Source organism: Astatotilapia calliptera, chromosome 10 (genome assembly GCF_964374335.1).
Source record: "Astatotilapia calliptera chromosome 10, fAstCal68.1, whole genome shotgun sequence".
Lineage (NCBI taxonomy): Eukaryota > Metazoa > Chordata > Actinopteri > Cichliformes > Cichlidae > Astatotilapia > Astatotilapia calliptera.
The window spans coordinates 9,472,694-9,616,488 of record NC_137431.1 but is presented as its reverse complement, the minus strand read 5'-3'; the positions used below and the strand labels follow the sequence as shown (position 1 = coordinate 9,616,488).

General features: G+C 40.0%; 4 protein-coding genes across 16 annotated transcripts in view; 2 read left to right on the top strand and 2 right to left on the bottom strand.

The window, feature by feature from the left end:
* Positions 1–26,119: 26,119 nt before the first annotated feature.
* On the bottom strand, positions 26,120–87,483 carry LOC113030009 (unconventional myosin-XVIIIa-like). Of its 6 annotated transcripts, none has more exons than XM_080306999.1 (43): positions 87,347–87,483; positions 84,552–85,653; positions 74,232–74,315; positions 70,065–70,152; positions 69,527–69,633; positions 69,272–69,448; positions 68,932–69,142; positions 68,667–68,809; positions 67,960–68,060; positions 67,718–67,781; positions 67,447–67,591; positions 64,646–64,816; positions 63,694–63,784; positions 63,215–63,407; positions 61,397–61,483; positions 59,701–59,839; positions 58,479–58,638; positions 58,201–58,387; positions 57,410–57,635; positions 57,208–57,317; positions 56,131–56,196; positions 54,501–54,629; positions 49,598–49,741; positions 49,341–49,430; positions 49,051–49,170; positions 48,810–48,927; positions 47,461–47,588; positions 47,136–47,290; positions 46,362–46,485; positions 46,022–46,222; positions 45,795–45,905; positions 43,422–43,526; positions 43,109–43,255; positions 42,793–42,906; positions 41,704–41,820; positions 41,212–41,295; positions 37,885–38,022; positions 37,257–37,442; positions 37,032–37,171; positions 36,400–36,444; positions 31,989–32,111; positions 29,992–31,381; positions 27,664–28,053 (listed from the first exon to the last, which is right to left on the bottom strand). In XM_080306999.1, the coding sequence occupies exons 2-42, from the start codon at positions 85,524–85,526 to the stop codon at positions 30,004–30,006; spliced, it is 7,422 nt and encodes a 2,473-aa protein (XP_080163125.1). In that variant the 5' UTR covers positions 85,527–85,653; positions 87,347–87,483; the 3' UTR covers positions 27,664–28,053; positions 29,992–30,003. The 6 variants fall into 6 exon arrangements, with proteins under 6 accessions (XP_080163127.1, XP_080163128.1, XP_080163125.1 ...); XM_026181012.2 differs by lacking the exon at positions 74,232–74,315 and adding an exon at positions 70,913–70,972; XM_080307001.1 differs by lacking the exon at positions 29,992–31,381 and having other exon boundaries at positions 26,120–28,053.
* On the bottom strand, positions 75,864–76,826 carry LOC145431373 (uncharacterized). The gene has a single exon (XM_080307003.1). It carries the CDS (start codon positions 76,691–76,693, stop codon positions 75,992–75,994), a length of 702 nt encoding a protein of 233 aa, XP_080163129.1. The 5' UTR covers positions 76,694–76,826; the 3' UTR covers positions 75,864–75,991.
* A 2,960-nt stretch (positions 87,484–90,443) lies between the features above and the next one.
* On the top strand, positions 90,444–104,236 carry LOC113030746 (vascular endothelial zinc finger 1). Its single transcript, XM_026182437.2, has 5 exons — positions 90,444–90,580; positions 96,089–96,840; positions 100,617–100,686; positions 100,792–100,954; positions 101,481–104,236. Exons 1-5 carry the CDS (start codon positions 90,548–90,550, stop codon positions 101,846–101,848), a joined length of 1,386 nt encoding a protein of 461 aa, XP_026038222.1. The 5' UTR covers positions 90,444–90,547; the 3' UTR covers positions 101,849–104,236.
* Positions 104,237–107,836: 3,600 nt separating this feature from the next.
* Positions 107,837–143,795, top strand: part of ksr1a (kinase suppressor of ras 1a) — a 40,680-nt gene continuing 4,721 nt past the window's right edge. Inside the window, exons 1-21 of one of the 8 annotated variants that reach the window (XM_026182059.2) lie at positions 107,837–108,279; positions 120,661–120,801; positions 125,485–125,632; positions 125,733–126,207; positions 127,433–127,614; positions 128,175–128,244; positions 128,643–128,726; positions 128,934–128,995; positions 129,089–129,198; positions 129,473–129,644; positions 129,940–129,981; positions 130,261–130,309; positions 130,941–131,004; positions 131,397–131,681; positions 131,767–131,963; positions 132,059–132,155; positions 132,312–132,445; positions 132,846–132,977; positions 133,089–133,224; positions 133,427–133,560; positions 139,758–143,795. The exon at positions 139,758–143,795 is cut by the window's right edge and continues 2,160 nt beyond it. In XM_026182059.2, coding sequence (XP_026037844.2) covers positions 108,277–108,279; positions 120,661–120,801; positions 125,485–125,632; positions 125,733–126,207; positions 127,433–127,614; positions 128,175–128,244; positions 128,643–128,726; positions 128,934–128,995; positions 129,089–129,198; positions 129,473–129,644; positions 129,940–129,981; positions 130,261–130,309; positions 130,941–131,004; positions 131,397–131,681; positions 131,767–131,963; positions 132,059–132,155; positions 132,312–132,445; positions 132,846–132,977; positions 133,089–133,224; positions 133,427–133,560; positions 139,758–139,764 — 2,724 coding nt within the window. In that variant the 5' untranslated portion in view covers positions 107,837–108,276 and the 3' untranslated portion in view covers positions 139,765–143,795. Of the gene's footprint in view, positions 108,280–110,915; positions 111,799–120,660; positions 120,802–122,062; positions 123,007–125,484; positions 125,633–125,732; positions 126,208–127,432; positions 127,615–128,174; positions 128,245–128,642; positions 128,727–128,933; positions 128,996–129,088; positions 129,199–129,472; positions 129,645–129,939; positions 129,982–130,260; positions 130,310–130,940; positions 131,005–131,396; positions 131,682–131,766; positions 131,964–132,058; positions 132,156–132,311; positions 132,446–132,845; positions 132,978–133,088; positions 133,225–133,426; positions 133,561–139,757 lie in introns of those variants that run through there. The other 7 variants (XM_026182057.2, XM_080306996.1, XM_026182055.2 and 4 more) reach the window with 7 other exon arrangements.

The window sequence follows — 143,795 nt, the reverse complement described above, 5'->3', positions numbered from 1 at the left end:
AATGGGCAGTTGTTTGTTTGTTTTTAAAAACAAGACCATTTCTTCTAAAAATAAATTTTGTTTTCTTTTTTCTTTTTTTTGCAGTGGAGGCAATAAAAGGTACAGCAGTCCTTTGAGCTGTACACATGCAGCATCTTAAATTAACCAGAGTGTGTTATCATTAGTCGTCTCACTTTTCTGTCACACCGCTCTGACTCGACTGCTGGGAATAAACAGACAATTTATTTCACAAATGTCATGCATGTCATCGTCATTACACGCCGGCTCATTTTGGACTGTCCTTTTCTTCTTTTTTTCCCCGTCTTTGGTCGGCTTTTCTTCCAGGTTTTATATGACTTTGCCTCCGTTTGCCTCTCACTTCCTCCTCTATTTAAGCACCGACATCTCTCTCATTTTCTTCTAAATTTATCTCTGCTTCCCCTCTATATCCCCCAAGCATGGGACACTGTCCTTGCATCTCTCCCGTCCTCCCGCTGGCCTGCTGCAGAATAGGCTCTAATAGTGCAACTTTCCCTTTAGTGAAGCTCAATGGAGCCATAAAGCAGCCCTGAGGTCTAGTTGGCAGCCAGATGGTCGCAGCCGAGCTTTCATTCTGCTAATGGGTAGGGGGGCAGAGCAGTTAATGAAAATCAGACCCTTGAAATGAAATGACCAATGTCCCAAGGTAATGAGGCACAAATCGTCAGCGAGCTTTTACAAGCACTAAGGTAATCTTAGATGGCAGGATTATGTAAAAACATCTTATGATGACTGTTCATTAGATGGCTAAAGACTGACTGATTATTATACCTCATGTTCAGCTGACAAACACACTCCTATTGACTCAGAGCACTGGCTGTGATATTTAGATTGACTGGCTTGGCTAAGTGCTTCATCCAAGCAAGGCTGTGTGCCAAATGCTATCAATGAGTATCTACCCACGCAGCATTACAACCTACAAATTACAGCCCATGTTACAGTCATAGGCAGCAACAACATCACAGTAACAGGACTCACAAATGCATGCGGGGCTAATCTCAATGCATTACATTCACAGTTCAGCATTCTGACCCCTTTCAGCCAACAATTGCAATTATAGTGCTGTCCTGAAATCTGCTCACTGTTATTTACTGCTATTTGTATTGAATCGGGCAATGCCAATCAGATGTCAGCTGCTGGAAATGGGAGAGATTTCGGCTCTGTAACTGAGGGATAATGTCGGACTTTGAATGGAAAATAATATTTATACCTGAATCAGCACAGTTAGCAGCACATTGCTGACGCAAGTCGGGCCTTGGATGATTGTGTTTGTTGTTCGACCGCGTTTCTCCGAAGTCGTTATGGATTTGAGCATTTCTAGGAGTTTCAGAGGAAAAAAATATGTAGCATTACAACAGAAGAACCGTTAATTATTTAGCCACAGAAACATTCAAAGAGGTTTGAACAGCCCGTAGTGTTGTGCGTTTTGTCTGCTCAAGATTTTCAGGGACAAGTATTGATTTTCTCTATGAGCATTTTTTTTATTTTAATGATTGCTGAAACATGTATTTTGGATTTTTTTGGTGAGGAGGGGGAAGTCGATACAGTTCAATCACAGCAGAATATTTTATTTATTTATTTATTTTTAAGGGTTTTTTTTACGGGGGATTTTGCACTAACTTTTGGAATAAACAAGACAAAGTAGAAATTAATTAAATCCCCTAATTTTACTTAGAATGCTGCTGCTGACAAATATAAATGTGCTGCATATTCTTTATATAATAGCTCGATGTTACGTCTAAACTGCTGTCTGTAAATACAATTTAATGACAGTTTAATGACACACCCTTTCGTGACAATCTGTGAAAATTTCACCTCACTGTGTAAACAAACAGCAGCAGCAGAGCAGCATAAACAGGCTGAGAGTTTGAAGCATATAATCCATATCCCCGATGCTGAGAGGCAAACTAATACGAAACAGAATCGACTCATTCTGTTCCCGTCTTACCTCCAATGGACCTCTGACCTCTTTCTGGATTAAACCATTTTTCTTCCTAGCTTCTACATACAGTATTTAATAGACTATTTTTTTCTAGGAATGATGATGCTGTCCAGTGAGGAAAGTAGCCAATTTCATTATGTTGTGATGTGAAATGCTACGTCTAGTTTATTAGAGAATTGTCGATAATTGCTATGTTGAGTTGGCACAAATTGCTACCATACTCAGTTCTGACACCCATTCATCAAGACCAAGAGCGTATTTGCATGTTAAATAACACCCACTTAAGAAAGAAAAAAAAGAAGACATAAACAATTCAGTTTCGTGTTTAATTTATTGCTTAACTTGCACTCAGTTTACATCCTGGTCTACCTGAAACAGTGATCAGTTTCCCCACAAATATCGGGTTTCTTCTTAACAAGCTCATGCATGTATATGGCGTAAATTACTTCACTGCAGTTTGGAGTATTCTGCAGCTTATGACCCCCACATCCCCATTCCCTTTTTGTTGTGCACTTCCTCCTTGAATAGCTCAGATAATTGCACACTCCACTATGTACTGGCTCTTTCTGAGAAAGTCAGCTGTGCAAGAAAAATATCTTTTTGTACATATTTATTTTATTTATTTATTTAATTTTTTACATTTTTTTATAGGAGCAAGGGGGAAGGGAGTTATATCAAGGTGCATCTGACCCTTGACAAGAAAGTCTGAAATTCAAAAATCTTCTTGTGCATTTGTAACTTGTAACTTTTTATAGGTGGACACATTTCTCTTAGCTGTTTATTTTCTTGTTTCCTCACCAAAGTCCACGGAACCAGCGTGAACCGTCGCTGTGCATACTCTGCTCGGACTGAGTCCCGACAGTGGAAATAGATTGGATGTGACCCCCAAAGACGGAGCGACATCTGTTAACCCCTCGATCATTGCTTCTGCCTGACGACTGGGCCGGAGCAGCGTCTGCCCAGTCATGCAGGGCCCTGTCAATAGATTCAGCAGACTATGGTAATGAGCCTGAAAGGATTCCCAAGCTCAGCGCTGTCACTTTGATGACTCCAAAATTAACCGTGCACTAGAAATTCTCCTCACCTGCTGTAATAACATTCAAGATAGAAGGAATGTGTCTCATGCAATACAGGTACAAGAAAATTAATGTAACCCCTCTTGTCAAATGTAATTAGAACCATAGTGGCACAGATATGGTGCAGTGAGTGATTTGAAAAGGGTCCAGAAAGGAACTATTTTACCCCGATAACGATATTCTGTTTGCATTTGCCGACTCACGCGTTAAGGTGTAGTTTTTCCTTACGTGCTGGGCTTGAAGACCACTAAGTACCCAATTGTTCATTTGGAGGGAAGCACACAAGGATGCTAAGGCAGGAGCACACACATGAGGACTCATTCAACGCTAGAAAATTACCGTTCCGACTCTCTCACGCACAACCCTTTTATGAAGAGTGTGACATGTTGTTCAATACCGTTTACACTCACATCTCTCTTCACCATTCCTCCTCTTCCTCTTGCCGTACACCCCTCCCTCTCCTTGACCTTCTCTTTTCATTAGTCAGAGTGTGTCTCATGCCTCTGAGCATGCTGATAGTGCACTGCTCCAAGGCTGCATTTATCAAGATGATAAAGCACTCTCAGACAACAGCCAAGTATCTCAAGGCTAGTGGCCACGGTATCTGACAAGTGACAACAAGTCACACAAACAACTCCACCTCCATCCTTCCGGTACACCCCCACCCGCTACCCCCACCCTGCTAGTATCCGCCATATACCATGCCTAGTTGGTCACAGGTTCTCGCCATATGTCACATGAGCCCCTAATGAGAAGTTAAGTGCAGATGAAGGCGGGTGACTGCACATGACGACAGATATACTTTACTTCTCCTCCACACAGAAACTGCTAACAGCACACACACACACGGGTTCAACAACATCCTGTTAAACCATACAGGCTCCAAGCTACAGAAATGCAAGTCGTGCCACTTTAGCTGCAGCTTTCATCTTTGCCCACTGTTCACCTCACTTTCTTCAATTCAGTGGCTTTTTTTCACTCTCAGCCATAAAGTTTCTGTCTGCCTCCAGAGAGCTTCAGCCAGCAATCTCCATTCAGACCTCAGACTCAAACTGACAACTTGAGATGGCGGTGAACTTGTGTTGTACTCTTCAAAAGATATTAGCAATTGCTTTAATGGGAGGCAGTGGGTGAATCTGACTTTTATTTTCCCACCACTTCTTTTCTAGTCACCATTAAACTGCTTTTGAACGTCATTATTATATTCAAACACGCATTCGGCTACAACGGTTACAATTAAAAAGTATATTGTTCATGGGAAGTCATTTCTATGAAAAGGCTCAAAAAGGCAATTTTAACTTTATGGACAGTTTGATTTCTTTTGTTATTTCCAACTAAAATATGCTTCCGTCGCTCCTTTTCTCCCTCTTGAATTTGCCTGCGCACACACATTTATCTGTGAAGTGCCAGCCTAACTGAACCGTCAGATACGTAAAAGACATTTTTCTACTCTGAGCTGTTCTCAGCTTATCAACATTGTTGTACATTACACTGAAATACACACACACACACACACACACACACATATACATATATATATATACACATGTAAAGCATGTATTTAAAAAGTTAAAATATGGAAACCAGAATACAATTAAAGCTGCTACCAAGCATTGTCTTTAAAATATGTGTTCAAAAGGGGGGAAATAACATAAATGTAATAGTTGTATTAAATTTACATAGCTGTAGCATAATTTCTAAAACATAAAAAAGGACCACAACCAGTTGGCATGCTATAATAATACCCATCTTCAGCAATTGCTGTGAAAGGCAACTACTTGAGATTGTACTGCTTGATGGAAATGGCAAGAGTTTTGAGAACTTAAGTCTCCTTGTAAAAGCACATACTGCACATGATAACAGGTAGACAGAGGTAATAGGGTACCTTGAAGTGTTTCATAAATAACAAATGTCAAATAGAATGGATGGTCATTCTGTTATTATTTTTTTATCTTCTCCAGGAGCTGCTAGTTTAACAAACCATTTCCAAAAGTACTGCTGTTTGGATGATGGCTGTAGAGAGATTACTTTATATTTTATTTTTGATTATTTTTAAAGCATGATTGTAAATTGTGACACGGGGAACCATCATACAGTGTAGAGTGGTACTTGACATTTATGAAAGATAAAGATATTGCTTTTGCTTCAGCCAAGGACTGTTCAAGCTATCAAAGGTCATTGAACTGTAGAGATTGTCCACATTTGTGTACACACACACACACACACACACATACACACACACACACAGTGTGTGTGCCATATGGCCTTGACAGCATCTCCCCTATACTCTTTCTAACCTTGCTTTTTATTTGCTTGATTTTCTTGCAAGGTTGTTTCTGTATTCAAGCTCACGTCTCATTATAGATCCTTAACCCTCACTTTTGTCATTCCCTCTTCATGCGCAATGTCCACAAATACTTTAAAGCCTGTATACGACAGCCATATCTCATGGTTGGTGACCATTGCAACGTGTCCTTTATATTTTCTCTTTTATTGTTTGCAACTCTGTGTTCTCCACAATCTGGACTTCTCTTGAAATTCTGTGACATGTCAGGAGAAACATATCTCATTCCTTGTGGTGGAGTTGTGTACTTGGTATTGCCAGCTGCATTCATTTGTTTCATGCTTCACTATTTCCTTTAATGTTCCATGACTGTGTGAGTACTTGGATTCTTAATGGTCGCCTTGTGTTAGCCTAAATGTAACAGTCAACACAAGCATGATCTTAACCCGTGTGTGTGTGTGTGTGTGTGTGTGTGTGTGTGTGTGTGTGTGTGTGTGTGTGTGTGTGTGTGTGTGTGTGTGTGTGTGTGTGTGTGTGTGTGTGTGTGACTCCTGTGGGCACCTCTTCTTATTCAAAACATAAAATAATATTTAGTCAGCTCAGATGGTGCTGTTGGGCTCTTACTTGGACAGTATTCGTGACATGCTAATATCACCCACACCACTAAATGAGGATTGTTAGAGAAAGCCTTTCTTTCAATAGCAGCTAACATATTCAGAAGCTGGCAAATAAAAAAATAAAAAAAATAAAGAGATTTCCACTGAACAGCTTCCTATTTCACAGTGTAAGTGACCCCATAGGCCCAGAAAATGATTAATATTAACATAACAGCTAAAATGTCATAGTTCCTGTCAACACAGGAAATGACATTTCATATCCAGTGGTGAACAGTGAGTTGTATCTCAGTTTTTTGTTTGTGTTATTGTTTTTTCTTCATTCACCTTAAGCATATTTTTTCATAACTTGTTATGATAAACTATACTGCATGAAATAGCAATGTCACTGATTGATCTTAAAGGTGACGTAGCGTATATAATATCGGCATTACAACCTGGAGACATGACATTTGCAGCATTTGAGTTATTTTGTGTTTTGGCTTGTTGATTTTCTCAGAATGTTATGTGCATAATTCTCTGCATAAATGACATTACAGAGATCATGTGTAAGTGACTGTTGTCTGCAAATGGCATTTTACCTGTGTAGTGTTAGGAGACATATTGGTTAAAGTTTGAATTTCTCCCTCAGCCGCTGATATCTACGTCCCCTTGAGCCAACCACATTATGCCCAATTTCTCTAGAAGAACTGCAGAAAGAAAGAAGGTTAAAAAAAAGTTATTTTACTTTATGTTATGCTTGCGTCTAACTGATGCTGCCTGGCTGAGGCCGTCAGGTTGACTTTGACCCCGCTGAGTGGCCTCAGGTGTGGAGCAATGATGAGTATTATCTGGCGAGAAAAAGCTGCTTATATGAACAACTGCTCTATTCTTGCCTGGCCTCACTTATGCAGGTATAGCAGGAAATATGTAGCCCTGACCTTAAGGGGCTTTGGCCAGATTTATTCATTAGGAGTCTATCTATGTTTGCCTTCACCTGTTCTCAAAGAGGCCAAGACATTTCTTTGGTTGTTTTTCTTTTCTGATCTTTACTCTTGCTTCCCACTGTTTCCACTGCCAGCATCTGTTAATATAGGCTTCTTGGGCACATTAAAACCGATGTAGGCCCCAGCACTTGCAGTTAAGTATATAATATATCGTATGTGTCATAGCTGCAGAAAAAATAGATATTCATTAATTTTAGAGGTTTTAAGGAGCCAGCGACTTAAAAACTTGCCTGGACACCTGCTTTTTTGTTTTGCTGAGATATATTAGAAACATAATTCAGTTTGCTAGAAGCTTGAAACAAATGACTGCTATTCAAGATCGAATTGATCCAAAATCAAACAATTAAAATATTAACAGAACCAAAATAATAATTATTAAAATAACTAACTAGATATATATATAGATATATATATATATCTATATATATACATATATATATATCTAGATATATATATATATATCTATATATATCTATATAGACCTATATATATCTAGATATAGATAGATAGATAGATAGATAGATAGATAGATAGATAGATAGATAGATAGATAGATAGATAGATAGATAGATAGATAGAGAGGTATAGATATATATAGATTGATATGAAATCATATATAATTATCATTATTATTATTAATAATAAGAAGAAAAAAACAATAATGAAAAATGCTAACCCTTATGCACATAATTTATAATCCTGCCTCGAAACATGGACTTGACTACTAAAAACAAAGGATATCTATATCTACAGAAATGGAGGATTTTTCAGGAGGCTTGAAGTAAATAATGCACAAAAAAACAGTGTCAAAAAGTAATGATATTTGTTTGAATCGTGATTTTGATTTGCAACAAGCTAAATATTTTTGCATGCTGTCAGTTCAACAAGGCGGGATCACCTGAAACAATAGAACGAATTGAGATAGAGAGATTAATGCATTTGGCGATTACACTCCGATGACCCATAGACTCAAAGAAGACGGGCGAGAAGATGATTGGACTAGAGTAATGATGTCAATATTGAGACTGACAACATGGGAAAGCAGTAGACATGTAAACAGAAAAGCAACCGAACAGCCAGGAAAGCAGGTAGATGAGTGATTACAGATCTTCCTTATTGAACTTACTCATAAGCTTCATTTATGTTCTACTGGTGTCACAGATATTGTCACAGAAATAAACTTCTATTACACTAAACTGCATGATGCAAATAACAAACAAAACACATGATTACAACTGGGATATGTTCTATATATGTTAAGACTGTCATATTAGTAATATGTTCAATGACAATGACTATAAAAATTAATACAAATTACGAATAATGTTAACTATTTCTTATATTAAGTTGACTCTATCATTAACTTATTTAAAAATGAATTATTAGATAAAAATCTATATATAGCGTTCTGTATTATATCTGATAAGATATAATTACATTGTGGAGAGCCCACATTTACTTTCATTTTTAATTTAATTCTCTTTACGTAGCAACAAATCACTACAACAGTTGTCTCATTGAGCTTTATATTGCAAGGTATAGATCCTACAATTTTAAAGAGAAATCCCCACCAATCAGATAGCTGCAAATCTTGCTCAAAGCAACATTTTGCTGTCTTTTTAGGAAGAAACCTGTGGCGGTCTCATGGAGGGCCAGCCATCTGCCACAACTGGTTGGAGGTGAGGGTAAAGAGAAAAGAAAAAAGGAGAGCACAGGGAGACAAAGACAAAACACACAGTATGGGAGAGAGAATACAAATGTTAATGACATGCAGTAGTGGCATATAAACACACTGGGAGTGAAAAGAGTGAGAGAAGAAGAAACGCTCAGTGCATCACGAAGTTCCCCAGCAGCCACAGCCTGTAGCAGCATGACTAAGGGATGGTTCAGGGTCACCTAATTCAGCCCCAACTATAAAATTTATCAGAAAGAAAAGTTTCTGCCTAAGCTTCAAAGTAAAGAGGGTGTCTTTCTGTCTGCCTGGTTCCACAGGCGAGGGGTCTTGAGCTGAGGGCTCTGCCTCCCATTCTACTTTTAGTAACTCTAGCAACCACGAGTAAGCCTGAGGGAAAAGAAAGATAGTATCATGCCAAAAAGTCTTTAAGATATGATGGGGCATGATTATTTAAGACTTTGTATGAGAGGTGGAGGATTTCCAATTCAATTCAATTGTAGATTTAACAGGGAGCCAATGAAGAGAAGCCAATGTGGCAGAAATACGATCTCTCTCTCATCCCTGTTTGTACTCTCACTGTGGCATTTTAGATCAACTGAGGGCTTTTCAGGGAGCTTTTAGAACAGCCTGATAATAAGAATTACAGTACTCTAGCCTCCAAATAATAAATGCATGAACTCCTTTTTTTCAGCATCGCCGTGACAGGACTTTTCTAATTTTAGCAATACTGATCACATGAATGAAAGCACTGCTACATGTTTGTTTAATGTGTGCAGTGTACGTGTGTGTGTGTGTGTGTGTGTGTGTGTGTGTGTGTGTGTGTGTGTGTGTGTGTGTGTGTGTGTGTGTGTGTGTGTGTGTGTGTGTGTGTGTGTGTGTGTGTGTGAGTGAGAGAGAGAGAGAGAGAGAGAGAGAGAGAGATCCTGCACAAAAATGACTCCAAGATTTCTAACAGTGTTTCTGGAGGCCAAGGTGATGTCATCCAGAGTAAGTATCTGGTAAGGCAGCATTTTTATAAGATTTTTTTTAGGGTCAAATAAAATAACCTTAGTTTTATTAAAATTTAGAAGTATTCTGAATTTAGAGTACTATGTCATATGTTTATCAATAATTGCTGAATGTTATTGTTTTCTTCCCATACATTATCATTTCTGCTCAGTGATTCCTGGTGCATCAGTTACCACCATTTAGTCAAAGTTGTTGGTGTCTCAGAGATACAAGGTTTCCACCTATGTGGTGGGAATTGAGAGACAAGTCACTCATGTAACTTGTGTTGTTTTAACCCAAACTACACTCTGACTGATTTGCATTGGTGCCTGAACCTACCAGCAAACAGCAAGTGAAAGTTTAGCTAAGCAGAGAGGGAAGCAATTATGACTAATTATCTTTTGTTAACAAAAGTGTTCACAGTGGTCACCTTTCGTTCCTGATCAGGGAGGTCTCTTCCAAAAAGACAGTGTTGCCATCCATGGTGCTCAAAGCTGCACTGATGAAGATGAAAATGACGAAAATGCAATTCATATGTTCTGCAAACACGTATCAGGAGTTTCAAAGACTGCCGCTAACCCTGTCAGAAATTCAACTAGAAAAAAAAAATCAATAAAGAGTGGGACAGTGGCATTTTGAGCTCAAGGCTTAACACTGGGTGGCTATGCATGGTGCAGCCAGAAGCTGAGAGGTGAGTGGGATGCAGCAAAAGGCAGGTGGAATAAAGTGACCTAGGTTGAGAGCAGAAGGGGGGGTGATAATAATCCATGTGAGTGACTCAGAGTGATGGGCTTACCTGGCTATGAATATTTCAGACAGCACCGAGGTGTGTTATTACGGCTCAGTGGGAGCACTCACAACATGGGGCAAGACATGTGCTGTCACAAGATAGGACCAGGCAGACAGGCGCACACAAACAATGTAATTTTTTCCCCCAGTATTCAGAAAGAACACAAAATTGCTCATCTATGTTGAATAGCTGAGTGGCAAAAAATGTTTTCATCAACAAGCTAACAACAGAATCTTCCACAGACATGCTCCTTCAAATCAATATACCAACCAATCAATAAACAGGGAAAGATTTACACCAATCGGAAGCCTAGCTCCGCAAGTGGAGAGAGTAATAAACCCACGTGCAGCATTTACTCGAGTTGGAACAGTCCCACTTGCCAAGAAGATGATTAAATAAATATTCTGTTTACATGAACTGGCTGCCCAGGGGTCTGTAAACTAGTCTAGCAAAGCAGCCTTACTCAGCTAGCTAACAATTCAGAGCCTCTGGCCATAGTTGCTCCATTATTTCACCAGCCTCTGCCTCTCAAGCCACCATCTCTTTTACAAAACAGTGTCTAGAGATGAAACTCTCAGAGCACTGTGATGGAGAGGCATGTGCTGGTGTGGAGACACTAGATATATCCATGATGGTGGGAGTATCATTTTATATGGACTAGGGTCCACATCAAATGCCTACAGCAAATACTGCACAGCACACGCACAGATGGAGCTTATAGGAAAAGAGACAGTAGCAGTACTACAGTTTTATCTTTTTAAATAGTGAACATATTTTTGCCCTGATTTTCCAAGTATGTGTACTATATCCACGAACAAAAGCATCAAAGCTGTTACTATATTAGCATCCTAAGCATCAACTGTAAAATCATGAATACCTTTTTCATAGTTCATGTCTTGTGTACTTGGGAATTATTTCTTTCAAGTCATTACACATATATTTATTAGCAACAGCTCCTGATAGCGACTTCTAGCATGCTTCCAGCATGGACACATGAGACAATAGCAAAGCCCCAAGCAGAGCACAGCTAGTCTGATGCATTATACATTACCCTTAGTCGTTCATCAGAGAAGGGTGGGGGTGCATTGACCTGTGTGCAAACTTGAGAGCAGCATTAATATGAGCGATGTTTAAGAATTCCATATCCAAAAATAAACGCTGCTGAAATTGTAATTAAGATGTGCCCCAGGGTTTTGTAGTTGCATTAGCTTGTTTATATTAGCTTATATTAGTTTCACATGCTCCTTGTTAGCCCGCTTGTCTTTGTCAGTTTCTGCCAGTATCCTGAATACTTCCTTGACCTGTCTCCCTTGTGCCTCCTCTAATTTCTCGTAGTTGCATTAGAATTTCTATTCTCTAGCTCTTCCTTTGCATCCTGCCCACTTGCCTCCATTGTGGCTACATTTGAACTACACTTTAAAAAACAAAAAGCAGAAAGAACCATAAAATTGACCTAGCTGACAGCAGACGTCTTCTGGAGGAGCATAAAGAGGTGTGCTTCAGTCTTGAGAGATTACTCTTGGATATCCAAGGCTCTGTGGATATTATCTGTATAATTTCTGACAGCGAAAACAGTTTGTTTGGGCCCAAGCCCAGACATTCCATTCATGGCTGAGAACTTCATAGCGATTGCTTTCCCCAGGAGAAGCTGGCAGCCTTTCCTGGATTCACCGCCTCTCAACTTAGGACAAGGAACTCCACACCCCTGTCACAGTTGGAACATGAATGACTTTTCCTTTTTCTGCAGCTCTCCTGCAAAACCAAGTAGGCTGATATTCGTCCCGCACCAGAATCTGAGTCAGCTGAAAAATTCCCTGTTATTAAAACGCAGTAAGCTTCTCCTGTTTCTCAGACTGTTCGTGAGCCAGCAGACCTTTCTCCCTTTTTCTAAGTATAAATTTAAGATAGAGACAAAGACTGTCAGTAAATTGTCAGTGTCTTCTCTAATCCCAGAGAAGGCACTGAGAAGAATTATCCCCATAATTCTCCCTGGTTCTATCCCGGCATGTGCCAGTGTCTGCTCTGTTTCTGGGTCTGAGTCGACTAATGGCTCCCCTGAATTGGATAGTGCACATATCAGTCGATGTGTCTTCAACCTCCGGTTTAGCAGTTCTTTTCTGAATTGGTCTTTTGCTCATTGGGTTGATTTTTCAGTTGACCACCAGCCTGTGGACAACCTTCTTTACTAGCCTCCTCCCATAGCCTAAGTTAGTCATTTCTGTGAGATCTCCTGCACAATAAGAGCATCTGTCGGCCCTATCTGTTGATACATGTCCAGTGTCCCACTAGTCTGGTTTTCGGTGTTCTGCATCCTGCCCTTCAATGTCCAGATTGCCCACTGCTGAGGGCTCACCTCCACCTCTGACTGCATGCCCGACTGATTCTGTCCACCAGCATGGGCTGCCAACCCGCTGGCCTGCATCCCAAAGAGTCCCAGCATCACCGGACACCTGTCACACACCAGTTGCCCCAAATATTGAAATCCTAACAACCATATGTTCTTCAAACAAAATATATTAACACAAAAATGTCGTATTTGGAAACAGCATTATTGCACATCGTTGCATTGAATGCATAATTGTGTTTGAAATATGATGATTGTGCTTTTAGTTTGTCATCAGTCTTCAATTCTGGGTTTTTTTAAGACTTCAGATTTAGCTGCACTCTTGTAGTTGTTGTTTTTGTTTATTAATATATTCAGAGCAGGCAAAAGCAACCAGAAGCAAATGTTCACGTGTTTGTAAATTATACACATCAATAACTGTGCCTTTTACAAGGTTCATACATTTTCAAGAAACCTGTGCTTTGCAGCATAGTTTATATTATGGCATGATTTTTTGTTGGATGGTGTAATTGAGATTTAGGTACTCTGTTTGATGATAGATAAAGGATAGGGAGAGTGTTTCTAGTAAGTCCAGGACTTGATATTATTTTTTGAAAAAACTTCTAGGCTTTGCCTCTACTTCACAAAACATTTGTGTGGTCAGGTGTGCATTGCATCAACATAAAATGATACTACTGAGATTCAGAAAAAAAAGACACTGAATAAGCAAATTGCTGTTGCAGCAGCAGCTATTTGTGTTCTCATTGATGTTACAGAAATATTTATATCTCTGTGGAAAAGTACAAACTCAATATTTTACCCAACTGCTTTAATTATTCTCTTCATTTCAGGCAAGGCAAAATGATAGCTAGAACCTTGTCAGTGCAGCAAAACAGCAAGGAAGCAATGCAGTTCTATGGCTGATTCAGTTAGCATTTGGATTAGCATGATGAGGTTTCTGTCATGCTGGCAGGCGCAGGACTTATTGGCGTGAAACTGGGTGGGTGTGGGGGGGCCTCGGGAGGGAGCCGCAGTCTTCGCTAGCACGAACGGCACCTGTAAAATAGCCAAGCAGGTGTGCAATCAACCTGTGTGTAGTGCTCTCACAGGGCAATTTTTTACACCTGCCACAGAGTAATTTGGGGGCAGCAGCAGGTTGCCTTGTAGCTGATACACAAATCACAATGTCTTTTGTGTGTGTGTGTGTGTGTGTGTGTGTGTGTGTGTGTGTGTGTGTGTGTGTGTGTGTGTGTGTGTGTGTGTGTGTGTGTGTGTGTGTGTGTGAGACCATTCTCAAAAAAGCAAACATTCTATTTGTGCCAAATTAGAAGCCACAGTGTATTTTACATAAAATATACATACATATACATATTATTACATAAAATTTATAAAGTTTGCTATTCTAAATCCTTTTTTTTTTAAATATCCCTTATTTCAACTCTGGTCACCATCTGCCAAAAGAACTAAATAAGCAAGTTACAGACCCAGAAATTCACAGATCTGCACTGGCTTTCATTCCGCACACGTGTCTGCTGTTATTTTGGAGATTAGACGAAAGGGTTGGAAGGTGAAAGGCTCCCAACCTCCATCCATTCTCAAGTTTTAAATTATTCTCAGCTGATCTTGTGTGCACAACCCTTACACCAAGGGTTTCACTTGACAAAGTCAAAGCAAAACAATTCAACATCGTTATTACCAGCTATATCCTGTTAATACTTAAATAGTGCGTTTTATACTGGCTTTCCTTTGTTACTCAGAAAAGAAAATAGAGGTCACCTCTAAGTCAGGTTCCTTTGGTAAAAAGGAGACCTTTGGACACCGATGGAGACTGGAGGGAAGCTGTACACTGAATATTATGTTCATACAAAGAAAAATTTTATAGTTCACTTGAAAGAATTGAAAGTACTGATAGCATCCACATACAAAAGATCCACATTAATAGCATATAACATTTAAACTGCAATTTTAGAATTCATACAGCTGTTTTATTATTTCTTTATAATACACACCTGCATTTGGTGGATTGTATGTGCAAACCCTGATGAAAACACTGAGTCTGTTTTTTCATGTTTTGAAAATGTCCTTGCAGAGCTACACAGCACATTACAAATATGCTTTTACAGATTAAGCACTATTCCTTTTTACCAAAGCTGACCTTCATGTTTAGTGAAGTGCTTTTAAAGAATTTAGCAGAAGTGAAGAAGCAATGATAATGAAAATCAAAACCATGACAGTACTTATAATGACAGTTATTGGAATTATTTTACGAAAATGATGTCAGTTTATTTGGCCAGTAAGTGTGCTTGCAACTGTACTTATTGTCTGGTGTATCATATTTTGGTTAGCCAATGAGCTAAAAGGCTAAAAGAAGAAATTGAAGACAGATGCTAAAATGCTTCCAATGATAGATGAAAAATAGGACTACTCTAATCTCAGTGGCAGCATTAATGAATCATAGCTCTGTCATTTTGCAAGAAAGAAGCACCTCAGCATTAAAAGCAGCATGTGTTGAACGGCGTGGTACTTTCCTTCACTGTTGCCAAGGGAGCTGAAGTGGACATACATGAATAAGCTGGAAGAGCCGTGGGCAGGACTTTATCCTCCAGCAGTGCTACCAGCTCTGGACAAAGTTGGGGGGTGTGCAGAAAATGCCGTGAAATGCACTTAAGCAGTAGGAGGAGAAAAGCAGTGCCTCATCTAGCATTAACTTATCTGAACAAAAAATTCAGCTTTAACACCAAAGAGCAATTTTTCCTGCTTTTTCATTGTTCAATCGGAGTGGCATCATAAAAAGTTTTTTTTATATATTTTGGCCTGAGTGGTGTGGTTAGAAAAAAAACACACAACACCTTTCAAGATGTTAATTCTCTAAGAAATTTGCACATTTTTCATGCCAATTTTTGTGTTTCTGTGAACCTCCAAAAATAATCACAAGTTCAAGATTTTAGCTGTAATTCTACACTTACATGTTTGTGATAACCGGATGAGATTTTGTCTTTAGTTCTCATTGTTGCCTTAAACGATCGGAAGAGGTTAAGGTAAATGGTCAAATTCGTGAAACGCCTCACATCAGCATTTGAGGTGAACTGTTTATTTTGAGCTGGAAAAAAAACAACACAGCAGTTGCAAAGTTGCAGATCCCCAGAGGGAGAGTTGAATGACCTGCCAAATCTAATTTCTCAGTGTGTGTATTTACCAGAGTAGCTTTAGCGGGGGAAAATGTATTGTGTCAGCGCCTGGCAGTTCTCTCTGTTATGGAAGTTCAGTGACCCATTATGTGGTGGTGTGGTATGTGCTGCAGTGGTGTGGCAGGCACTGTAATGGCAAAATGTTTCAAATTACTTGTTGTCATGCTGAGATTTACATATTTGAGTCTGGCGCTGGTATGAGCAACAAGGGTTTAGACAAAAGCTTGAGTATGGTTTTTTGTTTTTAAGTTTAACGTCCTCATAGAAGAGACATGGTTAGGTCAAAAATGTTTTTATTATTCATGCAAAATGTACAAATATTTTATGAAATATAATGGTTGTAATTTATAATATGGCCTGCTTCTAAATGTGTAATTCCCCAGTAATTAAATTGAATTTTAAAGTATTTATATGTCCCTACACATACTTAAAGGTCATTTTAAGTAGTTTGTCATTTCATGTTAATTTGATGGAAAAACTAAAAAATAATTCCCCATCTTACAGTACATTATGAGCAGTGTTGGTCAAGTTACTTGAAAAAAGTAACTAATTACTGATTACTTCCCCAAAAAAGTAATCCCCTTACTTTACTGATTACTTATTTTCAAAAGTAATTAATTACTTAGTTACTTAGTTACTTTTTAAAAACACGATTTACAACCTGAATAGGTGATAAAGCGATAGATCTTTCAGCCCAATTCTACTTTTTCTGCATAATCCATCATACAAAATGTAATCAAATGGAAAAGTCTCTTTTTTTTTAACTTGTTTTATCCATTTTAATCTTTTAACTTCATGCATCAGACAAAAATTAAATTATATGCACCATTCTCTGACTTGAAGAAATTAGTTTAACATTTAAACCTATTTTCTGCACATTCCAGCACATAAAATAAAATAATTTTTTTGTGTTTACACTCACTCTTTCAAATAGATGCAAGTAAAACACAGCAGAAAATAAAGTCACAGACTAGCGGTCCTGTTGCTCTATTTTCACCTGTAAAGCAGGAGTGGGGTAGGCGGAGGTGTGCTCTGGTGCAGGTGTGGCGCAGCGGTCAGTGGAAGAATCCGCGAGTTTCTCTGTGAATTTCCCATTACATCGTAGCGCACTCGGAGCTTGTTTAGGGGGTTTTTTCGGTGTAAAAAGAAGTTTTCTTCCCACGCACGATGGACGCTAATGTTTTTGTCACTTTTTATGGAATCAAACTCAAAGTAAGGTCAGTAACTTCCACGCTTCAAACGCTGCATGCTCATACTCTCTCCTGCACTCGATATATGATCCATTGTTGATCTGCACACAGCTGTTGTCACCAACGTCGCACTCACTTACGTCACTGTCATGAGACATTCTCGCAAAAAAATCACGGTTTTAGTAACGCAGTAACGCAGTGTTCCTACGGGAAAGTAACGGTAATCTAATTACCGTTTTTGCAATAGTAATCCCTTACTTTACTCGTTACTTGAAGAAAGTAATCAGATTACAGTAGCGCTACTGCCCATCTCTGATTATGAGCGTGGGCCATATCATGGAGTGGAGTATACCGAGTCGTTGTTTATTTAAATCAAGCCGATTTTTAAAAAATACACTCATTTTGAAAGCTGCCTTTAAACATCCATCCATTCGCTTTCCGCTTATCCTTTTCAGGGTCGCGGGGGGGCACTGGAGCCTATCCCAGCTGTCATGGGGCGAGAGGCGGGGTACACCCTCGCACATTCACACCTAGTGGCAATTTGGATTATCCAATTAACCTATCCCCACAAGCTGCATGTCTTTGGACGGTGGGAGGAAGCCGAAGTACCCGGAGAGAACCCACGCAAACATGGGGAGAACATGCAAACTCCACACAGAAAGAACCCGGCCTGATGGTGGAATTGAACTCAGGACCTTCTTGCTGTGCGGCAACAGTGCACCTTGCCACCGTGCTGCCCTTTAAACGGCGATCTAAAATATCAAAATATAAATAAACAGGCAACTGAATAATAGAACATCCATCATGCACATGACCATATGAACAATAAATAGAGATGTAAAGCCACGCCATAATAAGGACCTTTAGTTATTTCTTTAAAAACCCTCAATTGTTACTGCTCTATTCCAGTGTATCTATCTTTACGTATTTGTAGGTGACTATAATTACACTGGAATTTCAATAAAATTTCATGTAATTACTGAGGAGATACACCTTTATCTATTACCGTACTAATAATGCTGGACACTTAGTAATCACCACAAACAACTGAAAAAATGTATATAGAGAGAGAATAAACTCCAGCTCTGCCAAGTGAGTATGCCGCATTGTGAAGAGGGCTGGAAGAAACCTAAGAGCATCTGATTTCTGTCCTGAAGACAATAAGGTACATCGCTCATCGTCTGCCATGTAGCCCCATGGATCATATTTACACCCAGGCCGCAGACTGGGACTCCAGGGATGAGCTAGGATACACAGGAAGCAGAGGTCACTTGACCAAATTCAACCCATGGAGGCCTGTGGGGAAGAAAATAACAGCTATACATCACACAGGAGGCCATCCATCACCCGAACTGTTCGATGCGAAGCGGCCACTTTGAGATTTGCTTCAGCCATCTGCCCTTAAGGGAAGAGATGGTGACAGAGGACTCTAAATATACACTATATGAGTCTCACAGACTAGACACAGGATGGAGGGTAAATCAGGAGGTAAAATATTATCACAAATATTTCATTTAGATTATTTGTATTCAATTATTACATTCTATGTAACAGCAGAGGAGCTTGATATTAAAATAGAATGCAAACTGCATAAACCTGGTGATATTGGTGTGTCTTATATAATACGTTTACACACAAGGGGTGGTATATATTTTCTCTCTATCAGATGCAAACATATTGGTATTGCAGTTGTGAGAAAAGGAGGGAAAACCTAGCTGAATAGTGAATAGCATCCCTAGCAATGATCCATTGGCACAGTGTGCAGACTGAGCCCAGCATTGCAAATTGTCTTTTTATGGTGCAATCAGGAGGAATCTGGCAGTGGTAACAGAAGTGCAGCCTGGTTCTGCAGGAACTGGAGTATTTCTGGATGAATGGAAATGTGTTCAAGAGTAAAAGCAGATTCTGATACAGCATTACATTGAAATCCTGGTTTTCCTACACCAAGACTGAAGGTGTTCAAGGTTTTGGGTTTTGTTTTTCTTTGAAGAAATTACATTAATATGTTGTGAAGTAATTTTTAGTTATTTAACAAGTACAAAGGCCAACAAGCTGTGAACAAAAACAGAGATGTAAACAGAGTGTAAACACAACACAACCCTGTAAAAAGTTCAAGGAAAGACAAAATCTTTTCCTAAGCTGCAGTCCATATTAAACACAGTGTAGCAGAGAACACTAAATGTAAGTATTTGTTCCCAATGCTATGCAGTGGAAAGATTTCAAAATGCATTGTGAAAAGAAACTGCCTTATAGTTAAAAAAATAACCCATTCATTGAAAAAGAAAATCGAAATAACCTTTGCACCACATATGATGCCAAAGCTTCCTTCTGCACTCACCACCCACTTTATTAAGAACACATGTTCACCTTGGTCTAACTCTTTCAGAGGTTGCTCATCTACTGGGATTTTCCTGCACAAACTTTTCTAGGGTATGCAGAGAATTTTCAGAAAAAGATAAAACAACATGAAAACATGGATCCAACCTGCCTTATATCAATGGTTCTGGCTGCTGATGGTGTTGTAATGATGGCAGGATATTTTCTTGGCAAACTCTGGGTCCCTTCATACCAGCTGAGCATTGTTTAAATACTGCAGCCTTCCCGAGTATTGTTGGTGGACATTTGCATCCCTTTATGACCACAGTGTGCTCATCTTGTGATGTCTGCTTCTAACAGGATAACAAACCATGTCACAAAGCTCAGATCATCTTGAACTCAAATGGCCTCCACAGTCACCAGATCTCAATCCAATAGAGCACTTTTGGGATGTGGTGGAATAGGAGATTCACATCATGGATATTCAGCAGCCAAATCTGCAGCAACTGTGCGATGCTATCATGTGCTATCAGTGCGGAGCAAAAATTTCTGAGCAATGTTTCGAGCGCCTCGTTGAATCTATGCCATGAAAAATTAAGGCAGTTCTGAAAAAAGCAGAAGGTCCAGGCTGGTGTCAGTAAAGTGTAAAATAGTCTGTGAGTGCACAATAGACTGCGAGAATAAACGTAGGATTTAGTTAGTCAAAGGATCTTGCAAAGAAAGTCCTTCAGATGATGCAACATTGAGTGCTGGATTAAAATACTTCATAAATGTATCATTATACAACAGTTAATGTATTTTGGTCTTTTATTGCACACAGTCATTTAAAAAAATAGTTACATATATTGTGTTTAGAAATGACTGAATCCCAGGGCTGCTGTTTTTGAGTATGCACATGCACAGCATAGGGCGACAATCATGTGATTTTGCTGTGTTTATAGCATGCCATGCTGAATGCTATACCACCTGGTTCTGTCTGTCTGGGAAATATGCTGTCCTTTCACCTTCACCAGAAACTGCCTGAACCTTATTACATCTGAACTTCAAAGAAACCCATAAGCTATATTTTTCAACCCATGTGTAATTTGGTATTTTGCTGAAAAATGCTACAAGCAATTTCCTTTTAGTTCTAGTTATAGAAACAGCTACAAGCACTGCCTCACAACCAATGCAATCTAAACCACACACACACACACATTACCTGCCTAAGACTCAAAAGGAGGTGTGCAACGATTTACTGATTTATATTCACATTGTTGCTGAGAGCTTGCATCTCATTGAAATGTATTGTTTAGCCAGAACAACGGCACAGGAGCTCTGAATCACGTTCGTAGATTTCCCCTGGCAGGAAGAAGTGAAATAAATGAAGGTGTCCTTGTACTGTACATACGGGGTCTGTTTCAGGTGGACAGCTGGTGTAGATTAATTTGTGCTACTGGAATGGGACGGATCCATACTGTACAGTATAGCTTGAGCAGTGGCTTGCAGAAAAAGAGAGAGAGCGAGAGAGGTACTTCACTTTGCACGCCCCTGTATGAGCACTGCAGAGGATGAAGGTGAGGAAATATACATAAACGGATCCACCTGAAGTTCCAGTGATGAAGTCCATTTGTACGTTTGCAAAGGTCTCAGGAAGAAAATAGACCTTCCACACTGATATAACTTTTCTTAACTGCCTCACCTCCTGTGCTGATACTGAATAATTCAGTGACTATTAGTCTACCATTTGTCTGGACATTAAGTCTCCTAGCAACATTGCTGACTTTGTCATTACTTAGCTACTGCACAGAGACACAAGGACAATATTCTCACACAACCGAAATGCTTAAAAAATGTAGCTTAGGCACAGTATGGTTCCCTTTCACCACTGCGTCTCTAAGGTTTTATGAGTGCTAAATGTAATAGGTAGATATTCTGAGAATATCTTTGAGTTTAGTTATGTCAGTGCCATGTTTTCATTACATCATTAAATTATTTATTTGAACTTGTGAACAGCTAACAGCCAATCATGAAATATTCAAGTGTCCTTTTGTATTTTATTTAATCTTTATCTCACCCAAAGGTAGTGCTCTGTGATGACCTTGTACTAAAAGTAATATAATTAAACACCAAAAGCTGCATTAGAGTTTAGAGAAAAAACACCATCAACTGGGGAGGGGCGTAATAGCAGTCTATGCGGGGCCATAACATGATTCACTAATGACTCTGACCATCCAGTGTGATCACATTTCAGCACGGGCATGCTTGCCCACACTTTGAGGCCCAGAGATTGTAAATGTCAGTGGCTTGTCACTCAGACTTAGTCCCACACGGACAGTGAGATGGAGCCTGCTAAAAGGGAAGGCCAAATGACAGGACAGACATTAGTATCCTGCCCGACTCATTCAATGTCTGCCTGTCAATCTCAGGATATGTTCCAGGCACCACTTTGCCACTTTATGCATTTTCCAATTTCTATTCAGAACCTTATCTCCATTAAATACCTCACCAGCGGATGTTGATTGGTTCTCATCTTTGAATAACAGTTTAAGATCTCCCAATCAGCTGTGGCCACAAATTGCCTACCCCAGTTTCTCCAGGGTTATAATGAAATGGAAAATAAAATCACGTCTTCAGATTCAGGGATTGGGTTTGAGTGAAAGTGTCCTCCTTTCAATTACTGCAGAAATGAAAAGCCAAAGCTCTGAAAAATATCAGTGCAAACATCAGACATCCTGAGAGTTAAAAAAGAAAATTACATTTTAAAACATTTGACAGGTAATTGCAAATGTGAAACACGAGTCATGGAAAGCAAAGTGTGCAAATAGTTCATTTTAGTTTATTAGCGCCTTTATTTAATGACTGTTAGTCTTGTTTACCTAATGGAAAATGTCATTTAACTCTGTTTTTCAGAGCATATAAGTTCCTTGTGAGAAACATTTAGCCCACTTATAGCTGATTGTGACTGTAGCATTTACTGTACAGTTCACGATGGGTTAAGATGTATCCACCACCTGGCAACAGCGATATACATATGTGCTGTGACAACCAACTAGATCTTGTATACACTCCAGCAAAGATGTCCACATTTTCTCTGCTCATGCCAAGCCTCAATGACACAGTACCAGTCCAAAGCCAAATGGCCACTAGGCTTTTGTATTAGTTTAAATAAATCTCACTTCGAAGAGGAATATGTTCCTCTGGATATGATGCAGTGTACTCTCCTGGGGTTTGGATAAAGTGACTCCAAACACACCAGTGACTTCCATCTGCTCACTGAGTTATGCTTATAAAGTCTGTAATTAGATGCATAGTTAATTCCTGCTATCTATCAGTTTATAGCTGCAGTGCTCGTGAGTTTGGTGGTAAAGACCACCAAGCTGTCAAGTGCTGGCACCAAGTAGAGAACATTTTATCTCTCAGTGCAATGACTCACGCAAAGACATAGCTGAAGAATATATTTACGTGTCTGGTAAAGTCAACACAATGTATTTTCACATTTCCTTTGTAGTTAAAAAACCCAGCACTCCAAAAGATAAAATAGTTTTACGTTTTTCATGGAGGAAAAGAAAAAAAATATTCTTGCAGTGCAGGAGATTTCAAAGACAGTGTTTAGAGAAATTTAGTGATGGTCAATTGAGGCGTATTCAGGATGGGGACGAGCTTCTGTGCAATGTGTTGACCATGAAGGGAAAGCGTAGCAGCAGCTCTCAGGAAACAACATGCCACACCCCCCGACGGGTGGAAGTGGGATCTAAAATGTAGGGATTATTAGAAACAGGCCCCTGTTCACAAATGTAGAGATGGGGAAATTGGAATTTAGCATTGTGGTTTCACACCTCCCTCCCATTAACACTGACAGCCTGTAGGTACACCAATGGCAGCAGTGAACGCCCCTTCCAGAGAGTTCAAGGGCTACTTAGTAATCTATCACTGCATTTATCAGTGTAAGAAAGCAGCACAGCTACACCAGCAGCCTCCTACGCAAATCTCTGTCACCATCCTCGCCCATGTCAACCCTCCCATCTGTTTGGGATATGGTTGATCAAGTTGCTTTTTCACAATAGAAATGAGCAAATGAGGAAAGAGATTCAGGACATTTAAATTACTGCTGTGTGCATGTCGTCGTTGCACAAAACCAAACACATGATTTTAAAATAAAATTTAAAAAAGGTTTATAAGATTATATTCAAATGCTTGCTCCACTCAGGATATGATGAAATAAAAAGCTTAGTTTTAGAGGTCAGACTGTGGATGACCTCTAAAACACCCAGGAAGCATTAAGATTAAAGCAGGAGTCATATAATGTGTTTGGCCTGTCAATCTCTATGACCTATGAAATAGAGATTCGGATTAGAGGGGGAGTGTATTTGATTAAGTTTTTATATGTTTTGATTTTATCAACTTTCACTGAATTCTATTATTGTTGGGTCTTACTATATAAGGCACCTTGAGGCGACTGTGGCTGTGATTTGGTGCCTTATGATTGAAACAGATTTTCATTAAATGAATAGTTCACAGTAGGTGTTGCGTATACAAATCATTTTAGAAAGACATGCAAAATAAAATGCGCAAACCACAGTCAGATAAGAAATAAGAGACGACCATGTGGGTATTTGTTCATCTAACACTTGGATTTAAGGACAACCCTGGATCTGTCTCTGAGGCTTGCAGAACTAAAAAAATATAATTGCAGCAGAAGGTGAAAGGAAACAAAGGAAATCCCATCACTGTGAAGAACCGAGAGCACAAAGCGTTGGTGAAGCAGCACACTCTGCTAACATTTTTACCACAGAGAAATGCTGTGGAGAGAGAGAAAATGACCATTTGCATTTTCAAATCCCTTAAATGTAGTGGACTGCTGTAGACTACATCCTAAGACTTCATTTCCCTCTCACCCAGACACACACATACACATACATCAGTGGCAGGGGTAGCAACTCTCCTTTGGCAGAGACACTAAGCACTGAACAGTTCTGAGCACAGTGGGAGGCTTTGGCCACCTGCATAGTGTGGAGTGGAGATAGAGAGGGAGAAATCCGACATTGAAATTGGTGGTAGACGCTGCGACATTTTTTTTAACACTCCAAGGATTCCCACAATTTGTTTGGGGGGTTTAAACCGTGCTTAGGTATTAGAGGGGCATGAAACAAAATAAATCACAGATTCCCCATTGCCTTTTTTTTTTTTTTTTTTGGTAAGTCCCACACAGGAAGAAAAAATCCTTTAATGGTCCCCCAGGCCCACAGAAGACCTATGCAAAATGTAAACAATGTTTGCACCTACCTTTGAGCCTTGAGGCCCCACTACTGCGCCGTGTTCATTAGAGTGGAAATGATATGTGCAAACAAAGAGAGGCGCCCAAGCAGCACACTCTGCTGCTTCTTTTCATCTTAGAATTGCAAATGAATGCAGCCTCCTCACCTGGTCCCTGCAGGCAATGTCCCAGTGCCTCCAATCAGTGCTTTATTGACAGCAGGCATACAGCAGGAAACTGGAAGCACTAATAGTTGAGGATGATGCCTGATAAATATGTTCTCCCGTCTAACTGCACCCCCACATATCTTACAGCCTGGCAGGATGGCCTCCAACCAAGGTCAAAATGTGAAGACGCTCTGAGAACACAGCTGCTTATGCCGATGCTGGCACACAGTGTTATTTAAGAGTCGGTTGTGACCGTGTCTGGCTGCTCTCCATCAGCTTTGTCATTTTGAAAAGGTGCATCTTTGTCCATGCTGGCACATAATCTTGCTGGGGAAGGCAAGAAGGTACCGTGAATATTTTTGAGAGAAATTCATCCAAGGCGATGCTTAAAGGTTACTAGAAAACACAAATATTCAGATGTTCTACTTAATAAGCTAAATGAAAAGCCTGGCATGCTATATAATTGTATGGGGCACTGTTGTCCATGGAGGTGCAGCTTTAGACTTCCAGCGCAGCAAATGTCTGTGGTCTAACCGCTCTGTTTAAATAACAGGGAGGGTGGCACCGTAAACACAGACTTGCTTGGCTTTGTTGAGCTAATGACTTCCTGCTCCAGTGGCTTGTGAAACAGTGTTAGAGCCAAAATAAGTAAAATCGGGAGCAGAATTTAATCTGTCACTCAATGGAAAGCCTTTAAGCAGAAACATGCAGCCATCCGGAGGGTGCACGCAAGTGAAGTGAAATTACAGCAAAAGCTCCCTGGCACAGAGTGATGCAGCAGAACAGGTTGTGTATAGGAGCGAGGATTACAGATTGGTTGGATAAATAGGGGGATTCTTTAAAGCAAAAACACACTGTGTGTGAATGTCAACCAAGGTGGTAATCTAAAACCCATCAATCCCTTTGAATCTAGGTAAGCTTTGCCTATGTAGAATAAAGATTGATGTGGAAGGAAGACTATGCTTGCACTCAGGTTTTTGATCTTCCTGAATTTGCCCAAGGCTTGGTTTTGAACTGTGTAGATGTGCAGCAGTCAAATTAAGTGTGAGCAACATTCAGTCTGCCTCCCCATCTACTCGGAATTAATCATTTCTATGAATTGCTTGTTTCCTCTGTGCTCTCCTGGGAAAACTGGATGGGTATGATGAGACACTTCCATGCAGCAGATGAGCTAAAATTAATCAGACATCAGATTTTTTTTTTCTTAAACTAAACCTGTCCTCCTTGCTTTGTAACCATTTCTCAAACTGTTTTCTGATAGTGGTGAATTTCAAACTAATGTGAATCCAAATTATACCTCTATGCAATTACAGTGAGCCAACACAGATTTTTGTAAACAGCAGAATTTATTTGCCAAAAAAAAAAAATCCCTCTGAGATCACGCATATAACATGTGGCAATCTGTTCAATAATGAAAATAGACAAGCCTTTTAAAAAGATACGATGAAGTGCAAAGTTTTGAAGTATTATCTGGTAAAGTCAGTTACTCCAACTTGGAGGTTTTTTTCTTCTTCTTCTTCATTTAACAAGTCTATTCTGAAAAACTGACATCAAAGTTTCCTGTGTTCCACATTAATATTCATGTCTGAAGCATAGAAAAGAAAACTGAGAAAATAATATGCTAATAGTAAGACAGACACTTCAAGCTTTTCTTCGCATGAGCAGAAAGCCCATACATTAAAATCCATTACATCACACTAAGGATATCATTATCAAGGTTAAATAAAGAAGTATTCAGTTATTTTCATATGTGCCTGAAAAGAAAAAAAATGCCAATAAGAAATCAATTCATACCTCTGTGCATCTGAAATTACATACAAGTATTACATTTTATGAGCAGAGTGGTTTTAATTAAAGGTATTTTGGCAGTACTTTGAATGAAAAAAGCCCAACACAAGGAAGAATCTTTCAAATCCTGCTGCTGATATTTTAACATATGGCTCTAATGATCCTTTAAATTACATTCAAAATGACAGCTTTGAGAAAGAGCCTCAATATAAAAGAAAGGAATATGATTTTAAGGGCTGCTTTTACATTCCCAACCCAAACTTTTCTCATATGCAAACATTAACTATTTATAAGAATATAATCCATGTCATATTTGGCACCCTGAAATAGCAAAAAGGTATGGAATTATTTGCTTAAGCCAATTTGCCCAAAATGCTCTAAAGATCATCTTCATCGTACACTTTTAAAGTAGTAAAATCAGCAACGGAGAGATCAGAACAGACTTCATTTTATTATATATCCAAAAACTGGAATAATCTCCTGTGGGATATTATTTAAAGAAGCTATATTAGCAACAAAAAAATGCATTCCCTTTGAACTTCAAGTAGCACAAAAATACAGCAAACTTCATCTCAATAAAATACTTGTAGCTTTATTCAATTTTATCTAAGTTGCATCTAAAGCATTTGATTCAACATAGTATATATCCATTTAAACTATCAATGCACATTGAAATCTTAACTTAACTCCATTTCTCAGAATTTCCAACATAGGTCATCTTTAAAACCCTAACAGCTTGGTTTTAGTTTTGTCTGTTTTTTTTTTTCCTGTCAGCAATAATTAGCTAACCTCACATTCTTAAAATTATGAATATCTCAAGTTGCAACAAGAGCCATATGTAAACGGGCAGTGAGATAATTAATTAAAAAGAGGTTAATTCCTCCCACTGCAGTAGTCTACATTAATGGAAAAGATAAGAATAATCTTAATAGTTGGTCAGACCTTCTTGAAGAAGTCCAAAACCAAAGCAGGCTTATCTAAATCCTCTTGGCAGAGCTATCTGTAAAGTCAGAAAAGTGCAGAGGGGTGCTTAAATATGCCTGAAAAGCAGCTCTTATAAATAAAGCAGCAGCACAAAGGTTCTTCTGATAGTCCTTCATTTTAATATTCTTTCAAATAATACTTAAAAGAAGCATAATTTAAGCAAAATAATTTTATGATGTTATTAGGTGTGCCACAATGAGGATAATGAAATGCCCAAGCTAACCTACTCAACAAAAAGCATTCTTTGTGTGCCTCATTTCTGTTCTTGTTGGCTGGGAAAGAGTAATAAAGTTAGCAGAAAAGAACTGTGTCCCTGTTGTGCGATTGGTGTCACTGAAAAACCAAGGTTGACAGGCTGTGGATTATGACGAGCTCTCTGCCAGCGAGCCCTCGCAGTTGATCTGCCTCGGCGCCTGCCCCCCATCTCTGTCCACCTCATCCTCTTCATCTGATCTGGGCAGACTCGCATCTCTCCGGTGTACAGGAGGGCTGTAGGGGTCAATACACATACAGACACATTAGAGCACGATTTCTTTTATAGCCCCATAAAAAAAAGGAAACGCACATAAAAAAAGAAAAGAAAAAAAAACAGCTTTTAAGATACAAAACTCTTGGCTGACTCTTTCCAGTCAAACTCTTAAATGAGCAAGACATGCATGCACTATGTTAGCATGGTTTCCCTCTTTTTGCGTCACAGAGATTCTAGCTCTGTGGACACCAATAAAAAAAACTTTATGAATCATTAAAATAAATTTCTTATTGAGCTAAATGCTTAAAAATTACATGCAGAAGTATTGTAATAGCACCATGTTCAAATATTAGTAAATATGTGCTGTTAGTAGGTTAAATGTAGAAGAGATTAAATCAGAACCAACACAGCATTCAGTGAGCTTGTGCCTTGCTTCTGCCTCTACTCATTAAAAAGGTTATTTACCTGGAGCCATTCTTAGAATCCATTGTCATGACAACTCATTACATCAGAATCACTCATTGCACTAGTTTGATAGCAGCTTAGCTTACTGCAGAGATTCCAGTATATGAATACTTCCATTAAGATACAATTTAATGAGAACAAGGAAAAACCACTGAAACAGGCTCTTTAACACTAAAATAGTATCTTTCTGATTAAACACACATGAGTGTCCTTGAGTATTAGACATCTGCTTGAAGTACACTGCACTGCATGTTCAACATACAAAATGCTGCATTTCATCCATGAACTGTGTCAGTACATAAGCCAAGGACACTAACATTTAAAAAATACTTTTTAAAAATTTGATAAAAGGGGTGCTTGCAAATTAACATATTTATAATTTGATTACCTTCTAGCTATATCCATGAAAACTAATATATAACCAGATTGCTTTAAGCCACCTGTGTAACTAGCTCCCAGAGCAGCAAGATGTATCAAAACAAGCAATACAAATTAAAATCAAAATGTCCTAATAATTACTTTCAAGTAGGTTTACTTTAATGAAGTGTGAAATGAATATTTGACCATTTTGCAACAGCAAAAGCAACAGCACACAGAGAGCTGTGTTTTAAGGCTAAATTGTTAACACATACAGAAAACTGGCCTTTATTAGTTCGCTGGCATAGGTATGACAAGAACAAGAGATGCTATCAGGAACTCAAAATAGATAGCTTTTGAGGCAGAGCTAATTTTAGAATATATTACACATGTTTACATCAAATAATATCAACAGTCACATCACACCTGAACTCTTCACAGTTAACATGCAAAAAGAAAAATAGGTGTAATTACATTTTTTCCCCGTTATTGCCAGCATCTGTTTATCAGTTTGTGCTAGAGGAACAGTCACAGGCAGACACTCTTCTCTTAATACTATGTGTGCAAAACACCATCTCAAACACCATTAGGAAAAACACTCAGATTTGCAGAGATGCTTTTTTTTTTTTTAAATAAAAAACACACAGGAATGTAACACTGCTTTATATCACTACTGTTTCAGGACAAATATTTCAGTGTGCTGCCTGTGATGCCTTGGAGCGGGATAAATAAAAGCTAAAAAGAATCTGATGAATTGCAGTGATGGATTACTTTAAACCTAAATATAAACTGTTGTTTCTAATGGAATTTAAAAATAAAACTCAAGGAGTTTGTGTAATGCAAACCAGAGGCATCACTACAGTGTATGGAAAAATGTGAAGCTTAAATTAAGACAAATGTCAGTACAAGCAAAGGAAAAACGGTGGTAGGCATCAATAGGCCTGTGTCATGTTTGTCAAGAACACTGGTAGTAGTACAAATCAGCATTTGTTCTTCACACGGACCATTTAGTCAAAATGATGAATAAAAACCAAACTAAAAACAAAGAAACTGTCACACATAGCAAACGTTAGTATTTTAAGTCAGACGACCAAACTTTATGGCAGGCTCGGGGTTATCACCACACCAAGTATCACCTTCGTTCAGTATCAGTCACTGTCATGCCTGTACAGGTACTTCATCACCAAGCTGTCCATTTTCTTCTGCTTCTTCTTTGTTTCCTTCTTACTAGATTTTCCATGACCTGGAAGTTCCTTCTCGTCGTCATCAGATTCTTGTTTAGGGCACTTTTTAATACTACTGGAGCTGCGGTAGGAGATGGCTGAGTTGGAGGACGAAGACTCTGAAGAGGAAGAAGAGTCTTCTGATTCGCTTTTTTTCTTAGAGCTCTTCTTGGATTTCTTCTTGCCCTTTTTCAACTTTGAGCTCTTTCTGCTGTGATGGTCATCTGACGATGAGGAGCTCTCAGATGATGAAACTTTACCTTTTTTATCTAGACAACTACGAGAGCTGCTGGTGCTTGTTGGCCTGTTACTGTGCTCCAGAGTAGAGCCTAATGAAGAACGAAGCAGGTTAGAAGTGCTGCAGCCCAGCCCTTCACTTTCAACCTTCTTCCTACTGTCCTCACTCACTTGTTTCATCTTTTCATCCTTGTCCTCATCACTAGACTCATCAAGTTTGCTGCGTTTGAACTTAATAGGTTTGAAGCTCAGCACCTCATTAATTGCAGCCTCTAGGTCAGGGTCCAAGTAGTTTCGATGGGTGACTAATTTAATGTCTGACGTGTCAAGCGGATTGTTGTCTGATGAGCGTGTTTGAGCTGATGTAGAAAGGCTGCGACTGCGTGAGCGGGGACTGTAAGGCGAGGCTCCCCCTCTGCTAAAAGCAACACTCTGGCCGTCATCATCGTCATCTACGTGTAGGCCAAACTCACTCAGGCCACAGCTGCGGGCAACGGACAAGCGAGAGCTGTTGCGTCTCTCATCTTTCCAAGATGTGCTGCGATGGAGCGATCGAGGGCTGGATCGGCTCACACTGCTGATAGTTGACTTATTGTCATCATCCATGTCCATCATTGCTCTCCGGGTGGACATCCTGCTGGGACCCACAGAGGATACCATGGACTCTTTATCAAACTCAGGGCTGCTGCGTGAAGTCCAGCGGGACTCCAAACCCTTCCTGGCTCTGCTGGTGGCTTCAGAATAGGCTAAAGAGATGACAGAACCTTTGTCTTCTAAGTCTTCCTGTGACCGACTCTTCTTCCAATCTTCCTGAAGGTCTCCAGACTTTGATTTAGATTTTCGAATGGAGGCATGGTCTAGTGTGTCAGGCTGTTCTTTGAGAGTGTTGAACAGGGAGCTGTCATCGCCTGTACCTCCTATGGAGTCCTTCAGATTGGAGCGTTTCCGGTAGCTCAGAGAGCTCAGGACAGACACCGATCTGCTCGGCTCTACCTCTTTCCCATCTTTGTCATTAATCTTCTCCTTACCTTCTTTCATCTCTTTGGCATCTGCATTTGCTGAATATCTAAAGAGTCGCATAAGAAAAATGACAACCAGGAGAACACAAGAAGAAAAATACTGCGTATTTAAAGCCGGAACTCTCAATTTTAATTTCGTGAAATATTCACAGCTGATGTATGACAACTATGACAGCTTATATGTGGTAACTGAAAGGTTACATTTTCATACTTTGACACACTGATGTCAATTTGTTATAGAATAAATCTGTCATTTTCATTTTGTCCTTGAAACCATTCAAGAGTCAGGGAACACATTCAGTACCTCTGGCTATTGCTGTTATGCACAGTGTACACTGTAGAAAGTGAGGCAATCAACCAGTGAGAAGATCTATCTAACTGTGGTAGAGGCGTCATTTTGCAGGCGTGCCAACTGGCCACAGGCCACTTCAATAAATTTGACAGCAGCCGCTTCCCCATCCTGCCTCCTGTCATTAGACAGATTACCGGGAGAGAGAGATGACACCTAATCACATGAAATACTCATCCTTCTGTTGCAAACTGCCCCAGGTAATCGTGGGCCTTTTTAAGGCTGGCGATGTGGGTAGTTTCATCACTGTTATAATGGGGAATTATACGGTCATCTGACAAAAAGCATGGAAAGCTTTCACTAACCTGGTGCTCTTCAGACTTCCCTCTTGTGACATGGTCTTGGAGGAGCCTTTGTTCTTGGAGAGCCAAGACTTGACTCCGTCCACACGGTCCTCCACTTCTGAATCTGTGTCCATCTCCTCTCCACTGTGAAGAAACCAAATCAGCTAGAGTTGATATAGAGCATCCAGGGCTTTCCGACAGCAAAAATACTCATCTTAAAATTTTTCTTCTTTAAGTAGAACAATCTTCCACACAAAGAAGAAATGTAGGGATGTGTTCTTTTGATCGTCACTTGGCTGTTTAATGTTAAATTCCAGAAATACATCAAGTATTTTATATAGTGTCAGATTACATAAATTACACAGCCAAGAAAAAAAAAGGTGTTTGATTTCACATATTAAAAACTTTCTGTTAGCAGGTTACAGTTATTTCTCTCTCATATAAAAATAGGGGTTAGTATGACGCCATGCAACAGTTTGGTGTCCGTACAAGAGACAAATGTGCTGCAAATGCATTAGTGAAAAGGCGGTATGCAGATGAAGCTCCTGGAAGTATAATTAACTTGTTTGGCTGGTTCCAAGCTGCTAGCATCTGTGTGACTTGTCACCTGTCGTCCCTGGTGATTGTTATTGGAGTGGAGCCTTGAGGCAGCCCCATGGCCCTATGCTTGACATGGCAATCAATAAACAGAGACTTACAGATCTGGATGAAAGAGCTAAGCAGATCCCAGTTGATTTTTTTTTCTTTTTTTGGTGAATATTCTGTGTTATGCATCCCATTGTCCTAGGAGGTTAAAGTGACACAAGGAGGTGAGCAAAGTGGCATAACCTCTAAGTCAATACTGACACTGGGGTCAAATTACATTAAGTGAAAAATCCTCTTCTCTTTTTTTCCCTTCCCTCCCTTCAGTGCGAGATATACTGCCTTCTTAGGCTGCATGATGTGTGAAAATAAATTTTCACATTTCACACTTTTGAAATTGCAAAGACACACATATGCTATGAAGGCATAAAGTATGTTTGACTTGTGTTTCTGAGCAGAGCAGAAAATTACATTCTTAAGAGACACTTCTTACGTTCAAGACAACATCCTCTATATTAAATACACAAATTAAGGTTCATTATAGAGAGATCCAATTTGCAGTTCCTCTTTATCTTTTTTCGTCTTACATAGCGCCTTACCTAAGATACCGTTGCAACAATCACGTTTCATCCATCTAAAATAATTGCTTCACATATCACAATTGTAGATATATAGTTCATCTTGTGTCTATATCAAGCTGAGCACCATTAAAAATAACAAACAGCAATGTAGGTAACAGATCTGTCTCTGTGGACTAGCTTTTCTTTCTGAGCACTGGAAAATGTGGCAAACTGCTTATAAGGTGCAAACACAGTATTCCAAGAGGTGTGAGATGACAGCTAGACAGCTCCAGCCTCCATAATAGCTCTAGATACCATATGTGCATTTACATAGGTCTCCCACTGAAGAGAGTAGTGTCTCCTTTGTCACCAATCTCTGCGTCACACATTCATTTTTTCTCCTCTCAGAACAAATTGTGTTCTTTCTTCCATTCTTTGTGGTGGTCTGCGTGAAAGCAGGGCATCGTCAGGGAGTGAGCGCAGAGCGCCAGGAGCATTAGGTTCTTTAAGTGCTATTCAGGCTTTCTAAGAGCATTTATATCTTAACTCAGGGGCCAATTTTCAGGTAATGATGATCCCAGCGAGATTAAGTGGTCTGGTTATAATTTTACTACACAAACCCTGCCCATTGCAGAGTCTGAGTAGTGCCTTCTGAGGCAAAAGGTGAAAATTGTGAGTCCAAGTCAAGCTATAATAAGCCAGCCCTTCATTTCACACTCCCTCTACTCTCTTTCGCATAGTAAATACAACTGATAAAAGCCCACCAGAAAAAAAAAAAAGAGAGAGATAATAGCTTCGTTAATACCGGCGTGTTGATTACACATGTTACCCATTTGTCATCTCCCTGATGCTGTGACTTTTTAACATGATATATTACACACCAAAATACTGAAACCAGCCCACAGCAAAATTATCTCCATCTCCTACCCTCAGTCTAACACACAGGCGTGCAAAATAAAAGGTGGCTTGCAATTGAGTGCTGTGCAAATGGTGTCACAAACGATTTGTCCTTGGCCTCACACTAGCTAACCAGTCCTGAGGCCCACAGATACAAACAAGCCCCAAGACTTCAGACGTGAACATTAATCGCTTCTGACAATTGGTCTACACTGGTTGTAAATCTTTGTCGCAAATACTTACAGTCAGCATCAAATCATGTATGGTTTGGTGCTATCGTGTAAGTGCTAAATAACAGAAACATTAAACCATACATTTATGGTCTTTATTGTACAAGAGCTAATTACGTCAAACCGTGGACACATTGCACTCTGATGTAATTAACTTGAACTTCAAGGATAATTATCACCTGGTGACAAAAAAGGTAATTTTTCTTGCCTTGCAAAGTATTGTGCTGCAATCAGAAATGTAAATGACACTACAATCACATTAATCCAAGAATTGCAACCTCTGCTTTGAAATATTAAGTACAAAATATTCAATAGTAATGTAATTCATCTGGAAAATCCACTTCATAATTAGGAGAAAATCACCACCTCCATTACTGTTCATCCATGCTGTTAATGCAATGATGTCGAAGGAGGGAAAATGTAATTAAGTAAACATGGCAAATCGTTGCTCTTTGCCTCGAGTTGCACAAAAAGAAAGGCAAAGCACGGATACACATGGACTGTTTGATGAAAAATTGAAAGACAAAGTGATTAATAAAGGCACAATAGCATATTCCTTTGAAAAAGCAATCAAAGGTTAATGTAGAAAGCTATGGATATTTGCCATAAACAGAAGATTATGCTGGCATTGACAGTTAATTATTCAGCATGCCAAAATCCTTTTACTACATTGAAAATGAAAGAAAAGAGGGTTGAGTAAAAATAAATAACCACATTTAACACGAGAGACAAGATGAACTTTTATATTTTCAGTTAAATGTTTCACAGTACTGTAAAATAAGATTGGATTAGTAGAATGTTTGAATACAAGGAAATCAAAAGCTCAGCTTTGAGTCAAAACATTCAAGTAGTGGACTGTGTTGTTCACACCACTTGCTGTATATGCAGACAGGACATACACTCACAAGCAGTACTCACACAATCATGCTTAAGGTTTTCCAGAGCACATGTAAATTACTCCCATAAGATTAAACACTGAAAATATCTTCACCAAACTGTCACAGAAAAAAAGCAGATGACTGAAGATACATTCAGGCAACCACAGAATTGTAATTGTTTCATATTACTACACATATCTCCTATAGAGCTGCCTGATTATGCATGATCAATATCATTGCTACAGCAACACCATGTATCTACCTTCCCCAGTGCATGCAACAACAAACCCAGACATGTCTGAGAGCAAAAGCCGCATGAGAGCATCCTATGCTGATTTAGTACCTAAAATGGAGCTACTTCAACGACCTCTAACAAAGCATGGTGCTTTGCAAAATATGCATCTTCCAGCTAAAAGTGGAAACAACAAACTTGTTACATCATTTAAGACAAAAATGATGTATGTGACCCAACAACTGATTTAACCGAGCATTGCTGGAGCACTCACTACTTTTCTTTCTGTATTGTCAGTTCAAGCCATTATTGGAAATTTTCATCACATATCATTACACAGGTGATATCATTCACCCCTAGTCTCTTATCATGCAAAGTGCAGTAAATGAATATTACATTTATAATTTTGCATTGATGCATCACAGTGCTGCATTCACTGAGATGTGCTCCATGTGCTTTGGAAAAGCTTTAGAAGAACAAAAAGACAATTAAAGAAAAGTCAGTGCAAAAATGCAAACTCTTGATTTTAACAAAGTGGTGAGCGGTGAATGAGGACGATGTTTGACGCAAAATTATTCATAGAGAGAATGATGCAGCATTACCACGTTTCTTAAAAAAATGGTTTTTCTTTTGGTTCATATTTTCATACGTTCATATGAGAACGGTTTAAAGGAGGAAAAACTTCAACATTTAGCCTTATACTCCATTTTTCATTCTAGTTTACATTTCATCTAACATCAAACAAACAAGCCTTGAAATCTCTAATGAGGCGGACTGTGTACGGACACCGCCAGACACTTGGCACGAAATAAAATGAAACACCGGGGCCATCCTTTAAGCATAGCTTTTATCAGAGACGTATAACACAGACACTGCTTTCTATTCTATTTAAAATTACTTCGTCTCACAGTGTTACCGTGAACAAAAAGAATGAAAGGATAAGGTATACTGCATTATTCTCCCTTGCGGTTAAAATGGGTGCCGAAGAAAAACAAAACAAACTTGAAAACAACCATAATGACAGAAACAAAAGGAAGCATTTTCCATTCTCACGTTTTGTTCTTTCTTTTCTTATATTTTGTCACCATGTCTTGCAAACTGCCAGAAGTGTGGAAGACACCAAAAGGAAAAAGAAAACAGAGAACGTGAGATACATTTTTTCTGAAACTCTGCAAGAGGAGGACAGAACATAAGAGCAATTTAAGCACATATAAAATAACTGTGTACTGTAAAGCAGTAAAACAACCTATGCCCTCTGCTCAAACAGAGCTGGTGAGTGCACTGTCTTCTTTTTAGAGGTCTGTAATATTGCAGTTAGTCTTTACATCTGAGGGCTCAGAGCCAGCATAACCCTCAACTCAACTGCAAAGAGGAAACGTGTAACCAAACCAGAAAAAACAACAAAGAGACAAAAGATCAAAAGCATGGAGCAGAATTAAACCATTTGAGAAGTATTTGGGGAACTCACAGACTGTAGTATGACTTTGTTCAAAAGAGGTTAGAAATTGAAGCAGGAAGACATAGGAGAAAGAACATGTTATGATTGACAGCCTGGTGAAAAAGCTAGCACATCTCATTTGGTAACTTTCTTCCAACATACAAAGAGAATGCCCTGTGGTACGTAAGGCAGCTAGCTACATTGCAGTGTGGCATCTAATGAAACAAAGAATAAATCTGCACTTCACCTGTTAATTAGGTCGTCGTTGTCATCACTCTCCATCTCATCCTCAATGGCAGCCTGCAGATCCCCTATCCTCTTGAAGGCTAACTTAAGGTCCACTTGTAAGCTCTGATTTGCTGCCTCTAAGCTCTCGATGTCCATTTCCTGGTGAATGGATTGGAGCATGGTTAGCTCCTCCAGTGTAAACACCAGTGAGTACCATAAGGTCACAAATCACCCATGGCCTTACCAGCTCATGTTTCTTGCGGCTTGCCTCAGCCTCCTTCTTGGACAGCTCTGCCATTTCTTCTTTCATGTCCCTTAGCTGCCTCTGCGTGCGTTTATTCTGGTCTTTCTCCCTGTTTTCTGCAGTGATGTGCTGATTTCTCTCCTCCGTCAACTTCTCAAGATTCTCCTTCAGACGACCCACCAGACTCTGGGAAGCAGGTGACGAACATGTTAAGGGCACATATAGTACAGACAAGTGAACAGCACTCAAGCTAAATTATCTTCTTTGTACTGTTTTAAGTAATTTCTCAGCTGCCTGCAGCTGGCCACTGTCAGTTATGCCATTAATAATAACAAAATGGAAATGTGAACAGTGCTATGAGTTGCCCTTTGTCCAAATTCATTTTAATTCATTTTTAAGGTGAATAACAGGGAAGGTGACCATCAACTGACTGTCTTTATAAGAACCTAATTAAATTCATTCTATGATGGACACTTTTCTTATCTAGAAAGACAGTACAGAGCAAAGCAAGCGGCACTATAACTTTCTTTTTAAGGCCTTTGTCTTAAAATTACTAGGAAATTAAGTGTCAGAATCCAATTAACAGGTTGGCAATGCATGGCTTTCACATTTGTCCACATCATCTTACCTCCAACCGCTTAACCTGCGTTTTCTCATATTCCAGTTTGGTCTCTATCTCACGGATTTTAGCCTCCTGGCGGCTCACAAGTGACTTCTCCACCATGGATTGTTCTTGGAACTCTAACTGGTTCTGTAGCGAATGGAGCTGGAGGACAGACACACATATTTACACAAATAAACACTCTTGAAGAGCAATTTCCACTGTACACCTTCTTGACCTCTGGTTTTTGCGCCCCCTCTTAAGTGAGATCTGTGAAAATTAAAATGAAGTGCTGATGTGTGCATGTATTAAAACCAAATTGCAGTTTTGTATAAATGTAATCCAAGTCTCTAAATATAAATATTTGGTATACAGCGTGAATAATAAGCTCTAGATAAGCCCCAAATGTACAACAAATAGTTAAAAGAAGAGCTTGTTGTTGAAACTGAGTAACAGCAAGCCACAGTAATTTCACAAGCCTTTAGAAAAGCTTTTGCTTCATGCAAAGCACGTTTTTTTTTTGTGTTCCATCTGAATGGTTTTCTCATGACTGATAAAAGGAAGAAAGACACATCACAACAAAACTGGTCCAAAAGCCAGCATGGCACCTAATAAGGGACTTTGCATCAGAGACAAGGAGGATTTGGAGTTCTCCTTTGATATTACTAAAGAATCCAGATTTTTCTCCTACTGGGGATAAGATAACCACTTCAAGGTCAGATGCTTTAGATAGCTATCACTGCTTACTCTGACAGGTTTTAACAATGCCTTACAGCCCTGCTGTGCTACTTGGGTATCGCCAAAAATATTCTGATGGGTGGGCCTTGAGTGACCCAAAACTAACAGTGTGCTATTATTTCTGTGTTTTGATTCTGGGATTATAGCACACAATTTTGTTTAGTTCACCATGCAGCCATTAAAATACAGTCTAGTAACACCAAGCTGTGGTCGTATAATGTGCATTCACACTTATGCTAAACTTTGCCATGCTAAAGCTAAATTCACATTTAATCTACCAGACGAAATTCATTTTGTAAATAAATGCATCAAAAAAGGAAATAGGCATGCATTAATACATGACATATCGAACACAGAGGTTGTCTTCTGAACAAATAGTATTCCATCAGTTCAACATGATAAAAGCACTTATCAACATAGGCCTGAATCAGAAGCATTAATCTTTGTATCACATGAATCCACATTTATGCCAGACCTCAACCATTGACACCTCAAGCACAAAATGCAGTAATTTGACCAATCAGCTCAGAAATAGGGTAAATCAGGCAAGGACACTATGGTTTATTACAGTTGTATAATTCAGATCTGTTTGTGACTTAGCAAGTGCAGTGTGAAAACAAGAATTGGAATTTGCAACCACACCATTAGCCACACCATCTGTCACATTTGGAAGGCTTTGATATATGTGCTAAAATCTGCAGACTAGCATACTCACAATGGCAATTTGCTGATGATTGCCATGTAAACATTAGCACTTGCTGATACATTTTTGGGATTTCTCTAAATAAGTGAACACTTTGACCTGCTAGAGAAAGATTTAGGTGAACACTAAAGTCAACAGTCTTTATTCAATTTCTGGCAACTAGAATGAAAACTATAGACATAAAGCCCAAACAGCAAGTTCAAATAATGCCAAGTCCAACAGTTCAATAAACTATACCCAAAGATGGATATAGGATTTCAGTTCCCCAGCCACAGAGTCGTAAAAAAACATTTTCCTGCAGATTAATTGTGCTTTTCCAAAACCAAAAACTATAAACACAAACACTATATTACACAAAATGGGCAACTTATGTACTTTATATATGCATATATGTAAAACTTTAATAAACATAATGTTGAAAAAAAATGGGCAACTTGTGTAATGCTAAACAAAAACTTGAAAAGATTTTCACTATAAATTCAGCAAAAAAATCTGTAATGAGACACAAAAAGAGCATCTTCTGACTTTTCCAGAAGTAAAAGATGAGGGCTCTTTCATCAAAAGTTCAAGAATTTAAAAATTATCTTTCATTTGTGATCTAAAATACATAACATCACAGAATCCAAAGACATCTACGACCAGGGGACAGATGCGTTCAGATTCTTCAGTGAAAACCTCTACAAGGGCTCGGGAATACTTCGGCACTGTGAGTGAACACAGTTGCTGTAAAATTCTACCACGCTAAGAAAAAAAACCAAAAAAAACAAAACACAAAATTTAAACACAGCTGGGTCTTCTTTGAGCCAGAGATCATTGAAGATGGATTGAAATTCTTTATGATTTCTTTGTTTTCTGTTCTAAAGAGAAGATGTATCATTTGGCTTTCTATCAGTACAGAGTTCAAAAGCCTGCATTTGTGATGGCTGGCAGATACATTAGAGCACATTGCACTAGCTAACTTGCACATCTGTGAAGGCATCATTAATACTGAAAAGTATAAAGATACAGGTTTTGGAGCAACGTATGTTCCAAACTTCAGATCACGTGTTTTTAGGGAACGCATTGCTTACTCGGGAAAGACAAAGCCAGACTAAAATTCTTAGTATTCAACTAGCTTGCCTGCAGTCCTAACCAGTGACACTTATTTTTATTGAATGTTCATGTAGGTACACTAGCTAGCTGTTGGTGCTTGGGGTGACACAAAAGCCAGAAATGACTGGCACAGGGCCATCTGTTTCTACAACGCCATGGGTTGACATTTCAAACAGGACTCTGCTGCAAGCATCCGCTGTGTGTGTGTCTGTGTCAGAGCAAAAAGGAATCTTCAGGGTTTTTCACTTGATTGGAGTAACCATATACATCATGCATAAAATAAACTGGCCTTGCACAGTAACAAGGTTTTGCTATTATCTCCAGCTATTACATTTTTTTCATACCAATAGCTGATATCGAAAACACTATTTTCTTACTTGCTTCCAATTGCCATCTTTATTAACCTGATATTCTTCTTTAAAATGATATAACAACAGAACTACAAATGAAAAAAAACATTTAGACCAAAGCTGGTTGGCTGAAGTTCAGGGATGATTGTTGAAAGGACTAAAATTACTTCTTCACCTAAATAGTTATTCCATCTTAATCGGCTGTTAAGTTTATGTACTCCACCCTTCCTTTAAATACTGTAAGAATTCTGAGGGGGAAAATTTGCTCCTTGACACTTTTTCTCTGATTTCTACTATTTACATGTAAATTGCAATGGCTGGAAGAAAGCACGCTACCACATAAAAGGAGCATTTTTGGTCAAAATAATCAGAGAACACAGTGAAAAGCTAAAGCCTAATCAGAAAGAAGTGTTGAGGCAGCAGGCAGGTTCCTGGCAGGGAGCTGTATTGCTTTTGAATACTTCTTTTTACCTTTTCCTGGATCTCCTGCTTCTCCTTTGTGGCTTCTTCCAGCTGGGCCTGCAGGTCACTGATCTGGCTTAAGTCCCTGGCAGACTAGTATGCACATGCATGCATGCACAGAGAAAAAAAGTCAGAGAGTCAGGTGTGTTGGTGTTCATGTATGCCTCAGTTATCTGTTATATTACTGTCAATGCAAATGTCCAAGATTATATCCAAGTCAAATATTTGGTCATGTAGTCTGCTGTACAACAGATTATATCCCCATGTTTAGCTGAGAATATCCTCCAAATTTCAAAGACACTACTGGAGAAAATAATGTTAATGTTTCAAAAATAAGTGCAACTACACTAATACAAAATATACAACCAAATGCAACAGTATTGAAGAACAGCCAAGTTCTTAACAGTAGATACTTGACAAAGTTCTCGAGCTGAACGGAAGGCAATACACTCCATTTTTCTTGGCATTCAAACAGATGTTTAAAGTTTTAGGCAGGACTACCTGAGCTACGGCAGCCTTGTGTTTCTTCATCAGGTCATTCATGTCCTCCTGATCCTCCTCCATGCGTGACTGCAGGTCATTCTTCTCTCGTTGCAGACGGCTGAGCTGCTCCTCCAACTAAGGCACAAACAGAGCGAGAAACACACACTTTAGTTTAGAATGGCAGGATTTATTCATGAGCTATTGAATATGATAAATGGTCATTAGTTGGCCTGGCCGTGGCAGTCTGGGAATCTCATCTAATAGCAATGAAACACAATCTGGACAGGGTTCTGGCTGGAAGATAAGACCAATTGGAGATAATCAATTGGCTCATTTAGGCAGGGAAAAGTGCAGCCAGTGCAGCATACTGGTGATGTCCCATTTAGAGTTCATCCTCTGTGATCAGGGGGAGGCTCAGGCCTTCAATATGCATTCTCTAATCTCAGACATTTACAAGACCTTCCCTTGCCATAAATGCAGCAATTAACAAGCAAAGCACAGGCACATAGCACTCTGTGTGTCATCCCGAGAGAGACAAACATCCTCAGTCCATGAGTCTAAAATGTAGGCAGTACTCTCATGAGACACCCATTAATGAGCAAGCAAAAAAAAAAAAACACATTCAACAAAGCTTATTTATCCATTAGAGCAAAATGTTGAAATCCGACATATGCCAAAGGGCATTTATTATTTTAATATTCCACCATGGGCTGGTGATGTATGCATATTAATGTTCGAGCCCTGCTGTATTTTGAAGAGAGAAAATTTGACAGGCACCAGCCCTCAGTTAATTAAACATTGTTTGTTGTTTTTGGTTTAATTTGCTCATCAAAAGAAGGGTATAGAAACATTTATGCAAATTATTTCCCTCTCATCAAAAGTGAACATGAAAAAAGGTAAGTACATTTCATTATCTATGAATGTGTGATATCGTGCACAATATCGACTGAGTTACAGATGCAAAAACATACAGCAATAGAAACATATGCAGAACATATTGGCATTCAAGCTTAGTCAAGTGGGTAATTGGAACACAATTTGTGCGGTTCCACTTGACGACATATGTTGCACCCTCAGGATACATTGTTAACAGATGTCAAAACTTACCGACATCTTCGCTTTGACCATATCCTCCATTTGGATATGCAAGTCCTCTATTTCCAGCTCCATACTCTTTCGAGCCTTCACTGATGCTGCACAAGTAAACTCTGACTCCTCAAGCTGTGAGAAAACAGGAGGAAGAAGAGGTGTTGGGACAAACGTTAGTGGAACTGAGCTCCAGAATCTGGGATTTTTTCATTTGTGTTGATTTGTGCATAATACACATTTCAAAGCATGCTTTCTGTTGTTGTATCATTAAGTATATTACACATCCGTGCTATGTTGGGCGCAGGCAGATGCCAAAATGTTCAAAGGGATGTACTTGATTTTTGAGCTGAGTGATCTCCCTCTTGCTGGGGGCATTACTCTTCAGGTGGTCCAGCATAATCTGTGCATCAGCCAGAAGGACTTTGGTTCTCTTCAGGTCTTTCCTGAGCCTCTTCTCTGTCTCCACATCCCTCTGGCTCACCTGAATGACAAACCACTCCTTTATAGCCCAGCATCGTTACTTTCCTCCTTGAAAACCTATAGCAACCCTTGAGACTCAAAAGCATTTTCTTTCCAATCAAAACAAGTGGCAGACACTAAATTGCACAGACTTGACTACACGGACATGTTCAGAGTAATGACAGTACCTGGTCCTGAGCATTCAGCAGTTTGGATTCCAGCTCTCGTCTCTCTCGCAACACTTTTTGCTTGTCTTCATACTCCTCCTCCAGCTGTACCTCCATCTGTTTCAGCTGTAGAACACAGTGTCAAGATGCACAAATGCTGGATCCATGATAAAGTCAGACATTACACACCATCGACCGTCCTGCTAGACACGGCTGCTCTCAAAGACAAATAGATCCCCCAAAAGCAGACCTGGTAGCCTTAAGATTAATCACACATGATGCTTCATTATGTCAAATTAAAAAATTTTAAATATAGAAATCCATTTAACTTCTTTCTACTTAATAAGACACATGGAATAAAATAACAGTTTAAAGAATACATTACATTTGCAGTTGCAATGACTGCCTTGCAACTGTAAGAAGCCATTGCAGTTTACATCCATGACTATCCAGACTCACTTCAATTTGACGGACACCAAGTCTAAACCATTAAGATCAAAAGCCAATTTGTTTTTTCATATTAGATAGTTCTATAAAATTCTCAAACCTATAGCAACAAATAAATCCTATAATTATTTCTGCCTCCAAATTAAGACACATCAGTCACTGTGACATTTGACCAAAACTGAACCAATTCAAAATGTATACAAAGTTTCAAAAAAATTCCCTGAAGGCATACAGCAGAAAGTGTCCACAAATTGTGGGACAGATGGATGGACATCCAAAAATCCCTGCCCACAGCTATAACTCGTAGGGAGGCATAAAGCAATACAGCATGTGTACCTAGATGAAGTGAAATTAAAGTAATGAATTCAGGAACTTCATAAACTGGGCTATGTAAATAGAAATTTTAATTATTCAATTATTTCTTTGTTGTAACAATCATTTTAGTAACAAATCTCATATCTTTGGGAAGCCTGTTTATTTCCCCTTTAATGGTGCAACATTTGTAAGGAAAATTCATTTGTAGGTTGAGCAGCAGAGTTGAGTAGGTAGGTTGTGCCCATAAAAAATAAAAATAAAAACTTGCTAATAGCTCTCTACCCAGGTAGTCCAGAAAAGACTTCACACTTCCATCTAATAGGGCTGCTAGGAGGCCTGCCATGACTGCCCTTCATGGTCAGGCCCCTTTGCACTGGTGTCTGCAACATTTGCACTGGCACCTGAAAATGTGGAAGAACATTATGTTCAAAGATAGACTGCCGTAGGCAAAATCTGGACCTATCATAGATTCAAATTGCAGAGAAGATGTGGAGAAAACTATTCTGATTGCTGCACCGATAGGGTAACAGCTTTTGATGGAGGCAGTGTGATAGTGTGGTGGAGCATCTTCCTCACAGAGAAACAGAGAGCGAGGTTTATCAGAGACTACCTACAGCATAGGTGTCAAACTCTGGCCCGCGGGCCAAATTTGGCCCGCAGCCTAATTACATTTGGCCCGCGAAGCCATACCAAATTACTATTAGAGCTGGCCTACTGGTATTATACAGTTAATATATATATTGTTTAGTATTAAGCTTTGCTTGTTCCATATTCAGTTTTTCAGCAAAACTTGTTTGAGTCCATAAGAAAAGATTCATTCTTATATCTAGAGGAAGATTTTTTTTTCAATAAATATTAGCGTTAGCCCGTGACTTTGTTCCAGTTTTGAATTTTGGCCCACTGTGTATTTGAGTTTGACACCCCTGACCTACAGTATTTGGGGAGTGTAGAGGATGGAATGGTCTGTCTGCAGTGCTGACCTCAACTCCACTGAACATTTGTGGGATCAGCTTGGACATGCTGTTTGTGCCAGAGTGACCAACACAACCACACTGGCTGACTTGCAACAAATGCTGGTTGAAAAATAGGATGCCATCCCACAGCAGTGTGTGACCAAGCTGGTGACCAGCATGAGCAGGAGATGCCAGGCTGTGTATGGCTTTTCTACATAGTACCAGTTCCCTTTTTGCTAAATGAAAACATTTTTTAATTGCCAATAGGTTGTTTTTTCAGACTTCAATCATAGACTTCAATAAATGACACCAAACAAGAGTCAATAGCAGAATAAACACTTTGGCACTGGCAGAAAAGATTTGGCAAGTCTTTCATGGGCACAACCTACATACTCAACTGAGGTGCTAAACCCACAGATGCATTTTCCTTACAACTGTGACACCATTTCAGGGGAAATAAACAGGCTTTCCAACAGTATAAGATTTATTGCTCAGAAGCATTGTTACAACAAAGAAATCATCAACATAAATTCCCTTATTTTTTGTGCTTTCAATCAAGCATGAAAAAAGTGTGTTACTGAGTACTGCAGTAAACAGCCCTGAGTAAATGTTAGTCAACAAAAAAAGGCCATAAATAAGAAAAAAAACTGCAGAAATTGCAAGAATGATTAGTGGCTACCTTCTTACTGCAAGATCTCCTGATCTCCTCTACGTCTTCATCTTTACTCTCAATCTCTTTAGAGTGGGTCTGCCGCTGCCTCTCCATCTCCATCTCAAGCCGCAGCTTAGTCTGAAGACATAACATATAAATGACATGTGAGACAAACATGTGTTAGAGAGACAGATACATATGCAACAATTAGCAAGAAGAACTCCTAGCTGAACCATATTTGCACCCCTCTGTACCTGCTCCAGCATTTGGATGTTTCCAGCCTGTTCATCCAGCTCCTCCTCCTGGTCTTTCACCTTGGCCTCGAGGTCACGAAGCTGCTTCTTGACCTTGGCAAGTGAGGCCTCATCCTTTGACTCTTGGGAGGACAAATCCTGTAGCTCTGCCTCCAGTTGTTGCACCTTTACATTCATGCCACACAATTCAGTGTCCTTGTCCTGCAGGCAGAAGGCATGCTGTAAAACATACATCTGGACCAGCCTAGTTATATCATACAGAGAGCAGAAACATCAGACATGTTGTCCCCAAGAGAGGGCATTAGAGTACATGTGGAGTATGTAGTGGAGAGAAGCCTACCTGCAGCTGCTGGCGGAGGTTAAACATCTCACCAGTCATTATGTCTTTCTCTCGAGCCAGCTTCTCCCTCTGGCTCCTCTCCCTCTGTACCTCAGCCTGAGCCTGGTTCTGCTCCAGGTCAAATCTGGAAAAAACACACACACACACACACACACACACACACACACAAAAAAAATATTTTAAACTCTAAACTAACAAATCAGCTTAAAGAAAGATCTCTCAGAAATAGATCTCTGCATCATTCATTTCTGTGCACAGTATGTTACTCAGAGAATTTGACTTTGTTATACGGGAGGCGCCAGGCTATCATCGGTTCTATTTTAGCCTCCACTTCTGTCCCCCTCTAATAGCCATCAATTTACCATTGGGTTGTAATAATGTGCAAAATGTTTTCTTCAATTGTCTAGGGCAGAAACACTTATGGTTAGTGAACTTAACAGCTAAGTGTTTCATGCTGTCAGCTTGTTGTAATTCTCTGTTTTTCTCTCTGAAGCGCAGCCGAAAATAATTTCACCCACAGAGCATCTTCAATTAGCCACAGGGGAGAGATCACATTCTGCCACAGTGATAGCTTCTCAAGTGCTTAAAGTCTTGAGTCATTTTCTCAGCTAATGCAATTCCACAGATTACAGAACATCTCAGTCACTGTTCAAATTAAAGAAAACTTTAGCATTAGGCGAGTAGACCAGTGCTGCTTAATCCGAGGAGAAAAGAGCTATATGCTCTCTGCAATGTGTGCTTATGCAAGAGAACTGGACAGGCAGTTGAACTGACTTCCTCTGCTTCTTCTCCAGATCATGGTTGCGACTTTGCAGGCCCTCCAGATGAAGCTTGGTGTCCTGCAGCTCGGCAGTCAGTTTCTGGCACTTTTTCTTCAGCTGCTGCACAGAGCGCTGCAAATCCTCATTATCCGTCTGCAAATCAGCCAGCTGCAGCACACACACACACACACACACACACACACACACACAATTCTTTAATGAAAGTGCAACACCTAGTATTACTATTACATTTCCACAATTAAAATGTTATAAGTGTGAGACAAATTAATTTAGATTTTTTTTTTTTATTATTATTTCAAGTTGTAATTTGCTCTTGCCTTTCTCTCTACATGTCTTTTGCTCTGCTGTTCCGTCTCCAGCTTGTCATCAAACTCCTGCTGAAGTTTCTTTTTGGCAAAGTCCATTTCACGAACGGCTCGATTGTATTTTATCCGCCACTCTCCTCCTAGAGGAAAGACATGCAATTCAGAAAATGTCTGTGTGACATTTGAGCATTTCCTGACTTTAATGCAGGTCCAGCCAGGTACACAGAGGAAGAGGCGTAAAAACCACAGACATGATGGATGCGTGGGATTATGGAGTGCACTGCACTGGCTGCGATGATTATCACATTCAAAGACTGAAATAAAATAATCTTTCTGAAAATAAAACTTTTGCTTAATCAGATGCTGAACTTACAAGGTCAAGGTATTCAACAGGAAACTACAAAGAAGGCTTTGTGTTTTAGCTCTTATCTTGAATAAACCTGAGATAGGAATTCAGAGCACACCACAACAGTAGTTAGAGGAGGACATGTCTAAGTGGCACTTTCCACAGTTCTTAGGCAACCTTAATTCTGGAGCTGTCATAGGCTATCAGAACTATAACAGCAGCCAGACAGACATTTGGGTTCAGGTTCATTTCCAAGCCTTATCATTTTAGAGGCTGTCCACTTCTCCTTCACATACCAACACAGGCTCCTCCATCAGTGCTGCTCATTAGCATATATATAGCATAATGACAACTTGCAGGGCCACCAGCTCTGATCCCACCGATTACTTTCTCATTCATCTAAGAATTCTGATATGCTCTGTAATGGCTTGTCTGCTGAGGTGGGTTGAAGGAGGTGGGAACACAGATATAAAAAAAAAAAAAAAAGACCCATGGACAATATGCTCTCAGCAGGCGCTCTCTTTCCCAGCAGGGGGAGACCAATCAGAAACAAGAATTAGTTGTATGCCTGGGAGCGGACATCCTAATCTCCTAGCGGTTAATCCTAAACTTGGAAAATATACTTAACAGTATTATGCAGGATGTGACCAAGTCTTACTGCCATGTCTCCTGCTGAAACAGCTGAACAAAGCCATTCATTCCTGCAGCTACAATTAGTATAAGGGAGATTTTTCAAACTGTGCACATAATGCTGGTCTGAGTGGTTCAGTAAATTATGCTTCTGACCTGAGCTGACATGCCCATTAGGCAGGCTTAGGCAAGCTGCTGAAAGTGTCGCAGGGTGCAATTAATTAGGGAATTTAAAACAAATGCTTAAAAAACACTGATGACCGAGACTATGTTATTCAAAAAAACAGAGAAAAGTTTCTCCGAATTATCTTCAAATTCGATCTTGCATGTAGCAATCTCTGGTGTCACGACCAAATGTTAGATATCAGTGTCTTGCTCTACTAACCAGCATCTTCATCATCAATGTCCATCTCCCCATTTAGCTCTGATGTTTTCATGAGTCGTGCTTCCATCACCTCCATCTCCTGCGATTCTAACTGTTTCTTCATGGCATCAAACTTTGCCTGGAATGCACAAATTCAGTCAATAATCACACAGAGCATGTCAGTCATAATAAACTGAACTTCAGAATTACTATAAATTTTAAGTGTGCATCTTTCATATATATATATTTCATGTTTATTTGCCTGTAGATCCTTCATATCTTTCTCCAAGCGCAGTCTCTCAGAAGTCTCAGCCTCCAGCAATTGGGATGCTGACTCACTTGTGCTTCTCTCATCAGCGAGCTCTGCCAGCAAGTCTGCGATCTGATCACAAACAGGCAGACGCACACGGGGTGTTATGCAAAGTTGCAAACTACTGGCCACAGTTCCTGTGCAAGTAGGTAATCAAATCTTTAAATAAAATAAAGAGTGCAACTGCACCATAAATCTCCAAAATCTATCCAGAATGCACTACCATAGGCAGGGGGACCCACCCTGCTCTCCAATCGATCTGTATTGAGTCTCAGCTCATTTCGTTCCTTCTCCACTCTCTCAAGCTTCAATTTCTGCTGCTGAATCTCCTCCTGGAATACAGAATATAGCTGTTTTATATCAGATACATGTTATGTTATGTTATGTTGGAGGTCAATGTCAACAGTGATGACAGTATGTAGAATAGTGCAGACACGGAATGCATTTAAAAATATATTAAATCCTTAAAGATTCAACAGGTTGGGTGAGGTTTGCTCACATCTTTGCTCCGCATCTGGTCCTCTGTGAGCTGCACTTTAATGAGGGGCTGCACTGTGGTAAAGAGCCTCCACCATGGCCAGTCCTTCACTCCATGGTTCTTCTTGATGTTTTTTTGAATACAACGGATGGCTAAATCCTGAATCTAAACACACATATGGAGAGTCAGTCACCAAAGAGAAATCTGTGAGAGTGCAGGCAGTTATTTGCACAACAAAATACAAACTCATATTGAATGTCAATGGCATAAAAGTGATGTAATTACTTCCAAATGTATCTGTAAAAGATCCCCTATTATGACCTTAGAACCAGCAACAATGCATGTAATATGCAGCACCAATAGCTTGAATGCAGACAAATTGTTTGCACAGGTACCACATGGAGGCAGTATCCAGACTAAATGCTGCTTTTATATAATCACTGGAATAAATACTTTCCAAACTCTACCGTTACCATATCATCCGCACCATTGATGAACAATATTTGAAAATAACTACATTCTTCTGCTATATTGCATATGTATGGGCAAGCAGATATCCCGGGACTTGCCAACCTCCACTAGAGAGTTTCCGCCGAGTGTGTTCCAAGGCTGGAAGCTAATTTTTGATTAATTAAATCAAACATTTTGGCAGCTAATTCCAAGTATTACACGATTTCCATGCTGCTTATGCATGAGGCTCTCTAGCAGCAGCAGATTATGGGCAAACCCAATTAGAGCAACACAATTCTCAGCATCAGGTACATTTTGCCCTGAAGGTACTCTCTATGACCAATTAGGATTTGTCACACAGTGAAAGCCTTAACATGGAGCAAAATGCTGCAAATCTCTGACAGAAGAATTAAACAGGTCTCACTTGTCATATCTAGTCTATAATGAATAGGAAACAAACAAAAGATTATACAACATGAGCACTGTGGATAAATATTTTGGTATTCATATCACATTAACAAGGTGTGACAACTGTAAGACAGTGTGAAGTGAATGAAAAATTTGAACCAAGGTTAATAAACAAAAAGAAAAAAAAAACACTACATTCTTTTCCAAATATTCTATACATGTATTTCGGGTTTGATTGTCTGTATACATGTAAGACTTACTGTATATGTATTAGATATTAGATACCTGCAGCAAAGTCTGAGCATAAAGTTGCCATTTAGTAAATAAATGAAGCAACAGGGCTCCGCCAGGGCTGCCCTTTGTCTCCGGTTCTGTTCATAATTTTTATGGACAGGATTTCTAGGCGCAGCCAAGTGGCGGAGGGCTTTCGCTTTGGTGGCCTCAGAATCTCATCTCTGATTTTTGCAGATGATGTGGTTCTGTTGGCTTCATCGGGTGAGGGCCTCCAGCTCGCACTGGAACGGTTCGCAGCCGAGTGTGAAGCAGCGGGAATGAGGATCAGCACCTCCAAATCTGAGGCCATGGTTCTCAGCCGGAAAAGGGTGGAGTGCCCACTCCGGGTCGGGGATGAGTTCCTGCCCCAAGTGGAGGAGTTCAAGTATCTTGGGGTCTTGTTCGCGAGTGATGGGAGAAGGGAGCCGGAGATCGACAGACTGATTGGGGCTGCAGCTGCAGTGATGCAGACGCTGCACCGGTCCGTCGTGGTGAAGAGGGAGCTGAGTGTAAAAGCGAAGCTCTCAATTTACTGGTCGATCTACGTCCCTACCCTCACCTATGGCCACAAGCTGTGGGTAGTGACCGAAAGAACGAGATCGCGGATACAAGCGGCAGAAATGAGCTTCCTCCGAAGGGTGGCTGGCCTCTCCCTTAGAGATAGGGTGAGAAGTTCGGCCATCCGGGAGGGGCTCAGAGTAGAGTAGCTGCTGCTCCACATCGAAAGGAGCCAGCTGAGGTGGTTCGGGCATCTGACAAGGATGCCCCCTGGGTGCCTCCTGGGTGAGGTGTTCCAGGCATGTCCCACCGGGAGGAGGCCCCGGGGCAGACCCAGGACACGCTGGAGAGATTATATCTCTTGGCTGGCCTGGGAATGCCTTGGTATTCCCCCAGATAAGCTGGAGGAGGTGGCTGGGGAGAGGGAGGTCTGGGCCTCTTTGCTTAGGCTGCTGCCCCCGCGACCCGGCCCCGGATAAAGCGGATGAAGATGGATGGATGGATGGAATGAAGCAACATCGGTTTCTGAGGATTTCTTCATTATAAACAAACATAAGCTATAAGCTTTATCATTCTGGCTCTTTCTACACTTTGTACATTATTCATTTTTAACCCTAAGCTAAACCAAAGACATATCTTATAGCAATGCACTGCATACTGATACCTTTACAACTGCAACTATAAAGGTATCATCTGCGCTTTGATTCAGAACCATGGGAATGCATGTTTCAAATGAAAAAGATATTCTGTAGAATCCCCCGCCTGAGCTCAGCTGTGTGCTGATTCCATGCAAATAATTCTAAAAACTACATTTGTAGGGTACCTGAAGGACAAAGCTCCCAATATGGCAAGTGCCTGCTGAGGCAAAATAACAGACTTTTAAAATGTCAGGTTGTCCCCTTGAGGAGACAGTTGAAAGGGGAAAGAAAAAAAAAGAGGAAAAATTGTGGTTTTGTCATTTAATGTCACATGGGCTTGGCACAGCTTCACAAGGTTAACATGCCAGAGAATATCAATCAAGGCAACTTGTGACTTCCTGTCACATCCATATACATCAACCAGTAGCTGTCTGAGAGCTTCACCAGAACTCACTTGCACTATTCCAGAGGCAAATTACCATCTACTGTACATGCTAAGACTGGATACTTCAAACAGTGTAAGAGGCAATGAAGACCAGATCTGTTTTCGCAGAGGGATATCAGGGAAACAGCAAGGGTGCCAGTCGATGTTATTATACAGTGATTATTCTAAGACTCGACAACAACACACTCTGCAAATCTTCACAGTAAGAGAAAGAGAGATGGAAATTACTCAATATTTGACACATCCCTGCATCCTCCCCAAGTCTGGTGTTGACTAATTGAATCAGGAATAATATAAACAGAATGATAATCAGGGGAAAAGATGCCCTTCAGATAATTATTGCAAGGAGAGACTGTATTTACCATGCATGCAACAGCTGTATGGGAATAAATTGTTGGTTAGAAAAAGGCAGAAAAGGGGTAGCAAGGGCCTGCAAAGCCACTTTCAGAACAGCATCTTGCTTGTAATTTCTCTACCAAGCACAGTTTTATATCTCTCACTGCTGAGTACAGAAACTGACCTAATATTATTAAAAGCTTTGGTATTTTATGACTAGTTTTGAAGTGTTTGAAAAAAAAAAAAGAAATTCAATAACTACATGACGTCCATTCATTTATCATTTCAAGTGTGGAATTTTTTAATGCAAGTTTAGAATAGAGTAATAAGCCAGTTAGCTTAGCTTAACTCAAGGACTAGAAACAGAAGGAAATATTTAGCCTTGTATGGTTTTAGAGAAGCTATATGACCACCTTGGCGGTAGAGGGCCCTTACAAAAGGCTCCAAAGAGTTTTGTTACCCTTAGACTCAGGCTAACAGTTACTCTCTGGTTTTTTTAGTCCTTAATCTCTACCTAGGATGCTGCTAGCTGTGTGGTCTGCTTTCATTGGGAATAACTCAAGTTCTTTTGAACTGAATCAAAATGAATTGGTTTGTGGATATGAAAGTAATGTGCATTAAAATGTCCACAGCTTAAATAAACCTCTGCAACCCTGACTCGATGAGGGGTGCGTCATAACTGCATATTTCATGTTACCTTGCCAACCTAAGTTGAGTTTGAGATAAATACAATTGAGATGAAATAAAGTCTCATCTTTCTATTATAGATACATGAGCAGGAGGGAGGGGGCTAAAGAGGGCAGAGGAAAAAAATTTTCTTTGCTAATGGATTTTGTAATTGCACAGTTGCCTAGCAATTTTGAAAGGATCCTTGGTGTTGATTTTCTTCAATTTCTAGCCATTGTAAAGCAACAGGCACTTACCCTGCTTTGCTGTGTAAATAATCACTTCTGAACTTGATAGAGAAAATGTATTGGGGTTCCAATTTTAGACCAACATACATTTAAGTATTTGATTTAAAAAGAAAGGTACCAAAATATGATATCTGAAAGTCCAGATATTTTAAAGGTCAATTTGATTTACCTCATTACAACATTGACAATGTAACAATTGACAATGTTTGACTGGCATCATATTACAACTAAACAACATGCGTGCTTCCTAACAGTATGTCATAGTGGATGGAGAGATAAGTAATGTAATTCCATTTCTGCTGGTTCATCACAGCCCAGCTGAAGTGGCACATTCACTTAAATAGTACAACGTAATCATAGAGGGAGAAAAGTACTGCAGGGCTCTATACATCACAAGAGGACACATGAGGTCCAGAGAGATAGACTCACACAGGTCCTGGTAGAAAAATGGAAGATGGATGGAATGGATGGGTATGAGAGTCAGCAGCATGTTTGATAAGGCTACAATTCAGGGGAGTGGACTGATAAAATGTCACAGAAATGGAAATGTCACAATCAAATATCGCCTTGGGAAAGCTGATTGGATGGATTACAACGAGGGATGGGGTACAGCCAATAGATTCAGAGAACCTATTTGCAATTAGCTGAAGATTTACAGCAGGGCTGGTTATATCTACCCCAAGAACAGAACAAACTAGATCTAAAATTGGCTCTCAATTCTGAAGTGCATATCCTTCACCTACTTGACCTACTTCATTTTGCTCAGCTGTGCAAAAACTAAAAATAAAACAATAGACAGTGTGTTGCAATTACATTGTTTTTTCCAATTAAAGTGAATTCATTCAAGTTTCTCCCCTTCAAACTTTGTTGACAAAAACCTGTCACAGTTGTATTTAGGCTTCAGTTAAGATTATGACAACATTTGGACTGCTCGTTTCATTTCAGTATAGAATCCCGCATACCTTTCTCTTCTTGAAGGCTTGCCGTGCCAGGTAACCTCTACAGGCAGCTTGGAAGAGGGTTAGATTGCACTTGGTCTGCTCATCCCTCTGTTCCTCCAGCTTAGCCAAGGTTCCAGCTCTGAAGAACAGCTATAACAAGAAACAATCATACACAGATGCTTATTAGCAAAGCGTAAAACAGTTCAGACAATTTTATGGTTATTTTTGATATTATGAGATTTAGAGGCCCTGCTTTAATGTCAAGCCCAGCAGCACAGTTAAAACAGAGGGGAGTTAAAAGGTAAATTAATGCACTGAAGCAACTAATCAATAAGAAACAGTTTAATCCACAGTCAAGTGAGTCTTATCTAAGTGAGAACCCGGGTGATTAAGTTATCTCGAACAATCAGCCTTGTCCATTTCTAATCTAGGGCAAAGGTAAAAAAAAAAAGAGGTAAACAGACAAAGAAAAGCACATTATGTCATAGCCTGTTTATACCCATGAAGGATTTGGTACCATGATACATTCCAGATATGATGGCAGGAAGCTATTAAAATGGACAGGATGACCGCGCGCGCACACACACACACACACACACACACACACACACACACACAAACACACACTTTCTCAAACTAAGGTCGCTCTACAAAGTGTCCATGCTCCTTAAATTCCAAAATCCATATATAATATGTTAACAAAGCAAGAGCTGGGAATCATCAAACTGTTTTAGCAAGCAAATCTATAAAGCAGTAGCAAAGAAAGATACATTCAATGGTATCAATGAATATTAATTAAAACTCTCAAGGCAAAAAATAATCTGTTATTCTTTTATTTTTATTTTCAAAATTGCATGCAGGCATCATGTAGTAGCTTTATGCAGCTATGTTCCTTTCAGGCATGTGGCTATCTCTAATGGCAGATTTTGTCCAGTCAAGAGCTTCTCATTCACTGCTTTTAGTTGGTTTGGTGTAATTGGCATGCAAGTGAGACAGGTTGCCAAGACACCACTGGAATGCTTTGTGAATGGCCAACTGTGCATGTCTACTTCTGAGCCCATTTCACACTCCAAAGTGTGGCACCATGTGAAGCCGCCTCCAAACCATTCTTTTGTCATGTGTTTTATAAAAGGGCCATGCACACCGTACAGTATCTTGGAGCATAAGTCCCCCTCTTTTGTACTTTACTGTTTGATTTCATTTTGACTGATGGCCGCTTTCCAGCTGATAGGATTTAATGTGCATTTTGAAGCAATGTTTACTGTGCAAATCATACTAAGGTTGTGGTGAAAAACAGAATGCATTAAGAGGAGAAATTTGCTCCAATAACCTGAAAAAAACATAGTAAATATGGTAATATATATGGGCAAGGTAGAGACATGACTCTTGGGTAACCACTGGCTAAATAACTTGAAGAAGGGACAAGGCTTGGCAGGTCTCCAATAAAGGATGGCAAACAAGCCTCAAAGAGGAACAGGTGTACTGAAAGACACACATCCCCAGACAGCAAGTGTCATAAAAAAAAAAAGAGTTGTGTACTACTGCTCTGTGGTGAGAATTTCAAAACAGACGCAGAGCAATTCATAGCAAATGTTTATTCAATACATTTTTAAAGCTGTTCATTTGTTTGTGATGTGTGGGCATTACTCACCCTGCTCAGACCCATGTGGTAACTGCTCTTCTCCAAATCCAAGGACTCCAGAAGCTCCTCTACAGCCTGAGTAAATGCATACATGCACACAAACACACATTCAGCCTTTCAAAAGGTGGATCCAGTGGTGCTACTGACACCACAACAATAGAGCGGTCTACAGTTCCCCCTTATCTGTCATGTTTAATAACTACAGTGCACTTTTTCTCCTCTTCTCTCACTCTGGATTTTGTTTTAAAACCAAGTCGGGATGCAAAAGAAAAAATACAACAAACCAATTACAACTTGCCCCCTAAGATCCACCTGCACCTAGTCTATTCATCATGATCCCCTGTTTTTCTTGACCTAGTTGCAGCTCTAAACACACACATCCCATGTAGAGTTACACCAACCCAAACACTGGAGCCCCCCCTCTCCCTGTTCAGCCTGTGTATACTGTCCGTCTATTGTTGTCTGAGCCTCTTCTCTCTACTTGAGACTCCACTTTGAAAGACCACATCTAGATTACACCAAGAGAGGTTTGCCACGAATACTGAGGGGCTTTTGTTTGCCAGTGTTTCCACAGAAACTCAGCTCCAACACACTGACACAGGGGAAAGGAGTTATATTCACCCCTACCCACATTCTCTACCTTGCTTTCTTATTTCTCTGCAGAAAGAAACTTCTGTATTTTTCTCTACTACTCTTCAACTCATGTTTCTTTCATAGGTCTTTATAATGAAGCTCAAGCCATCCACATTTTTTATAAATTTAAATTAAAACCAACAAAAGCAGTACTGTCACAGTGTAATAACCATGGCATTTAGAAAAATAGGCATTTTTATTTTTGTTTGCAGTAAAGCACTTTCTAAGACCTGATATTGATCAGCTTCTTTCACAGGCATTATAGTGATGAAGTTAAGCTGATTAGGTCTTTACTATTAGCCCTGATGAAGCTTTATGTCTCTGTCAGTAGGCTGCTGACATCAGGCTGTTGAGATCAGGTCATGAAGCTGCCTCCTCACATCATCAATCTTCACTGTGCTTGGCTAGCGGCACAGCTGTACATTTTACTCCCTCTCTCAGTGACTGACTTACTCTCTTCTCGTCCTTCACTATATAATTTCTTCCGTGCTTCTTGGTGAGATGCGGTGCCAGCACATCAAAGCGCCGTCGGAACTCAGAGAACACCATGTGATCAGGGTAACCTGTGAAAACCGGTATTGAATAAGATTTAATCTGACAGGCTTTTTTTTTTTTTAATACACATGGACAAGGGGGTATGTTTGCTTTACCTCACCTTGTCTGTAGATTCTTAAAGCATCAAGCAGCTTAGATCCACGTATCTGAGCACGGAGCAAGGCTACATCTAGCTGCATTAAGCTAGGATCTCCACTCTCCCCTTGAGTCTCACATTCCACTCCTTTGAACAGAGATCCACTCAGCGCCTTGAGGGCATCCGCCTTGGGCAATATGCAGTGAACAAACTGAATCCTGGACCTCCGCAACATGTCAAGAAGCGCATCCTGAAAAGGACAGAGCAGGATTATAAGCAGCCTGGTGGGAACAGGTCAAGAGTTAATGCAGCGTCTTCTAATAAAGCACAAGTTAAGGTTTTTAGTTTTTGACTCTCTTGTTGAGAAATATGTTCTTCTTAAAAGTAGTGGTACTGATAACAGCATTAGTAGTAGTAGTAGTAATAGCAGCTGTTTTGAGCTGCTCCCATATTCACAAGGGTTCACCACACCAGGTAGCTCCACATGTTCATTTTTTTTAAATAATAAATAAAACATAAAACACTAGATGCTCTTTCTAATGCAACACCAAAGTAATGTCTCTTCAAGGGACTGAAACAGGATTCTTGTTTGGCAAATGTGTAAACCGCTACACTATGCAGCCACTAAAACAAAACTTCTTAATGGCTTAATGTCGTTTTCTCTGTTGTCGCTAAACAACCGGCTCTACTTCATTTATAAGACTTCAGGTAGAGTCAAAAACAAATTTAAAACTTCTCATATTTACAACAGCATGTTTTGTTGTGCCTTGTGGTGCCCCACATCCCCAAGTAGCCATCACACCCTATGCTCTCACCACTTGAAGTTTTATCTGAATGCACAAAGACTTCTTCTTGATGGCAGCTACTCCTGTGACGAAGGATTTCCTCATGCTAGTAGCCCGGCGCAAAGACAGCTGGGAAACACCTTCAAGGCCAGCAACAGACCCGGACAAAACTGTGGTTCCACCTGTGCGGTTCATGAGCAATGAGCCGATGATCTTTCTGTAAGAGATGCCGTAATTCAGAGTGTGATGTTTTATAATTCAAGTCTGCAACACCAAGGAACAACAACTCCTGCATGGTGGATACTTACTTCTGCGAGTCCTGTAGGAGGGACGCAGCATTGGTAGAGGCGGGATTCTGCTTGGCATAGCTGAGCCACCCTCGTGCATCATACTCCACCCAGTCTGTCCCATGGCTGTGGCCCAGCAGGAAATTATGATCTTTTTCACTTTTCAACAGGAAAGTGTGACCTAAAGTAAATGGGGGATCCAGTGTAAAATCTATTAGATACATATACAGCGAGATAATGAGAAAAATCATATTCAAGACTTCAGAAAGGGGTTTACTGTCTGCATGAGTTTAACAAAGCAAGTAAATTCATCACATCCTAATTAGTCTGGTGTGTGCCGCCTGTCACAAACCTGCATAGATTTTACTGATAAAAACATCATGATGAACAGTCTGTTCCTAGTAAACCTTATTGTTTAATGGGCCACTTTATCCGTGTAGTTTTAGTGTGAGACATTTAGATCCAACCATACTCCACTTTCATAGACGATATAACTGTCTGCCACTAGGTCATCAGAGAGCTGATAGACGAAACAGAGGAGCTCAAATCTGACCTATATGAAGAGTTTTAATGAGAATTCTGAAGCTGAGTGGCTCCATAGTGTAGTGGTTTACACATTCGCCTAGCAAATGAAAGCTCCCTTATTTGATGCTAGGAGGAGACAAATCCCTTTGGGGCTGCGTCAGGAAGGGCAACGGGCGTAAAAAAAAGAAATAAATAAATCTGCCAAATCGAAGCTGTGGAGCTACCCACTGTGGCGACCCCTTGTGAATAAGGGAGCAGCCAAAAGTAGCTTTAATGAGAATCCACCAGCTGTTGTTTTGGAGTACTAAAATGACAATTTGCGTACAATTTTCTAGCTCTATTAGGGAACTTTTTAAAAGCTTCAGTTCTTATTGTTAGAAAATTGCTAAGAAACATATGAATCGGATATCTGTGACTGCTCTGCAGAACAACAGCAACTGGTCAAATTAAACGAGATATTGTGATTTGGAAATTCCATATTATAGTATAGCTTTAATGAGCTCATTTAAACTGAGACAATACAACGTACTATAAAACAAAAGGGGAGTTTATATATACCCATACAATATATAATGTTAATGAACATCTTTGTTTTTATTTTTTTTTTATTCTTTTTGAAAATGAAAATACAAGGATTTTCTGTTCATTTCTGAGAAGATCACTATTTGTATTAGTGCGACCTTATGCATGTGTGTCTGTGTGTGCATCTTCCCCTTGCCTTTACTCTCGCCCTCAGCAGGTCCATAGTAGCTAAACAGGCGTCCCAACAGTGTTTCCTCTGAACCCCCAGGCTGCAGTGCCTCCTCCTCCATCAACCACAACAGACCCCGGGCCTCATCTGTTCGCACTGTCCGTACCTGTCCCCCCCCCCACCCACCCACCCACCCACCCACACACACCCACACACACCCACACACACACACACACACACACACACACACACACACACACACACAATTCTGTTTTACCTTTATGACCCTCTATGCAAAAGATTTTACAAAAGGAATGTCAAACATGAGTAATAAACATCTAGTTCATGTTAGTGTTTAATGGAATATATTGATGAGTCACAATATATTTAAGATATTATTATCCACCTCCTACAAACAATAATGACAAAGCAATAAGTATTAATTATAAAAAATATCCTTCAAATGCCTGGTGCTGGCCTCTGTAGTGAGCGTTTGCTTACATATAAACCATTCTAAATGTCAGCGAAAATACTTTGCCCTCTGTTTTCCCAGTCTGAGCAGTGTATCACAGACATGGAGATATTGTTAGCAGCGGAAATTTAAGTTTCAATAGCATTTGTGATGTGAGCATACTTTTAGCAGTTTACTGCAATAATACCGTCATAACAGTTTTAACTTATTCCACACAATTAAAATAGGGAAAATGTGGAAAGTATAAAGGGAGAAAATTTTAAATAATGCAATTAGTTACACAATTAGCATGTCATTGTTGAATAAGGGTATGCCAAATATATGTCACCATAATACATAACACACTGAAGCGTTCACTTTTAAGTCAGAGACATTGAGCATAACCATCTTGTTGTTCAAGCTCATGAGAAAGGTAGCTACTGTCTAAATCCACCCTGGGAACTGTGGCTTAAGAAGCAAATCCACAAAACCAAAAAATGCTTTAGCAGCCATCAGAAGTTGCACTGGAGACATCCTTATCAGCAGTGCACACTACGCTGACTACAAATACAAAACAGGTTATCAGTTTGGAGAAGACATGTGACAACTATGAGGCTTGCAATGAATCAAGCATTAAGGCTGTTTGTGATAACAGATGTCTGAGCTACAACAGGAAAAAAAAATATCTGTGAGGGAAAAAAAAAAAAAAAATCTTTGATCAAAATGTCTTTGCACTCTAAACAGCATAGATCTTTATAGCTGACTTTAGAAATTACTTTGAAGAATCTGTGTTATTTTTACCCTTCGGTTTTTAGTGTGATGTACTACAGTTCACTGCTTTTGATGACATTCCCATTAGAGTGGGGACCCTTTAAAAAGTAAAGCACTCAAACCAAACACATTGGAATTACAGCAAAGTGATCTATGGACTCTCTAAACTCGGCCATTTCTGTTTCCATGGTGCAGATCATAGGCTGGAAAGGCCAAACATTGATTTTCTTTCTTGAAGTCAATTCTCTAACCTTTCTTTTCTTGCTCCCACCCTCTCTTTCTAGTCTCTGCCAAACAAGTCTAACATAGAGAGAAGTCTTCTGATGCTTAGAGACATTATTCAATTTTTTTCTTAATTAAAAAAACAATATATTGTACCCAGGGATTAACATTAACATCTGAAAATCAAACATTTTATGGTACTAAAACCAAGGGAAATGAGAAATTATGCAAGTTAGATGTGTGACAATAAAATGAAGAAAGACAATAAAACAAGCGTACCAGTGCTTGACTCGAAGCTTGGTCTACCACTGCCACAGACAGAGACGTGCTGGTTTCTGTGTCGTCTAAGGAAAGTTCTATGTTTTCCTGGAGGACAGCAAAGAGATTGACAAACTAATGACCTATGATGTCAAAAAATAGGATTTTGAATGCTAGGCCATTTGAAACCCACTGTCATAGACCAATAAGTTAGCAAAATATATATTTTTTAGTTTTGAACTATTAACAGGATAAATGAGAAAGCGACAGAGAGCAGAAGATTTTTAGAGAGGCAATGGTACAGTGGTTAGAACTGCTGCCTCACAGCGAGTAAGTTCAAGACCTACCATCCAGCTGGGGGTTTCCTGTGTGGGTTCTCTCTGAATACTCTGGTGTCCTCCCACAGTCCAAAGACATGCATCTTAGGTGCACTGGTGATTGTAAATTGCCCATAGGCCTGGTTCTGAGAATGTCTAATTATCCGTTTCTGTGTTAGGCGTTGTCAATGACTAGCAACCTGTCTAGAGTGTACCTTGCTTTTTAGCATATAACAGCTGTCACAGTCTCAAGTCTTTATATTTTACCACAGCTCCAAAATGTAATAGCATTTTATAGGTTAACTACAACTATTTTAACTTGGTTTAAAAAAAAAAAAAAAGAACAAATACATTGTTATTAAGCCATAAAGATTTGACCATTTTGGTTGCAGCTCCATTAGTCATTTCTAGATTAATGTGGCACATGATAAAAATTATCTGAGATAAAGCTATAGCTATAAAGATTAAGAGATAAAGTAACAGTGCATGGTAACAGAGTGGATCATGCTCCAGAAAGGGGAGAAAATGCTGGCATGCTAATAATGTGGCCACGACAGATGCCAGTGTTCAAGCTGACTGTGTATGTGAAGTCTCCCCACTGATTTTTGTTCTCTGCTGCGGAGAGTCCATGTACAGAGGAACGCAAAAAACAGAAAAAAAAAAAATACTAGCCAGAAAGCTAGAGCGCCCAACAGCAATTTATTCAAAAATATAAAGGCATACTGTGTGTGCCGGTTGTGTGTATCACAATTTAACCCGCCTGCCTGTCACTGTGATTGTTAAGACTGTGTGCCGTTTTAAATGAGTTTGACCCAGTTTACAATGACACTTTCACAGGTTCTTATGTTTTCAAGATGTACTGACAAGAGGGAATTACACTACACGCATTTATGCAATATTTCATCTCATTCCAACTCCATTTCTGCCATGCAAAGGATGTGGGTGGGAAATCCCAGGATCCTTTTTCAGAAGCAATGTATCTGAAGCAATATAATCAGGATGTCTGGGTAACTCCAGTGTGATATCAGGTGAGTTTTTAATAAAAACATTGTTGCAATGAATTGAGACATAACTGTAAGTAATGAAAGAAAACTTTCTATTTGTCCTCAAAAACACTAAATCCTATGGGATGACTACACCCATAGTTATGATGGTCCAGTCCTGCTAGACAGAACGTTAAAGAGGACAGAAGTAGAATAGATCTTTAGGGAACAACAGCACTGCTGTGCAGCTGGGCGTTTCTCCCACAGGCAGCTGTGAGTGACTTTACTTTGATCTTGGCAGAAGCGGTGAAGACTGGCATCACTAATGAGAAGGTCTAACACATGAACTACTTTGACTTGTCACAGCTTGTGACAGGTAGAACAGATAGTGTATCTGATGTGTGTACACATACTCTATTGGAGTTGATATATCTGAGAGAAAGGACCAGACAAGGGGAGAGAAAGGGTAGGAGGAAGGCAGAAACAATGAGAATGAGGCTGTTTGTATGCACGGTGCATAATACTTTACATGGCATTACCTCTTTGTATCGCTCCAGCTCCTGAACAAAAGTACGCTGGTAGAAGAGGGTCTGCAGACGCTCTTGAGTGTAGTTGTGGCACAGGTCTTCAAAGGTTGCACCACATTCACGCTTAGCCAGCCTTGGGTTTTGAAAGCCTGGTGTGTCCACAATGATCAGAGAACACAGGGAGTGCTGGCTGGATTTCAGAGCCCTTAAGCAAACATGGTAAATACATACACACACATAACATTAGCAGTGCCATATTTGACAACCTCTTGATATAACCTCATCTCATGCCACTATATCCCTAACTGAAATAAAACTGGCTCTAATACTCTGAAACCATTCAAACATTCTTGTTTAAACACAAATGATGGTTACTAAAAGTGACATGAGGCATCTACATTTTTCTGTTGCATACCGGTTCAGCACAATCATGACATCTTCATTACAAATGTAATGTACTGTCAGTAACACACCAGAGAAGAAATACTAACCGGTTTATTAGAGAAATGACGGTAGTGAAGAGTTCAGAGTAAAGCCCGGATGCCATGGCTTCTAAACACTCCATTGCTGTTGCTTTGAATGCTGATATAAAAACGCACAGAGTCAGAACAAATCCTCAATAGCTAATTCACAATATCTCCATCAGCAAATAACACAAGAACCAGTTGAATAGGAAGGAGGAATGTCAACATGTTGAACTGTAAAAGCTTTACTGAAACTATAGTCAAAGCATTTGATTTAAAAAGGAACTACATTTCCATGGTATTCAAACACATTATTTTCTGAGTTAGAAGGTATTGAAAATACCTACAAAAGTGTCTTTCTGAAGCAGTGTCATTTAGGGATCAGGTGTTTTGGAAACGGTCAAATCAAACTGAATACTCATGTCTGTGCCTAGAGGCAATGGCCACCTGTTAAGCTTTCATAATTCATTACACCATCACATAAGTGAGTTTATTGTTGCATAGGCGATATATTCATGTGTGCACACACGTCAATGACTATATGCTCATGAATGAGGGGAGATGCAGGGAAGGAGAAACAAAGGTCATTTCTGTCCATCCCTACTGTGAAAGACCTTTAACTGAGTCGTCATGCCCTTCAGAATGTACTGCAGTCTTGATGAACCAACACGTGTGAAAAATCAATGTGAGGCAATTATGATTTCAGGGACAATGAATGAAGAGTGGATCCAAAATTACTTGTCCCAACATAGTATGCGCACCTATCTGTCAATAGCCATTGTAAAGCTGTGGTATTCATTACCAAGATAAGCTTTACTTTTTCTCTCCCTTGCATTTTCCCTTTGAGTGATGAGCAGCAACATATGCGTGTGCAAGTGTAAATAGAATGAGAGTGACAAAAAAGAAAAGGTAGGGAGAAAGGGGGGTACTGTGAGGAATAAAGAGTAAAGAATATGGTGGTAAATGTGGCGTGGAGTACCTGCATCTGCCGTGCCATTTTCGTCAGAAGCCTGGCGAATAGTGCTGGCTCTGGGCAGGGTGCCCTTGGCCTGGTGCTTGAAGATGGAAGAGGAGAGCTCCTCCAGGGTGCAGCCCAGCAGGTAGGCTGCCTTCTGAGCCCACTCATGACGTGCAAATTGTTTCCTGCCAGCTGAGACACGTGCATGAAAACCTCCATTAGCCCTTCTGCCAACTATTGCAGGCACATGGTGACTTTGTGACAATACTGTCTGTGACAGGGTAGGATTATGTGTCTGGTCGAACTGACACTGACACAGCTGATAAAAACATGCACTAAAAGCATGTTCAAAAGGGTGGTAGTCTGAATACATTTAACTACTGTGGAGATGGAGACACACACACACACACACACACACACACACACACACACACACACACACACATCTATAAAGTAAAAACCTTATTTCAATTGTTTAATACTGAAAAAATGTCTATTAAATTGAAATTATAATTGCCCCTTTTATCTTATTGAGAATGAAAGCGAAATTTATCATTAGGGGACATAATTTATTTATTTACATAAAGACTGCTGTTGGGAAAACTAACTTTCCCTCAATCTAGCGGCTGAGTGATGCTAACATAAAGATATGAGTGCCAGCTTCAGTTTTAATCCACCATGAAGTGGTATCTTCTAAGACTTAAGAGAGAAACTGTGGGATTTCAGACAAAGTAGTGGGCTCTATCTGTCTCATCAGTACTGCAGAAGCCTTGTATACTTCTCTTATTGATAAGGCTAGTTATGAAGACAAGCAAAGGCATTTAAATATTTACTTTGATAGATACCAGGCAGCACAATTACTTAAATTCCACTAAAACATCAAAAAGAGCAAAGTGGGTTTACCAACATGAATGAACATTGCAGAATCAAACAGCAGATGGCTGTACAGCTTTTAAAGATAATAAAAGAAAATTACATATGTACACTATTTCTTCTTAAGTACACAGAAAGAGTATGCTAAGTCTCCTATCTATACTTATTCGATGTAAGTGTTCACTACACAATATACAGAGAAAACTAAGTTCATTTCAGGTGGTCCCTTAACTAGGTTTTGGAGATCACTGCTGCCCTCTTGTGTACCAGGATAAAGTTACACTGCCAATGGATTTATTTCATAATCTGTTTATTACTCCTTTTGATAACCAAAATGCAAACTAGGCCCTTGGTACAAAAGGGTCTAGACTGTAGACTATTATCATTAATAAATATTCCCATAGACAGGCCTCTCAATGACTTCCTATTCCTACCCCTGACATTGCTTCTTCATAAGAATTCATTTTGAAAACGAAGACACCAATCAAATGTATTGCCAAGCAGAAAGTTGTTCAGAATTTTTATTCCCAATAACAGACAGTATTTATTGATTTTTTTTTAACTATTCCCTGCTTTATTCTGCCATCAGAAATATTGGGAGCCAGCTGGAGGGGATCACTGCAAATTATTTGGCAAGCTATTCTCATAAGTAACTGGCAATTACAGACAGGCACTGAAGAGTGAGCAAACGTATCAAAAAGCACAAAATTCAGCACTATTGCCACTGTTATCACATTTTTTTGTGGTTTCTCTGTTGTATATTATCCTGCTATTCGGTAATTAATTTATTTGCACTACAACAGCAATTAAATCCTTAAATGGACAGTTTTTCATTTGCTCATCTGTGTAAATATGCCCACTTAACCTCAGTTAAAATTAAAACAAAACAAATTTCATCAACCAAAAAGTCAATGCTAAATATAAATAAACACTTAAATCTGTGTTTTGAAAGGACTTAAATGGTTAATTCTATCCTTTCTATCCTTCCAGTGGCCTTTTATAATGACAAAAAAAGGATGTGATGATTAACTCACCTAAAATAAAAATCTTTGTGGCAGCTACAGCTTTTACAAATGTCAGCTATCTAATTTTAAAAAGTTAGTCAAATCCTGACAAAAGGGCCGTTCTATTACTCTAAAGGAAAACAATCTGTTACATTAGGTTTCATCATTCGAACAGCTTTAGACAGAACCAAGTTCTTGTGTTCGTGAGAACTGCTGTTCCCATTAGTCCTGTAATGCATCTTTATGACAAAATAAATGTTTGTCAAGAATTAGATCAAGGTTTTTCTCTCCGTGAGCAGCAACGGTGTTTCCAAGCAATTAGATTCAAGAAGTTTGTCATTAGTTTCAGTTACTCAACCACAAACAGTGCTCTGTTTATTTAATATGTTCATGCAGTAAGGAATGATAAAGGTAAATCCGACAGGGGTTCAGATTAAATAAAAAATACAATGTATTACTTCACTGGCAGCCACATACTATAAAGGCAGCAATAATTCTGTACCACAAAGTCTTGAATGATTCCAGCCCACCACCACCACCACCCACCCCCCACTCTACGCAAATGTGCTAAGATCTAAAGTATAACATTTTCTGCAATGGCCTAGATTTAAATGTTCAGCTATTGATCATTGGAGCAGCTGTGCACTGTGTACTTTTAACGTATAAATAAATGTATTATTCAGTCATTGTGATTACATGTGATTGCATCACACAGCACATGTTGCCAACAGTGAGATAATGCCAGCTTGATATCTGTCAAATTACAAAGTGTTACAAAAACTATTTGGGCTAACAAAGGTAATTTCACCATAATTATTTTTCATTGTGTGCACAAATCAAAAACAGCATTTTGCTTTGTCACTGGAGCCTGTTCTATAACAGCAGAACAAACGTCATCTCCAATAGGTGATGCAGTTGTGCAGGAGTGCATTCAAGCAATCTTACCCTTGGTGGTTCCCGCAGCCCCAAGGTGGTAAATGGCCCCAAGGATGAGCCAGAGGGCCCTCTGCTCATCACCGCTGATCCCCAGAACCTTCATGGCTGCTTGCAGTTTGAAAAACTGCTGAGAGGCCCGCTGTTTATCCTCTGCCTGGCAGATTCACACAAACATAACTTGAGCTTCTTTTTTGGGTGGGTAAATCTTTAAGTAAACTTTTCCCCTTCCATTCCTGGTTGGACAAAACAAGCCAAACTTCTAGTATCAGGATGCATTTACCTTAGTCTGTGGCATGATTCCAAAGGCACTGCTTTCAGCAAAGTGGTTAAGGTGCAGCTCAGTTCTAATGAAGAAATTTAAAAAATAAATAACTTACAAGACATTAGTGAACACATTTAGGATCAAAGGGAAAATAGGAAGAAAAGGCAGCATTATAGAGAACTACAATATATCTATGTAAAAACCAATGCAGTACTGTAGTGGATTTAGGTAGTAATTGACATGAGTGTATTAATCCCTACCTCAGAGAGCTATCTACTCCAGCCATTAGATAGTAAAAAACATTAAAAGTGGACTCTCCATCTGGTCTTCTTGTCACTCTCATCTTCTCCAAAAGCATTGTCTGAAAGACCAGGGCAGAACACAATATTGAAAGGATGGCAGAAATACAATATTATGAGCAGGTGAGCATAATAACAAAGACTGAGTTTGGTGAAAATATACACCACTTTATGTCTGGACATTCTGGACATTGTTTTCACTTCATTACTTAAATCACGCTGCTGTTATTGTGTATATATTTATTTATATTTCTTCATACATTCTTATATAGTTCTATATTGTGTATTTTGTTGTACAGTTATTTTATTTTCAACTTTAATTTATATATTTTATCTTGTTCTCCCAGTTAAATTTACCCTTCATTCTAATTTGTGTTGTACAGTTATTTCATTTTTAACCTTAATTTATATTTTATTCCTTCCTAGTTAAATTTACCCTTTTTAATTTTTCATATTTATTTCCTATCTTATTCATAGCCTTTTCCTTTTTTGTTTTCTTTAGGTCACGAGCAGTTGTCCAAGCATTTCACTACATATCGTACTGTGTATGACTGTGTACGTGACAAATAAAATTTGAATTTGATTTGGAATGAAAATCAGTTATTCATTAGGAATAAATTCAACAGTTGAGTCCAAGTGAGTTAATTAATAAATGTGCTTATCTGTACCTGGATAGAGGCTGAGGTCACCAGGCCCGCCTGGTCAAAGTCCAAGGAAACAATGTGGGTGAAGCGACTAGCATTGCCATTCATGCACGTAGAAGCATTCCCAAAAGCCTCCAAAACAGTGTAGACTGCCTGCCATTTTTCCGCTACAATAAAGATCATACGCTGTTATTGGGGAGGGGGACTCAACAACATCAATCATAATATTAGCTAAATTTTATTTATTTATTTATTTATTTTAATTCAGAGGACATCCTTTCCAACCTACTGGAGAATGTTCTGTTGGTGCTTCCTGCGACTGTAACCAGATACTGGATGATGTGTTGACAGTTAGTGGTCTTGCCACTTCCACTCTTGCCCAGCAATACAATGGACTGATCCTGGCGAGTAGTCAGCAGGTTCCTGTAGGCAGCCTGTGCTAATCCATAAATGTGAGGAGCAGTGTCATCTCTTCTGCAGCCCTTGAACATTTGCATCACCTGGAAAGAAAAGCAAAATTATAGTGTTTTTACATGGATTACTACCATTGGAAATGCATTTTCTCCTCACTACACTCTCATTTATACTCTCCCACAAGAGATGTGTCACATGTACTGGCTAGAGCCTACCTTCTCCGAATACATTGAAGGGGCACTAATGGGGTTAATGACCACCATGTTGGGCCCAGCGTGGGTGTGCACCAGGTTGCTGCCATACCGCTGCCGCAGAGAGTGCATCACACTCGACTCGTTCAGATACTGCAGAGAGGCCAAGTCCTCCACTCGGTCAAACGCTGGAGGGTTTGCCTAGAGTTCAAAGTCAGAAGAGCTCACAAGTGTCATCTGTAATTAATGAGGTTCACAAATGATGAGATGATTAAATACCTTCTCTACATCGTCTTCATCCACATCCAATAAAGATCCATCACTCTCCAGGCGGATTTTCACCTTCCCCTCTGGCAGACTGCCTGTCTCCATCTTCAGGAGAGTTGCTGCACCACCACAAAGTGTGGAGTTAACTACTTATGACACATCATTTCAACCTGAGTGCAAAAGTTTCATTTCATTTTGCATAATACTATGTGGCAACTGTATCTCTTTCAATAGTGTCAGAGATTTAATAAAATGTAAGTAAGTTTTGAAATGTAAGTTTTGAAAACATGGTTGGTTTAATCACATGCAGCCTGAGGTAAAATGAGCAGCCTGATAACATCAAAATTTCAAAAGCATTTCCAATGCTTCACACACCCACATTTACAGTTATGTAATAAAAGGTCAACCAGAAACAGACCATACCAGGAAAAGCAGAAAAAAAGTACGTTTGTTTTAATATAGTTATAAATAAAGGGTAAAAAACCCACAATAAACTCCATCTAAATGCACTATAATGCATAATTTATTTAAATACAGACATTTTACTAACCCAAGGAAAATCCATCCTTGTGGACAAGCCATACTTTCTCAGTGTTATACCAGGTTTTCTCTGCTGTCAGCTGCTCCTCAGTCTTTACCTGTTAGAGGTGAAAATCAGTATATGAAAACCTGTATAACCAATTTCTATTGGATCACTGATTAATAAATCATACAGCTGCATAATGGACTTTCAAAAGGATTTCAGTTCACTGAGTGGAGGGCTATATGGATTTGAGAAAAGTATGTTTTCATTTCACACCTCCTATATTTATGTCATTTACAAAAGCAGCCCTCCACAGAAGAACTAGACTTCCCATGACTCTCCTTTTATGAACCTTTCAGAGCTCACACAGTGATTAACTCAGAGGTGCAGTTAATATGCTCACTATAAAGACATTTAAGGTGGAAGGTTAAAATGCAGGAGGGATTTATCACAACCAAGTCCAAACCAATCACATATGGGAAAAAAATGCACGACCTGCTTGAACTGAACAGAGACACACATACAGCATAAAGCCAAACAAGTTAAATCAAGTCAAGTGTTTGGAGGTAATAAAATAGGTACAAACAGTGAATATGCACCAAATAGTAGTTTCTTCCTTGAAATGCAACTAATTTTATTAACTAATAAGTACTGACTGAGTAGGGTACTTCTATTCCTTTACTCAGATTTAACTACATTGAGTAAGTCTATAGGGAAGGTTAATTTGAGCTTTATGGGTGCTGAATGTCATTCACTAGGCTTTCTGTGACACTCACGACTAGTTTGTCCCACACAAATAACACAAAAAAGGACATTCCACTTGAAACACTTCGGGATGCAACCAGAATTACAACCAGCTGTAGCCATTATCAGACCTTAGTTGCAGCTGAGTGTGCTGCCTGAAGGATGGCCACGGGATCCTCAACAAGTTTGGACTGGACAAGGGAAGAAATCAGTAAGTTATTTCAACACCTATAGAGATTCAACTGACACAACCGCATGAAGAAACAATAAAAATGCAGAGTTGTGGAGAAAAGTAAAACAATAGGTCAGAATGTGTAAAAAGTATAACACGAACACTGCAGCAAGGCCAACAACAGTGCAACACCACCCAAATAAGTGATTCACCAACACATTTACCATAAAGTCCTTAATAATGATTGTATTACTATAAGAAATACTGTAACAAAAATAATGCACTGATTAGCAGGATGCATTTAACCACACGTGTGGGTTTGTGGAGAGAGCATAAAACTCATGCCCTCTTATTAACAGTCACAGTTATGCACAGTAAGGTATGTATATCAGAAATGTTAATGTTAGTAATTTAGCTTTCCATGTCACTGACATGCACCTAATAAGAAGTGTTAAAAGCTGTTAACTGACGAATTATGACAATATAGCTTCAGTATGTACATGTATTTGTATAGCGCAAAAGCAACAACACCATTACAGAGCAGCATGACACACCGAGTCCACTGTAAATGAAATGGAGCAGTGGTAAAAATAAATCTTGAGATCTTGAGAAGTTTTTATGCCGCAGTAGTACACTCCAGGCCTCTGCATCAATGATTTTAAAGACAAGTAGGCAGGCACAAAAAAAATTTAGTTTGTGTATATATATATATAAATATTAAAAAAAAAACACCCAGCACGCCCCTGCGGGCGGTTTATCCTTCAAGCTCGGGTCCTCTACCAGAGGCCTGGGAGCTTGAGGGTCCTGCACAGTATCTTAGCTATATATATATATATATATATATATATATATATATATATATATATATATATATATATATACACACACACACACACACACACACACACACACACACATATATACACACAGTGGGGCAAAAAAGTATTTAGTCAGCCACCGATTGTGCAAGTTCCCCCACCTAAAATGATGACAGAGGTCAGTAATTTGCACCAGAGGTACACTTCAACTGTGAGAGACAGAATGTGAAAAAAAAAAAATCCATGAATCCACATGGTAGGATTTGTAAAGAATTTATTCGTAAATCAGGGTGGAAAATAAGTATTTGGTCAATAACAAAAATACAACTCAATACTTTGTAACATAACCTTTGTTGGCAATAACAGAGGTCAAACGTTTACTATAGGTCTTTACCAGGTTTGCACACACAGTAGCTGGTATTTTGGCCCATTCCTCCATGCAGATCTTCTCGAGAGCAGTGATGTTTTGGGGCTGTCGCCGAGCAACACGGACTTTCAACTCCCGCCACAGATTTTCTATGGGGTTGAGGTCTGGAGACTGGCTAGGCCACTCCAGGACTTTCAAATGCTTCTTACAGAGCCACTCCTTTGTTGCCCGGGCGGTGTGTTTTGGATCATTGTCATGTTGGAAGACCCAGCCTCGTTTCATCTTCAAAGTTCTCACTGATGGAAGGAGGTTTTGGCTCAAAATCTCACGATACATGGCCCCATTCATTCTGTCCTTAACACGGATCAGTCGTCCTGTCCCCTTGGCAGAAAAACAGCCCCATAGCATGATGTTTCCACCCCCATGCTTCACAGTAGGTATGGTGTTCTTGGGATGCAACTCAGTATTCTTCTTCCTCCAAACACGACGAGTTGAGTTTATACCAAAAAGTTCTACTTTGGTTTCATCTGACCACATGACATTCTCCCAATCCTCTGCTGTATCATCCATGTGCTCTCTGGCAAACTTCAGACGGGCCTGGACATGCACTGGCTTCAGCAGTGGAACACGTCTGGCACTGCGGGATTTGATTCCCTGCCGTTGTAGTGTGTTACTGATGGTGACCTTTGTTACTTTGGTCCCAGCTCTCTGCAGGTCATTCACCAGGTCCCCCCGTGTGGTTCTGGGATCTTTGCTCACCGTTCTCATGATCATTTTGACCCCACGGGATGAGATCTTGCGTGGAGCCCCAGATCGAGGGAGATTATCAGTGGTCTTGTATGTCTTCCATTTTCTGATGATTGCTCCCACAGTTGATTTTTTCACACCAAGCTGCTTGCCTATTGTAGATTCACTCTTCCCAGTCTGGTGCAGGTCTACAATACTTTTCCTGGTGTCCTTCGAAAGCTCTTTGGTCTTGGCCATGGCGGAGTTTGGAGTCTGACTGTTTGAGGCTGTGGACAGGTGTCTTTTATACAGATGATGAGTTCAAACAGGTGCCATTCATACAGGTAACGAGTGGGGGACAGAAAAGCTTCTTACAGAAGACGTTACAGGTCTGTGAGAGCCAGAGATTTTCCTTGTTTGAGGTGACCAAATACTTATTTTCCACCCTGATTTACGAATAAATTCTTTACAAATCCTACCATGTGGATTCATGGATTTTTTTTTCACATTCTGTCTCTCACAGTTGAAGTGTACCTCTGGTGCAAATTACTGACCTCTGTCATCATTTTAAGTGGGGGAACTTGCACAATCGGTGGCTGACTAAATACTTTTTTGCCCCACTGTATATATATATATATATATATATGCTAGAGAAGGGTCAGTAGAGGAGAACAAGCTTAGACTCAAGCACTCTACAGCTGAAGGAGTGTGTCGAGCCCACAGCACAGCAAGCTGTACCTGAGAAGATTTGTAGCATTTGGTATGCTAGCCATGTAAACAGCAAAATGGTCAGCAGCAAGTCAGGATCCAGTGACCCACAGAAAAGCATAGAGACAAAAGATATGGATTAAGACAACAAAAGAGCAGAGCAATGAGAAGGGGTAAAATAAGCTCATTTCCATGTTCTAAACGTTGAAAACAAGTAACTCATTGCCATATAATCCAGCACTGCTAAAATAATCAATGTCAGAGTACATTGTCATTATATGACTGAGACTGAAACGAGGCTTACACAAGCTCAGTCCTTCTCTGGACCAGATAATAATGCAATTAATGCTACAGAATTAATACAAATGAGCTGGCAAAGAGCCAGAAACACCGAGCTTAAGCTGAGCAATATCAGAGGTGTAGAAGAGTACGGCTGCTTGGGACAGCCCAATGATGGCCTCTGGAATTTTAGGGAAATCATTTCGGGAAGGCCGTTTGTCAGGCCTTGGGTTAAGCTTAGGGCAAAAAAAGAGTTATTCCACTGCAGAACCACTGCATGCAAAAAAAAAAAAAAAAAACCAACAAAAAAAAGTATTATGCTCCTGAATGTAGGAAAACCATAGTTTTATGTCAACCTTAGGAGCAAACTTAGCACACACCTGTTCATTTTTTGCAGACTGGGGTAGGACAACAGGGGGAGGTTTACCATTGGAGACCACAGGGGGGAAAGATGTTTCCTGCACCTTTGCACAACATATGTAAATAACCACAAACACACAGACAAACATGCACACACACAGATGGAATTAACATGATAACATGATGATGATGACAATTAAGTTAAAGCTCGAGGTATTTCCTTTTAACTTTAAACTAGATTTTAATTAGAAAACTAGAGCCAACTTCAAGAGACGCTTGTTCAAACTAATTACAATTTTCCAACTAATTCAGTGAGGAAATGGGTAAGGGCAAAAAAGCTGTTCAAGAAAATTGGATCATTAAACACTGTGGTAAAGATTAATGGTTTTAGGCATTGAATTGTCGATGGTGGTTTCAGCAACGATCGAATGCAAATTTCTTCAAAGTAATGAAATAATCAAAATCCCAACCTAATTTTCAGGCGCCACTCCCCAAAAATCTCAAAGTTGCATCTGAAATTAACCCATCAAAAGTTCTATGCAATTGTTCTGTAACTGCAAAAAGCTCAGTTTCTCTACTTCTGTTCCATAGCTGCTGCTATACTTGAAGTTGTGAATCAAAAATTATTTTAAATTCCAATCAAATATTGCTTGTTCTTTTTTTCTAATATATACACAGGAGAAAGTCAAAGTAAGGCTTTGACAGTCTGGTTTCAATTTCCCCTCTACAGGAAGCTGCTAAAAACTGGAATTAAACAAATTACTAAAGTTGTCAAACCCCAGGTATAATTTAGTTGTTGCTAATGGCTGAGGTCTGCCATTGTCAGCAACATAAAAACACCTTTCTGTTGTACAGTCATAGCTCTAGTGAGAGCAGAAATATAAAAATCACTAGACAAAACAAACCTACACTAATGGTTTGTCACACATAAATTTCTAAGATCAGCTAACATCTTGTTCCTGACATTAAAAGCCGAGTCTCTCCCTAGAGCAGTTAAAAACACTATATCCCTCAACAAAAACACCAGGTGCATCTCTCTGAAATCCAATCCCTCACTCTATGGCCAAATACCCAACTGTTCACCAGATTTCACAGACATCTGCTGATGAAATTTTCAGATGGTAGGCTGACAGACAGAATGCCAGAGACTAAATAACAGGACAAAAACATAACTTTGTCTGAAGTATAAAATGGAACTTGGGATACAAAAAGGTACATCCTTAAAGCAATTTTCTTTTCTTTTTAGCAGATTTAAATGTTTACATAACCAATTATTTGTTCTGTAGAAACAAAGACACTCTTCTCTGACAGACTGTTACAAGACAATTAATGCTAACCTGAACAACATTTTTTTTTTAATCTTTATTCTTGTTCCCATCTTTAAAAACATTACTAAACATCCTCTCTCACAGTGGTGCACAGCAGAGAGAGCACAGTTTCAACTCCGTCTGCTGAAAGTCACAGTAATGAGATTTAGCTCAGTGCTCCAACTCATCAGACAACTACAGTGCAGGTCATGAGCACACCCTTATACCCACTGATAAATCTGATGATTAGTTTCCATATGTGCACCACTTCCCTCCACTTATTCAAGGCAACAATTATATAAAGTTATTTGTGGGAATGTATTATACTTTAACTAATTTTGTTTATAACAAAGATTAGGTCAAGTTTGATGAATGCATAACCAAAAAACAATCTATAAGATGTTCATTGAGCTCATTTATGAGAAAATTGGATGAATTAGCAGTGACGACTTAAGTTGTGCTCCACCTAGTGGCTAAGTAGCAAACATGCACTTTTCACTCAGTACCTCTGGTTTCGTTACAGCAAGTGGACGAGGTTTTGGGATGAAACCACCAGGAGGGGCCAAGGGATCTGCCTTGGGGACAGGAATGAAACCAGGAGGTCTTATAAGGGGATTCTGTTTTGTGGGCAGTGGGCTTGATTTTCTGGTGGGGATGAAACCTGGTGGTGGAGTCAACACGTTCTGCTTAGGGACTGGGATGAAACCAGGAGGTGGGGCCAAAGGATCAGGTTTGGGTGGAGGGATGAACCCAAGTGGAGGGGTGAGGGGATTAGACTTTATTGGTGGAGTGTTAAGGGCTGCAGTAGTAGGCACAGATGAAACTTCCTCTGTTTTTGTCATAGCAGTCTTTTCTTCAACCTCCTCCACCTTTTCGTTCTCCTCTTCCTGCGTCACAGTGTCTTCCTTGCGGTCCTGGGTGCGGGTGCGAGGCCGATGTTCCTTGGTTCTGCCTCTTCCCATCAGGCTTGTTAGGCCCACTGATATATCATCCTTTTCCACCCCAGCAGCTCCTGTTTTCCTGATCGCAGCGTCTGTAGCAGATGCAGAAACTGCGTGCTGGTTGCGCTCTTCTGTTCCAGCAGGAACCACTCGTCTGACAACTCTTCTGACAACTTTCACCACCTTTTTACCACTAGAACTCTTCTCCTCCCCAGGTGTGTCTGGACCTCCCATACCAGTGTTGTTATTGGCTTCTTCAGCTGGTGATGCGCTTGACTGTGGACCACTTCCTGTGTCCAGACCAATTTCAGGAATTCCCTGAGGTTGACCCTTATCTACATCAGACTGGATTTAAAATTTCACAGAGAATTATTTTGAAAAGGATTATTTAAACTGCTCACTAAGGTTAGAATCAATCAAGCCAACTCAATTACTCATTTTCATTAAATCTCATAATTACAGTGTATGGGCAAGCCAGGTTTTTATTTTTTTATTTTTTCTTGAATTGAGTCTACAGCTGGATAAAGGGAAAAGAAACGTGTCCAGAGACTCATGGGCAAGGTTACAAATTAGTATTCTAATGTTAGTTTTACACAATATAAGACAGGTGGGACTGTATATAATCAAAGTGGATTCATCCGCAGTGGTTCTGTGGGGCCGGTAACACCTGAGGGTGCACCAAGTCACTGAAAAGAAGAACTTGGATGGGCCCAAAAATATGGAACCAAATGAAGCTGATTATTTTTTACCTTTCAGAAATCATATTCAATTAATACTTTACTAATGCTATTGCACTGGATATTGGTTAAATAAAGAGCTGCTGCCCATGGTTCAATTATGATAGAGTAGGTGCCCATCCACTATGCCTGATTATTTTACTAAGAACTGTATCTCTTACAGGACAATAGTAGCCACTCTTCTTTTACTACACAAAAATGGTTTGTATCACCATCACTCAAACACATGCAGCTGAAAAACACTTACATCTGGCTTGTTCTCAACCTTAACCTACACAAGAGGAAGGAAGAAAACAAATCAAACCACACATTCAGATCATGGTTACTCTCTTAACATAAATATTCCACAAAATCACTGAATAATAAGATAAAAAGAAAAAGCAAAAAGGGACTTTCCTTTTGCTCCCAGAAAGAGAAGCGTGATTTATACGCCATGGTGATAGGTCAGAAGTCATGGATTTAACTGGATGAGGTGAAGAATAAATGGATGGAATGGTGGTGATGTGTGTGTGTGTGTGGGGGGGGGGGGGGGGGTGCAGTGGAGACAGCTGAAGACGGCCGAGAATGGGAACCTGAAGATGAGCAGTGGGACACTGAACTGCACACAACAGGTCATTCAGCAACAGGGTAGACAGACTATGCAGCACTGAAGATAGAGCACATGAACATTCATAATGAATGAAAGGTTAGCTTTCTTCCAACTGCAAAACACATGAACAAGAATCTGACCAAGTACACAAGGCACACAAAACAAACTTATTCATCTGGAGCTGCGTCATATGTGGGACTCATTCACATTCTGTTATAATAGCAATGACACACACAAAAAACAACAACTAACCATTCCCTCAATCACCACACAAAAATTATAAAAATATTGGGAATCTGCTTCTTTTGCAGAAATGGCCATACTAGAACTAGAAACTAGAAAGAAAGCAAGTCAACTTTTTCTTAACTAAACTATAATTTAACTCATTAAAAGGTGACATACCAAAATGAGTTCCACAGCAACATGTTTCACTATCTCTGTCCCTGATTTCATCAGTCCACTCCTATAAATAGTTTCAACAGCAAAGGAGGCCATTCTGAGATGCCATCAGACCCCTAATAGAACTGCTAAGCAGAGCATGTACACTCTGAGCTGATCACACTACTTGCCACACACACAGTCCGCCAGAGACATGAGCCCATTACCTTTTCTCTGGGTCTGGTTAACCTTCCAATCTTCACTCTGTCACTGAAGCAGTGCAGCCAGGGCCAAGGCAGAGTAAAACCTGGGTCTTGTAAGAGCACACTCACTAGCCCTGAGAAAGAGGGTGGGCAACCTCGAGGGCGGGGTCACAGTGAGCACAGCACAGTTAAGCTGTGGCCTGAGGAGTGGAGGGGGTAATGTAAGAGGAGACCGAAGAGAGTGGCAGCTGCTGAACAGTGGTTATAAATAGAATGTGTTCATCACATCAATTGCCACTGCCACTTCTCCCTGTCAGCCTCTTGTCCTGCTGGGAGTCAGAAAAACAGTATCCCTCTTCAGGCGCTTTACCAACTGTTATCTTTTATAACCCCCCCTCACATACACACACATAACCCACCTATTTTAAGGAAATCCAAAACTATAAGAGATAGCACAAACACATAGATTAAGCAATCCAACAAATGCCTACTACCTACATCTAAATCTATATACAGCTAATTCTGTACAAACCTCCAGAAGGAATACATAAATGACAAATATGAAATAAATAATATAAAAGTACACTTTTGTGGAACATTTTATCTAGTGACCCCAAAATGTATTTCACATTTGCTACAAAAAAGTGTTCTTCACATTTTCCACCACAAGAGGGAGCTTTAAAACAATAAACTAATCTCTTACATACACTAACCGAGTTTCAATATGTTGTACTGTTCAATGTAAACGCTAAGGTATAACACTATCCAGTGATTGCAGACATGTTGACCTAAAGCAAAGAGTATATCAAAGTTTTAAGGGTTTTAATATGAGAGACATACACTGACAAGTATTGTTTTATAGTGTGTTTATAGTTTGTTTGCATCATACCCAAGGACACATTAGTATTTGAATGTTAGTTTCACACAACGTAAGACAGATGGGACCATATACATCAACAATGTAGAGTTGTCATTAAAGCTGTCATTCTGTTTCAGTGATGACAAGAAGCTGCACAAAGACACTGAAAGCAAGAGCACAGAGGAAAATGTCAAGTGGAACTAAATTGAATGAATCATCTTCTTTAGGCTGTCATAGAAGATCATCTGCCTTCATCTTACCCCATCCCTAGCATCCTCTTCAGTCACACCAACCCTCTGCTTGTCCTTCCTCACTACACTCTCTGAATCTCCTCTGTGGTTTCCCTGCTGCCTGGCAGCTCATATTCAGCATCAGTTCATTGAATATATCCACTAAACTTCTGTGAATGTCCAAACCATCTCAACATTGCCCCTCTAACTTTGTCTCCAAACCACTCAACTTGAGTCATCCTGGTCACTCCCAACAGAAATCTTAGCATTTTCGGCTTTGCTTCTAGTCTTTTTGTTAGTGTCACTGTCACAGCAATTGTCACCACCATCTTGTAGACCTTGCCTTCTACTTCTATCCTTCATCCAAATCACCCTGAACTCATCTTCAGCCCCACCACCTAACCTGTACTCATTTCTTCTCCTATGGCAACAGCACTCCCCAGTGGCAGCTGCCTTCTAAAGCAGATAATACACACCATAAAAACTGCTCAGGAACATGGCAGAGCACAAGGCATTCTTACCAAATGACTGCTGCATGCATCAGAATATGCCCACAACACACAGGATCCCAAGGTTATGCTGCCAGAACTCACAGGACACCCTCAAAAGACCATGCTCCCAAAGAGGTGATTTCAATGTTGCGACTGATCAATACAGTTACGTCCATAAGTCACAAGACAACCAAACAATTTTTTGCTATTTTGAGTCTTTACACAGTAGACTGTAGACCAAGCAAGACAGGTGTGAAAGAAGACTTTCAACTTTAATTCAGAGTTTAACAAAAATAAATAAATACTGAGGTAACAGTTACAGAGTTTTATAAACAGTCTTTCATTTTTTACAGTATAAAAGTAGTTGGACAATTAACTTAAAGTTTCATGGAAATGTGAAGCCTGTTTTTTCATTATTAAATCAAGCACATAAGAGTTTCAAAGTGTTCAGCTTGCATTTGGTTCCTGTTCACCGGAACTTTCAGTCTAGGAAATCGATGCAAGTGAGGAAGGCCATCAAAAGGCTGAAAATTCAAGACACACTTATTTTCTTGATTAAGAAAAAGAACTTCACATCAACTACCCAAGTCAGGAACATTCTCAAGGAGTGTTCTTTTAGAGATGCACTATTTTCAACTCTATAATAACTCAAGAGATAAATGTAATGACATTTATAGCAAGGTGCAAGCGACCGGTTACACAAAAAAAAATAGGAAGACCAGATTAAACTTCTAAAAAAAGAAGAAAAAAACTTAAAGAGTCTGCACAGTTTTGAAAAAGATGGTGATAGAGGGTTATGCTATGTTTACTGCAAAAGAAACCCAAGGGTTTCTCAAGATGAAAAACTAAAATGAAAAAAAAAGGTTCAAGCCAGTCTGCCCAAGTCAGTCACATGATCACAATCCAGTCCAGCAGAGAATCATTTTCGGTTACTGAAGACAAACTTTACGGCACAAAGACTCAAACAGAAACTTGAGGTTGCTGAAGTCAGAGCTTAGTCAAGCACCTCAAGGCAGGAAAAAGCATAATTTCATTGACTGCAAAGGACTTCCATCCAAGGTTTAAAAACAAGTTGTACTTAAAATTGTTTGTTAAATGAGTTTCTAGCCTCTGAAAATACAGGACTATGTCCAATATGTTCAAATGCTTAAGGACATAACCAACAAACACTCTTGTTTGTTTTTGTATGACTACAGGTAAAGCCAGTCAGATAACTCAAAGCTGAAAGGTAAGGCATCTCACTACAATCCGGAAGTATTGTTAAATGGAAAATATGTAAATGTAGAAACTGGTTTGGTAAGGTAGGCCAATTATGGCACATACCTTCCAATAACCAGCTATCATCTGGCTTTTCATTTAGTTCATTCACAATCATTAAAACTAAAATTTTTTTTTTTTGCCTTTAGAAGTAATTAATTAAATTATGTTTAATGTCCAAAATGCTATAAATAGTTACATAGCACTTTATCTCATGGTGAGCTCAGAAGTTTGCATTAGCACTTAGCAAGATCCAGTAAAACACACAGCCTGGCTCATCTATCTAGAGCAGACTGCTAATCCCCAGAGTCTGTTACTGGGACACAGCAAAGTGTCGACTGTTTGTCTACACACAGTTGCTGCAGACTAAAGATTAAGGACTCTATATATGTCATAGACACTACTGATTCTGACCCAGTTATGCCTCCACACTATCAAAGCTGTTTGAATCATATTATTAAGCTGTAGCATGAATCAGACTACCACATTTTTAGAACTATACAGATTATTTTAACTATGACAGACATATAACATAGCAAGAATTGTTATATTGTGTTTCATATTCATTGAGAGGGTTGATGGTTATAAATTCAATTCTCCACATTGTTTATCCTGAAAAAGAAATTCAGTAATTGCTTGAGATTTTTCATCAGTATCTGTGTCTTTGCAAGCTTAAAGTAGAAATAAATTATGGGACATCATTCTTTACTGTCAAAATTAGAAGAGATGACCCAGATTTTAAGTCGGTTAAGTAAACAGGGCTGGACATAATTTTTAAAGCAGACTATGTAAAAATATAGGAGAAGCAAAAACTCAGTGCATAATTCAGGTTTAAATTATTTTAAAGGAGTTGCATAAATCTTGACATATTTCACTTAAGAAATCTGAGAAATCTGGTGGCTAATTCCTTTTAAAATTTCTTGCAAGTATCATTATATCACTCAGAGGCACGCACTCATATACAGCAGGAAGAGGACTATGAGTCAGGTCAGTCATATTATTCAAGCACACAGAAACTCAGTGTCTATAACGAAGAAATTACTGTGAGGGGGGGAAAAAGGGTCGTGTTTTTTTGGCTTTTACCCAATGCTTAAAGGGTTAACATGCTCAGTGGTGCATAGATGAAGGCAATTTAAGTTTGGTGCAGGGGTTAGTGCTGTTTGTTGATAGGGATCTTCCACTGACTATTTGAATACCAAATATGAAACACTTTGACATGGTATTCATTTAATCCAAGTTCATTTGAATTGCTGTAGATTATATTTGTTTTAATGAAAGCTGCATAGAACTGTTTGTAAAAGGTGAAGGACATACGTAGCCTTCGAGCAAACCCTCTGACAATACAGTATTTAGACACGACACAATAATGACAAAGAAAAAAAAACAACAGGCAGCAAACTGTGAGAGAGCAGGTGTTTAGTCGATACCAATCCTAGCCAGTTTTTGTTCAGTAACAGGCTTATTATTCTTGTATTCTCACAGCAGTCACAAAGATTGTCAGTGGTTGCTTGGCAACTTGACAATGATGACAAGATTTGACAAAGTCAATGCTCCTTGCCAAGAAATAACGCTCTTTAAAAACACAACTTATCCTTTCTAAAGCATCATTACATAAAGGCATAGATATAATGTCTTCATTTGAGAGATTTAGTGGTGATGACTGATATTTTTACCTCTCTCTTTAAACAAAAGAAAAAGAAAAAAAAAACCCTGGGGGAGCTGCTTCCCCATTCCATGTTTTATGCTAAGCTAAACAAAACAAACCATCTCCAGTAGTAGTAAACTTTTAATAGACTAATGAAAAGACAGTGAATAAGTATATTTTAAAAATATATTAAAAAAAATTAAGCCAATAAACAAAATTACTGTATGTCGGTGCATCATATGGTCTCGTACTGTATTGCAGAGCTCTAGATCGAGAATCCAGAGCTTATTATAACCACCTAAAAATAGTGCTGCTGGTTCTAGGTCAGCCTCACATGCACATTTTGTGCTTTTTCAAAAGGCCTGTCTTTTTGATCGTCAAGATTGCTTGAATGTAGGACAAAGTAGACAGTCACTTATTTCAGGGAAGCAACTGGGCTGTGTACACATTCATTTAAATAGTTCTAGCTGATGTATTCTAACAGAATGGAGAAACTGGGTCTTATTCACTAAGAGACACACAGTGCATAAGTATATGCACTGTGTGTAAACTGTATGTATGAGTTTCATGCACAAATCAGGAATTTATCAATATTTTTGTACCCGAATTTGTTCATACTTTATTAACAAACTTCTGACCAGGTGTACCATCTAATGAAGCTGTCTTGGGAAATCTATGGTCTTTAAAATTAATACTACATGTCCTACTACTGTTATTTTATCATCATCATTATCACCAACACCAACTCCTTTTGAATATTACTTTTTTTTTTTTCAAAAACATCATTAGTTAGAAATGAGCAAAATTACAATTAAATTTAAAAAAATGAAAGTTGTATTTAAAGAAAACTACATCCAAAAGTGAAAAGGGTATGCTTTGACCTTTTAATTTAAACATATTCCAGTATTTCCATTACAGCTCCAAACATCACTAATGTGCCTTCATAAGCAGCACATACTGCCATCCCCAACCAAAGTTTATCTTACCAACTGTATAAACTGTATTATGAAAAACAACAACAACAACAACAAAATGCTTGTATTCAGGTGTTTGTTGCACCAGCTAATAAAGAGTTTAACTCTATGCTCCTTCACTTGTTGCACACGATTATCTGGATGAAAAGAACTGAATAGGCAGGCAGCCAAGTCTTACAAGACCATATGGCCATGTGTTGTGGCGGCATTCGGGCCGTTGTTTCCTTCAGCGTCCCATTGTTTGGTGTCAAAAGGACTAGGGGGGTGGGAGGGGGATTATATGTACACCAGAACATATTCTCTCTTTCAAAACACACACTGAGACACTCCCCCATACATGCGAGTACAAAATCACATTACCAATGTCATTACAACTCCACCCATAATGCATCCGTTTTTAGTCTATTAAAGGTCAGTGCAAAAGTACATACTTAATACAAAATAACAGAAAAAGGGTCTTTTGTAGTAATTTTAAAAAGATTCACCCCAAGTACATGTGTATTTACAGAACAGATCCACTGTGTTTCTCAGTGGAATTCAAGTAAACACAATGATTTCAAAAATGTAAAAATCTCAGATAATCCAACATTAAAAGCAAACAAGCCACAAAAACAGGTTCTGGTATTAAGAATAATGTGATGACACAGAAATAGATTAGCATCAAGGGTAGAGTTTTTTAAAAAGCAAAATAATATTCACACAACAGACCAAGTCAAGAGTACTACTTACATCTTTGCTTAGGTCTTCAGTGGTCCTCAACCAACTGCGGTTCAGCTCACTCAGCTCGAGAATTGGCTGGACTTTTAGTCGTACTGAATCTCCAGACTGACGAATCATCTCCACAATCTCGTCTCTGTTTTTGTTCTCCACATTAATCCCATTGATTTCTACAAGCTTGTCTCCTGGCACCAGGCCCAGAGCCCGATCCTTAGTCCCAACCCCTGGTTCGGCAAAGTGTACAACACGCCGGCACACCCCACCATCAGACTGCCTGTCTACCATGGTGGTTCTTCGCAAAGAAAAGCCAAAGTCCCCAGTGCTGCGTCGCTGTACCTCAAGTTCTCTTGGATCTGGTACTGGTGGAGAGACAAGTGCAGGCAACTGTAGGTCTGCACCAGGAAAGGTCTTCTCCACAATATCAGGAATCTGAACTGTGATGGTGCCCTTTGACCTCGGGTGTAACTTTGTAGATGGTGTAGTCCAGTTATGGCCAGAAAGCTCTGAAGCATCCAAAGCATTGTCCTTTGGGGTCACCTGAGTTAAGGTAGCTACTTTCCTCTGGCCCACCACTGTATTCACCTTGGCCAGTTCCCCAAATTTAGCTGCCCTCTCCTTCACAGAGCTGCGATTACTTAACAGCTCAATTCCCTTTACATCTTCAGAGGTGCTTGCACTTATTTGCCCCACAGTGTTGTGATGATGCTCAGCATCAACGTCTGTCAGGTAGAGTTCCGTGTTACTGGCCACCTTAATTGGGATAGGGCTAGAAATCTCCAACTTGCTCCTAGATTCCTTCTTGGAGTTTCCTCGAGTAAGTGGGAATAAGCCTCTACGTATGCTCATCTCTTCTAGGCTCTTTAACTCAGACTGAGACATACGTTCTTTCTTTTCTCTTTTGTCTTTCTTTTCCTTCTTGCTCAAATCCCTTTCCTTCTTGCTCAAATCCTTTTCCTTGTCCTTGTCTTTTTTCATTAAGTGAAACATGATTAAACTATTCTGTAGTTATTGAGCAACTGATTAATTTATCATGAGAACCTTAAATTATTAGAAAAGAGGCTGTTGACAGCAGCTGAAAACATCAACTCTGGGTTTGGATCTCTCTTAGTGATATCTGTAGAAAAAAGAAACAAGAGGTGAACACAGACTAGCTTTGATGAAAGCATAACAGAGTGCAAGAACCTTGTGTTTGTCAGAGTTTAACTAAGTAATTGGCAAAAAGATTCAGTCAGTAATTAATCATAAGTACTATGACATACACATGACTAGCACATCTGTGAAAGCACAGATAATGCTGAATGGTAGAAAGGCATATACAGAAAGGCTGAAAGTCTGGTGGTGCTGTGGTTTGTGGTTTATGCCTAAGAGCAAGAAGTTCCTGGGTTCAAATCCACACTTTCTCTGTAGAGTTTTAGCTGTAGGTGTGTCTGTGAATGGCTGTCTGGCTCTGTATTAGTTCTGCAATACATTAACAACCCCACAGTGGACGACTCAATGGATGGATGTACGTACAGCTGTAAGTGTCAGGGAAGTCTTTCTTTATTTCAACAAGACAATGACAAGCCCAATTCTGCAGACATTACAACAGCATACCTCTGTGGTAAGAGTTTAGCTGCTAAACTGGACTGGCTGCACTCCACACCTATCCAAAAACAACACCACTGAAAATATTTAACACATTATACAATGAAAAGGAAGATTTATACTGTTGTACAGCTGAAGTCATATCAAAAAAGATATTAAAGCTGGTCTGACCTTCTCAGTTCCTAAACCATTGCAGAAACCACAGATAAATAGGAACTGCTGTGGTCCTGACCTGACTTGTTGAATTATGTTGCTGGCATCAAATTAAAGACCACTAGATTTAATAAATTTAAAAAAAAAAAAAAATGAAAATAAAACATCTCAATTTTAACAACTCATGTATTATCTTTGTACCATTTTCAGTTACAGAGTTACAAAGTTCACATGGTTTGCAAATCATGTCATTCTGTTTTTATTTACATTTCACATGACCTCTGACCTTCTTGAGAAAAACATAATCCACATTTAAAACTTGGATTTGAAGTCCTTTCTACACCTTGGGGTTAAAATCATTTAAAAAAACGTTATCAAACTGCAGAGCAGTATCACTATTTTTATTTCAGTATCAATCTATTATCTAATTCAGTTCAATAGAAAAGTAGCCTGTATATATTTGGGTGTGTATAGGAACTGGTATCCCCCGCTGTAGTATCAACAAACGAAACATGCACCCTAGATAAGGAATGTGATCTTATCTAAAACTTATCTTTGACACACCTCAATCTATCCTACATAATAACATACAGTGTTTTAAAGAGCGTAGCTTTCCTGCTCTCAGATACTCAGCATCATCACTAAATGATTGAAAACTGAAGCTATGTGCATGGGAGCCTCCACTAAGCTCCATATGTATAACGAGAAGCCATGCTGAACAGTAAACTGTAAATTCAAACCTAATCCAAGCTAAATCACATGCTCTTAGAAGAAAGCTATGAAATGTCCGAAAGCAACTCAGTTTATCTTACAGTTAACATTTAGGTATGCATTTTCGTCGTATTTTATTACTGGAAAGCGCAGTTTGGTCTGTTGTTATTAGTTTTTCGTTTTCTTGAACTTTAAACACTACGCATAGGTTGTCGACACGGCTAGTCCTGAGCTTGGCCATAATGCTCTCCCTTTAAGCTGCTTTGCCCTCATTCTTTAGCAGTGATAAAGAGTGTACTAATGTCACTCACGATAAACGATACAAATTAAGTAACACTGTAACATATGACAATTCCTACCTGTAATTGCCTAAACATGACAGCGTTGTAGTCTTACTACAGGTTTTCGGCATTTTCCAATGAATTGTCAGCAGGTGCGACAAATGCTTTTGTGATGCTTTCAAATGCTTGCAGTAAGCTCCGACTTCTGATTACTTTGACATAAGCGACCTGCGGGGAAGCAGCTATCCTCGTAAAGAAATAAACACAAAAAACTTGGAAAATGGTGTCGTACATCAGATGATTAATTCATTTTCCCCCAAACAGCTCAATAGTTTTAATAAACTTAAGTAGTCTCCTCATTACACTTTAAAATATATATTATAAAGAGGGAAAGCTGAAAAACAACCTCTCTCTTAATGGTCTAAATTGGAAACATGGGGGGGATTAGTCCTCAATGATAGTAGGACGATTTAGATGTCCAAAATGTAGGCTAACGCTCTAAATTTTAATAAATCCAACAGCACATGAAAGCTCCGGAAGACTACACTGGACAGCAGTGACCCCTCCTGGTCTTTATTTTAACCATACAAAGGATGTAAGCACAGATATTTAGTTCCAAGCTGCCCAGTTTTTCGTAGAGAAAAACTTATATTGTTAACATGTTGATTTCACATTGGATAACACATAAAGTGTTTTGCAGCTAATGAGTTACAGTCCAGTGACATTGGTGTTACAGTCACTGACATACAGACTTTAAACCCAAACAGAATCTGAGTTGTGGTGAATGGTTATTTTAAACATTATTTACCTATTTATATGGAATTCTTTAGGATAATTCCTCCTACAACAATGATGAGTTGATTACAGCATATGTTAGAACTCAATTTGCAAGATCAATTGCATAAAATGTTTCACCTCATTTGCATCATTTCTTCCTTCTCCCAGCAGTTTCAATATACACATACATAATGAACTCCAGATAATCCCATATGTTTTGCTTGTTAAAGCTCATTACACATAGGAAGCTGCAATTCTGAGGAGAGAACCACAATCTAAAATGTATTACCTTAATAGTTTACTCACACTGATCCATTCATTTTAGAAAAAATCATTTTAGACATTTACAACATGCCAAACTTGATTTCCTTTCCATTTTTTTTATTACTCTTACTATTTTGATGAAAATATGCATTTACATTTTGGCAAATTCTGGTTTGTCTGAATTTATCCATGGAGTGCCCCCGTGTCTCAAATGAGATGCCCAGTACTTGGCTTCTGATAGTAGTGCTCCTGGCCTGGGGCACGTACCTCTACTGCGAGTTGATGTTGAGATATAAATTTACACTGAAGCAGCTTGGACTGACAGTCAACATAAAGTTTTGTTTTCAGCTGAAGTTCATTGTTGGACACTTTTTCTTCATTGGAGCTGGATTAGGGAGATATGAATACCTCCAACTAAAACATTGATTGGACTGTATGAGATTCAAAACTTTCAATATACAGTTGGAAAAAACTGAGAATAGATTACAATGGGGCTCCTTCATTGAACAGTCATTCAGTGATAAGCAGAGTTTAAAGAATGCACTAGAAGGAGTGTGTACAATACTGATTCATGCACAGATCTGTATCCACGTTAACCTTAAGAACAAGCCATTCTCTGGAAGACATTATTACTTTGCTCTTCCATCCATCCATCCATCCACCTTCCACTGCCCAATTCAGCATCACGAGGGTTTTAGAGTCTGTCCCTGTGATCATAGGGTGAGAGACAGGGCACACCCTGAACACGTTGCCAATTTTTTGTAATACATTTCTTCCAAAATCTCAAAATGAAAAGTGAAAAATCCCCACAGTGTCCAGTTATTATTTTCCCAATGTTCATTAGAAAGGTTTTAAGAATGAACTACAATACTTTTTGAACTTTTGAACATTACCAGTCAGTCTGAATATTATTTAACTTGTATTAACAATGAAATTATAAATCTAACAGGGAACATGGAATTGTTGAAGTAGTAAGACCTCCTGTTGCTTATTAAGGTTTTGTAGCATCACCTACTGGTCTTGCAGAGTCTCTGTACCTTTTTTTTAGTAATGTATGGTTTACGATATATTTTTCACCTATACTGTCTGTCTCTATCTATGAGGACTTCTTGGTCAGCTTCAGTGGAGAATGTTAATGAATTATTCATTTCCAAAGAAAAATGTCATATCAACTTTTTCTTATCACCTGACTAAGATTAAGGAATGAAACCTATCTGACTCACACCACCAGGATAATACAAGGAAACTATGACTCATTCCCTGTCAGTTACCACTGAGTCCCTAACATATTACCATTCCTTATACAGTTGGATGGTGAATGACAATTGACATTTGGATGACAGTTAAGGATTGCACTGCATTGTGCGCGTGCGTGTGTATGTGTGTGTGTGAATTGTAAATAAAGGATGAAAGCCCTTTTTTTAGAAAGTGACAATTTTCATTTTCCAAGAGCTTATATAAAAATGTTGTTTTTGTTTAATGTACAAGTTATCTCACGCAAAAAAAAAAAACAGCATCTACAGGACTTTATCTATTCAGAAGCATATCTGAGGCTTGCATCATTACCTCGAGGTTGTGGTAAATACTAATAGCCAAATTCTGCAGGTAATGATGAAAGATGGAACTAGAATCACTTTTAACCCAAGTGTACATGACGTAAAAAGTAAATTTAGGATATTATGGCTCTGCCTTTTCATTCATCCCTATTACATGAATGAAAATAAACTCGCACTCAAATTACTTCTCTAAAATGAACCACTTGGCACAGTGGGAAAGACGACCGCCCAACTATTTGTAATGCAGAACAACACGCTAGCATCTTTTTTTTTCCCTTTTAAAAAGGACGAAACGTTACTGAAACGCAATCATTTCCCAGCCACATGCGACAATCTAATATAACAAATTCCCCTCACAGCATCAGCAAAAACCATCCAGGGGGGTGTTTTAAAAATCCAACGCCACCAGATTACTATCGTAATAACACGGGAACAATTCATACAATCTCTTGTGAATTTGAATTCAACATACATCGTAAGTTGCTATTCTTGTTAGTGATTAATTCATATTTCACGAGTTATGCGTACGAATTCATTTCAAAATACGAAATTTAATGAACCCCGCCAAATCCTGCGCAAAGTGGTTCAGCCCTTGAGGTCACCGGAAGTTGTTTAGCTGCCATGTTTGGTTGCTTTGTTGTAGGCTTCTACTAGGTTTCCTACAGAATTAGTAAGTGTGGAAATGGAGCCGAGCTGGAGTACGTTTCTTTTTCAAGTAAGTTGTCTCTTTTGGAGGGAAACCGGAATAGTCGGTAAAACAACCGTAGAATTGCAAACGGCTTCATATCTTAGTGGTAAATCCAGTTTTTAAACGATTAATGTCAAGAACAAGTAACCAAGCAAAACAATGGTATATGAATCCAGGCTTCCAGCTGTGAGGCTTGGGAATGACGCTAGAACAAAAAATCTAATCTCTCCAAGCATTGTTTGAAAAGCGGCATGTTTTCTTACCCCGACGATATTTGGGTATTTGCGTTTAATACTTCGACAGCGTTTGTGATTCCTTGTTTTTTTAAGTTTGTTTGCCTAGCCGGAGCCAAACATGCGGGATCACTTGGAGTGAAGCAGGAGACGCCACTGCACCGTTACAATCGAGACAGACCTGTTTTTTCCCCCCTTTGACTGAAGGCTTTGATCAGGCGCCGTGGGATAATGAGATGTAACGCTGCGACATGTTTCAGTGTAGCGTGGATAACAGAACACGCATTGTAGATTTGGCAAATCTCTGGTTAAGTGTACACAGAGGTTTTTAGCTGCTGAGATTTACTAACGGCGGTTCTCAAGTCCGCGGTGAACTTTCCGCCTGCTCCAGCCGGTTCGACACTAACTAGCCAAGTAGCTAACGATGTTCGGGCTACCTTAATTACACTCGCTTGCTAATTTAGCTTAATGTGGGCGAGGCTGCCATAATGAGCTTGCAAAACTAACGTTACAAGACTTGACGACCAGCGCTGTGCAGATTCTCTGCTTATTAACTAAGCTATTTATTCTGGTGACCGTGGTGGAAAGGAATTCAAACTATGCACACAACATCAGCTAACACTAGCAGCGAAGAGGCGCATTTGAAATTAGCAACGGCGTTACGAAATGAATAAATGCGTGCTGGGAAGGAAAGCGAGTGCTGCGGTTTAGAGTGATATCTGTCACGGTTTAGTGAATTTCAATATGTGCTAAGAATGAAGGCTATTGTTCACTCGTATTTGTGAGCTTCTCAATCGCATGGCCTTACCTAGGCTACAAGAAATGAGCTCGGAACATGGAGCAAATGAGTTTTGTAAGGATAAAGATTTCATGTTTTACAGTTGAGTCCGTTTTTGTGTAACCCCAATGCAATATAAATATATATATTTTTAGTTTCCATTCCCAATACGCACCATTTTTCCAGGTTTACCACTATTCTGCGGTCTCTTGTGTATTTCCAGTGCTTAAAATTAATTTTTACCTTTGACTCAACACTTTAGTGGGTGTTGCAAAGTTCTCCTCGTGGGAGGAACTTCCCAGTAACTTCAGGATCATTCCCAAAAATTACTTTTCAGTAAACCCTTCAAATCTGCATATGTAATGTTCACAACTTTATTTTATTCCAGGCTTTAATGATCAGATGAAGGTCTAGAGTTTAACCTGCTGCAGTAGTTGGTGCTGCACCCTTTGTCTAATAGTAATATATTTTGTGTAATAAATAAATATGTCAATGACAACGGGGGAAAAAACAGGATATGTGAATAGAAGTGCACAATTTATAGTTTTCATGCTAAAGAGCCACTTCTCTTTTTAAAAGTCTTCTAAAGTGTGGAAAAAAACTGATCATTAATGCTCTGATTAAGCTTTCACTGCTTGGTGTAAGGACATCAATGGCTGCAAAGAATCTGAATAGCTCACTTTGGCAAATAGTTTAAAGAAATCCATCTTAAGTTGTGTTCATTTCACTGCTTTTTGGACACTTTGTTTTTTTCCTGAGTTTCTGATAATTTGCTCTGCTGTCGGAGTGGTCGTTCATTCACATCTTTGTGTACTATTTCTTCATAATTGAAAAGGCAGACAGACAATGTCATTTGTCATGCAGTATCTGGCGTCTAGCCAGAGGCCCTGCGTGTATTATGTACCTCACACTGTTACTGTGTCAGTTTCATGTAAATCAGTGTGCCTTTAAATTCAGGCTCCTGGAACACTTTGAAGCATTTTTTTTTAACTTCATTGTTTTTCAACACATTATAGTTTGTTTTTTGTAAACAAGAAGTTTACATGAAAATTGGTGATATTTTCTGAAAAGCTTTGTCAGGTGTTTTAAATGACCAGTGTTGTTGCGTAAACCAGCTTAAATATTACCTGCTGCATATCCTCTGTCAGGTAAATGCACAATGTGGGGAAAACATGTTCAAAAGAGGGGAGGGGGGGGGGCAGTTTTTGTGAGGCTACATTCAGGAAAATTGGTGAATCATGTTGTTTTCAGCACTCTGAACATGGATGTGTGAAGTGTTACACTAATAACCCTTTTAGGTAAGTGAGAAAAGTTATAACGCAATCCATGTGTGCACGAAAATCAGTTTTGGCTTTCTCCAGAAACTGCAATAGCCACTCAGAAACCCACAGTGAAAACGAATGCTTTATGGTAATTGGAAATTGTGTAAAAGATTCTTTGTTTCTGTTTTGCCCTATTTTACCAAAACATTCAGATGGCAAATCTCAGTAACTAAATGAAGCTCATCAGATGAATAGACTGTACTGAAAATATTAAATTTTTCAGTACTCACATTGACTTGAAATAATACCCAACTTACATGACACTGAAAGAGTGTGCATAAGCATGGTGTTAGTGAGGGATGTTATCAAGTATCACTAACTCCAAGTCTTTGTTCTGCTTAAAACTGGACCTTCATAACAAACAACCCCTTTTGAAATTGCACAATCACTGTTTATATAAAACATGTTTTGGATGCTCTTGCTAGAGCTTTAGACTTGGTAGTAACTATTATGTATTCTATTTTTTTATTTTTTTCTCTCTCCTCCAACGTGCACAGTATTTTGCTTGTCGCTGCCCCCCCCCCCCCCCCCCTTGTTATTATGTTACGTATATTACTTCTTTTTTTCTTTTTTTTTTAACAAAGGTAAATATGTTACATATATTACTTATTATTACCTTTGTTTAAAAAAGAAAGGAAAATATTGAGGCTTGTTGGTGCCGTCGAGAATCAGTTCCATGTGTTTTTCTGCTCATGTGGAAGGTTCATGTTTTTACGGTACAATATAATTCTGGTCATTTTGACTGAAATGAAAAGCACAGGTCTGTAAAATGGGTTACATCAGAAATGCAGGGTATATCTGCTTGGCTATTTTTGTAGATGTTTAAGCGTTTCATAGTTTTTTGGGTACATTTTTATGGTTTTTTTTTTAAATGTATCTATTTATTTTGACATGTGATTTGTCTCAATGTCACAGCGATTGCTCATTGTAATACAGCACACCTATTAGCTATAGGGGTGTTAAATGCCACCCATTCTGGATGTTTAGAAGACTAGCCTCTGTTGAATGTCCTTAAAGGTTTGTTCACTCTTAGTAGAACTCAAATATCTGTACGAAAAAATACGCCTTAACCAAATGAATCCCTGAAGTACAACTTTTTGGGATCATTAAAAAAAAAATTAGGGGATTGACAACATTTCAGAAGTTTGCCCACTAAGCAAACTAGACGGCAGCCAAAAAAATTCAGAACTTGAAAGAAGGACCTAGAAAAAAACTCCTCAAAAATTAGATGTACTCGAAAAACAAATTATGTAATTAGAAGTTTTGTTTCTTTCTCTGCCCCTCTTTTCATCCCTGTCATCAGTTTTTGCCTGTGATGGAAAAATTGAGATTTCGGCAAGCAGCTGTAGAGTGTGGCACAAAAGACTAAAGAAAGACAGCGCATAATCTAACTCAGACCGTGAGCGCAATTCAAGCCTACAGTGGCCCATGGAGCCATCAGGACACTCCCTCCATTTTGATGTTATTTATGAGGGAGCAGCCCCACTTGTCAGAGCGCATTTGTGTCAAAATGGTCAGAGCTGCATGAAGGCACAGCAGCTTACAGGCCCTGCACCTCTGCATAGAGGGCCAGGCTGTCTACACTGGCTACGTCTGCTGTTCACAAGCTTCACAAAGGGGGGTTCACTGCTAGTACCCCACCTCCCCCCTCCAACCCAAACATAAAGCTCTCCCCACCCCTGTTGTGCCAGCGGACGGGTTAGCATTGGCATGATGATGACTAATCCTGGAAGGTGGCAAGTGTAAGCAGGTGCTCAGACAAATGGATGGGTGGCATTCTCCTCGAGTTCCCAGGTCCCATTGCATATGTAGGAATGACGGCTAGTTTCGCTGAGTAGTGTGTGGATAAACAATGTCCCCGTCCCATGAATAGATGAGCCAAATCAATGAAGATGAGCATACAAAGATCCCCTGCTGAGGCCCGAGTGCATCACTGCTCAGATTTGTGTCTTTCACAATAGGCTAGATGACATAAGGAGGACATTGTGAGGTTCATTTTTCTTTTCTGTCCCGTCTTCTCTTTTGCAACTTTTTTCTTGGCTAGCCTTCTTCGATGGATGATTGAACCTCAAAGAGAAAGGTCAAGTATTTCAGCTTGCTTTTCTCGCTGGTGGTTGACAACATCGACAGAGTAGTCCTGAGTGTGTCCAGTCGCTGAAAAAACGGTGTTAACTGTGTTTCTTTTCTTTTTTTTCATATTTGGATATATGAAAAAGAATGAATTGTTATGAGAAGTGTGATAGATTTTTTTTTTTTTTTAACTGAACTAATTGAATTAAACTCCATTGATATTTATTGTGATGTCATTTTTTTTTGTTTATTTATTTATTTTTTAAAGAAAATAAGGCAGCCGGATTTCATACAGCTTCCACTATCTCCATTCTGCCCCAAGTACGCCCAAACAGTCATGGATGATTTTAGCTGGTCACAGCAATGGTACAAAACTCAAATTGTGTCTGATCCATTTAGTCAGGAAATTTGATTACTTAATGAGTGAAACCCCAGCTTAGCATCTTGTTGCTATTGGTAATTACAACCAGCCATTTCATCCCATTTGTGCTGCGGCAGTAGCTGGCATTGGTTTGTACTTGCAGATCCCCAGGGGGGTGCAAAAAAATCTCAAAGCAGTTATTCCCGATGTAAAGTTTTATTTAGTCTGTTGCCCTTTATTTTCCTGTCGTTTAACTCCTTTACTTACACAATAGAGCAGAAGTATGGTTATCCCAAATCAGCTGGGTACCTGAGATGATGGCCTGCTCTTTAGGAGCCTTCTTGGTAGTTAAACTGCGCTCTGCTACGGCTCTTATTTGGTATGCCTGTTTTGCAGTCACATGATGAATGATGAATGTGAGCACCGTCACGATGGTATCCTTTTTCATCCAGCACAGCTTTGTATTCTGTAACAGATTACTAACACATATTGTGTTTATTGAGTTGTCAGTTTCCAGTGAGGGAACACCTGGCTTCAACGCTTTTTGTTTCTTGGTCATTAAGTTTGTTTTTTGTTTTTTTTTTTCTTTAGATTATGGCGACTTTATTTTTCTCTCGCAGTTGTTATCATTATTATTATTATTATTATTATTATTATTATTATTATTAAATCTTTAGTATTATCTTTAGCACCTTGTTACTTTTGTTTTATAAGTAGAAGTATAGTATTCGTCTTCATTTAACCAAAAACCCTCTGTGTTTGATTCATCAGCAGGCCAATGAAGCCCTCCACCACCAGCACCAGGTGGCCCAGAACAGCCTGCTACCACTTCTCAATGCAGGAGCTGAGCAAGTTGACCAGAAGCCTATCCTGCCTATCCAAATAGACCAGAAGCCACCTGCCAATGCTGCTGAGCTTCTCAAAGACAATGTCGCCAGCGGAGGTGGTCAGCGGCTTCCAGTGCCTGTGATAAAGAAAGAACACAAAGGCAAAACCCCTTTTGTCTGCGGCTACTGTAACAAGGCCTTTCGCGACAGTTACCACCTGCGACGTCATGAGTCCAGCCACACCGGTATCAAGATGGTTTCACGTCCAAAGAAGACAGCCCAAACAGCCCCCACCATGGTCCCCATGATCGGCACCATGCCACGAGAAAACAACGGCAACTCTTCCTACATCTCCACAGTAGCTGGCATCCTCTCCACAGCAACAACCTCTGTTTCCTCAGGCACAAGTATCATGACATCACCTGCAATGGGCAATGTGCCGCAGCAAAATGTCCCGAAGAAACCTGCCAAACCTGTCAAGAAGAACCATGGATGTGAGATGTGCGGCAAAGCCTTTCGCGACGTATACCACCTGAATCGTCACAAGCTGTCCCATTCAGATGAGAAGCCTTTTGAGTGTCCCATCTGCCAGCAACGCTTTAAAAGGAAGGACCGCATGACCTACCATGTTCGCTCTCACGATGGGGGTGTCCACAAGCCCTACGTATGTTCTGTGTGTGGAAAAGGCTTTTCCAGGTAAGGATCAGGTTTTTGTCCTTTGATCTCTAAGGAAACTAGTACAACAGTCATCAATAGTTCAACTCCACTAGATTGACTGATAATGCTGCTGTCAGTTTTTCCCTTCAGTTACTCACCTGTCTGTATTTGTTAATTCTACACCTAAATTGTTCAGTATGTCTCTAGTTAAAAATGAATTTTCCACATTGAGCATCTCCAATGTGAATTTGTTTTTCCAATATCCTGCCAAACAGGTCTGTCATAGGGATTCAGACTGACACAGGAATTCCATAGGGAGATAAGATTACTGTTTTAAATTACAATCATTTAGTTCATGAGGTGCTGGATGAAGTTTTAGTCTCTGTTAGATAATGGCATAACATTCTTTATTATACAGTACCACCATGCAGATAATAGATGGTCTAAATGTCATTTTGAGATAAAAACCCCAAACAAAAAATAATTTGCACTGATAAGAAGAACAAGAAGTCCTAAAAACATGTTATGGCCACCGAGGTCTCGAAGATGTTTGAAACAACCTTACCTTGTTGTGGCAGCTGGTTTCCCACAAGCATCCATTTTGTCAGGCTTCAAGCTTACTTGCAGATAAAACCACAGTAGCTTGGACCCATTAGCTTACAATAATCAACTACTGGCAGCTGCAAGAGCATTTCTGCTGTGATGAAAGTGTGTGAGATAACAACAAGAAGTGTTTGTTGGTTCAAAACCAAAGTGAAGTCTTGCCTTTCATATGGAAAATGTCCATATGAAGATGTGAAGAATGCCAACTTAGTAGTTTGCTGCTTGGGGTTTTTTGTTTGATTGTTTTTTTTACTACAGCTGGTCTCCTAAAGCAGGAGCTGTCAGTTTATTGACAACTTTAGACGAAGAACAGCCCTCAAATATGGAGCAAGAAATGAAGTGCTTTAGGTTTTATTTACTGGAGTTCTCCAGCTAAGCTAATCGGCCTGTCCACAAACCTGACAAAGTGTTCTCCAGGGTAACTGGGAATCCCTCCTTGTTGTTGCACTAGCCACTAGTTTGTTTGGGATGAGTTTACTTAGGTTGTCTGTGGAATTGTTAAACTGAGTGCACTAAGAAGCTAGTAGCACTCCTTGTGTGTACATGTGATCAGTCCTTCAAGGGGTTTGGTAGGCAGTGAGAATGTCAGCCACACTGATAATACAGAGTGGCACAAGAAAATAGTAAACTGATGAAAAAATGGCGCTGTTTTTACAACCCTTCTGTTCTATTCCTGTGCTTTTAATCAACAACTAACAAGGCTACTGTAAACAGGAAATGTGCATCTGAGAGCTAATTTATTCTTATGGGAGGGGAGACAAAAAGTAATTTCACCCTCTGGTGATTGCATTCGGGGGTCATAGGGAAAAGTCCTGACTTGTCTATGCAGAATTTCAATAAATAAATAATGATAAATACATTCTAACAACCAGTCTTTTATGAGTGTGTCCTTGGCAGTCCACAAATGGCTGCTGCAAAGGAAAAAAAAATCATGCTTAATAGATTGAAGTATTAAATTTTACCATCTTTCATGCATGCAGTTTTGAATGCAAATGCTAGATTCTACATATTTCATGCTTTACCCAAGGTACACGGAACTGCTACCCAACAGCTTGTACATTTGTAAGTGAATTATTCACGTCATGGTGTTTGGAATAGTCAGCCGCACTGTGATTTGATATAGAGCAAATAATTATGTCAATCTAGTGTCCGTGTTGCTCCAACGTGGCCTTTTTTTTTTTTTTTAATGTTTATTGCTGGGGTTAGCAGTTTAAACTTGTACTTGTAATGACCCCCCACACCATTTCAACCACATGTTTAAAAAGTCGCACATGGAAGAGCACCAGTGAAGTACCAAAGGAGGGGGAGGCGTCACTTGTCACTTTGCAGTTCCCGCCAGCATGTCACAGACTCTTTCCCCTGGGAATTCACTGAACCATGCGGTAATGTTTAGGTCAACACTTTTAACATGAAGTAATGACTTTAAGAAGGTTTAATAGTGACATACATTTAAAATTTTGTTAAAAGCCAAGTGTTTGTTAAACCTGATGTGTACATAAATCAGTATTGACTTAGCAGAGAGTCGTGATAACATTAAAAACAAAAAAACAGCAAGCTGTGTGCCGCAATACACAGCTTCAACAAAAACATCAGCAGTGTACCCTGGCCAAGCGGTAACATTAGCACTGTGCTGTGTAGGGCAATCTCAGGCATGCCTCCAACTTGGTGACGTCGAGCAGCGATTCATCAGCATACTGGAAAGTGAGAATGAGGACTGAGTAACAGGGCACTGAGTCACTGCCACTCAGCCGGATCTGTAGACAGGCACTGTCTGGAGTCTGCTCTCCTCATCAGTGGGGCAAGGGGAAAAGAAAAAAATCTTTATTCCGGTTCATGGCACCCATGAGAAGATCCTACTTGACTCCTCTGATTTTATTTTTAAAAAAAGAAGAAAAAAAAGAAGGGACTCCAGCAGCATGAAACTTTCCGGTTTGGAAGCAGCTGCCAAAGCAGTAGCCCTTGCTCACTCCATTATGGCACTTCTAACATGATTCAGCTCACAGCTTCACTAGAACTGACATGCTGACAGAGGAGGATCAGTGCCACGAAGAAGTTTGTGAATGTTGGCCTTTCGCTGTAAATCTCAAGCAGTTTTCCTGTGAACTTTGCAAATTATATGTATGTTTGTTTGTTTTTATAGCTAGTTTGACATAAAAACACATTATGAAGCTTTAGTTTAAGCTTGAACACTTGGAATACAGAAGGCAAGTTTCAGCAATTTCTTAATCAGTTTTCAGTGGGGTTTTTTTGTTTGTTTTTTTTATTGTGTAATAGACAAGGTATATCAGTACAGTCATGGTGTAAGTAGATATTAAGTGTTCTCAAATCCCTGCTTAAAGTTCTATAACAAAAGGAGCAATATAGATCTTCTCTATATGCTCAGTTATAATAGTTTTCCCTTAAAGGCAGTTTTTAATACCTATAAATATACACATCATATTTTGGCACAGGTACATGTTCTTATCAGAAACACAAGTCAGCACAGCCATGGATTATTGTTGTTTGTTGAACAACAGTTGTGCCATACGTGGTCTTCTTCTAATCCTCAGAGAGAGATGCAAATTCAGATTAGGACTTGTGTTAAGAAGTATCAAGAAAATTCCTGGAACTTCATATTCATTTCATTTTCATATATGTGTAATAACAAGGATGTTAGGAACTAAGCACAGTAATAATAATCAAACTGTCAGTTTATTCAAATATCATGTCAAAAATGTCCTTTCTTTTCATTGTGTGTGTGTGTTCAAAAGTAGGTCAAACACATTTACGCACGATTGATCATGGAGAATTAACTACCATTGACTGAATTTTTCGGGATTTTTTTGTGCCCATCCCCTCATTATCTAAGTAAACAGAGCACATCCGTACACTTCTGCACTTGTAATGCATGTTAGGCTTTTCACTTTATGCTTGTGCACGTCCATGATGCGCCTTTAGTAAATTATTAACACTTGTTGTATGTATTGTAACAACATATAGGTTTGGTTAAATCGCAAGCAAAATAAATGTCAAATGAATTTGGTGAAGTCTTTTAAAAGTGTTAGCAGACGTTATACCAGCCCTACAACTGGTAGCTTTTTGTTGGGTTACAGAAACCATATTATAAATAAATCTCCACACAATGAAGTACAAATTGTCTCATCTATATCTAATGGAACTCAAATGTATCGTCTTTAAATTTTAACCATGTTTTTGTTGTCATTTTTATCTAGGCCAGACCACTTGAGCTGCCATGTGAAGCATGTGCATTCCTCAGAAAGACCGTTTAAATGTCAAGTAACGGTGAGAAAAATGGCTACTTTGCAGCTTGTTTTGTTTTTTTAAATCATTTTTAATATCGTGATTTCACTGCACTGACCTTTTACCCCATCTGCTGTGCGACACCAGGCCTGTACCTCTGCTTTCGCCACCAAAGACAGACTCCGTTCCCACATGATTAGACATGAAGGCAAAGTCACCTGTAGTATCTGCGGAAAGATGCTCAGCGCAGCCTACATCACCAGTCATCTGAAGACTCACGGGCAGACCAACTTTAACTCCTGTAACAAAGGTTCGTCACACACTGGGAGCAAGTACAGCAGCACCATAGGGCCGTGCATTTAAAAACGATGGAAACCAATCCCTGCATATTGCCTTCGCATTACTGTAAGCAATAAGGGATAAAGGCAGTAATATCGTACAGGCTGTGAGTTTGCCAGAGCTTCGAGTGGAGAGCATTTTTAGAAAAATGTGGTTTTTGAAACTAGCTCAAACCATCTAAGGTGTTGTCCTAAAGTTTCATGCTCTTCTCTTTTTCTTTTTTTTTTCAAGAGTGCGGACTTTAAAAAAAAAAAAAAAAAAAAAGTATTAAATGCCAGTCTCTTTATGTATTAGCAAGACTCATTTTGTTGGTCACCATACCGCTGCAGTTGTCATAAAAGCTGTCAACCTGTACATGTTGAGCACCACTGACCAGTGCTGATCCTCGCTATTGCTGTAATATTTGTGCAAAGTACAAGATAATGGTGTTTATTTTGTTTTTGTTTTTGCTAAATGCTGCAAAGCTAAGTAAAATGCTTGTTCTTGGGTTTCTCCAGACGGTAACGAAGTCTGCAATTCTGCTTCAGCCACGCCTGTGACCATCTCTGCCCCCATCACTTCAGCGATGAATCGGGGCAATGCGAACAACAACAACCCCGTCACCATCGCCGCACAAATGAACATTAGCACCAACACGGTCAACATCACATCTCCAGTCAGCCTCCAGCACCCTGTCACCATCACTGGGCCCGTCAACATCGCCTCCGTGAACATCCCGGCAACCGCGCCTATGAATATCGCCCACCCTGTCGCGATCACAACCCCGATGCCTATGAATATAGCCGGGCCGCTCAACATCGCCATGAGGCCAGTGGATAGCATGCCTTTTCTCTCCCAAGTCTTGCCTTCATCCCCACCTTGGTAAAAAATGTAAAAAAAAAAAAATTAAAATAAAAGATAAAAAGGAGGGAGCAAGGTGAACTGGCCAAGAAGAAAGGGAAAATGAAGTGAAACAAGAGACTCCTGTCCTCACAGCTGAACCTCGGGCTCAGCTCTTTCTCACCTAGAACAGCGCTCACTTCTCCGAGCTCTGAAGTGAATATTTACACGAGCTGTGCGGCCAGTAGGAGCTCACCAAGTCCCAGCTGTGTCCCAACCGAGGTTAAGTGACTGGCATGGGACGCAGAATAAGAGTAGAATTTGAGTAGGATTTATCTTGAAATCAGGACAGCCGTAAGACTTAGTGTAGTCAGTTAGAACGATGAAACTGTGATTTGTATTATGACAAATGAGAGGATTCCTCATCCTCGAGGACTCCTTAGGAAAACACATCAGTGCTTTTTGTAAAAGGGAGATGGGAAATGAACTGAAGCAATAACTATAAATTGCTGTATTTGATGTTTTACAAGTTCTCTCCCAAAGTCTCTGGGTGTTACTTTGTATATTGGTTTTTGGTTTTTTTTGTTTTTTAACTATAGCCTGCTAATCACTATTTAATGTTATAGGAAATGAGTCTAGTAAAAGGGACAGCAGCTTCCACTTGCATGGAAGAATATTTTTTCACATTGCTATAGCATTTCTTTTGTATTCTCAGATAATAGGTATGCTCTTGAGGTACACTAACTTGTACAGTTGACATAGTAATGTATTTTCCACGTCAGCATTTTAATTTTTGCTTTTAGCAAGTGGATATCAAGACACTGTCCTCTTGACTATGAAATATTTCTATTTGTTTTTGTATGTATGGACACACAAAGTTCTGTTTTTATTTTCCTATTTGTAGTGTTAATTTTTTTTTGGTTTTCTTCATGAATTCAGAATGGAACGAATCTTGCACTGAAAGAATATCCTGCATACAGGTGAACAGCAGTATTATTGAAGATCAAAGTGGCGTCTCAGTGTTTTTTGCAGCAACCGCAAGCACTTGAGCACCATCTAGTGGCTGATTGTGGAAAGCCTTGCAGTGAAGCTTTTTCAGGCTGTTACCCGTCACCATGGTGGTGACTAAACGTACTGCTCAAAAAACAAATAAAAACAAAAAACCGAGGGAACACTTGAACAATTTTTAACTTCTAAAATTTCGAATCCAACCCTCAAAGTGTTGGTGATTTTGATTACACAATGGATGTCAGTAATGATTTTCAAACTGAATGTTTCATTAATCAAGGTCTGATTTTAAGTGTCACCTTATTTTTATTTTTAAAGCAGCATACTTTTGGCTGACTCTTCTGCACACTTTTACTTTTTTTTTCTTTCTTTCTTTTTTTTCTGTTTCATCCCCAACCATATGCTAAGGATGCTTCGCTCAGGAAACGTATAGAAAAGCCCCATTACTCATGAACGCGGTTCTTTTTATACTGATATCTACCATGTGTCATGATTCCTCTCCATGTAACTTTTTGGATTCCCTAAAAGATTTGGCATCGTGGGGTTTGACTTCAGTGAGGAAGAAGTTGTCCAAGACTTTTTGTTTTGTTTTTAATAGCCGTCCATTTAAAATGATAAATGACTGTACAATGGAATACATGCTGTTTACCTTTTTTAAATTTCCTTTAAAGTCTCAGTCTGCATAGGTACAGTATGTGGCTGGGAACTGTTTAATCAAATGCAAGTTTGTGTCCACTGAAACAACAGGCGAGACTGACAATGCATGACCCCGAACACTGTAGCTGTTGACCTTTTTTTTTTTTTTTTTTTTTTTTTGTTTGTTTGTTTTTAGTGAATGCCATGGTATTTCAGCAGTGTTTCAGCTCATCTGAGTTGACAGAGTTTATACTGAAAAATGCAATATGCATGTTTGTCTTTTTTTTTTCTTTTCTTTTTTTTTTTCCCCAAGTTTTGTTTTAAACAAAATATTAGTCTAGCGTTTTTGTTTTTTTTTATTTTTGTTATATTTACGTAGATACACTATAATAGCCTGTTTGCCAAATTTGAAACAATAATGATGTGATAAACTGAATATTTCTGGTGGAATTGAACATCTCTTTATTTTTAAGGAAAATGGTTAATTGGAAATTCCAGGACACTTGTGAAAGCAGTTGAATGTATATCTTTGTACAAAACTATTTTAGTTCCAAGGATAAGGTAGTTACAATAGATGTGAAAGATAACCTTTTTTATAAATTTTTTGTATTAGAACATTAACATTGATAATTTTGTATATATGAGACACTAGGCTTTCTGACTAGCAGAAAGGTCAAACATTCCTACATTTTTTTTTTAAATGTACGTTTGTCAGATTATTACATAAACATGCGCAATGTTATGTGCCTTTTATTTGGGTTGTCTAAATAAAAGAAAACTATCAAATGTGTTTATGTATTAAGTATAGTTCAAAGTTAATACAGCACTGTAACTACAAACATATCAGGATCTTAATGAAACTTATAACCCTCCGTGCTGCTGATTATCCTTTCCTTTTCACTCGCCAAACCCAGGACTAATTATTGCTAGACCTGTTGAATCAAGAAATCACTTAAATAGAAACCCGTTGGACAAAGAACATTAGGTGAAAGAATCTAACAAAAACGACAACAAAAAAACAGAACATGCCATGAACTAAAACAGAAACAAAAACATTGACATGTATTAGCCTGGAAAAGGCCACAAACTCGTTCCTAAACCTTTGGGACAAACCTTTGGGGAGATTCATTGTCCCTGGAACAGTGGTGAACGTTCCCAGTAGTCGGCAGCCTACCAAAATTACTCCCAAGAGCACATCGCAGACTCATCCAGGAAATCAGAAAAGAACCCAGAGCAGCGTCTGAACTGCAGGCCTCACTTGTCTCAGTTAAGGTCAGAACATCTTGATGGTCAGAGTCTGTTGAGAAAATATTCTGAGGCAACTAGACAAAAATGTAACTTTTTGGATTGCCTCCCGTTACACGTGGGGTCAAACTAACACAGCATTTAATTAAAAATTAAAAGAACATCATACCAACAAACGCACGGTCTCTGAATTAAAAGAACTCAGCAAATAAGAGGGGGGCAGAATTCCTCCATGACAAACATCTAATTGCAGTTTTTGCTGCCAAAGGTGGCACAACAACTTTCGGTTTAGGGGACAGTTACTTTGTTATCTAGTGCCAGGTAGGTTTGGGTAGTTTTTTCCCTTAATAAATGAAATCATTTAAAAACTGCAGATGAACAGTACCTGAAGGTCCCATTGTTAAGAAATAGGAAAAATAGAGATTAAGGATTCATCTGTCCCTTAAGTTGATCCATCTACTGTTCACTGAAGCCTCATCAGAAATGGCTTCAGTGGAAGAGTGGCTCATTCACTCATTAGCGCTTCATCAGCATTTAAAGAAGGGAAATGGGGCAGAGGTAGGCCATTACAACAGAAGAGCTGTATTAAATATAGACATTCGAGCTTGAGATTGTACAAACTCTGTTTTCCACATATATTTGCTCATGTTTTAGTAAACCTATTCCCCATTTTCCTAGCAGCATATAAGAAAATGTGGGCCTGAGCTTTATAACCTCAGCTAGTTTCCCTAGATTTGATTAGCATACACACAGTAGCTGTGAACACAATGACAAAGTTGTTTATCCGTTCTAAATGTTTCTCACAGTTGCATTCAAATACATGTTTGAAAGAGTTTAAATCTAATATTTCACAAAATAAGAAAGGTTTCTGAATTCAGCAAGAATGTAGATTTATATAAACCTTTTGTGTAACATATATTAACATTTGCAAGCCACTGGAACTCTATATACTTTAAGTGAAATACAATTTTGAATATTTTTAAAATAATAGTTTATATAAAAAGAAAAAAAAGTTGAAGGATGACTCCATACAAGGTCAGACTGGATAATAACTCAACTGTGTCACAGCCAACAAAATTCAAACCAGACCAGCTGTGGTACTGTACTTATGCTTACTGTTGGTAACTTATTATGTGTTCTCACTTTGATGTGCTGTAAGAACGGTTTTGACTGTTAGAACAGCTCTTTCTGAAACAGACTGGCCTTCACATGTTGGACGCACAAACACACACACACACACACACACACACACACACACACACACACACACACACACACAAAATCATGTTTCATTCTTAGATAATGTATTCTTTGCATTGCTATCTGAAATGACTGAATTGGGTAAACTGTTCCACCAGCATGATTACCAAGCAGGAAACAAACCGAGAGGCTGGTTGGAGCAGGTGCTGCTAATCAACCATGAAAGCCATCAGCCCAACACATGCTCTGTTCAAGTGTTTAATGTCCACTGCTAGTGTGTGTGAAACACAGACTTTTAATGTTATTGATAATGACTGCTTATGAGTATGCATATCCTTTCATGAGATCTAATTTCCTTGACTTTATCCAATGGAAGTTCTTTAACACTCTTTTTAACAGATGTCCAGCAGATGGTGGTGTTGGCCACTGTGTGGAGTGGAGAAATCAGCTGCAGTTCACTGCTGTCTTACTTCTTTATTCACGTTGTGATTCATGCAGTCACATCAAACAGTGTGTACATAGGTCTGTATTTGAAAGTATTGTTTTAAAATTACATTTATTTACCAAACTGACAGCCAGAGTGATAGTAAAAGTACTAAAAGTGAAGGCATTTCCTATACATTTGTTCTTTGTTATTTTAGTTAGTTACCTAAGTGCATCATACCATTTGAGTGTGTTTTTCTGGCACTGTAAAACATGCTTTTCTATGACTCACAATTAATCGAAATGCTGTTGATGGACATATTTAAGAACTGTAAAATTAGTTCTTAAAAATGGTCCTGAATTGGAATAATCCTCACTGATTCTTTCAAAATAAAATGGAGCAACTGAAATTCACCTCTTAGCTAATGTAAAATGTTGGTATGTATAGTTAGTTTAAAAAAAAATCAGCAAAAGCAAAAGCAAAGCATTTTTCAGAGCACCAAAGCAGATTTATGACTGTCACCTTTTTTTTAACTGACCCAAAATTTCGAATGCAGTATTTATAACTAAAGTAGTGAAAGTAGGAAGCACACAGAAGACTGTATTTCTGGATAAATAAGAGCTAAAAACTAAAAGGTTTCCACTGGGAAGTTGTGTAAAAAATACCAGTAAAAACAGCAATCAGTGATGATCAAATTATTTAAAACCTGCTTGCTGTAACTAACAAAAGACTGCAAAGTTACAAAATTCTTAAGAATGAGTTTCCCACCAGTGGAACATCTCACAACTAATTATGCTAAATATTAACAGGACTGGGCGAAATAACAGAGGAACTCCCAGAGCTTTTCTAAAGTAAAGCTGTGGAGTGGGTCATCAAGTTGTGAAGGCTTTGTGGGCACATAGGCCAACAATTTAAAATTCTATGGACGCTTAATGATTTTATCATCTACAGAAGTCTCATTAAAGAAGAAAAACTCATACTGAATTGATCCTTCAAGTTACACTAAAACTGAAATCTTTTTTTTTAAATCACAGAAGTTGCATTCATGGATAAAGAGAGAGACCATCTGGCTCAATAGCCAGCATCTGTGATGGTATCTGCGCACATGGTATGAGTAATTTGTAAATCTGTGAAGGTCCCATTAATCCTGTGAACAATATATACAGGTTTGGGAGCCACATATGCTGCCATTCAGGGAAGAACTTACTTATTTCAACAAGACAATACACACCACACTCTGCGGGACACAACAACAAAAAGACCTCATGGTGAAGGAGTTCAGGTGAACTCTCCTGCCTGTAATCCAGAAACTGTTATCTAATGAAAACATTTATGATTGGATAATTACTACTGGGCTAAATAAATAGCCTGACTTGTGATGTTTTGTCTCACTGATGTAAAAATCGCGATTGTGCAGAATTATAGAAAATACTTAAGGGTTTACAAAGCTATGTGTACCTGGGATAAGTATCCAAACAGTGCAATGAGACAAGTGTCTTGTTAGCTATGCTGCAGGCCTCGTGGGCAGGCTTTCCAGGTCAGAGGTCGCGGGTCTTAAATGCTGTTTTTGGGGCTCACCCTCTGAAGACCTGAAGGGATGCCTGCTGGGAATCCTGGCTAGCAAAGCAGATGGAATTAGATTGTCTACGGTCTAATTTAATCTAAAGCCGGGAGCTCCGTGCCGCGTGTTGTGCCTTGGCTGTCCAATAGTACAACAGTTTAAAGGGCTTAAGAGACCATGAGGCTGGGAAAGGATCATGTCGTCCTCAGCTCTCTGAGTTGTGTCAAGCGAGCTGACCGTTGTGCTTATGCTCCACTCAGATACTTGTGGGATTTCTTACATGATGTACAATCATATTTCTGAGGTCAATGGCCAGTTATTTTCAAGTATCATTTAAAATGGAAACAAAATCTTGGGGGAAAAAACTGCAGCAAAAACAGAAAATGGGGAGGAAGAACAAATGGTGAGACTGATTTTTTCTTTTTTTTGTTGTCCTTATCAATACGGTACATGTTTCACGAGAAAGAGCGCACATGAGGTAAAAAAATAAAAACTGCTCAAAATTCACCTTTTTGTCATATGTGAGTTTAATAGTTATGTCCCCTACAAAGACACAGGATCCAAAAATAGCTGTCGTTATATTTCGAAACACAGAATAACCATCTTTTCCATTTTGCTCGGTGTGTTTGATTACTAGAGCATGTCCTCGAGTAGAGAAACTTTTAGCATACTAGTATTGTTTTCTTTGTAAAGCCCTTATTACAATGATCCCTCTGTTACCGCTTTGTAACTTGATTTTGAAGGCAGAGAGGAGCTGAAATTGGCGTGGTGTCCTGCTGGCATTTCATCATCAAATCTGTGCTGTTAATACAGCAAGGCTGAATTCACAAAGTGGTGGACCAACAACAACAATAACTCGAGAGTGAGACTTTGTGTCTGTTTCATTCCATTACAGCAAGGCTCCTACATGTACTTCTAATATATTTGTGAGAAAGTTACAGTGTCGCCTTGAAAAGATAAAGCAATTCAACAAGCTGCTTAGTTTAATCGACTTACATTTTAATATTTCATATAGCAATCTAAGCTTGTCGGATTTCCTAGTAAGTCTCTTTTGTGTTTCAGTCGAGATTTAGGTCTGTCCAACTTGACGTGTTGTTTGTGAGTAAATATTGATTAAACTTCAAACATAAAGAGACTACTTATCAGCGTCACCTTTCTCAACCCATGATTCTAAATTTAAAGAACTTGCTTATACTGTATGTGCATTAATAAACATAACATTTTAATACAGCCGGGTTACAGATTATTTTAAGCCGAACTAAAGTTGTTCATTTTGACTTTAATAGCTTCTAGTGATTTGAGGCTGACTCAGTGGTGTACCAAAACAGCTAGAGTGAGGTTTCTAATCCCTCTACTTGGTTTTTCACTTCTGCACTGTCTGATTTCTATGTGCTACCATGTGCGGCTGATATTTGGACTGGTGTAAATTTTTTTTTTTTTTTTTTTTTTTTGGCCAGTGTAAGACACAGTTACATTTTCCCTGCAAATCAGAAGAGGAGAAGAGACAGACAGATGGAGGAGAAGGAACACAGGGCTACATGAGAAGTGACTCACGTTCCATTGTATAATCAGGGTATATTAAAGGAAGGAACATCACACCCTCATTGCAGCAATAAGCCATGTGTACTGCTACTTAACGGTTGTGGAAACCTGCAAATTCATCCCACCCCCACAGATATAATATGCACTGTCCTGATATGAGGACAGACGACCTACCTCGGCTTCGACTTTGCAGTAACAAATTGTTATTCCTTCATTTCTGCCTCCATGCATCCTATGGCTTTCGATGCTCTGTGAGGATGACAATAAAATCACTTTTTAGTCTCTTTTGTGCCAAATATGCATATAAAAGTGTACTAAATATGCACATATCCTTTATTCTCTGGGTGTAAAGCTCACTTTTACTCAAAGTACACCTTGTATATTTCACTATGCAGTTATGATGTCGCCTACAGTCTGTGAGCTTGAGCTGATGAGCTGAGGATTCAGCACTGATTCACAGTCTTTAAATAAATGTAAATACAAAGAATGTGGGGATATACTAGTCGGCACTCTTGTAATCATATTGCTAAATTTCCTATCCAAATAGTTCTTCTGGTGCATCAGCTTTGCTCCGCACAGTATAATGACAGTGTATGGAGCTGCAAGTGAGGTGAAAGGTGGTGATTATTCTTGGTGTCCAAAGCTACTCTAGAATTGCCCTGCCTCTCTGTACAGATCTGCAATCAGAATAGAAAAAGTGGGAGTATGCTGAGGCCTGGACGTCCTCGTAGCACCACAGCAGTATATTTTGCATTATTTTGCAGTTGCTTTATTATCTACTTTGCTGCCAAAAAGCGATTTCCACTATTTGCTAAAATGACCTGCTGGCCTATAATCTGTCAAACATATCTATCATGAATGGTGTCAAGTCATTTTGAAACACAAAGATCATTCCTGTTACAAGGTAGGACCTATACAAAGTCATTTACATAATCTTTATTTATCTAGGTATATTGGTGATTTTAGGCCTATTTGGGGGGGGGGGGGGGGGGGGGTACTTAGCATCCCTAAAAAAATCACAGTAGTAAAGTAATATTCATTCAGTAAAGTAATATTTTTTGGTATTACTGAATGGATACCAATGGATATCTGTTGGAGTGGGTACAGGTTACAGTTAACACAGATTTAAATGTCCACAGTTGTTGATGTGGTGATGTTACAGTGCAGTCACACTGAGGTTTTTAAGTAGAAGTAAGAGATAAGTAGTTGCGTAAGTAAGATGGACTGTCTTTATGTGGTTAAGAGACTGAAACAGCACATTTCTCCTCTCACTCACTTTTCTACAAATAGTTCTTTAACTTACTTTGAAAAATTCTGGAGAACATTGTTGAGCCTAACGGCCTTTACACAGACACGTGTACTGTATGCATTACATTATGATTGGAGGCTGAGCCCCCCCTAAATGTTTCATCCTAGAATCGCCCCTGGATTTAGGCTTCTCTACCTGTGACCCTGCATACTAATCTTCTCCCAGCTGAAAAATGGTCACAATAGGAGAAGCACGGACATTTAAAACAACAAAAACCCTGATAAGTGCCAGTAAGCACGTGACAGTGGATCAGCCTGCAGTATATCAAAACTGTTTAATGCAATTAAGCCGTCGTTAATTGTATTATTAATACGCTTTTCCTAGCTTGCAATACAACAAAAAATAAATTAAAAATAAATAGGAGGACACCCGGATGAAGACAAGTTACTTTAATACTTCTCAAAACCTTCATTTTCTTCATTCGCTTTCTTGCGTGAGCAACTAACGAACGACAGAGGAGTGCACGTTGGTGTAACCCATATGACTTCATTTCCCAGATTGCACCGCGCTCCATGATGTTCCCAACAGCTGACAGACGGTGGAAGCCTCTGTCAGAGCTGTGTCGGTGGAAGCTTTGAGTATCCTCTCAGTCGAGCCTCACTGGACTTTGGACCCGGGTCACCGTCGAGCACCTTATTTTCATCTCTGTCAACATTTTTGTTTGCACACAGGGCTTCCATTTCTTTTCTTTTCTTTTTTTTTTTTTCCAGATTCGGAGCTGGGGACAATTGCTGTCAGCTAACTTCCACAATAGGTCGCTGCGTCGCCGGACTGCTGCATATGTTTGATTTATTTTTATTTTACATTTTTTTAGCTTAACACTTTGACTCCAGCCCTTCCAGCCGTGCCCAATGCCGAGGAATGGATAGTGTGTCTGCTAAAGGCGGAAAGATGGTCGAGAGTGATGAGCAGCCGGAGAGGGATAGCGGCGGTGGCGCAGCGATGGCCGCGCTACATCAGTGCGAACTGATCCAGAATATGATTGATATCTCCATCTCCAGCTTACAGGGGCTACGCACCAAATGCGCCGCCACCAACGACCTCACACAGCAGGAAATACGAACTTTAGAGGTAATGAGCTTCCCCCTCTCCTCCTCCTCCCGAGCACGGGCTCCGTGCATAAGCCCCGTCCGGAGATAGAAAGCAGTATAGCCAAATTGCGGAGTCATGAAGCCCCAGCGCTATGTCCGCCTCCCAGGCTGAATATTGGCTGAGGCGCCCTATCAGTGTCAGTGAGCCGAGCACATTTTGTCGCTTTACGGGCTACTGCTGGCTCGCTGTGTAGAGGTGACTCAAAAATAAACATTAAAAAAAAAAACAATAAAAGGAGCTCATAATGAAGTTTTGCTTTGTCCCGTTGGGTTTTACTATCCCTCTAGAATATTCTTTATTTGCCCGGAGCTCCTTGGATAGTTCCCAGCACCGTGCCGTGCAGCTGTATTGAGCCTGGCCTCATGGCACACATTCAATAGACACTCACGGCTTTTATTTATATAGATATATGTATATGTTCGTGTATGGCGCTCTGCACTTGGTTTTGCCTCCATACAGTGGGGCCTGTGAGACAAATACAAATGTACGACGCGATCCATGTGGTTACCCCCTCCCCAACCTCATCCAGCAGGCAAAGGCTGGTGTGCTGCTGCTGCTGCTCTCCTGCATCTGGATGCCGATTCACCTACGTCGTGCGGGGATGACTTGACATTGCTTTGCGCGTTGCTCTTTTGGAGCAACATACCCTACTATAGCAGGCGGCACGGTGGAGAAGTCATGCCTGGTGGCGTGCAGGCGTCAGCACAGGACGCACGCTATATTGCTCTCACTTCGCATGTTTCAGGAAAATTCAAATGAGGGACGGGGGAGTGCGTTTTTTCGGTTTACCACATAATGATAACTGATACATGCGAAACAGGGTTATACATATAGCTCTCTTCTGCAGTCGTTTCAACAAAAGGGCCAGTTGTTTGTTTTTTTTAAAAATCTCAGGCCTGGATGTTGCTGAGGAGGGTGATGGGAAGAGGAGGGGGGGGGTGCTGTGGCATATAAATGGCTGATACAGACAGTATATTTTGATGAGGCTTGAAGATGTGGAAAACAGTTGAATATTACAAGTTCAAAGCCTTCAAATGTCACAGTGACATCCTGGAGACATAATAGATGATGGGGGTTTTCTGGTTCATGGTTTATTTAAAGCCTTGTACCTTAGCTAAAAGGAATACTCACTCCTGATTGGCTAGAGGCTATCAATTATCCATGTCTCTTTTATCTCTTTATAACCAAACACCCCGTGAACAACTGGGCTGTTGCCCTACATTAAAAAAAAAGTATTGCTTTCTATTCAGCCTCACAGTGATATAATGAGCTACTTTCTAGAAATACTTAGCGCGGTCCAGAATTGCTGCTAATGAAGGAAGAAGCCCCTTAAACGACAGGTTACACTGTGTCCGTAACCTCTTAGAATCACAAATACAAATATCACCAGCAAGGCCTGGGGGGGTAATATTTTACCCAAAGGCAAAGGAGAGATGACTGAGCTGTTTTATGGACTCAGCTGCAGCTTTTTATCCAGTTTGAGAATACTGTATGAATCTCTATAAAATAATTTGGTTCCTCCCTCGCTGGCTGACAGGCATCAGGTGCGAGTTGGCAGCTATTCTGTGCAGGAACAAATTTTTACAGGCTCGAGTAAAGAAGCCTGGTCTTAAAAGAACATTCAAATTCTTCAACTGAATGAAACCAAAGCAAACAAAGCAAATCAGTTTGGATATTTGTAGCCTTTCTGTTCGGTCCCAGCCGAAACCCAAAACCATATATGTGTGTGTGTGTGTGTGTATATATGTGTGTGTGTGTGTGTGTGTGTGTGTGTGTGTGTGTGTGTGTGTGTGTGTGTGTGTGTGTGTGTGTGTGTGTATATGATCAAATATGGGCCTGAGCTGAGCTAGATAAACGGGTTCAAAACAAAGAGTACAAAGCGAATCCTGCTCCACATTTTCACCCCCTCTTCATCTGTGGTCATGCATACCTTGTCTCTGGAACAGGATGTGATCTGGCAGAGTACTTCCTGAGAAATGCTGTCATGTGGACACATTTTGCACCAGCATTGTTCTATATGACAATGGACAGGCCGTGCCGCTCTCACATGTTTCTTGAAGGCTCCTGGGTCTCTTTCCTGTGCCTATGAGACCGTTATTAGGGGCTGTCTCTGAAAGTCAGAAGTGGAAGCAGTGGATGTGGTTACTTCAAGTCAAAGTTTGCTGCTTTATAGACCTCGCAAGCTTTCAGGATCCTTTCCTGCTGTAGGATCAGAATCAGAAATCAAACGAGTCCTGAAGGGGAGATAAAAAGTGCATCAGTCTGCGTTTCATTATCTGATTTTATGCCTCAGCTGTACGTGTGTGTGTGTGTCATTGTATTTTTTCTTATTTCCACTGATTATAGCTGTACTTTTGATTGTTTAAACTGCTTCAGCGACTAGTTGGCAGTGAGCTCACGGTGCAGCTGTTCATACACGCTGCGTTGTTACTGCAAGTGGCAGCATAAAGATAAAAAAATCTGACAACAATCGACTTGTCTGAGAACACGTGACTCGTAATATCTTAGATCACAGCTCTAGTGGAAACGTGCAGTCACCTCTTGGGTTCCTTTGTGTAATTCTTTGCCATGCAATGACTGTGTTTGTGTTTGCTATGCCAAGCCAGCCTAAATGGATCCTTTAGCACAAGATTTTAAGGCTGTTCAAATGTTGCAGTTGCTTTATTTGTCCTTATTTTCTAATTTTGTAGACCGTTTTTAGAGAGTTAGCAGACTTTGGAGTGATTTTGTCACGCTTTTCTTAAACTGGATGCTTCCTACACAGTAAAACAAATGGGGTAGTAACAAGAATTGGGAAAAAAAAAGACTGATGTGATGAAATCTTAAAGATAAGCAGAGATCTTTGGCAGGAGGGGAGAATACAGTTGCGGTCTGCTGATATAGATAGTTTTCTGTCTCCGAAAAACTCAAGACAAACTGAAGAAGACATTTGGAAGTCCTATTTGCTGTTCTCTGGGTGTGTTCTTCAGAAAGCATCCATTTGTAACATGAAGGATTGGTTTAGTAGGGTTATCAGACGGGCATGATAATGTTTCAATCATGATAATGTATCGTGCCAGAAACGCCGCTAGGGTTAGATGTCTTTCAGGCTGAGGAGGGTATTAGGGATCCTCTGCCGATCAGCGGTCTTACTTCCCACAGCTTTACTGGCACGCTCTTTTGAAACCACCTCTTGCCTTCATTGTGTAGTTTCACTTCTCACTTGGGCCCTCTGTTAGATTCTTCTTACTACATTCCCCGTCTCTTAGAAGTAAGTGGATTAGTGCATTGGTCGTAGATTTCAAATGACTCTTAAGAAGTATTGTGTGAGAGGTGTTGCTTTTCCAGGCGTGCGCGAGATGTGTCTGATGAGGTGGGGCGTGCAGTGGTTGCAGCGGCATGCCATGGTTCTAAAGTTCCAGCAAGCACTCCACCATGCAACCGTCATATCAGAGGAGGTCTGTTCTGCAGCGAGGCATGGATATCGTTCCTGCTGGAGCTGCGAGTACTTTTAATTTGTGTGTTGAATTTGAGCAGTCTGTGTGAGGTCAGAGTAGTTGTCACGCTTGTGGTGCGAAAGGGTTATCTTTCCCATATTGCACTGGAGTGCAATCAAGAGCAGCTTGAACTCACTTTATTCTCTCATTGAGAGAGCTTTATTATTCCACTTGAACTGTGTGTGTGTGTTTGTGGGGGGGGGGGTTTCTGCCTTGCCAGTGAGAGGATAATGATACTGGCCTCTCAAATGGAGTGCTAACTGGTACTTCACTTTTCACACGTTAATCCCACTCAGGCTTAGGCTCTGTCTGCCTCTCGTGGTGCTTCTGTTACATTTACTGTAGCTCTTCATGTATGCTTGACTCTTGCTTTATTGCATCCACGCATCCACTTGCTCTGCCTTTTAGCACCTTGTTTGTTCCTGAGCCGTAATCCCAACAGAATCTCAACTTGGAAAACAAATGCACCCTAATATCAAGTGCTTTGCTCGTGCACGCTGGCCTTAAATGGTGTGTTCTGAGGTGTGTGTGTGTGTGTGTGTGTGTGTGTGTGTGTATATATATATATATATATATATATATATATATATATATATATATATATATATATATATATATATATATATATATATATATATATGAGAGAGATATAGATATATACATTGATGCTGTAAGTCTTTCCATAAAAGCAGCCTGTGCCCTTACCTTTCTTTTTCATCACCTCTCTATGTAATGCAAACAGCAAAGCGTCACTCTGTTTTGTCTCCTCACAGTGTTGGAGAGAGTTTGCTGCGCGCTCGTGGTGCGAGCTGTTGTGGCTGCGTCTATATTTAGACATCTTTCTTCCTACGCATTTTCAGGGTTGGTTGTTAAATAAGAAAATCAAATGACGCGCAAAGAGCCCGTTCGATAAGGGAGAGCAGGGAGGAAAGGGGAGGGGAGAATCAAAGCCAATCCGCTGTGCTGCTTCTCATGACATGACAACTGCTGTGTGTGTGTTTGCTGTTGGGGGGGTATAAAGGAGGAAACACAACTGTAGTGACTATATCAGCCCTGACCCTTTCTCTGTTTGTTGTTGTTGTTTTTGTTGTAACCAATAAGATAGAAGTACATACTGTTGAACAGTGTAGGCAGATGTTGATCTATTCTTAAACCGACTGGGGGTGAGTTGAGGATTGCATCCTGTAATTTTGAGGCCTGCTGTACTTTTTTCTTTTCTGGGAAGAAGGGATTTGCTTTGTCTAGCTGTAAATCATACCTGGTTGTAATTGTCTAAAAATAGACCTTTTAAAATGTTTAAAAGTGCAATGCCTCACAGCAGCTTGTAAACCTTACATTTTAACTGGCTAAACTTGCCACATGTTCTCCTCTTAGACGTGTCTTGTTTGGTCTGTCTGAGGCTCAGACAGACACGTACCCCTGGACCTACCACTCCCACCCAGCATCGACTTGCATGGGTGCTAACAATGATGGAGGAGGGGCAATTTATAGGCCATTGTCTTGGACTGTCAACTGTTTATACCCGACAGACACACCCCCACCTCCCCTCTGTGACCTGGCCCCTGCATAAATATGTCAAGATTAGATTTTTTTTTTCCTGTTTTGGCCAATGGTGACAATGTAGCATACAGATATGATGAAGCAAATCTCTGGGACACAGTTTTAAGAGGTGCTTTGACTTTAAGTGCTCTCTACTTTCTGTTCAATCTCCACCAAAACTTATATCGGTATCTCCTCTTTGGGTTTTTCTTACCTAGTCCAGAGGGGCCACATGGCTAATGATATATGACATAAGGCGTGTTCTTATTCAGCGAGCCTGTTCTGACGACAAGACGTGAGTGCAGATTTCTGGGCGGGAGAGCTGACCTTCATCTGCGAATAACATTTCCGGGGATAGAGCATTGTTGCTCAGTTCTGTGATAGGGCCACGCTTATAGCCTTGGCAGGTGCACCGAAGTGGCTGTGTCAGCAGGAGCCTTGAGAAAACAAAACAACTGAAGCGGTGGGATGTGCTCCCCAAGTCTGCTGTGTCAGGCTGGCCTGTGCTCGGACTCCCTTCTCCTTTCCTCGGTGCCCAACAAACCGGCTGTCACTCATCCCCTCGCAGCATTAGGCTGTTGCCATGGTGTTGTTTAGCTCTGCTGACAGGTGGGCTCTGACGCCATTTCCCCCCCTCCTCCTCCTTCCCCCTCCGGGCCACACGTCAAACACTGCTTTCTCCCCTTTGCACCAAAAATAATATCCACCAGGCCAGCCTGCCATTATTTTGTTGACGTGTGCGTGCCTGTGCTCTTCTTATGCACAGTACTGATATCGGTGAGGGGGTTTCGTGCTTGTGTCCTCCTGTCTACCTTACCCATTTAGATGATAATGGGTAAAGAGACTGCTCTCTGTGGGAGGAACAATATAAAAGAAATGTTGGTCGTGTTTTTGCTCCTACACATTGGGATGTTTATATGGTGATATGTATGTTGCCTGAGCTCTGTGTTTCACATGTTTGGGAAAATCCCACTGAAATGTTGCTGACGACTCAGAAGAGGGGTTGCTAGGTAACCTGACGTCACAGGGCTGCACTGGTGTATAGGGAGGTAAAGCAGGAGGCTAGCTCATTAGCCACACTGAGCAAATGCCATGCTAGGCCTGATCTAAAAAACCAAAAGGACTACAGGCTCTGTTATTCTGAGTTTATAATGGATTGGATGTCACATTTATCACAGGTTCACTTTGTGCAGTCCTGCTTCTATCTCCCATCTACTCCGTATACATGGGTCTGTGTGTGTGTGTGTGTGTGTGTGTGCACGCCAGTACATTTGCATACATGTCCATATGTAAAAAGGTTTCCAGCAAAATATGTTCCTGTCTTTTCACTCCTCCCAGAGAGGGAGCTGGTCTTACTTACTGGCCTCTAAGGCCAACCTCTGGCAGCTGAATGCATGTTCAAGTCAGAAATGCTGCTCTGTTTTTGTCCTTTTTTAGTAAAGCTTGCTTGCACTCTTTGGCATGTAAGACCTAAACGTTTGTATTTAGGCACATTCGATTTAGCCAAAGAAGCTTTTATGACAAGGTGCTTTCTTGTGTGCTGGTAATATTTCTTTTTCATTGGATTACATTCAGTTTTATTATTTTATAATGCTCTCACTGCAGCTGATGATTGACGACTGCTCGCAGAGCTAAAAAGCTTCAGTCAGGGTCAACACGTTGAGAATTTAACTTCTTTCTATCATCTTTCATCTCTCTGGCCTCCAGTGGAGAGGCTTTTGTTGGCTGCTGTGAAGAAGCCTTTTTACATCCCAAGGCCACACTTTCCGAGAGAAGCGCGGTATGCTGTACGAGTTTCTGTCTGGTCGGTGAGTAGAGGAAGCTCAATGAGCAGAGAAAGACACACGCTCGTCGCTGTTGCCCAGGCACTCGAGAGGTGCACGGTGGGTCGAAAGGTAGCTGGTGCCGTTCAGCTCATCTCAAGGTGCTGCCTGCTGTAATGGATTCTTACAGATAGACGGTGAGATAAGGACACTCTATACAGTCACGCTGAGCTGCACAATGCAGGCCGTTGCAAACCAATACCACGGCGAGCATTGTTATACTTACTCACAGGACCACTGCGCTCAACGTGGGTTTTTTGGAAGGCATCAGATTAAATTGTTACAGCTTTACATTTTATTTGTGCAGACTCCAGTGGAATCATTTGCATTGATAGGCCGATCATTTATTCCTCTACAAAAACAAGGTAAAGCAATATTAACTGATGGGATGTTAACTGATGTTGGGTCTGATGTCATGAGACACTACAACAAAGGTTGCACCCAGCCTGCTAATTAAAAAAAACTGAGGAGAAGTAGGTGTCTGTGCATCTTGTTGAAAGGAATACTTTATTTAGAACCTGACAGAGTTACAGCTCATCTCAATATACTGGACAATAGTTTTATATTGTACACATAAAGGTGTACAGCTTACAGTGGTGTTCTTTGGGTTATACACCTCTTATTTCTTTCTCCAAACATAAGCAGCATTTATGCAGCCCAAGAGCTCTAGTTTTGTCTCATCTGACAAAAGGACACATTTCCAGTACATATAATCTTTCTCCAGGTTGTCCTTTGCATATTTCAGTCTGGCTTGAAGGTGTCTCTTGGTTTGTCACCTCACAGTACATTTCTGTGCAGGGTTCCAGTGATTGTCTTCTTTGAGATTGCAATTCCGTACTTGGCTAAGTCATTCACTAGTGTCTTAGCAGGTGTTCTGGTGTCTTTAAACACATCTCTCATTAGTTTTCTTTCTCTGTCAGACTTGTCCTGTACTGTGTTTGAATATCTTGATGGTATTGCTCTGTGGTAACTTTGTTTGTCCATCTACCTTTTTTCTCAAATCTAAACTGATTAGTGTCTCAGTTTTTAACTTGGGAATTGATTTTACAAACTCTGGGCATTACAAAGTTAAAGCACACCGTTGCACAGCAGTGCTTTGTGCTATGGCTCAGTTAAAAGGTCCGTTTTTCAGAGGGCTAATAATATCATGGTCATTTTCGCTTTCTCTGTAATAATTCTGTAGTGCAAATAGAAATAATTCATGGTTTCTAAAGAAATGTAGTATGTTTAGAAATGCTATGATGAAAGCCCCTAGCTCTATTAAAAATAAAGAAAAAAATTAACTTTGAAAAAAATTAGAAAAATGACATGTAAAGGAGAGAAGAATTGGCCTCATAGAGGCATCACATCGTGGACACATTGTGCACAATGTGTTAAACCTGGAAAGAAAATGATGGCTCCTTGGCTCTGTCATGAAGTGGAGGGTAAAAGATTTGTAGAAGCTCAGAGAAAATAAGAAAGTTTGAAGGAAAATGCCCGTGGGACGAAACTAGTCACATGGGCACTTTCTTTCCATCACTCTGAACTTTGATGCTTCTCAGCTGCAAACAGACACATTTGCTTTGGCAGCACTGCTGATGCTCTCATTAGATGACCAGGTCATTGTTCCTCTGGATAATAATAGCAGTTTATATCTAATTAGCTTGTCTCTTTGAGGGCACAGGGAAACATTGGAGCTGTCACTGCAGGTACACTGAGCTCAGTAGAGGGGGAATAAACAGTAAGCGAGGGTGTGGAGATATTCACGTGTCTGACTTTATCGTAACAGAGGCTCATCTGGTGTCAGGTCAGTGTCATGTCACTCGTGTGAAAACAGCAGTTTTCGGTCTGTTTCTGCTTTAAAGGTGGTACCTCTGCAACAATAAAACCCTGCCAACACAGGTGTGACAGATACCCTTCACAGTGAATGCCTGCTCTTTCTCATGTAGCTCGTAGCAGACTCCCAGTCTCCCCCGCTAACCTGCCCCTCCCTTCTCTGCTATGTTCTCTATTGCTCCCTGCAGGTGAAGCTGATGAAATACATCTGTAAACAGCTCCAGTGCAAGCAGAAAGTGCCAGAGACAGAGAGGCCCGAGGCCCTAGACAGCTATCCACACTTGCGAGACTGGTTACGCACCATCAACCTGCGACCAGAGCTCATTGAGGTAGGTCATCGTCTGGGCGTACTCTGGCCGGAGTGACTGGCGTTTGTCTCCCGTTTACAGCTGTTCTATAAGCACATCAAAGACTGCGTATAAAAGTCTTTTATATGCAGTCTGTGATGTGCACTCAGTCAACATTCACATGTGCATGAGGAATTAACCAGCGGCCGTCAAAGTGCCTTTCAAAAAGAGAAGCTGCTTCATTTTTGACGTCCTGAGAACGGCAGCGCCAAAATCTAAACTTGAGCTGATTCATTTCAGATAACTGTTTCTACTGTCAAATTTTATTTTTTTGTTACTGAAACAAGGCTCACAAAACTAGCAAAGCAAAAAAAGCGAAACTGGAAGAGACATGCTGGTCTGTGCTCGGAGAAAGTCTTGAATGCTTCAAAAATCTCATTCTCAGCCTTCTGCTGCTATTTATAGCTCCATGCCATGTTTGTAAGAGGGAAGAGAAGGCCCTTTTTATACAAGTGTACAAAGTGTACTTATCTTTATTATAGTTCTTTAACTGATCCACTCTGTGCCTTTTCTTTTTCATTGCTCTAGCATTGTTGATGGTTACATGTACATTAAAAAAAAACCCCAGGTATATTAAAGTCTTGTTTTTCAGTAGATTCTTTTAAAATAAGATAATGACCTGTTCCTTGCCTAAACATACACAATTAGCATTTATTTAGGTGCTGGATCACTTGGGCTGTGGTGGAACCAGGGTAAGGTCTGTTTCACTTTCTGTCGGTCTCCCAAAAAGACAATGACCCAGAAAATAAAGAACTGACCTTGGGTGTGAGAACCATGTAGTGCAGTAAAATGTTTAATATGTGTTGTTCAGCACCGCTCAAGTGTCCCGCTCCTGAACTGTGACTCCAGCCTGCTAATCTGCGGCTGACACTGACCTCTGACCTCCTCGTGTAGCAGTGGGGAGTCTTGAGCAGAGAGATTTCCTGCAGAAAGCCTCCCTTATTAATGCAATTTCAGAACTCGCTATTTGCTGTCACTTCTGATCATGATGAAACTTTAGAGCATTGCCGTGTGCAGTCTTCCATTGCAGAAGCTACCAGCTGGTTAACTTATCATTTTTGTTTCAGTGTTGTTTTTAAGCTCCGCTATTGTTTAGTGGCTGTCAGCTGTTTGTTTGTTTGTTTTAACGCCTGGATTTATCATTTTTCTTATTGGGTTGTCAAAATTGTCTCTCCTTTCTCTCTCCCCCTGTCCTGTCCTGTCCTGTCGTGTCCTGCTGTAAACTGTTTTAATCCATGTCAGCTCTTATGTGTTTTTGTCGTTCCAGTCCATTTGTCTTTGTTTTGTGACCTGACGGTAACCTGCTTTATTTTTAAAACTCTTCTGCACTCGTTATTCTTTAATATGTGCCGGCCTTGTATGTGCTTTGTGTTGCGGCCTTGTTCCGTATCTGATTATTTGTGCTCTGTTTACTGTTTAGTCCATTCACTCTTAAACCTCACTTCCTTTCAAAAGAATTTAGCTTTGCACGAGACACGATGAGGTTTTCTGATGAAATAGAAAGTGCTCATTTGTATGTCTTGTAGACCGGCGGGGACATCCCAAAGGACGAAGGACTGTAGCGGCATTTTGATGACCTATTTAGACCAAATATTATTAGACTGAGAAGTCTACAGCGCATCTCCTCACTTTATACTATGATGGCTAGATTATGTGATGGACAGTCCAGTTTTATTTGTAGCTGAATTATGTAGATGACTTAATACAGAGAATTCCTACTGGGGATTCTAACCTGTGAAGGGCCCATATTACGGTAATTAAAACAGAGCCGACATAATACTGCATGTATAGGAGGCCCCAGTGAAACGGTCACGTATGCAGGCTTTGCTGTAACTATGTTCTGAGTGAGGAAATAGAATGAGAGTAGAGGGCCGACAGCAACTTTAAATATCACATCACTCACCCCTTACATGTGTGTGGTTTAGTGTGTGCGTGTGCTATGTTTTGGTTCTAGTGTACACACTAGTGTGGGAGGTTGCCCTAGTTTTGTGATCAGTGTTTGCCCCTGAGAGCAAGGGTTTAACCTGACTGATAAGTGATTGCGTACTTCCCCAGTCAAAAGAAACATCCTAAACTCACTGGATTTGGCCCTATTTCCTTCTGTCATCCATCAGTTGTTGATTGCACTGTTGTTTTATTTCGCCGCTTCAGTAACTCGGCTGTAAAAAGAAAGCCCCGCCCTTCCAGGTTTGTACATCTCCAATCTTGCAGACTACATTTTTTTTAAAGCACATAAAAGGCTGGAAACAGAGGAATATGAAAGGAAAACTGCAGTGCTAAATGCTTAAATAAGTGGGAGTTGGTAGTACACTGGAGGTCATAAAGAACGCCTCCACTTTTTTCAGTTTTTATTGAAATTTGAGGAGATTGACTTGAGCGAGCAGCCTCGGTGATTCACTGTAATGCTACAAGTTCAGATAAAATAAATGCATTAAAAAAAGTTTCAATAGTCAAGAAATGGAATAATCATCCAAATGGGGTTTGAGTATCAACCAAAGTGGAACAGTCTGGTTTACGACACCCTGTGATGCCTTATTGTTGAGTTTTACTGTCTGCTGAAATAATAAATTTTCAAAAATGGGAAGTAAAAAAGGAAGACAGCCTGGGTGGTTAGCAAGATGACCCAAAACATTAGAGAGGAACTAGACAGCGGGCTAAAAAGGAAAGCCACACAGAGACGAGTCTTAACCCTTTCATACATAGTGGTCACTACAGTGGACAGCTATTCAGAGGCTGTTTCCTTGTATTTGTGTCAGTGTTGATGGTTTAATAGCACATAAACCACTACATTGGACACTGCTGTGTCACTCCATAACCGGCCACCCACTGGTTGTTTAATTACTACAGATGTATGACGTGTTTCATTGTAATCATTGTTATTTAACCCTTTCATGCATGAATTATGACAACCTCTGTCAGGATTTTTTTCTTAAGGATTTTTATTCATCTTTTCATGCGTAAAGACGAATAAAAATACTTAAGAAAAAAATCATGATTGAGGTCGTCATAATTCATGCATGAAAGGGTTAAACATGTGGCGCTGGTTTAGATGTGTAGAATTGGGAAAGCAAAGCAGAGTAGATGTATAACAAAATTAATTTCATAATTAATAAATCCGTGTTTAATGGTTTGTTACCATTAACCTAAAAGTGAAGCTAAACGTGTGCAATGTGACTTTATTTTGAAATTTTATCAACTTTATTTTTTTGTATTTTTTTGAATTTAAAATAACACAACAACTATTTGTTTAACAAATGCTTTGTGGCTTTTTGTAAAGTTCAGCGTGATGCCTCCAGAGCTTTGTAAATGATACAGCGTAGTGCATTTAAAAAAGCTATTTGCATGGTTTATCTATAAAGCTAAATGTTTATAATACTTGTTTTAAAGAGTTGTCACTGTGGCTGTGACACGTGCATCAGTGGACTAACACTAAAGGACATGTTGTGCGTCTCTGAGAGGCCCATGGCTCTGTATAAACCGCAGTATTTGCTGCTCTGAACATTGACCAGTGACTAGGCCTTCATCATTTACATAAATTTTTATATGCCCCAGTGTCATGAGAATGTAAATGTTGACAATGCTGATATTGTCTGGTATCAGCTGTGATATAACGCGTAATACAATATAATAGTCAGTCAAAAAAGTATCGCAAACTATTTACAATTTGCCTATTATAAAGTGCTACAATAATTTCCACTCTGAAACAAATGCTAGAAATATCGCAGCTGCTGAGTGGATTACATTTAGGGTTTAATTTCAATTTGTAAAGCAGTCATGATTAAGCGTTCTTTGTTTTAATTTCAAAACTGATAACTTTTCAGTATTAATAAAGATACAGACTTAATGCTTAATTAAATACTGGTCAGCTAATGTCAATCAAAACTAATGTGAGCACTGTTAACTTTAACACACTGCTAATCCTCCATTTGGATTTTTTTTTCTTTATTTATGACACCCAATACTTCATATTATTTACAATTCACAATTGTGTCCACATAGAGTATCCAAGCCTATATGAATTTGTGTCTTTATCCGTTCAGCCATTGGGGAAAAAGATTATAAAGCATGTGCTTCTGTTTTCTTACTTTGCGGCCCACTAGTGCTTCCCAGTTCTCACAGTGTGGTGTGTGTATTAACTCTGCATCTTACTGCATCACTGTTTACTTCCTGTTTTACTGTTGTCAAAGTTACCTTCACCATTGTACAGTCATTACACTTGTATAAGAGGTTTCACATAGACAGAAAATATTAAGCCATGTTTTTTGTCAAACCCCAGCTCAGGTTTGATCTTGGTGTTCAGCTTCTGCTCTACGCAGCTAATGAAAAATCAGATAAGCAGACAAAGTAGTGTTTGGAATACCCCAAACAAACAGGATTAACAGTGATTTCCAGGAACTGTCCCGAGTCAGATGTTGAATAACCTGCTGAGCACTGCAACATTTTGCCCTTTTTAACGCTCAGTTTCAGCCTCACTACAAACAGTGTTGTTGTGGCTGATTGAGGGTACACTCGGAACAAAAAATATTTTTTATGAATGCCATATAAGCATAGTTCTTTTGGGCTATTTTGCTCTCTTTTGTTGTACAAAGCTTGTCACTAACATACTGCTTCACGTTGTAATAGATTAGAGCTCCTGTCATGGGCTTTTGTTTTGCTCCTCTGAAGGCTGTGGAGGCAAAGCTGTCGCTGGATACCTTACTGCAGATGACAGGAGCTCAGGTGAGAGACACGATGCGAAGACTTGGGTCCAGCTCAGAAGAATGTGGCAGACTCGGTGCTGCCCTCTCTTGTCTAAAGAGTGCTACTGAATCAGGTATGGGTTTACACTTTGATGTTCCTAGAGTATATTTCCCACGGATTTTCTATTAGTCTTTTTATTTATTTATTTTTGGTCTGTTTCATGTCTCTTCCAGGAGGCGAACTAAGAGATGACAGCAGTCTCTGGCTGTCTGAGCCCACCAGGAGGGACAGCGGCTCTCTGCTGACAGCGGACCAGCTAACCAACCTGGGGACCCCACTCCGCACACACAGCCCCTCGCCTCTAGCCCGCCCATCCACCATCCAGTCCACCCCATCCACTCCCTGCGCAACCTTCCCCCACCCTCGCTCAGGCTCGGTGTCAGCGGCGCCCACGCCAGACGCACATGGCGACAGCCCTCTCACAGATCCATTCCCTATGTCCTTCGCCCGCGCAGCCCGCCTCCATGGGCACATCTCCACCCCACCTATAACGCCTCCTTCAAAGAGGCGTCACCGGTTGAAGCCTCCCTGCACCCCTCCCCCGCCATCCCGCAAGGTACTGCACCTGCTTCCCAACATCACACTGACGCGCAGCAAAAGCCACGAGTCTCAGCTGGGCAACCGCATCGAGGACCCTCCCACCAACAAGTAGGTGCTAAGCTGTTAATGGGTGGTTTGAAGAAACTGCTCAAGAATTCACCTCATTTGCAGCTTTTTATAAGTAGGTCAGACTGGAACTAAGTGGGGAATCCTCAGATGGCACTGTAATTGTGACAGATTGCTTCTGTTGTGGGGAGTGTGTATGTGTTTTGGGGGTTTTCTGTTTGCTTTTTTGGGGGGGGGGGGTATCTTTTATTTCACTGAAATTTGAATCTCAGCTTGTTTTTGCAGGAAGTGTTTAGTTTCTGCTGCTTCACAGAAAGGAAAAGGACAAAATTCTGATTTGTGCTGGCCAGCAAACGGCGTTGGCCAGCTGACAAGCCGTCTCACAAGGGATGTTTTTTTTTTTTTCCAGTTTGTTATTACTATCAACTGAAAGAGCACTTGTTGTTTGACATTTTATAAAGGACTTGATAAAATGCCCCGGTCCTGCCCGATGTCTCACTCTTAATTTCGCCTTGCGCTCTGTCGGGACAGAAGCAGTTTTCCTTAGATATGTCCTCATTCGCTCTCTCTCCCTCTTCCCCTTCCTCTTTCACATCCGTTCACATACTGCCTGTTGCTCCTTTGCTCTCGCTGTATGAGTGGAGCTAATCCCCACGCAGATTCCCAGAGATTATGAGTCATGTCAAAACAGGAAGTATTTCCTAGTTCTAATGCTCAGAGGTGGCAAGAAACACACAGTTTCTCTCTATCCCTCTCTCTCTTAATATCTAATGTTTTTTTAACCTCTGTACTAGGACTGGCTGCCCAAGCACAATGCAATCACATGTTTATCCATAATATCGGTTTGTGGAAAACTTTATTTTTAAAAAAAAATGGAAAAAATGGCTAACATAGGACACTATATGCTTTTGGAGGTTTATTCTCACTCTGCATATGTTGTGCAGTATATTACAAAAGTGTTACTTTATGTAAGGAGGTCGCAAGTCGCAGTACTAGACTGATAGTCTTTTTGCAAATTTTTGTGGCTACTCACGTGTTTGTGTGCATGTGCGTATAAACCACAGACCTGGCACCGCTTAGCCCTTCACTCCTTGTGACTTCACTCTGGGTGTTAAGGATGTCACCCTGCCCTTCGTGTGCCAATGCAATTAAGGTTCTCCAACGTGCCTCTCCCAGGCCCTTACATAATCTGTCCTGTGCAGTATAGTAAGCAAGCAGTTCAGTATACAGCACCTGCTGATTCACTCTTCTTTCTGTGCGTTTCCAGGTGTGTTAAAAAGAACAAGTTGTTCCTGAACATGCAAGTCAACGGTAACGGATGTGAGGATTCGCCTTCTCGCTACTCCGCCGTGTCTGCAAGGACACCCGGTGCCACCCCAGCTGCCAACACAGCACCTTACACCCTTCCTGGAACTCCCACACTGCTGGAGGAGCACAGCACAATTAAGAGTGAGTCAGCTGCATGCATGCACTTTTAATTTTGCTGAATATACCTGCTTAAAGTGGACTTATTGTGCTAATTTCCAGCTTCGTAGATCAAAATAGTTCTTGTATACGGGGCCTTGGTGCAACTTGTCAGTTCATTCTCTTAAAGACAGCTTTACTTTGTTTGTCTGAACAGATCTAAAGAACAGGTGTACTCAAAGCTTAAGACTGTGTTGTAAATGACCACATTAAGAACACAACCACTAAATGAGATATAACAGTAAAAAATGCAGTCTGAAATCTGAGCTTTTGGCTCATAGGAACTGCTACTACAGATGCACTGACATCACTATTTGAAATTTTGGCAATATTAAAATTGGAATCCACAGAAAAACAGGAGTAAAGACATTATAGGTCCACTTTACTGACACGATGTAAAAGTCTTTGGTTCTGCAACATTGCTATAATGATCTTGTGTGTGTTTTTGTGCTTGAATGTAAATAAAGGCTTTAACTTAACATCACCTCAGTCAGCCATCCTTGTAATCATTACTCATCATTTGCATTCTTTCTGTCTCTTTCTAGATAATGTAGCAGTGCATCGCAGCTCCCCACAAGCAATAAGGAGGGATATAGGGCTTGCAGTCACGCACAGGTAGACCTTTCAATGCCTAGAAAAGATAGATTTGCTGTTAATGCAATAATGGCTCAAGAGTTGGGAGTTCGTCCTGTAATCGGAAGGTTGCCGGTTCGAGCCTCGGCTTGGACAGTCTCGTTCGTTGTGTCCTTGGGCAAGACACTTCACCTGTTGCCTACTGGTGGCGCCAGTGTCTGGCAGCCTCGCCTCTGTCAGTGCGCCCCAGGGTGGCTGTGGCTACAATGTAGCTTGCCATCACCAGTGTGTGAATGGGTGGATGACTGGATGTGTAAAGCGCTTTGGGGTCCTTTGGGACTAGTAAAGCGCTATACAAGTCCAGACCATTTATAAATTAAACTTTACAGCGATCTAATACAGAGCGGGTCCGTAAGAAGCTTTTATGTTTTGTTTTTTAGGTTTTCCACCAAATCCTGGTTGTCCCAGACATGTCAAGTGTGCCAGAAAAACATGATGTTTGGAGTTAAGTGCAAACACTGTCGGTGAGTTAATTACTGTCACAAACACAACCCAAAAAAGTGGTGAAAAAAAAAGGTCCGTTAGAAGGCACATGTGTTTTAGGAAGGTGGGAATCTGATGTCTTGGCTAAATCTTGATCTGGGTGTAAGGCATGTTGGTGCTAATTACGAATTACCGCTAAGCCTCTCATATGCTGCCTATGGTTTGTTTTGTTTTTTTTGCTAATGCAGATTAAAGTGCCACAACAAATGTACAAAGGAAGCTCCATCCTGCAGAATCTCCTTTCTACCAAGTAAGTTTTCTTTCATCCCACGCTGTGCAGCTGATGGGCTAAATCTATTTGGCATTCATGCCTGTTTGTGACATGATTGGTTTTCTCCCACAGTTGCCAAAATTCGGAGGACCGAGTCAGTTCCCTCTGATATAAACAACCCAGTGGACCGGCCGCAGGAAGCACCGCAGTTTGGCACACTACCAAAGGCTATTACGAAAAAGGTAAATTAAAAGAACTTTCAGAGAACTGCCGTGTGTGTAGTCCCTTTTTAATTACCTTGAACTATTATGCCAATACATATACCTCCATTATCTCCATCATCTGTCCATGCTAACCATTGTAAAGATAATGTATCTGAAATCACACCTGACTATTAAAGTGTGCACTGACAGGAAAATAAAGCATAGAGCTTGTTGAAGGAATCTTGAAGGCAATGCAACATGGCTAATAAATAGCAATCATGCTTAGTGTTGTAACCTTCCATCCCGGTCCCAGCAGGATCATCCACCAGTACTGAACCAGCTGGACTCCAGCAGCAACCCATCCTCCACCACTTCATCCACACCTTCCTCCCCAGCACCCTTCCAGCAGAGCAACCCCCCCAGTGCCACACCACCGCCCAACCCTTCACCCAAAGGTCATCGAGACAGCCGATTTAATTTCCCGGGTAAGCTTGGGTACAGAATCACAAACACAGATGCACAGATACACATGTAGAGTATATACTGAAACATGCATGCTGACATTGTTCTGATTTTTCCTCAATGCATTTGACAATGAATCTTTTCCGGTTCAGGAGTGTGGCGCTCCCACAACTACTTATCCTTTTTCCCCAAATACACAATATTAACACTAAAAGGAGTTTTTAAGAAGATCTCTTAATTCAAAGCTTCTCTAACCAAAAACCCTTGTGTCCCTTGCCTTGCTTATCACTCTTCCAATTCTCTTTTTCTTTGAAAAAGCTGCCTGTTACTTTCAGCATAGACAGCAATTTATCTTCCCAGGTGAGTTGATGGTCCAAAAGTGTAATACTACATTGTTAAGATCCCTTCATCCCTCTCTCCCTCCACACCATGGCTTCTTTACAGTTTTCTGTCTCCTGCATGTTTGCTTTTAAGGGTTATAGTAGTTAGATTAGCTGTGTTTGACTGTGTGGCAGCATTCTGATGCCATCTGCTGGAAGTAGTAGGAAATTGCATGAGCAGTCATGTTCATGTGTGGTGCTGGCTCTGTAGCTTTTGCTCCCATCGGTCATCCCTAACTGGTGTCATTTTCCTCTGCAGATGTTTCCAGTCCTGCAAATTTCCACTCAGATGTTCTTCAGGACAGAGTGTAAGACTTTTTTGTCTCAAGCTTTAATCCAAGTTTTAGTGACTACACAGTGGTTTTGGTTATTTACAACCCTGTTTCTTAAAAATGGCAGAATGCTCTAAAATGTAAATAACAGCAGAATGTGATGATCTGCAAATTATGTAAACCACATGTTTAATTGAATAACACAGCAAAACCTTTAAATAAATGTAAAATGTTGAACGTGAGAAACTTTATTTTGCTTTGAAACTTCAAAGTTTGTCAACGACACTTCAATTAAAGATGATCCAAAGTAAATTCAAACTTATGCACCCAATTCTTGTTTTTTTTAAAGGCTTTAAAGAAGTATGCTGTACAATCATTCCACTCTGGAAACAGAACAGTTCAAAGAAATCATTAAAACTGGCCTGCCTGCAGTATAGATCTGTCATCCACGGAAAACATTTGGTGCTTTTATCGGAATCTCACCTTCACCATTTGTCATGATGTCTTTGTACTATTTAAAATGAAATATAGAGCTTAAACGATCTGCAGATCATTGTACTCTGGCATAACTTGCATTTTGTGCAGTGTCACTCTTTCGGAAACAGCCTTTTATTTATTTTTTTTGTCTTGCTTTGAACCCCTCTGATATCAGTGTTCTGTGTCACAGCAGTGAGATAGAGCAATCATCAGACGACGTACATGATGAGCTGGTAGAAGATGACGATGAAGAGGTAATGCTGGAGATGCAGTCTACAAATATTCTTTTGTTGTACTGTTTCCTGGCTCTTTGCTTATTAGTCTGTACAGTGAAGCTGTTCAGTGTCACACCTTCAGAAATTGGTTTTGTTTAATTTTGTTTTCAGTTTTTAGACACTCATACTTTGATTTCCTAAAAGGTTGGACAATTGTCAACTGGGGTATGAAATTAGCTCAGGTGACTGAAGATTGAGATTTAATTAAAACATCCAAATGTGACTAAAAGTCCCTGTGACATCTGTTGATTAGAACCTGCTCAGGTGGCAACACTGGCTTACAAAATGTTCATCGGCAGTTTTAAATTTATATTTGGTAGATTTTTTTTTTTAAATCAACTTTTACAAAAACCATCGCCACACTATTGCAGGAAGGGGATGAGGAGGTCGAAGATGAAGATCACGAAGGGGAGGAGGACGACGATGAGGAGGATGATGAGGACAATGTGGATGGAGGAGAAGATGAGGACGACAGAGGGGAGATCAGGATGCACATGGGCTCCGACGGCGAGTGCGACGAGCTGGATGATCTGCCCAACTCTCGGGGAAACCAGTGGAAGGGCCCCATCTCCCGCAAGGCCAGTCAGACCAGCGTTTACCTGCAAGAGTGGGACATCCCCTTTGAGCAGCTGGACCTTGGGGAGCTCATAGGAAAGGTGAGGAATCTACCCAACGAATTCCTAGTGTGTTGCATACTCGAAAAAAATAAAAAATCAGACAGTTTGTGTTTTGTTTATCCAGGGCCGCTGGGGAAAAGTGCACAAGGGCCGGTGGCACGGCGAGGTGGCCATCCGGCTTCTTGAGATCGATGGGAACAATCAGGACCACCTGAAGCTCTTTAAAAAGGAGGTGATGAACTACAGACAGACCAGGCATGAGAATGTGGTCCTCTTTATGGGAGCCTGCATGGCTCCACCCCACCTGGCCATTATCACCAGGTGAGAACAAAAATATCACAGGTTACCTCAAAAACGATTCTAAACCGGATGCATGTGTTTGCTTTAATAGAATGATTTTCCTCTAACTCCTGCAGTTTTTGTAAAGGGAGGACACTCTACTCAGTAGTTCGAGACACTAAAAACACTCTGGATATTAACAAGACAAGACAAATTGCTCAGGAGATTGTAAAGGTATTTGTTTCTTTTTTGTGTGTTAATTTGTGAGAAACGTGACATCTTAGGGGGGAAAAATCATGTTATGTACTAAACATAGCAGAACTGTGTAGTCAAAGATATAATTTTCTATTACTGTGTTTTCCTTTGTCTGAACACCGTTGGCCTGGACAGGGAATGGGCTATCTGCATGCCAAAGGCATTGTTCACAAAGACTTGAAGTCAAAGAACGTTTTTCATGACACCAATAAGGTTGTGATCGCAGACTTTGGCCTGTTTGGGATCTCTGGAGTTGTTCAGGAGGGAAGGTAAGAAACATGTCCACCGCTCCACACCCCAAAGAGACCTTAAAACTATGACCTTAACTAAAGCAGTGCTAAAACCACTCTATTACCCGGGGACGCCCACTGATCTGTGATAAGCTGAGGTCTGCAGTGCTACTTCTGTAGGCATCTCCCTTGTCAGCCAGTAAAAAGAGGGAACTCTCCTGATTGTAAAATTGCAATCATTATCTGGACACTCTTGATTTCTGAAGCACATTTTGAGCGCACATCTTACTAATTTTTTGCCTCCTTTTGTGTATGGTTCATTAGTAGCTAACAGGAGTAAGGGACTTTATTTAGTGAATGCATTTTGTCCTCTTAATACATCTTTTCCCCTCCATTTAAAGTGTTACTGAAAACTGCATTTTTGTTTTTGTTTTTCCAGGCGTGAAAATAAACTCAAACTTCCACATGGCTGGATTTGTTATCTCGCACCAGAGATTGTGCGCAGAATGAGCCCAGGTAACAATGAGGACCGCCTTCCTTTTTCCACCGCAGCAGATGTGTACGCCTTTGGGTAAGTTCTTCATGCACATCTGGTTGAGTTCTGTCATAACTTTCACTGACTAAAAAGGAAGTCCACCATTTGAATTTCAAACAAAATGCTCTTCCTTTTCCCCACTTCAAGCACAATTTGGTATGAGCTTCAAGCTAGGGACTGGCCAATCACTAACCAGCCTGTGGAAGCTACCATCTGGCAGGTGGGGAGCGGAGAGGGCATAAAGAAGATTTTGGCAGAAATCAGCCTGGGAAAGGAGGTCACTGTGAGTTGGACCATGAGTGTGTCAGTCATTCAGAAATGTAGATGTTTGTTCTGCTTGTGTAAGAGTGGAAAATACCCATGCTGATGCAACGATATCAAGATGTTGCAGTAGTTTTTAGGTCAATCGATTGTAGTTCACAGTGCGGTGAGTGCGGGTCAATGGTTTGCCAGTCACATTGAAACGAAGTGGTTTCTTGTTTCAGGAAATCCTTTCTGCCTGCTGGGCGTACGACTTGAGAGAAAGGCCGACCTTTACGCAGCTGGCTGACATGCTGGAGAAGCTACCCAAACTCAACCGCAGACTGTCCCACCCTGGACATTTCTGGAAGTCTGCAGAGTAGGTATCCCAGAAATGAAGGATGGTGTGAAGACACTGGACCTGTGAACACAAAAACCTTTCTTTCCTTTTTCTTATTTGTTTATTGAGAGTAGAATATCAGATCAGAGCTGGGTTCAGCCTTAGTACTGGGCTCAGATGAAATGTGAAATTTGTAATTTATAGCTGGAAACATGACTTCTGAACTTGAATTCCTTGCACAGCACTGTTTATTGAAATGAGACATTTTTGGCAAAAATAAGTCTGTCATACAGAACTTTGTTACATTTGTGACCAACAGACTATAGCTAGAGTGTAACTGGGTAATGCATAGATATCAAATTAAAACTCAGCTGAATGCATGTAGATATTTGGACGTAAAACATCTAATCGACTCTTTGCTTTAGTCTTTTCATTCTTACATAGACCACCTTAACTACTTCATGCAACCACATATGCCTCTTTTCCTGGCACTAGCATTAACTTTGTTATAGCCTCACGTCTCCACTGTTTCCTATATTTTATGCAGTATTGTCCAGAAGTGTTCAGCCACTCCTCACTTCTTTATATTTTGCTTTCAAGGAGTCATAATAGTTTTCCTGGCTTTTTGAAGGTCTTTCAGAGTTTTCCTTTAATTTTCACTCATTAGTCCCGTGTATGAAACTGATCATTTTCAGAAGAAAGTAAGGAACCAATTTTAAAATGTGGCTTTAGGCACTTTGCTTAGCAGCCTGTTGCAAAAATCTAAAATCTCTTACCATTTCTTTAGTTGAAGATTGAAAGAAAGCAAAAAAATACAGATGAGAGTTTATGAGTTTGACAGACATAAAATTGTATTTTTGCACCAACAAGGTGATTCCCAAAGACCGTCACTAAAAACTTTACATATCTCAGCATGGTGTGCAGTGTGTCCATTAAAAATTTTGAGTAACTAGGCAAGTAGAGGACAAAAGAATAAGTGGTCATTATAATAATATTAAGTCATTATTGAAGCAGTGTGTGATCACCTTGATAGAATACAGAACAAAAAGCAGCCAGCATCCAAAGAAGTGCTCCAAATGTCCTTCATGAAGCCTGAAGACTACTTCAGGAATAGTTATACCAAATATTCCAGAGCCACTCGCCTAGCTTGGGAGTCACTGCACCTAGTGCTCCGATTACCACTGGGACCACCGTCACCTTCACCCTCCACATCTTCTCGAGCTCTTCTCTGAGCCCGTGTTCCTTCTTCCTGATGTTGCTGTCATTCGGAACCGCTACATCGATCACTACGGCCGTCTTCTCATGTTTGTCTACCACCACTATGTCCGGTTGGTTAGCCACCACCATTTTGTCCGTCTGTATCTGGAAGTCCCACAGGCTCTTAGCTTGGTCATTCTCCATTACCCTTGGGGGCATCTGCCATTTTGACCTCGGGACTTCCAGGTTATACTCGGCACAGATGTTTCTGTACACTATGCCGGCCACTTGGTTATGGTGTTCCATGTATGCCTTGCCTGCTAGCATCTTGCACCCTGCTGTTATGTGCTGGATTGTCTCTGGAGCATCTTTACACAGCCTGCACCTGGGGTCTTGCCTGGTGTGATAGACTCCAGCCTCAATGGATCTTGTGCTTAGTGCTTGTTCCTGTGCTGCCATGATTAGTGCTTCCGTGCTGTCTTTCAGTCCAGCTTTGTCCAGCCACTGGTAGGATTTCTGGATATCGGCCACCTTCTCTATCTGCCGGTGGTACATACCGTGCAGGGGCCTGTCCTTCCATGATGGTTCCTCGCCTTTCTCCACTTTCTTGGGTTTCTGCTGCCTGAGGTATTCACTGAGCACACTGTCAGTTGGGGCCATCTTCGTGATGTATTCGTGGATGTTCCTTGTCTCATCCTGGATTGTGGTGCTGACACTCGCCAGTCCCCGGCCCCCTTCCTTCCGCTTAGCGTACAGACTCAGGGTGCTGGACTTGGGGTGAAACCCTTCATGCATGGTAAGGAGCTTTCTTGTCTTGATGTCAGTGGCTTCTATCTCCTCATTTGGCCAGCCTATTACCCCAGCAGGGTACCTGATCACGGGCAGGGCATAGGTGTTGATAGCCCGGATCTTGTTCTTACCGTTCAGCTGACTCCTCAGGACTTGCCTGACCCTCTGAAAGGGGTTCAGGCCTATGCAGAACAGCAGTGGGGACAGAGCATCTCCTTGGTAGATCCCGCACTTGATGGTGACTTGTGCTATAGGCTTGAGGTTGGCCTCCAGTGTTGTCCGCCACATCCCCTGATGAATGCTCCCAGGGTCCTGTTGATCTTATATAGTTCTAGGCATTCCAGGATCCAGTTGTGGGGCATTGAGTCATAGGCCTTCTTGTAATCAATCCAGGCAGCGCACAGGTTGGTCAGTCTGGTCCTGCAGTCTCGGCTGACTGCTTGGTCTGCCAGTAGCTGGTGTTTTGCGCCTCTGGTATTCTTGCCCATCCCTTTCTGTGCCCCGCTCATGTGTTGACCCATGTGCCTGTTCATCTTAGCCGCTATGATGCCTGACAGGAGCTTCCACGTGGTGCTGAGGCAGGTTATTGGTCGGTAGTTGGTGGGGACCGGTCCCTTCTGGGGGTCCTTTAGGATCAGGACCGTCCGGCCTTCGCTTAGCCATTCCAGGTGTCTCTCGTGAACTAGCAGCTGGTTCATTTGTGCTCCCAGGCTCTCGTGGAGTGCAGTCAGTTTCTTCAGCCAGTAGGAGTGAACCATGTCAGGGCCTGGTGCTGTCCAACTCTTCATACTGGAGACCGTTTCTTGGATATCTGCCACTGTGATGGTTAATGGACCCTGTTTGGGGAGGTCGCTGTGGTCTGCCCTCAGATCCACTAGCCACTGAGCATTGCCGTTATAGGTTGCGTCCTTCTCCCATATGCTCTTCCAGTATTGTTCTGCCTCCAGCCTGTTCTCATATTGTTCCCCTGCCACTGAGAGTACACCTTGGCTGGTTCCGTGGAGAACAGCTGGTTTATTCTCTTGCCTTCTATCTCTCTGGTGTACCTCCTCAAGCGGCTGGCCAAGGCTGTGAGCCGTTGCTTGGCAGTTTCCAAGGCCTCAGGTATGGACAGCTTCCTGTACTTCTTAGGCACCTTCCTCATCGCGCCTTTCTGCAACTCCGATAGTTGGCTAATCTCCCTCCGTGCTGCCTTGATCTTAGCCTCTAGCCTTCTTCTCCATGGAGGGTACTGCCCCTTGTGGCTGTTCAACTTGTAGCCAAGCATCTCACTGATCACTGCTGCCGTATTGTAGATCAGCTTGTTAGTGTCGGTAATCGTGGCTGTAGGTATCATCCGTAGTGCTGCATTAACATCATCTAGGAGACCTTCTGAGGGTACTTCACGTAATCTTGGTAACCGGCTACGGGAGGTCCAGGTTTCAAGCTTGGCCATGATCCTATCTTTCAGGTCAGTTCCTCTTGCACTCAACGATCCTTCTCCTATCGCACTTGGGGCTTGGTACCCAATCTCGGGTGGGGGTGATGATATCTCCCCCCTGACCTGGCGTCCTGGCTCCCCCTTGCCGTAGCATTTATGTTGTACCTCGTCAATCTCTAGCTGTGAGAGCAGTCCCTTCTTTCGAATGTTGGAACACTGAGCTACTAGTTGTTTCACCGTCATAGTGGATGTTGGGTATCGAAGAATCCATAGGTCCCTCATCCTATTCATGTAACCCCTTCCGCCAGGGTTACTTGCGTAGTAGCATTCCAACAACGCCCTGTTTTCATATATATATTAGGGGTGCAACGATACTCGTATCGATATTGAACCATTCAATACAGTGCTTTCGGTTCGGTATGCATATGTATCGAACAATACAAAATTTTTAATTTATTTTATCAACTTTTCTTCTGACAATGCTGTCTGTGTTGAGCGCTCAGTGGTTCTGCGTTCGACTACTCTGCCTAGGCTGCACTGTCAAGCGCAGATCTACTGATCGCAGGGCAAGCTAGCGAGACAGAAGCAAAGCTAGTTGCAACATGGCAAATTGAACCTCCCCCACCCTAATTCAGATCTGGCGTTTGGAACTATTTTGGTCTTCATGTGAAGTATAACCCTGAAGGTAAGCGCGTCATGGACAAAAGTAAAACACTATGTCGGATGTGCCACGCAATGCTCAATTACATTAGAGGGAACTAGTGCGTTAGCGCAGTTAGCTTGTTAACGTGTTGACGCCGTCCAGCCGCACGCACGGGGCGATCCGCAGTAGCTCGTTAACGGAGATTTGCCGTGTTGTGGCGTTAACGTCATTTCAACGAGATTAACGCTGACAGCACTAGTGGGAACACAACGAATGACAGCACATTTACTCCGACATCATCCTAGTGCAAAGTGGAAGCAGACAAAAACAACAGCACGCATGCTACAAACTTTACCAGAGTCATTTAGACAGCCGTTAGCACATGATTCTCCTTATGGGGACCTGATATGTTTAATATGCTGCTGAGAGTATACTCCAGAAGAAGCGCATAGTATAGCTTTTATTTTGGAAAGAGCCATTTCTCTGAATCTGCGTTCGACTACTCCGCCTAGGCTGCACTGTCGAGCACAGATCCACTGAGCGCTCAACACAGACAGCATCGTCAGAAGGAAAGTTGATAAAATAAATGTAAAAATTTTATATTGTTCGATACATATGCGTACCGAACCGAAAGCACCGTATCAAACGGTTCAATATCTGTGTGTGTGTGTGTGTGTGTATAGGGGTGCAACGATACACAAAATTCACGGTTCGGTTCGATACTTTGGTGTCACGGTTCGATATTTTTTCGATACAAAAAAAAATGTTCATGCCTTTTTAATTTGTCATTTATTAAAATTATAAATATATATTTTAACACAAAAGTACAGTTTTTAAATTTAACCCTAACCCTTGTGCGTGTTGTTTTTTAGCTCGTCATATTGCAGCCACAGAAATTCTTTTGTCCATGAAACCATAAAGCTGCACTTTCTTTTTGCCTTATAGTCTGATTTGTCATAACTTCTCCGTTTTGTGGTAAGCTTTTCTTTGGCTCTCACTTCTTCACCCTGACCTGTCTTATTTGGCTCAGCAGAACTAAAATATATATCCGTCTGTGAAGGTTCTCAGTCATCCAGGTCATCGTAGTGAAATATATATCCTGCCGCACTCACATAAGCTCAGCGATTCTCTGCGCGATCAACCTCTCACATGTTTAAGCTGCGGGAGATTTCACTTGTCATGTTTGCATAGTAAGCTAACAATTAATAAGACGATGTCAGAGGAATTGGTGCGCAAATTATCATCACTCACAGATCAGTGCTGTCGCTCTCTATACACAGTTCGCGCGATTGCAAAGTGAAAGCAAAAAAACAAGCGCAAATTCAAACACAATTTCAATATGTCACATATTGACAGTGGCTCACCCAATGACATAATTACCCAGCTACATTTCTGAAAGAATGCAAAAGCATTGACATATATTTTTCCTTCCTACAATAGCCCGACAGGCAGGGCAGAGATAGCCCCGGGACGTCGGGCTAGCGATATTGCGAGCCCTGTATCTGATTGAGGAATCACTCATCTTTGGAAAAGAGAGTTTATTACAGAGAAATGTCTCTTTCCAAAATAAAAGCTATACTATCCGCTTCTTCTGGGCTATATTCTCAGCAGCATATTAAACATATCAGGTCTCCATAAGGAGAATCCTGTGCTAACAGCTGTCTAAATGACTCGGCTAAAGTTTGTAGCATGCATGCTTGTTGTTTTTGTCTTTGCACTAGGATGATGTCGGTGTAAATGTGCAGTCATATTCGTTGTGTTCCCACTAGTGCTTTCAGGTTAATCTCGTTGAAATAACCTTAACGCCACAACATATATATATATATGAATGAATGAATGAATGAAAACACCCACATTTTGCTTATATGTGGGTGAAGACTTTTGCACAATACTGTATGGTTTGCTTTTTCACACACTTTTCTTACATTTGCTTCAAGACTGCTGCCAGCAGTCACTGGGCTTCACTCTTGTTTCTTAAATGGTAGCTTTGCACAGCTGACTTTCAAATGACTTCTAAATCACATTAAACATGCTTTAAACCTTTTAAATCTCATGGATGTCCTCTAACTAATCAGTGCGTGCGATATCTTGCATTCTCCAATGTAAGCCTGTTAACTTTTCACTAACCGTCTAATGTCTGTTTTCTTTTGCTTTTTTGTCTTTTTCTTTTTCTCTTGTCTAATCTAGGTTGTAGCCGTCACTCTGAAACAAAAGCAATGCAAAACAAAGCCTGGGTCTGCCTTGCATGCTCCTGAATCCTTAACTCTTACAGGATTGATCAAAGCATTGCCTCTGTCTGAAACAGGCGCCACTTCCACTAATCCACAGTCCGATCTTCCATGTTATTTCCTTGTTCGGAAGAGAGGATCGTTGGACTGAGGTGTGACGGACAACCGTTGTCGCCCATCACCCTAAATCCCTTCATTCCTCTAAAAACAAAACAAACAAAAAAAATTAGCTCTTTGACTTCCTTCTGGTCTTCTCCTGTAATGTCAGTCGAGACTCTGAGGCTTCTGACTAACTGGCTTGTGGTGTCTGTGCTGAGACTGACTGGTGTGCTGTGGTCTGTGCCTGCTGATGGCTGCCCTATCCTCGGCCCTGCTCAACTTCTCTGTGCTGCTGTGATGTGGTTGTTCTTGCCTGGGGTGGTCCTGACCACATGGCTCTCTTTCTATCTAAAACACAAACACGCACGCACGCAAATACACACTGCTGGACAAAAAATGGACCTTAATACCAAACACCCTGCTTCATTTATCTCTTCACTCCCTGGGTGGTGGTGGTGGAGGGTGTTTGACACAACTTTGACATGCTGCTTGAGTGATGATCTTAAACCACCTGCCTCCTCCTTCTCAGTTTTTTTTTAATTATTATTATTTTTATTTTTTTAAGGATTGTAGGATGGCATGTCCTGAGAAGTATAAATCCAATATGCACTTTGTCAAAATGGAAAAAAAAAATCATAGACTCTTCTTTTTTTGCTTCTTTTGTTTTGCGTATGGTTTCTTTTGCAGTGTTTATTTTTCCCTTGTGTTAGCTTATTTGTCATTTTTGGTCTGGTGAATTCACTGTTTATTTGATGCGTTCCAAAAGGGGGCACTGATAAAGACTTGCGTATGCTAAACGAGCTGAAGTGGAAGACAAAAAATGCAAACAGAAAACAAAGACTATCTACACGAAAATAGAAAACTACAGTCTATTTCTTTCTGCAGACTTTTTCTTAGCAATGCTCATCTGCTGAAGTGTGAAGTGCACCTTAAAAGGAAGTTGCTTCGAGGAGCTGAGTGATCGCATTTTCTGTGCAACAAAAAAAAGAAAGAAAGAAAAGAGGGAAGGAGAAATCAGGAATCTGGTGCAAAAAGTGTCCTATACCTTCCTTAAACAGTACCTCTTGTGCGTGCTTGTGTATACTGTTTGTGATTGCTGGCTTCAGCTGGTGTGCTTGTGGTTGTGTGTTGACTGAGTGAGTGTACTGTGTTGGAACATGTAGGGTTGTTTTTGTTCTGTTTGATTTTTTTTATTTTTTTTTTATTTTTTGGGGGGGTGGTGGTATTTGTGAAAGACTACAGTAAATGTTGTGTTGCAAATCCAATGGTATGTAATGTACTGTATATACATTATTTAATGTACAGCAAATTAAGACAATTCTTCTAATATTTCTACAAACATTTTATATGTAAAACACATGACAACATTTTTGAACTGGTACTGCTCTGGCTATTACAGATGTGTATATATATTTATATTTTTTTCATGTACAGAATGCTGTACAAAAGCTGTACAATGTTTTGTTTTGTTTTTTAAGTATTGGCCAATCCGTGTTTTTGTTTTCTTTTTTTTTTTATGTTGTTGTAAAAATTCATATTTTTGTATTGCATGTGATTACCATTCTGTACACGCAGTTTGTGTTTTCATCCATGGAAAACAATAAAGTGAGGCTTGTCATGTAAATACAGCTGATACGGTTATTTTGCAGCTGATGGTAAGTTGGTAAAATGTGTTTTCCAGCACAGGTATTCAAAATAACTGGACACTATGCATCATATCAACACGATGGCATCAACTGACCACATCCCAAAGGTGCGCTGTTGCACTGACGTCTGATGAATGTGGAGGCCATCTGGTCAAAATGAAATCACTTTGTTTAAGAAACTAGTTTGAAATGATTTAAGCTTTGTGACATGGTGCTCATTAAGGGGTGGACATGCTCAGGAACAATACTCAGGAAGGCTGTGGTGTTTAAATCATGCTCACATGGAAACCAGAGAGTGCCAGGAAAACATTCTCCACATCGTTACACCATCACCAGCATCATGAACAGTTGATACAAGGTGAGATGGATGCTTTCATGTTGTTAATCACATATTCAGAAGGCAGCCAATTGCTTGGTCCCAGAGGGCTGGCAGATTTGGAATCGCAGCAACGACAATAAGGAGGGGGGAAAGCAAGACCGGGGTGAGTGGATTAAATATAATATTAACTTACTAAACACTGCTAGTTTAACCTTAACTGTGCGAGAAAGAAGCCTGAATAACGTAACTTCTGCTACCATTAAATTCATTCTTTTGTTTGACATTTGGCATTAACTTGGCTAGCTGTGCATTAAGTCGCCATGTTTCTGTTTGTTCATTTGTTTTTGTGATGTCAGATTTTTTTTGTAACGTGGTGATCAGTGCTGGTTGGAAGGACCACCACTGAATTTTTATCTTTGGCCCCAACAGACTGTAGAAACACCACTGCACATTTTTGGCCAGAGAACTGCAGCTTGCTGGATGTTTTCTCTTCATTGGCCCATTCTCTGTAAACCCTGGAGACTGTTGTGTGGGGAAATTCCCAGTAGATCAGCAGGTTCTGAAATACTCAGATCAGCCCATCTGGCACCAACAAACATGCTACTTTCAGTAGAAATGTGAAAGAGATAGAAAACTGTAGAAAGATAAAACATATGATCTAGAGTTCTTCTTCTTCTTCTTCTTCTTCTTTTTTTTTTTTGCACTTTCCAAGCTTCAGCACATTCAGTTTAAATTACATGAATATGCTAAATCAAAGCAAGTTTCAATTTTAAATGTGATTTGTTTATGTCAATGTTTGAAATCTTTTAACACAAGCTGCAAGCATTATAAAGTACAGTCTTAGTATCTAAATTATTTGGGTTTCAGTATAAAAATGCAAATAAAAATAATTTGGATATAGTACAAATACAAACTAATAAAATGCTGATAACTTTGAACTGCTGTAGTTTAAAAATGTATGCATACTTGGACTTTTATGCATATTTTATGTGTATACTTTTGAACATCTCTCCTTTATTACAACACTCCATAAACACTTTGGGAAGCTGGTTTAGCTCAGTGAGTGAGCAGGCAAACATATGCCTGGTGGCCGGAGAGCAGTAGGCTTGAGTTCGAGTGCTACCCACGACTCTTTGTTGCTGCATGTCTTCCCCTCTCTCTGTCCCCGTTTTCCTGACTGGACCAGTTTATTTTTTAAAGAAATATTGAAATATTTTTTCCATTCTTTGTTTGAGACAACATTACTGTTCCAGTTTTCTTTTTTGTGTTTTAATTTCTCTGAGTTAGCTAGGAGAGCGTCGAGTGGCAGTCATAAAATTAATGTCCAAAACAGAGAAAACAAATCCAAACCTATAATAAATTATAGATATTATCTAATCAAAAATAAACTTCCATAGTTATTATAGGTGAACATTATAGATGCAAGCCAAGAGCAGGCTGAGCACAATCCCATTTTTCCTCTAGGTGGCATAACGACCCAAAAGAAAGTCTTTGCCATCTTTCCTTTTATGGTAAAGACATGATGAGGCACTGCTTCTTTTTTAATGGTTTTGCACATTTTACATTAACTTTTTTCAAATATGTAGTAACTTGATGGGAAACATGTAAACAGTGTGTCTTAAATTTTAAGCTAACTTCCTCAGTTTGTACAAATTTGACATGTTAAGAATAAACTGCTTAGAATTTACCAAAGATGGTGCTACTTTTAACCTCAAAAAGACAAATTTTTGGCTACGAGTTGAGAATTCATTTCATACAAATGTCTAATAGGTTTAAAAAATGTGGGGCAGTGACATTAATGAGCACATAAGCTCAAAGGTTAACTTCACTGTGTGATCATAATATTCTGCAAACACTCATTTATTAGTTTTCAATTTCATACCTTGGTAGCAGATGAGAGAGGGTGGCCAGGTTTTGCATTTGGTCTCACTCT

What these genes read in the sequence shown, in the direction of transcription:
- LOC113030009 (XM_080306999.1), bottom strand. Translation starts at nt 85,526, where the DNA reads ATGTTTCACTTAATGAAAAAAGACAAGGACAAGGAAAAGGATTTGAGC. An exon ending in TGACCTCAGCCTCTATCCAG is followed by an intron (nt 68,061 to 68,666) that starts GTACAGATAAGC and finishes CTGGTCTTTCAG; the next exon opens with ACAATGCTTTTGGAGAAGAT. An exon ending in GGCTGCGGGAACCACCAAGG is followed by an intron (nt 64,817 to 67,446) that starts GTAAGATTGCTT and finishes CACGTGTCTCAG; the next exon opens with CTGGCAGGAAACAATTTGCA.
- LOC113030746 (XM_026182437.2), top strand. Translation starts at nt 90,548, where the DNA reads ATGGAGCCGAGCTGGAGTACGTTTCTTTTTCAA. An exon ending in TGTGGAAAAGGCTTTTCCAG is followed by an intron (nt 96,841 to 100,616) that starts GTAAGGATCAGG and finishes ATTTTTATCTAG; the next exon opens with GCCAGACCACTTGAGCTGCC. An exon ending in CTTTAACTCCTGTAACAAAG is followed by an intron (nt 100,955 to 101,480) that starts GTTCGTCACACA and finishes GGGTTTCTCCAG; the next exon opens with ACGGTAACGAAGTCTGCAAT.
- LOC145431373 (XM_080307003.1), bottom strand. Translation starts at nt 76,693, where the DNA reads ATGGGAGGTCCAGACACACCTGGGGAGGAGAAGAGTTCTAGTGGTAAA.